The sequence below is a fragment of the Anguilla rostrata genome, chromosome 3 (genome assembly GCF_018555375.3).
Source record: "Anguilla rostrata isolate EN2019 chromosome 3, ASM1855537v3, whole genome shotgun sequence".
NCBI lineage: Eukaryota > Metazoa > Chordata > Actinopteri > Anguilliformes > Anguillidae > Anguilla > Anguilla rostrata.
The window spans coordinates 36,590,990-36,722,742 of NC_057935.1; the positions used below are offsets into that span (position 1 = coordinate 36,590,990).

The 131,753-nt window shown below is 38.3% G+C and overlaps 2 protein-coding genes and 1 long non-coding RNA gene across 4 annotated transcripts; 2 read left to right on the top strand and 1 right to left on the bottom strand.

The window, feature by feature from the left end:
• Positions 1–43,364: 43,364 nt before the first annotated feature.
• On the bottom strand, positions 43,365–49,828 carry LOC135250739 (nuclear receptor subfamily 4 group A member 2-like). The gene is made up of 8 exons (XM_064327354.1): positions 49,654–49,828; positions 48,921–49,019; positions 47,695–48,563; positions 46,920–47,049; positions 46,476–46,636; positions 45,732–45,934; positions 45,389–45,567; positions 43,365–45,269 (listed from the first exon to the last, which is right to left on the bottom strand). The coding sequence occupies exons 3-8, from the start codon at positions 48,559–48,561 to the stop codon at positions 45,013–45,015; spliced, it is 1,797 nt and encodes a 598-aa protein (XP_064183424.1). The 5' UTR covers positions 48,562–48,563; positions 48,921–49,019; positions 49,654–49,828; the 3' UTR covers positions 43,365–45,012.
• A 141-nt stretch (positions 49,829–49,969) lies between these two features.
• On the top strand, positions 49,970–50,928 carry LOC135252039 (uncharacterized). Its single transcript, XR_010329275.1, has 3 exons — positions 49,970–50,075; positions 50,164–50,193; positions 50,612–50,928. It is a non-coding gene; the product is annotated as an uncharacterized LOC135252039 (long non-coding RNA).
• Positions 50,929–65,713: 14,785 nt separating this feature from the next.
• On the top strand, positions 65,714–107,981 carry gpd2 (glycerol-3-phosphate dehydrogenase 2 (mitochondrial)). Of its 2 annotated transcripts, XM_064327356.1 has the most exons (18): positions 65,714–65,864; positions 67,722–67,767; positions 69,284–69,390; positions 73,440–73,611; positions 77,910–78,034; positions 79,151–79,248; positions 81,498–81,661; positions 92,603–92,767; positions 93,643–93,787; positions 94,537–94,730; positions 99,884–100,018; positions 100,553–100,728; positions 101,980–102,111; positions 102,446–102,604; positions 104,018–104,130; positions 104,237–104,315; positions 104,882–104,980; positions 106,546–107,981. In XM_064327356.1, exons 3-18 carry the CDS (start codon positions 69,289–69,291, stop codon positions 106,669–106,671), a joined length of 2,184 nt encoding a protein of 727 aa, XP_064183426.1. In that variant the 5' UTR covers positions 65,714–65,864; positions 67,722–67,767; positions 69,284–69,288; the 3' UTR covers positions 106,672–107,981. The 2 variants fall into 2 exon arrangements, with proteins under 2 accessions (XP_064183426.1, XP_064183427.1); XM_064327357.1 differs by lacking the exons at positions 65,714–65,864; positions 67,722–67,767; positions 69,284–69,390 and adding an exon at positions 72,141–72,892.
• The last annotated feature ends 23,772 nt before the right edge of the window (positions 107,982–131,753 follow it).

Here is a 131,753-nt window from a genome sequence, read left to right on the forward strand (position 1 = left end):
GACCTGTATACATTTGTAGTTCTCAGGGGGCTGGTGGATGGCTGATAGTGGGGTGTGGGTGACAAAGCAAGGTTAAATATAACCATTGTTTGTTGGAGATTTACACAGACAATAGGCAGTGTTAAATGAGTACGTACAGTATATATACCATGGAAGCACTGTCAGATGTTAAATAAATCTATGGAACACTATTACTTTGTATATTGATTTACTGTATCAAAGATTAACCTCCATGAGACATGGACATAATTTTAGTCCAGTGAAACACCAGGTAGAAATTGACAGATGTGCTACAGAAAATGGGAAAATCATTACAAATTAAATTATAAGTGTCCACTAGCTCCCGAGAGCAACCAAACTTTAATATTGCTTTACCATGTGACCAACTAACAACCTGCACAAGCTCTGAGAAGCGCATATGACTTTCCATTACAATAGATTTTTTGCAACCAAAAACATATTCTTAAATCAATGTGATCAGAAGTGACTCTTTAAATAAAGATGTAAATATGTAATTGTGGCCCTTTGTGCTGCATTGAAAAGGAAACCAGAATTTGAATTAGGAAAGCCTTTTCAAAAAAATATTGTACAGAAGACAATTTATAGAAGACAGCTGTTTTATGGTCATGCTGTACATTTTGTATTTATTTTATTTCAGTCAGGACCACTCATCAAAGTAAGATCATCAAAGTAAGATCTTTATTGACAATAAAGGCAATACAGTTATATTTGGCGGTATGGCTCAGTTCTGGAGCTCTCCCACCAACCACGCAGCCCGCGTGGATAAGGCCGGGAGGCCAGCAGCCAAACCCCCCTAGAGGGGTACACACAGAACAGATCCAGCAGCAATGCAATTTCTTAACACATAGGGATGGAGCAATGAAATTCTTAACACATAGGGATGGAGCTGGTGTGGTGTAGGGGATTTACAAAGCAACATGCAGCAAGCTTGCATGCAGGAGGAGCAGGCGAATGAGTAGAGGGGGGCTGTTCAAGTAGACCGCCCTGTTATGTGAATGTACTGTGATAGGTGAACATCAGCTGATTCAGCCGGAGCGCTTGACTCTCGTGGCCTGCCAGAACTAAGCGATGCTCCATTTTTATTTTTACAAGAATAAAAAATAATGTAATGTGAATAATTAACTGCATTAATTATTCTTATTATACTAATTTGGCCAGATGTATGTGCATTAAATTTGCAGCACAAAATGCGGCCTCACAAGGGTATGTTGGTGCGTACGCAGTCTGCGTGAAATTAATGTCTTATTTACTAAGGCCACAGCTAATTACACAACCAGTGAATGGGACTGTCTACTAATCGCATTTTGTGAATGAAGCAGAGCTTAAAAGGTGCTGTTAAAAAAACTCCTGTTCAATGCATTAAATATCTTGATTGGTTGAAGGGAAATTTATGCTCCTTCTGGTGTGGCATAAGAGTGTATCCAGCTCTACTGACAGCACAGGACAAAATGTGAATTGTGATATTCCAGCAACGACGGTTGATTGAAATGATTCTCGATTGCTGGGATTGAATGGGAATGTTTTGTGGACCTTTCTAGGACATTGTTTATTTCTTCCAGAAGAGTAATTATTTATATGGCTGGGTGTTTGTCACAGAAGTCACAGGTGCCACTGATTCCATGTTTTTTGTATCCTTTTTTGGTAGTTCTACAATTTTAGGGCTTTCTGTAATTGTCTGTTTTTTTTATGGTAACTACAATGCAACGTGCAGTCAGTTGTTGCAATTAGATGTTTGACAGCACCTGTCAACAATCTTGATGCTTTGCGCTTCTTGTGCTACAGGTGCTCCATCAAAGACTCACGCCTCGCAACGTAGGCTAACATCCAAATCTACTACCAAATATAACTTTAAAGAAATAAAAACTAACACACAGTAACCCTAGTTTTGTAATTTACTAATGCAGTTTGAGCATGCTGTGTTTTTAACTATGTTCTGCTAAAGGCAAAAAGCATGCTCTTTCCATGATGGAAAAAATAAATGCATTTATTCATATTTTTTACTAGCAGCAACTGCCCACAATTTTTTTTGGAACTTCAGGCACTACTGTTATGCATGCTACTTCAATCATTTCCCACTGCTGCACATGAGATCTATTGTTTAATTCATATCATTTTTTTAAATACTCAGTGATTTCTGCCTCTTTTTGTGACTGCTCTGTGACATTAGCCACGACAAACACCCAGTATTTCTTTTTTTTTTTTGGTGGCTGCTTAATTTGTACTATTTAATGATTTCTTACTCTGGGACTTGAAATAGTGTGATTCCTGTTGCAAAGATTCTCTCTTTGCATCTTCCAGGCCTATACCTGTATCTGTGTGTTGCTTGCACATTGATTTACGCCTGCTCTTTAAAAGAGGAGAAATTTCACACAAAAATCGACCCTCGTTAATTGTGTGAACTTTCGTAAATTCAATGGAATACACCCTCAGCCACACTTATAATATCTCAGCCCGTTATTTGCACAATCTTCCTTTAAATCCATATGCAGTAAGGAGAGAAGTGCAGCTTGCGATGACTCATGGCACATGGCACACATACTGCGCATCCATCCCCACACACCTGTTTGATACATAAGGCGCACGTTTTTGGGTCGGAATGCGTCTGAAACTATTCACAAAAGGCTTAGTAAATTTGACCCATATATTCATTCAGACATCAAAATGAAGCAAAGAAGTATTCTTTGGCATGAATCAGCAGCCCATGAATCAGCATAAGGTATAATTAGTGATCACTGCATTCAGTTAACTGCCTCATTATAATTCACATTATATGATAATAAAGCATGGACGATTTGCATGTTAGTCTCCATGTCTCCAAAGCAGCTGTAGGGATCACCCTGTGAACACTAGCCAAACAGATGGACCAGTTCAGAAATGGCACAAAATATTGGGCCATTCCCCAAACAGTGTCAGACAAACAAGTACATTAGCAAATCAGCATACAAGCTATTATTAGCAGTATTCTCTCATACAATAAAGCACATTTCAAACTGAGATGATGTTTGCATACTAGATATAATTACAGTATTTAAAAGGAACTGTCACATGCCAGTGCCAGCTTTCCCTGTCTCTGTTCTCTCTTTAACTGCATTATCGGTGAAGCAGGTGGAATGATAGTGAAGCTGCTTCTCTCCCAGTCTAGTTCTGTCAATCCTGGCAGTCAGCAAGGGAACAGTTCAATATTTAAACTGGAGTGTACAACTTCCAGGTTGGCACTACTTGACCTTTGATCTCAAGTCTTGATCTTGCTATCTTTGTTTATCTGTCTTTGCATGTATACCGATTCTGTGATTTGGTTATTGGTTTTGCGTATTGGGTTTCATTGTCGGATTTTTATATTTATATTGTATAGTTAGGTTGGTACTAATCATAAATAATACTGTTTTTTACACCCCTGTAACCACTTAGGGGGTGCAACAGAAATGTGACCTTTTATATTTTTTGGTTTTGGGCACATGAGTGTCAGGTTGTCTGAGGTTAATTATTTGAAACTAGTTCAAACTTTGCAGGAACATTAAGCTTTCAGTTGTGCACACAATATAGAACTGAAATGCTCTTGTATCTCCAAAATGTGTTGTTTTACATAGAATGTATGCATATTCTGACTAAATCCATATAACCCATAAGTAATATATTTCACACACATATGGTGCTACTCTGGTCCCTATTGAACTCATATGTACTCTGTTACAGTTTTTAGAGAATTAAAGCTGGACATTTTACTATTCCATATCCCACAATACAAGATGCCCACTGTACTGCTCCTATTATATTTTTTGTATAATGAACACTGTTAACAGCACTGTGACAGCACCATTGGTGGTGGTTGAGGAGAGTTTCCCCCTTATAACTGTAAAGCACTCTGAGTGTCAGAAAAACATAGATGTACGGAAAGATGTACGCTATTGTTAATTAATTAATTCATCATTTTGTATGGTCACAAAGCAATACTGGCTTCTACCTCCATAATGAGCATCTGAATATCACACTCTGTGGACATTCTCTTCTTTGTTTTGCAGTCTGACTTCCCTGACAATGAATTGGAATGTCACATTAATTTGTATGCATATTGTATTCACATTGGGCATTCCATTAACCATTTATAGTCAATCGTGCAAATTAGCAGGGCAGGATAATACGTTCATGCATGTACACAAAATTTCAAGTTGATTGCAAGAAAATTGTATTTGGTAAGCATAGGTAGCAGCATTGATTGTTTTAGTCAGAATAATATTCCTGGATGGTTTCTCTGTAATGAACGTCCAAAAATTACTGGTTGTACAACATACTCTGCTTCCATGTAAATGCTATCATATCTATCAGGTTTTGGTAGGTGTCCCTCACAGTGCTTGGATCTTTTCTTCACTTTGTTTGCCTCGGTGGGTTCCCAAACTGCCTTGATTTATTGAGTTTAAGCTGTCATTTCCTAGCCCTGGTGAATGACTCAAACACAACAAACAATAATACACGGAAAGTAGGATAAAATAATCCTGTCAGGACAAGAGAAGTTATGGTTTGGTGTCACAGCATTCAATCAATACACTAATTCCACAATTTATACTCTCTGCAGCAATGAAAGACAGAAACCTTAATATGGGATTTCTTGGCTCACTGAATAACTCTGACCTTCAATGTGTGTGTGAAAAACCTGGATTAGGGTGTTTTCTGCTTAAAAGGAATCGCCTATAAAAATTGGGAAGGAATTTTTGACATTTAAGTTACAATCCAAACCCTACACTGATTAATTCCACAGAGTGCCACCTTGTGCACTCTTACTATCTTCAAGGCTATAAATCTCACTGCAGAGTGAATAGATGACATGAAATGTTTGGTACTTTTGTGAAATTCCTCTGCTACTTTCAAAAGGAAATTTATACCCAAAAGCATGTGATCATTGAAACCAGAGGTTGTCATTTATGGTGGTGCTGAACGGTGGTGCAAAACCTCAACAAAATTAGGACCAATCTGTAAAATTGACATGACGCTCAACACTAAATATATGGTTAACACACAATACAGATTAGAAGAGAGCCCATCACAGAATTAACTTTATTTACAAAATTTTACGAAATACGTGAATATCATAGAAAAAATATACAATGATAAAAATGTATTCAATGAGTTAATTTTGTGATGTGTGACGACCCGGCTCAAGGCCTGACACATGAAAAGACACAGACACAAAAGCTGAAGGAATAACGGATATTTATTTAAGAAAAACTAAAAAAAACTAATACTACAACCCAAAGACCTAACATGTCAGTATCAGTAGTCAGTGTGTATGTGAGTGGTGCTGGGTGCATGAGTGTTGTGTGGACCAACCAACAAAATACAAACGTAGGAGAAGACGTCCACGCTGGCTGGAAGCAGAAAAAAACTGTTTTAGTCTCCAGCCTTTTTAAACACGGTCTCAGCTGGAAGCAATTAGGGCGGTCAAGGAAGCCACGTCTGGCTCCGCAACCCCCCCTGCTGACCAACAGAGACATCACACACAAAAGGTGAAAACAAGGGGGCGGGCGCCAGGCGTGACAGATGGGTCTCTTCTAAATAACCGGTATTGTGTGTTAAACCTACGTACTTATACCTTATGTATCTCATAAAATCACTGCATGTCATAATGATGGCCAATTTTAAACAAAGGCAAGGGTTTTGACTTAGTTATTTCACTTGTGCCTACTCAACTATTGCTTGTTTTATTTGCATAGACTGCGTTGTTGCTGTTTTTCTTGTGTTAATCAGATTAACCTACAGGGTCCAAGTTAAACTATGCGGTGGTGTACTTGGAACTGTACTTCCCTCTAGGGTTTTCAACATACTTGTTCCTGGTTTTGGTTATACACTTTGTTGTACGTCGCTCTGGATACGTCTGCCAAATGCCTGTAATGTAATGGTTTTGGACTATGCATGTATTGCAAGCTGGTCTCTCAACCCATTTGTATTTATTCAATTAATTTCCAGTATCCTAATATTAGTATTTGTTCTGTGACAGAAGACCTCCTCACATCAAATGACTGGATAAGTTTCTCAGAATCTATAATAATATACACTCACCAGCCACTTCATTAGGTACACCTGTTCAACTGAAAACTGTACCCGTTAACGCAAATATCTAATCAGCTAATCATGTGGCAGCAACTCAATGCATTTAGGCATGTAGACATGGTCAAGACGATCCGCTGAAGTTCAGACCAAGCATCAGAATGGGGAAGAAAGGTGATTTAAGTGACTTTGAACGTGGCATGGTTGTTGGTGCCAGGTTTGATTATTTCAGAAACAGCTGATCTACTGGGATTTTCATGCACAACCATCTCTAGGGTTTACAGAGAATGGTCCAAAAAAGAGAAAAGAAATTGCTCAGAATAACTTCGTATTGATTTGCAATGACCCTTCCATCTAAGGGGACAAGTGAACCCAGACTATGCCAGGAAAATGCCCAACCCCCCCCCCCCCCACAGTGCAACAGAGCCAGCAGACCCCCTCACTGTAGGGGTCAAGCGTTCAGACCTGTACTGTTCTCTTAGTGTATGCAACACATGCACTTGCCCACTTATGGAGAATAAGGTGAAGCATGACTCATCTGACCATACAACTTTCCACATCTCTGTGGACCAGTGCCTATGGTTTTTGCACCACTGAACTCTCCAATGTTCATTCGTCTTTGTAATGAGAGGTTTATGCACTGCAACCCTACTATAATATCCCTTTCTATGTAGTTGTCGAGGGACTGTTCTTGCTGACACATCTTTTTCTGCATTAGTATTGTCAGTCACCAGAGGAAGAGTTGCTCTTCTGTTTTTCCTTACATATGCAGGAGGAGCTTCACGGTCATCAAATGTGTGCTTTTGACCACAATTTCTGACCCTATTTACTGATGTCGTTCCCATAGATCCAAATGCAGATTTTGCTTTAGTCACTGTTCCTATGGAAACACTAGCGAGTTGAACAGTCTTTTTGACTGAAGCTTTTGCTCCTGTCATTCATGCCCCAATAATGAAGCCTCTTTCAAAGTCACAGATCTTTTCCTCTTGCCATCTTGATCCAAAATTGAGGTCAAATGGGCCTGCTCAGCATTTTTATATATGCCTCAGAGCATGATAGGTGTTAATTGGTTAATTGTATCATGCAGTACACCTGTATGGAAGCATCTGCATTTGTTATGTTTATCCACTCATTTATTCAGGTTATTCCTTTAATGTGTCACCCATCGTGTTATTTAAAAGATTCAAATGTAGCAATATGAAGAACAACTAGTTACAGTATGAGAATCCATTCTAATCTGTCAAACATTTTACTCAGAAACAATAAATGGCAATTTAACTTGCATGTTGTGACACATATCAGAGAAAGGGTTAAAACAGCTATGATTTACCAGTCAAAGGTAAAGAGCACAAATGGTCACCCTGTGTAGTCATTTTTTCTTTGTTGTAAGTCTGATCTGCCTCAAAGACTTGATAGTGGCAGATATCAAACTAGACCCCGGTACAAGAGTCATGTCAGATTCTTGACATTTAAGTCCAATTATGAAATCATATTGACAAGAGGTGGCAATGTGACTGTGGAGATGGCAGACAGAGGGTGTCATTATGATCAATAAGTGCCTGTGTGTGTCAAATACCATGTGATTTGCAAGGCAGTGCTTTACCTTTACTGCTCATAGCTTGTTCTTCTGAGGGTGAAGAAACAACTTTGGTTCCACAGATTTAAAAATAAAAACGGTTTCCTTTCATTCCAATGCAGAAATTTTCTAAATTGAGAGGGAAATATGAATAATCCTCATATTGCATTTTTCAAAAGTAGGATATCTGATACCAGCACACAGTACAGCACATATGTATTTGGATTGTGACACAATTTTTAGCATAACAACGCATTACAAAATCTGGAAACTTTGCTTTCTGCCATTATTACCTATCGTTGCTAACAGCTAGTGTTGCTATGCCACTGTTTGTAAACTTACAGGGTAGCAGTGCTTACGTGCTTTTATTAAGTACCCAGATGTGAGTTGCAGAAAGTTGAAACTGAATTGAAAGAACTGAATTTGAATTAGAATTTTTTCTAAGGCATACTATGCTGAATTTTTAATTTGAAAATATTATAATATAACTATGCTAAAGCATATCTATTATGCTCTAGACATCTCAGTTTTTACACACGTTCATCGAATTTGTGCACCTTTTACTTTTTTTTGTTATTATAAAATGTGTTTGGGACGTTTCTGGGCGTGGTGCTCTTTTCTGTGTGGGGATGGGTGGGTGTGGCTACACAGCATGTCCCATAAGTAACCTGTTCATGATGTTACCCCAAAATCTAATAACAGACCAATATACTCATTGGTTCTTGCAGAGATGCACACGCGGGTCAATGCATATGCAAACCACGTACTTTAGATGCACTGAAAAAGGGAAAACAGTTATGACAATATGACAGTTGGTGATAACCAAGGGTAGGCATTTCCAATGGTGCTGAAAGATAAACATCTTATTTACAAAACAAGACAAACTTATGAGTGCTATTCTATACAAAAAGACTACAATCTAACAAACTAAGACATAGAAAAGGAACATAAAGAATGTACTGATGTATTCCCAAAATGCTCATATGAAAACAAGCCTTTCACATTACACGCTTCCTTTTCTTTGCCAAAATAAGGTCTGGATAGGAACAGGCCTGTAACACCCTGCCCCACCACCAAGGGACCCCCTTTTCTACTCCTCCAGGAAGAGAGAAACTGAATTTTATACTCTTCCATATACTCCCACATCTATATAAAAATATTCTTTACTTTCTCCTCCATACATGCTTGGGATCATAACCTCCCTATAGCACCTCATAAAAGCTTAGTGTGCCTTGTCTATGTATCACATAACTCCTTGATATTACAGGTATTTCAGTTGATACTATTCCCAGTCCACCACATTTATCGTATCATTCCAAGTTATTTACATGCACAAACATATAATGCTTTTTTCAGTCCATAATGTGGGTAATGGTCAGCTTAGGTTCCTGCCTGACCCAGGGGCACCTGTGGGAGTCCTGGCCATGTGTATTATTCTCGTTCCTCCAGACTGCGAGTGTTGGAAGGGTGAAAAGGTTGTGAGGCTGTCCCACGGCCTGCAGGTAGCTGTGACCCTGATTTATTGTCTTTCCAGCTGCAGTTTACAACCTGTAATATTTACAACTCCACAGGTGTGTGGGCAATGGAATGGTAGAATAAAGTGAAAAAGGTGAAATTTGTTTAGAACAGTCAAAATCACACCTTACAGATCCATTCACAAACACACATCGAAATACCCCAACCTAAATATAGACATATATATGCAGATATCTAAATGAAAAAATGAGCTATTCTTGTAAATATTCATGAGTGGATTTTTAACTAGACGTTTGGGTCTGGTTCGGATCCCTGCCAATTGCCTCAGGTCTCACTCTGTGTGTTAGTACACGAGAGTCACCTTCCCAAGTAAACAGTAAAGTGTAGGAATTCAACAGAAATTGTTTGAATTCCCAGTTAAACACATTCATTTTTGAGGGCTCAAATTCTTTCTAGTGCGGACACTACTGTCATAAGGGCATAAGAAGAAGACATCTTCATACGGATTTGGGATTTTGACTGTGTAGTTCATTACAAGAAAAAAACGGCATACATGCATGCTTTGGTAACCTCACAGACTTTAAAATATTGAACCAATTCTGTATAATCAACAAAAAAAAAATTTTCCTTTTCATGGTTCATTTCAAATTCTTTAATTTTTTTAACTACTGAAATATTTAAACACTTGAAAAACCCTGTAGATATGTATTTTTTATTTGCCATTATAAATTAAATAAAATTAAATTACCCTAAGCTAAACAGCTTTGGTTAGAGAGCTAGTTTGGCTAGTTTATTATTAAAAATGCCAAAACTGATTCAGACACAACTCCTTTCGATCGCATGTACATTGTGTCATCGAAATAGAACTCTTTTAGTAAAAAATGTTTACAGATAGCAAAGCACATTCTGTATGGACCAGTATTTCCACATGGACTGTACTAACGTGAATAAGAATGTGCCTTCTAACAGTGTATCATCTATCAGTGTATCAAGCTGACAACTGCCTTTCAAGCACTGGTACCTCTAGGAAACCTTGAAACACACTTCACAAAGGCAGCGTGCACAGCAGGTGAAAACCAAGGATGGCTTATCACCATGCCACTACATGATTATAACCCAGGTGGAAGGATGCCATATATGTAGAGGTAGGCTGTTCTCACCTTTATAGTGGAGTTGGCAAGCCCACTTCTCAGAGAATCTGCTACCCACCAGGCAGTCGTATGTCATGTAACTTTTTGTTTCATCCAAAATTATAGTGGTTAGATGGAGAGAAAGAAAAAATGTTTTTTTTGTTTTTTTTTTTCAAATAGCCAGTTTTAAACTGATTGTGCTTGTACTTGTCATGCTACCAACATTTATGCCAAAAAACACTATTTTCATTGACTGTGTCTTTAAACCTGTCATTATTACATTTTAAAGCATTAAACCATTGTATTAGTGAAAAGGTAAGCAACATGCATTTTGTATTTACTTCTGTGTTCCACTTACTTTCTTCATGACATATATGAATGTAAGTAATGTAATTCTGCAATATGGTATAAGTTTTCCCAGTGAAATAGTCTGACTATAACATAAATTAGACTTGCATTTGGCGTATGACTACAATACAGCCGTGGCAATGGTAATATTTCTGTTGGAGGAAAAACTGGAAGATCATTACTGTCTTTCATTAGGGTTGCTGACAGATCTTTGAGACTATTTGTGTTTCTGCATGTCTTTGTGGCAAAATCAACTGATAAACACAACAACATTGTATAAGTTGTCATTCCGCAGATTGTTTTTTTTTTTTTTTTGCTGTATTACATAGTTAATTATCACCTACGGAATGGAGCTTGGTCTCTGTTTTTATCTCTCTGGCTTCATGTAAATATTATTTAGACCCAGTACTGCATTTCTTTCAGTCCAGTCTTATATATTGTAGGGATTGTAAGGCAGAGGAGTTAAACCCCCTTCAGGGACATTGCAGGTTAAATATTGATTGCAGACATTTTTTAATTACTTCCTTCAGTTGAGCAATTTTGGTATTCCCACTTGGTATCCTGCAGATAAGCCATGTAGGATCCCAAACCATCAAAGACTAAAGGAGGAAAGCATTAACAAATGAACCCTTCTAGAATTGAATGTGGGGATCCATCAATCATACTGGATACATAATTCATTGATGAATGGATCAGGTGGTCCAAACAGATTGGGGAGTAATACTGGACCACGGCAAAAAGAAAAAGAATACGTAGGATGCCTCTAATTGCCATTTCCCATGTAATTTGTCTTCTGCACAAATTATGTACAACAAACACAATATTACAACACAATGATTGTTACGAACTGTGGATGGTGAATAAAAATTCCCTGCAATGCCATAATTCAGAAAATATTGCATCCCTGAGCATGCTCGTCTGTTTCTCACTCTTAAAGGACCATACCAGTGTTACCACATGTCATTGTCCATTGTCAACATCGGCCACATAGTTTACATAAACCTCAACCAAAATTGCTTCATTTTTGAGATATCGTGTTTGTTTACGTTTTGTCCAGACATTCCCTGCCATTCATGTTTAAACGGTGTGAAAAAACACTCTACGAGACTTGAAAGTTGCTAGGCATAGATAATTCACACTTTTGAAAATCACTATGCTGTTGTATTACTCTAATACAAGCCATTCTGATTCGCGCATAATATCAAGTTCAAGATCGTCTCATTTATGCCTACACCGGCCTCAATAACAAGCACAAGCATCGAGGTCAACGATTGGCTGAAAGTTACACCTGATACTTGTGTCTTTACCGCTTCCTGGTTACAAAGTCCAATCAGTTTTGGCCAATGATATCATTGCAATCACTCCCAGAGCAATTTTTAGAAAGTTTCAATAAAACGATAACATACGTTTAACCAGAGGTGGGTAGTAACGCGTTATATTTACTCCGTTACATTTACTTAAGTAACTTTTTGAATAAATTGTACTTGTAAGAGTAGTTTTAATGCAACATACTTTTCACTTTTACTCGAGTATATTTGCGAAGAAAAAATGTTACTTTTACTCCGTTATATTCGGCTACATTCCGCTCGTTACTTTTATTTTTTACCCATTTTTTATTCAATGCACGTTCTGTTTGTTTCATTCTCTCAGAGAGACTTCAGCCAAAGAGGCTGACTGGTCTTTGCTTTGGCTCTGTCACAGCCCCAAATGACTCCGTTTCACCAATCAAACGTAGCCAGTCACAGCACACAGAAGGATGAGTGGGCGACAACAATGGCTGAAACAACGGCGGGTGATTCGTAGGAGGCAGAACACCCCTGGCCTCACGTTCAAACTATGTTTTACTTACAGACTACCAAAAACAGTAGTTACATTATGCGCTGCCTTCTTTGTCTGCCTAGAAATGTGGACATTTCAGCCTACAAGAACTCAACTTCGAACTTGAGAAAATATGTGGCGGTAAGTTGTAGGTTAGTTTTGGCTGTGGATAGCTAACTATTTGACTGAGTGATCATTTATTGTCTTGGACAATCCGTTTGTGAAATATACGCGCATTTGTGTACTTTCCAAAATAACTGCGCCTTGTTTACGGCGTTGTCGCCCTTTTTAGTACAGTCTGGCTTGATTGACAATTCATTTATTTAGTAGGTAAGAGTATAAGCTTTCTAACGATGTATAACATGTCTAACTTTGCTATCGCGTATTCTAGGTCAGCGTAACCGACATTTTTCTTATCATCGCATTCACTTATACATTCACTCACGAAAGGTGGTCAACTATTATTCGTAATTTCTTGGGAAATACTATTATTATTGAGGACTTCTGGGCATAGCTAAGCTGCATGTTTGCTGATAGACCTAGCTGACATCGTTTTCTGGAGCAAAACAGAAGCAGATTGAACTGTATTGTTGATTTACTGTCTCTGTCTCCATCTACTGAACAGAGATAAGATTTCATCATTGCTATGTAAGTAGGCTATTATTGTTCAAAATACTTCGGTTATATAAGTTATTTTTGAAATTGAGTGTGTTTAAATAGGTTACTGGTATTAATGTGGATATTTCACACTGTAATGTAAGCCTTAGTTAGTAGCGTAATAGTTTTTGTGAGGCATGCAACAGTCGTGAGCGCTGGAACATTGCATAGCATACATAAAGTTTGTTTACGCTAAACCGGAAGTTCGGCATCATGGGACTTTGGGATATTGTTCCCCAGGGCTCAGTCCTTGGTCCCCTTCTCTTCTCCATGTACACCAGATCCCTTGGCCCTGTAATATCTGCCCATGGCTTGTCCTATCACTCCTATGCCGACGACACGCAACTCTTTCTCTCCTTCTCCCCATCGGACACACAGGTCCGTGCCCGCATCTCCGTTTGCCTGAGGGACATTCAGAGCTGGATGGACAATCACCACCTGAAGCTCAACCCGGGAAAGACGGAGCTAATCTTGCTCTATCCTCTCCCCTCCTCGACTTTTCCATTTCCTTAGGGGACACCGTAGTGACATCATCACCCTGCGCCAAGAATCTCGGAGTGATGATGGACAACAGGCTGTCCCTCTCCAACAACATTGCAGCAGTAACCCGGGCATGCAGATTTTTCCTATACAACATCCGCAGAATCCGAATTTCTCACCACCTACTCAACCCAGCTCCTGGTCCAAGCAATGGTTCTATCCCGCCTGGACTACTGCAACTCTCTTCTGGCTGGACTACCGGCATCTGCCACCAGACCCCTGCAGCTCATTCAGAATGCTGCGGCTCGTCTGGTCTTCAACCTCCCCAGACACTCCCACGTAACTCCTCTGCTCACTACCCTCCACTGGCTGCCTGTTATAGCTCGCATCAAATTTAAAACATTGGTCCTAGCATACCAGGCAGTCAAGGGATCAGCCCCAGCATACCTCCACAAGATATTCAAACCCTACATGCCAGCCAGATCCCTCCGTTCTGCTACCTCAGGACGCCTAGCACCTCCCCCTCTTCGCACCTGCACTTCCAGAACACGTCTCCTGTCTGTTCTGGCCCCACGATGGTGGAATGACCTCCCTGTGGAGGTCAGAACAGCTGAGACTGTGAACATTTCAAACGACGACTGAAGACCCACCTCTTCAGGCTGCACCTCTCCCCATCCCTCCCTCCCCCTGTAAATGACTAAACTTAGGGTTGTAACTAGGCAGCTGTTTCATAGGTGACTTAGGCGCATCAACTGTCTTAACGACTACTTGTATTTTTATTTATTTTTATTTTTCCATAGATTGGAAGCCGTTGTTGCCGTTCTCGTTGTTAGTGTTAATCAGTTTAACCATCAGGGTCCAAGTTGAACTGTGCGGTTGTTCCCTGTACTTGGACCGGTACTTCTCTCTAGGGGTTTCGTCATACTTGTTCCTGGTTATGGTTATACACTTTGTTGTACGTCGCTCTGGATAAGAGCGTCTGCCAAATGCCTGTAATGTAATGTAAAAGTGCATCATAAGGTACAATAATGGTGCGACAAAGCATTATGTTTTCCACAAGTTTCTGTTTGAATTTGAGCAGGCTCCTCTTTGTTGTGATGATGAGTCTATTTTAATGGATAAATCCCCTGTAGCCTCATTGATATTTTTTCTGTCAACGGAGGGTTCACCCCAACAAACTGATGAGGTATACAGACTTAATAGAGCACAACAGAAAGCGAAAATCCTCCTCTTCTGACGAACCTCCTGTGTATTGTTTTATTTAAAGGGATATGATTTAGGCCATATTTGAATTTGCACATGGCTATTTTATATTTTATTTATTTCTATTGGACAAGCATTTACAATTTTATATTTTGGACATTTGGATTTTTACGTTCATCTTGCTCTGCTTATTTCAACATTAAATCAGATTATATGAAGTAACTCAGTACTTGAGTAGTTTTTTCACAAGATACTTTCTTACTCTTACTCAAGTAATTATTTGGATGACTACTTTTACTTCTACTTGAGTCATTATTATTTTAAAATAACAATACTTCTACTTGAGTACAGTTTTTGGCTACTCTACCCACCTCTGCGTTTAACCAGTAGAAAGATTAATTAAAAGTCAGTTCGAGCTAGCTCCAGCAACGTTAGCTAGCTACTAATATTACGCCGTTGATGATGTGTTGTGTAGCCTACATTAACAATAAAAAAGTTCTTTGTGTAGGTGCAATACATAAATGTATAGTTTTCGTTACCATCATCATTATAGGCTACATCTGTTCTATGTTTTATGGTTATAGTTGCAGTGTAGGCTAAACACTGCTATCGAGATGAATTAGAACCATTTATGGTTCTAATTCATCTGGATGGCAGTGTTTACACTGCAACTATAGCCTAACCATAAAATTTAGCTTAAAGTAATAATCTTGAAGATTTTAATTTAAACAAACGTATGTTAAGTCACTATCTATCGCCAAATTAGGTAACACAATGGTGATTGAGTCTATTATTATATTAATTTATATTAGTATTATTATATTAATTTATGATTATGAACTGGGTGTCTGTGGCGACATTCCCAGGGAAAATCAGAAGCAGTGCACAGTTAGTGACGCGTTTCCATCACCCAGCAGTGGTTGGTCCGAGAGGGTAGGCAGAGCTAACGCAACAGGCTCGCTCTTCAACTCACTTGTGTGTGAGCAGCGTACTGTTTTTTCCGGTCTCTGTTAGCGCTGCGCCTGCGAGTAAACGGTTATTATGGCCGAACAAAGAAAAGATCGATGACTACAGACAATGAAACTACAAAAACAAGTGCAAATCCAAAGAAAAAGAAACAAATTTGACGTTCAGATGAGATGAAGGCAAACAGTCAAAAAAGCAAAGCGTCCGTCAGTAAGGAAAAACCAGAGTTACCATCGGCGTTGCCTTGCCAAGTTTGAGAGCATTGAATGAAGAAAAGGGACTGAGGGGAGATACGGATGTGGCTCTCTTTCTCTTGAACTGGTACGCACCGCTAACGTTTATAAATATGAAATCTACTCTACCTAAATTGTGGACCATTGTTTTGGGGTGGAATTGAAGATTGCCTGTTTGTTTGTCATTAGGTTTGAAAACAACGAATGGGACCGTTTCGGGGCTAATTTATTTTCTCTGTTAGCGAGCTAGCTACTGGACCATGTTAAGAAAGGCAACATTAGTTTAGACAACGTTGCGCACAATAGCCATCTCTTATATCAGGTAACGTTACGTTAGCTAGCTAATGTAATTAACATAATCTAATGTCAGCTAACAATTCGAAAAAACGCTAGCTAACACTACCGACTGGTACCAACCTCGCAAACCGTCCCTCGAATTCAACGCTACCTTGTAATGTTTTAATGTAGCTAACTAACGTAACCGTTATTTACATTGCCATCAAGTATCATCAATATATTATAATGATCGGAATAAGTTAACCTAATGTTAGACAATGAATGAGTATGTACATAACGTTACTTTTATAACAACCATTTTTTATTCAGTAAATAGTAAGTGTTATAGTTACCGTCTCATTACCGTCTACCGAAGACATCATTCCCTTTTCGCTTTCATGTTTCATAACATAACGTAAGATGACAACAGGTTATTCAGCCCAACACTGCTGGTTTATTCCTACCACTAAAACTGTATTTAATGCTTAGTTTACCTAAAAGCTAGATAGTATCTAGCACTGTATCAAGCTGGGCCTTGAATACCCCCAGTGTTTCTACCTCCACTACATGTCCAGGCAAGCTATTCCACACATTGACCACTCTCTGTGTGAAAAAATATTTCCTAATGTGTACTAGTGACCACAAATTGTTATGGAGGCGTGGCCCAGGTGCCAACTGACTGACATCACACAGGCAACACTGTTTGGATCTTTGGGAAGTGAGGTGCAAAAACACACCTGCAATTACCGCTAATTGCCATACGTGCCACCGAAGACAATGAGACGGAGATCTTTGAGATTGTTACTTTAAAGGGCCATTCCCAAGAGAACAGGGCCCGTATTCACATAACATCTTAAGGCTAAAAGTAGCCCCCAACTTGCTGATTTAGGAGAAACTCTTAAAAATAATGGGCGTGTCAGTCCTAATTTTAGGACTCCTAAATTTTTGGTATAAGGGTATTTCACAAAGTGTTTAGTGCTAAAACTAGCTTCTAATTCTGTGAAAACTCCTAAATCACTAAGACCAAATCACAAACAATCCGAAAATGGCTGCTGCCGGCAATCCGCCTCGTAATTGCGTCAACATTTTAAAAGCATTTAATGATACTGAGCTTTTAAAAAGGTATCGCCTTAATCGCGAGGGTATTATGATAATAGTAGAGCTAGTCAGGGATGCAGTCACTTCACCAACAAACAGAAACAACCCAATAACACCAGAGATCAAGGTTCTGACTACTCTACGCTACTTGGCCACAGGGAAAATGCAGCTATGCAGCGCAGACGAACTAGGTATATCTCAGCCATCTGTCAGTAGAATATTACATCAAACAATAAATGCCCTCTCCAGACCCCACCTCCTCCGACAATTCGTATGGTTTCCTTTCGATGTCCGCCGACTACAAAGAAACAAAGCCTGGTTCACGGCCATAGCAGGACTACCCGGTGTAGTTGGTGCTATAGATGGGACACATGTCAGAATTATTGCGCCATCACAAGATGAACACTGATTTGTCAACAGAAAAAAAAATCATAGCATCAACACACAGGTGGTTTTTGATGCCAACTACAATATTCTTGACATTTGCGCCAAGTGGCCAGGCGCAACACATGACTCCCGGATCCTACAGGAGAGTGGCCTGAGGCTTCTTTTTGAGAGGCATCATGTCCCAGCTGGATGTCACTTGTTGGGGGACAGAGGCTATCCCTGCAGGACGTGGCTCCTCACGCCTTACATCCACCCACAACCGGGACCTCAGTTCAGTTACAACAGGTAAGCTCACAAAATGTTTGCTTTCCTTTTTAAATTATATTGGTCACACAAACACCTTAATTGTGAATAACCACATAGGATAAGAAGTCTTTTAAAAAATGTTACATATAGAAACAATTGCCTGTATTGAACCTTTCAATATGTATTCACAGTGTCACTCAAGACGTTATATGTTTTAGAGCCCACAAGAAAACTCGCTGTATTGTGGAAAGGGGCATTGGGCAGATGAAACGCCGTTTTCATGTGCTACATGGGGAAATCCGGCTAACTCCAGAGAAAGCAAGCAGGATCACCACTGTCTGTGCCATTCTGCACAACCCGTGCCAGCAACGCAATATCCCACAGCCAGAGGAGTATGAAGATGATGATGATGATGATAATGCTGTTGACGATGACAACAATGTTACTGCCGCTGATGATGATGAAGGCAGAGTGGCTGTTCATGTACTACGAAGTGGATTGGCATACAGGGACCACTTCACCAATACTCACTTTGGGTAAACCATCACAACAACAATATCCTGCTGATAAGAGCAGAGAGTAATGTCACTTTTCAGTTTGAATAGTGCGATAGTGCAGTGTGGATACATGGACCCTGGCTTACCAAGCCATAATAAGTATTTCAATTACAATTATTGTAGCTTTACCTTGCATCTACACAAATCAGTCAAAACACATGTTGTTGTAATATAATATATTTATTCAAGAGATTCTCTGTCTTAAAGCATATTCAGTTTCTGAGAATAGTACTCCTCCTATAGGTGGAGGAGCCTCTCCTGTGTGTCGAGGAGCCTATGCTTTTTCATTAATAAACTAATTTTGAGCTCCAATTTCTGTTCCAACAGAGATGCTGATGGAGCAGGACCACCATCAGCTGCTGCAGGACTGGCAGGAGCAGGGCCTGGAGAGAGGGGGGCAGGAGCCAGGGGTGCAAGAAGAAGGGGGGCAGGAGGGAGGGGGGCAGGAGCATTGCTATGATTGGCAATAGAACTGTTGGCCCTAAAAGAGAGAGAGAGTTTTGGTATCCTATTTTGTCTAGCCTATGTATCTTTGTGAAGCATTTACAAAATTATTATTATTATTATTATTATTTGGAAAGTCATTGTAATTATATAATTCTGTGACTTTGATTAAACATGATAATCATTAATGATAATGTGTTTGTGTCCCATCTAATTATATGAGGCAAATCTTCAATTAGAAAAACTTACCCATCAAGTTAATTCAGCAATTGCATTGCAGGGTCAATGCTCCCCTCCAGCCCCGTGATGCTGGTGTCTGAGTGCCCGAGGACACTGTACACCACTGAGGCAATAGGCGATAGAGCCTTGGGTGCTGAGCCTCCTCCTAATAAATGCAATTAATATTTTGAATTAAAGATTACATGTTAATATAATCTGCGATGACATGTATAGCGAGGTTCATTTATGTATAAATACATTTATGTTCATTTTTGTATAGGCTAAATACATTGAATGATAGAGAATAAAACATTGTCATCTAGTGTAGTTATAATATAAAAATAATTGGCCTACTGTCTACCTGTGGCAGTTGTTTGTCGCTTGAATTCTGCAATCACTGCCCTTGCCTGAGACTGCAAAGAATACCAGCGCTTTTCACGGTCATCGGTGATTCTGGACAGAAGTGGGAAAGCCGCATTTATTTGCTAAAATACATTTTCCCACGCTTTCTTTTTGGTTTTTGAAGTTATCCCAACTCCTAATTTTCCTTTAATAATGCCCTTCCTTTCATGCACAAGTTGGGCAAGAAGGAAAAGCTGTTCTTGCGTCAACTTTTGCAGTTTCGTTTTCGTTTTCGTTTGCAGTGCAATGTAGCGTCACACGTCTTATTATCAGCCATGGTTATTCTAGATAATTAAAAGGCTGCTTATATGCATATCCACTAATTGTTTACAAGATACAGACATATAAGAGGCTGCTGACAGTTAGCTGAACATATACTTGACTAGTCAATATATTATTCTTGGTTTCATGTTTAATCAGTGACACTTAGCCTACATTTTTATTTTAAAATCTTTATTTGAATATGGCAACATGATACCTCTTTCTACAGTATTTCTATGCTGAAATCATATAAATTGTGCAGACATCTTTTCACTATGATGAAATCACTGACAGAGACCCATCCCCTATCAGCCAATCACTGTGGGCATAGTAAGTAAGCTTGTTCATGAAACATGACATCATCCATAGCAACGTGGTCAACCCCGCCCTTTCTCTTAGCTTAATATTTCTCCCCATTCCTTAGTAAAAGTTGGTCTCAGCAGCTTTGTGAATAGGTTTTAAGAGGAAACTCTTAACTAGATACTTTTACTGCTATCTGGGAGACCTCTTAGTGGTAAGATAAAATGTTTTGTAAATACGGGCCCAGATCTATAATGATGATGGTAACGACTATACCAAGAAAGTTTTTATCGTTAATGTAAGCTACACACATCAGCAACAATGTAATATTGGTAGCTAGCTAATGTTACTGTAGCTAACGTTAGCTCGAACTGTTGTTAATGTATCCTTTCTACTGGTTAAAAACATTTTATCGTTTTATTGGAATTTTATAAAACTCGCTCTGGGAGTGATTGCAATGACATTGTATAACGCCATTAAAGTGCAGCGTCATCAATGTAGTAACTAACTTAGCATTGAATTTTACACGCTAACGGTACTAATTTTAATAAAATACGCTTTCTCCTGGACACCCACCCGCACCACTTAACTCCTGGACACCCCCCACCCCTGCCACTTAACTCTAGTACACCCACCCCGGCCACTCTCGGACAGACTTTTGAATGAATTGGCGCCTCATGATTGTGTTTGTACGAACGTCTGACCAAGCCAGAAGTAACGCTGCTGGGGATTGAACTGATGGGAGTGGTCTCTTTTACTATATTAGGATATAGTATGGAAAATCAGGTTAAAAAACTAAATCTTTTTTCATGACAACTATGTATTTAATTAGCTCATTTGTTTCATTTTAAAACCCCCAATATTTCTTGTGGCATTGGACAAGCACGCAATCTCCTCTTACCTTGTTGTACACAGTTTAATATCTTTTATCCTACAACAATTCACTGCATTGGGCACTGAAGTAAGAATTTTATTTAGTATACTACAACAAAACATTTAACATTTTTTTTGAACAAATTCTCTTCTCTGTTCTGTTGCTGTTGAAGGTTATTGACTTTTAATTGCAGAATGTGGAATGTAATGCTTTTTTTGTTAGTTTTCTGATTAACGATGAAATGAAAAACATCTTTGTAATCAAGTCAGTCTGTTTACTTTTCAGGTGTTTGTTTTGAATGATGGAGTTACATTATGTTTAATAGACCCTATTAATCTTATGTACTGTATTGTAATCTCGCAAGTTTCATGATGTGACACTTTAACTTACCATTAATGAGAACACATTACTCACAAAGAAAAATATTGGTTTAATACTTGGTTCTTTCCAAAGCTATGAGGAAGGGCATGCAGTATTCTGTGGATAATTTTCTGATAGGTATTTATGGAGAATTCCTAAAACTGTGTGGACATGGGCTTTTTTCAATGTCCATTAGAAAAGGGCTATCCTTAAACAAAAACAGATTAATAAATAACACCTTAAAGGGGGAATTGCATAGATTTTTACAAATTCTGCTCACATCACTATATAAATCCCTGTGATGTTTTCCAACCTCTTTATGAGTATTACATTTGCATACAATACACAGAGCAGAGAAAGAAACCAATCCTGTGGTCTCAGTGGTTATATAGTACTATAGGCTGGATAGGATTCTTGAGCTTTGCCTTTCATATAAGCTTGCTTTTGACCCAGAAAGCCTTGAGTAATCAGCCCAGCAGACACCAAGAATTTCCCATGTGTGGATTCTGATAAGTTGCAACACCTTTCTGACTGCAGGCGGGAATCCTATCACTCCCTCAGTTATCACGGCAGGCTACTGCTTCAAGAGCAATCTTGGCCCTACTCCAAGCTCAAAGAGTCCATCAGTGCCCCACTCCTCTCTTTCATCTGGGAGTGCACATAAGCTTGTGAAAAGTGGGAAATAAACTGCATCTGTCTTTTAAATTGTGATGCTGTCAATTATGTTGCTCTGTATTTAACTCTTTTTATATATAACATCCAAAACTCAAAATAATTTCTTTACCTACTTACATCTATGTTTCTAACAAGGTGGGGATTCTGTAGTCTACCAAATAAGCTTAGAGTGAGTTTGGGTCTTGTACAAATAGTAATTCCCTCTGCTGACACACCATTTACCTGTATTATGAATGTAATGCCCATTTTATGAAAAAGAAAAATGGCATGTTCTGTTGAAATATAATTTTTCATGGCTTTTCCCTTTCAGAGAAATTCAGAGGCCTGCAGATATTTATTTTTAATAGGAACAATATTGTTGTTGGGTTATTAGTTATATGCAGGTGTACTGTGGGCTCATTATATAGCACATATATTGTTAACGCTATTATGCAGCTGCTGCATGGTTCATATGAGAAGGTCTTCAGGACTTCACAGAAAAGTGATGGCAAAATTACCTTTGCAATGAAATCAATGAAATAATGCATACAATTTAGCAGCCAAACAATTATTATCTCTTTATTTGCTCTATTTTGAATAATTGAATGTCATATTTTTGGGGGTTTGGTATAGGCTGTGTCTGATATTAATAAAAATAACAGATTTTAATGACCCCAAAATGACTACAAAAAAAAAAACAAAGCAAAAAACAGCCAACAAATTGCAAAATATGTTTTACATAGGATAGCAGTAAAAAGGTTTACAGCTTGAAAAGACAATCTATGCGGTAAAGCCACATCAGTCAATAGATTGTAATTTTTTTGTTGTTGCAATATCATATCAGTGATTACCATGCCATTAATCAATAGGAGTACACTGCCATTCCAGAAATCAGGAGTGAAACTGCTCAATATGTGCCTGATCCTTGCATTATATTATAGCATACATGTTTTTTTTACAATTAACATGCTCAACTTGTAGCAACTTTGAATTGCATTATACGTATTTGCTGTTGCTTTCTCCAGTTCAAACTGTTGAACTTTAATTAAATGAAGACAGTGACAGGGAACACATTACTGACCACTGATTCTGAAGAAATAATATGTAGTAATCTTGTATACCAGTATGTTTCTTATTTTAATTTATGCTTTAACAAATTAGTCATCAATAGAATAACCATAAGTTTAGTATTACTACTACTTAATGTTAGAGATATGAAGTTAGCTTGTTATGGGTTACCACCTAATAATTCTCATTTTAGACATTTAGCTAAACAGCTAGCCATGTACTGTAAGTGAACTAATTTTAGATAAGTAATTTTAAGAAATTTAGGGGCCCTAGGCCACACTAAAACTCATTGGTAAATCCAGTTATAAATTCATGGAACAGACTCAAAATGTTGAAATTAGAAACTTATTATTATATAAATTTTATCAATTATTCTTCAGATTTTTTATACATTTTTAATTAGCACCCAGCATTACTTGGATAGTGCTGACTGAAAATATCTTACATCTTATATCAGTGTGGCGCATTAAGATTTACTCCATATAATCATGCCTTTAGCCAGGTTCTGCATCTTGTCATCGTGTCCATGGCTTGAACTTGTCACAGTGAGTGGTTAAATGGGCATTTCTCAGTCAAAGGGTCAGAGATTCATATGGTAACAGCTGTTAACCACAGAACCCGCAGGTTGTAAAATGCAGTCCATCCCATTGTCAATTCTACCGGTTAAATATTCCAGGAGGAATTTCCTACAACACGGTGATACATAACAGTTGAGGATGAACCCCCCCAACACCAATATTGCTCTCAAATTGGCAGCGGGAGAACAAGGGACATGAAGGATGATTCGCTGTGGTAACCTATCCCTCTTGCCCCCCTGGGAGCCTGTTGGCCAGCTTTCATTCTCATAATTATAATAAATCTGACATTTCATAGATAATATTGATTTCTTTATTTTAGCATTTCACCACAGGTGACAGCATAGCATCAAGAATGAAATTTCTATTGATCTCCTGCACATTAATCCCTTATGTGTATGTGATCATTTTTATAAGACCTTTTACTGCACATAAATCAATATTTCATATTTCCAGCTATGCCAGAAGAGATGTCATATTTGTAAACCAAGACTTGACACCTGCAATTTCTTTCCTGTTCAGCAGCAACTGTGCAACACTGGTCGGTTTTGTTCATGGTAGGAGCAAGGATGCAGAGAGAAAAGGTAAAATGGAAAATGGAATTTGTAACATCCAGCTTTAGAAAGCCTGGAGCTGTGCTCATGAGCTTATGTGATACAAAAATAAATAAGTTGAAATTCATAATTTTAAAATCTTTTTTTTTTTTTGGGGGGAGGATCAGAAAATTTACAAAAAATAAATAATTTCCAGGAACATGGTGGTCCCCACTGTTATGCAGTGGCGAAACATAAGCAGAATTCCATACTTTTGGTATAACACCAGTTCAGAAGGTCAGATTAAACATGTGTGTATGTAATCAACTCAGATATTTAAGAAGACCCGGGTCTAAGCTGGCAGCACCCATGTATTTTTTGGTATCAGTAGTTAAAAGTGCACTGTAGACTTCTGTGGCAGAGAATCGACTAAAGGAGAAACCCTGACCCACATTATCTGAATTTTACAATGGAATTTCATGATAATTTTCCTGGGTGTTCAATGTCATTTCATTATCATTTTTATGTAGGCATTGTAGTGCTAAGTCATTAAAATCATTTAAAATATTATGATTATCAGTAATGAGACCTGCCTCGGATTGGATTTGAGGGGAAAGAGTAGATGATGAACCTGTCCTAAGTTATTTTACAGTATTCCAGTATTAACCTGGATTTCCAGTACACTCCGAAAATACTAATAGTACTAAGTACTAATAAAATAATCAGATTTAGCCTTTTTGACTAGTTTTACACAACAATTTCGTTTGGAGCATGCTAATCCAAAATTCCACTGAAAATATGAATACAGTAGTACAGTGCTAATTCTGGGTCTGATATACCTATATCTAAAGTAGTTCCCAGTTCACTGGTATTTATGTAATTTAAGAAGGCCTGTTCATTAAAACCTTCAAAATTTCTCTTGGAGATTAGGCCTTAGATTTCTGAGTTTTCACATTTCTAACACACACTATAGGACAATGATCACTACTGTCAAGTGAGACAACACATGCAGAGTATCTCTCAGTAGTATTTGTTAGTATAAGATGAGAGGGACCTTTCTGGGTTTCTGAGGCTGGGCCTAGTAGGTGTTGTTATCAGATGTGACAGATTAGCACACATATTTAAGACCAGCAGAGGCATGAGAGGACCAATTCCGGATTAGGTCTCCCATAATTTAATAAACTGATAAGTAAGTAGCATTTTTTTTAAGTGCACCAGTATGAGCAGAGGGAGCTCTGTAAATTACTTCTGTAATTAAATTAGTGTTTAGACTCAGGTCAGTTCTCACAGCAAGTAATTTGAAATGATTTGCAATATAAACTGCATTGAGCACAGATGATTTCTAACATAAACAGCACACCACCTCCTCTCCCCTATCTGTTTGCTGAAAAATACATTACAACCTTCTATGCCAATTTCAGTAACTTATTTATGGAGTATTTAAATTACCTCCATCTGTGGTTTCCAAAACGTACAAAAATGTTCCAGAGGGGAAAAAACTCAATTACATCAATTAAATACATGGTTGGGTGTTTGTCATGGAGATCGCTGGTGACACGGATTCTGGGATTTTCGCCATTTTTTGGCATTTCTGTGATTTCCTCTGTTTTTAGTGTTTTCTGTGCCTTTTTGGTAGTTTCGACCTGAACATTACATTACATTACATTACATTTATTTGGCAGACGCTTTTATCCAAAGCGACGTACAAAAAGTGCATTTCGTGGTCATGGACAACTATAAAACACAGGTTCAATAAGAAGTATTGTATTGTATTTTGTATTTTGTGCAGCTATTTCGAGCCAAGAACACAGTTTAGTTCACACAGTGAACACTATTCTGACCTAACCTCTGCAAAGCCAACTAGGCAGAAGAATAAGCTACAGTATTAGGACAAATACAAATTACCAAAAAGTGCTGGGATGGGGGAACATGTAAGTGTCATGAAAAAAAACATAGCCTACCAGGTTTATTCATAGCATATAGGCTAGGCCTATATCATTTAAACCATATTGCCAAATGCTGGGAGAAACAATGTGCAACAATGTAGATTTTATAATGTGCTGTGGGATCAAGATTCCAGTCCTTGACAGTCTGGGGTGTAGTGCACCCAAAACATTTGAGGGGGCACAAACTCAAACAGAATGTGGATTGCTTATAGCTAAGAGTGATAGTATTATACTTCCAGCAGTAACAAGACACAACCTAAAACTAAAACACACAAAATATTTCAAGAACATATTGTGGTATATGGTGGTGCTGTAAAATAGCAGTGGTAATATTTGGTTCCACTGATTCAGTTGACTCTGCCCAGTTGCAAGGACCAAACGGTTTGGAAAAATGGATAAAAAAAGATGTAGCCAAATGCAGCATCAGCACTCTAGTTTCTGTAATATTTTAACCAGTTATAGCATAATGTCTGAATAAATTATTACTTTTTTTACAGACACATAGGCTACCTCACATGAAAGGAGTTCTCTTGTATATCCTTAAAGCGAAATATTAATGATAAAGCACCAGACAGACCCACCTATTCAGCTATATTTCTTTGCATACAAAGTTTGTTTTTATGACATCCCTAACGTTGTTGGCCATATCACATGAATATATGCTGCAAGTACAATACAAGCTTCCTTAGGTTATTGGTGAGCAAGTAAAATCATATTTGTAGTTTCATTTAGCAAGGCTGTCCTACATTCATTTGTTTAAATTTTTTGTCAACTAATTTATAGCTACTGGGTATTTAAATATAGAAAGTGGTTTGCTTGGATTCACAGGAGATTTGCGTTTGACCAAACAGTGATGTATAGGACTGCTAGTTTCACCCAACAGTTCCTGTTACCTTTTTTGTTGCCTCTCTGGTAGGGTAGTAAAATTTAGTTCAGAGAACTATTCATGGTATGCTTTTGCCGGCAATGGAACTGCATCCAGAACCCATGATCAAGGTTTCGTGGCACGGTACGGTACGATACAGCATGGAAGTGGAAAAAGGGCTTTTGTGAAACATTTCTCACGTTAAGATTACAATATCTGCACAAGATAAGTAATAGTTATTTACTTGTGTAGAATAAAATACTTGTTCAGCTATTACAATTGCTATTATTGAATGTTCATTTTTACTAGAAAAAGTTACTTTTGTTTAGCCATGGTTCAGTATAACCTTCTTGATTCACCCCAAATTATCAGTTTAATATGTTGCTAATTATATTTCCATTGACATATCAGGATATTTCCAATTGGAGTGGGAAAAAGTACCATGTTAGTAGCTAAATACATTGCTTCAACATACTCACAATCTGCCCGCCATACCAAAGGAAGACGTTGTGGGGCCTTATATACATTTTCTTATATAATATTTTTAGTGGCTGTTCATTGACTGTTCACTAGCATGCAATGGGAGTGCTTTCAAACTGAACTGTGGAGAATTTGTTACTGTGGTGCATTGTTCCATTCTGCACCATGCACACACGTCCAATAGTGTTTCAAAAGTGTCTTTCAGTTCACTGTACTTAATTCTGCATTCTACATTACAATTACATATTCAGCAATGTCTGTCAACATTCACTGTTTCAAGCTGGTAACTGAGGTTGAGTGAACAGAATATAGGCAAGGGCAAGTAGCATGTTACAGCAGCCTGATTGGTTGCTGTGTAAATATCATTTTCACAGCTGCAGGAGGAGAGGCAAGAGTGCTGTCACTTTGCCAAAGGTTAGAGTCTTGCTTAGAGACTTGAGCCTACCATGAGGCTGGCTTTACCATGATTAAATAATAAAAAATGTTTTTATTCTGACAGTTTTGTTATTATTCCATCTCATTAAAGAAATTCAATTGGTTTTCATAGGATTCCCTGGGCATGCAGGATGCCAGTTGATAATGCGGGTTTGTCTTACTTAAATTGCAGACAATGGGCATCAAACTTAAGTCCTGCAGAGCAGTGTACATGTTTTTTGTGATTCATTTAAGAGAAAAAGATCACCTTTTGGTCAAAGATCAATCTTAAACCCATGAAAATTCTTCTTAACAGTTACTTACTGTTGCAAATGATGAAGCAGCAAGAAACTTACCATAGCTAAATATTGCTAAAGTAAGGAATTCAGACACAATCAATAACAAATTCTTATTTTCATATTATATTTTGTCCTCAATAGTGGAATATTTGTCTGAGAAAAAATTATAATATTCAGCAGATTTTGTGACTACATGTTCATAATCTACATCGTTTTTCTGTCAGTAACAAAGAACAGGCATGTGAACTTATTTCTTGATTGATTTCAATTCATTTATAATGCTATGACCTTTATAAACACGATTTCTCGAAATATAATACTCTTTTTTTTGCTAAAGGACAAACATCTCTTACTAAGCAGCTAGATTTCTGCTAGATTCATTTAAGCAGCTGCTTTGCTATCCTTTGATGCAATTGTACATGAACAAACATGGACAAATCTATTGATTCACTTCTCCATATCAAGATAAATGATATGTAAATACAGTATTTCGGGAAATAATTTAATAAAAATGTACATATTACATCATAGGCCTTGGAAGAATGACAGCAATTGGATTTGGCAGACAAGAGTTAGATATCTTTTGATCCTGGGGTTCGCATTAAAATCTAATTGTGTCTGACATCGAAACAGTCTCTGCTAGGATGACAATATCTTTGGCAGTTTGCTCTCAGTATTAGTTCTACTCTTAAATGGTAAACTGACAAATGATGACAAGCATGTCCGTTTGGATTCATAGCCATTAATATATCCTTTGACAAAAACAGATGTTGAAATTCTGGTATTGCTCCCTCAACCATTTTAAAATCCTTGTTAATTCTGTCCTTCTGGTAGGGTAATCACACTTATAAGATGATTCACAATAAATTGTAGTAAAGTGTCTTCCTGAGATTGTGCTGGGTAATTAGATGTTCTTCAGTGCCGGTAACACACTTCCACACATTTATAGGGCCCATTGTAAATTGCCTCTGGACACCACTCAATCTGCACCTTATATCTTCTGTGCTGCTGCTCCAGAGACATATCACAGAGGATAGTGAGTCACCCACACAATCCCGCAGCCTGCATGGACAGCACAGTGGGGCGGCCCTTAATTGGAGCTGTTCAAGGTAGTTAAGTAGTGCTGTCTGTGTATGGCCCATAATAATGGGCAGATAAGCTGACAATGGGATATGCGGGAAAGCTTGTGTCTCATCTTCCCCGTATTCTCTCTTCTTAACATGCCACTGATGTGTTCTTGATGCACCATTTCCTGGCAACATTGCCTGTCCCAAAATGCCTGTTTTTAAAAAATATATATCTCTAGTGCTAGATTGGGTGCTTTAAAATGTTAGGCTACACAAATGCCTTGTTAATTCTGTCCTTTTATCCAAAGCGACGACTTCTTGTACGTCGCTTTGGATAAAAGCGTCTGCCAAATGAATGTAATGTAATGTAATGTAACATGCTTTACGAGTGTTTTGATTGTGGTCCACTTTGTGTGTGATAGTGTATGTGGGGCTGGCAAGTGGAAAGAAGTGGCCACTGCCGTTGGCATTAGAGGAGAGTCTGTGTGGTTTTGCTGCCCTCAATTCACAGCATTACAAAGGCCCTATGTCTGAGATGGCCAAAAAGGAAGAAAGAAAAACTAGGAGAAAAGAAATTTGGTGAAAGGTAGAAAAAGCAAGAGAGTGCATTTCCTGGACAATATAAGTAAATCAAATGGAAGGCAAGCACTTTTAAGAATAGAGGTGCACTGTTTAACTTCAGCTATTCACCCTCCTCGAAAAAACACCACCCTTTGTTAGGGGCAGTAGTTGCCCTGATAGGTTGGGCCGTATTTACTAAGGATTTTCAGGGTTTTTATAGATGCTAAAGAGACAAAAAGCATTTGTCCATATTTAAAAAGGTGCCGCACCGGAGGTCACAAGTTATTGACGTGTTACCTGTATCAGGCGTTACATTTATGGTAACTCTCTCCTACGTTTGTAAAAGGAGATAATCTTTTAAAATCTTTTTTAAAACACATGGCTCCTGTTTTTAGGAACAGTTGCCTGTTAGAGAAGTAGAGAGATTGTTACTCTTGAGATGGTTGGCTATTGGTTATGGAATTAAACAACTAGAAATATAAAAACGATGTTCTGAAGCTTTTACTAATGATATGTGTTAACATTTAAAAGTGACAATGCCTGCCCATTGCATCTATGGATCCTGACACCTGTCCAAAACCCAACTTCTCCAGAGATGGAGCGGTACAATAATGTCGCTTTCCTTTCCATCCAGTTAAATGAACTCACTGCAGCTGTGCTGATTTACATAACTAGTTTTAGTAAATACCCCTCTCAGTTCAAAACATGACAATGTCAACAACAATGATGCATAATTTTGAGACCCTAATGGTAATTTGTGGCATGCTAAGTAAATATGGCCCCTTGTATTTTGTGTAGCCTACATCATGGTCAAAGTGTGTGCTGATGTGTATTTGAAGGGGTTGGGATATTGAATTGTATTCCTGCACAGGGCTTAAAAATGGCTAGGGCCGGGGCAGCATACTGTGCAGAGATAGACTACAGATAGACTCTTGGAGTGCTCTGCATTCTCATGTCTAGCATCTTTCATTATAGACAAAGCTGTGCCCGCTATGAGCAAGGCAGCTCTCACTTATAACACATGGGCAGAAGATATACTGTAGTTTTAAGCCCTGTTTGATGAATCTGAGCACAGGTCCAGAGGGATAGCATATCTTAAACCATGCTCTTTTACTTTCTAATCCTGAATTGATTTGATTTGTACTTGAATTCAGCTGCTTGCAAACTCAATGGCAAACAAGAGACTATTTACATAATCTCATTGCTGATGTGGGGCAGGTAGTACCCCCTCTGGTGAACAGAACCTTGCTGTATTTTTAAAAAATTATTTACCAAATGTCTTCATAGTGCTCAATATAATTCTGTTTGAACTGAAGGCAGATTGTTTCTTCTTTTTTTTCTTTTTGTTCCACTAGAACCTATTTTCTGATGCACCACTTGACAAGCTTATTTCAGTGTATGAGGGGCAAGTAGTTTTTGCTAAGGTTCTGCTTTGGTCTGAAAAGCATATAATCATGTATATTTAAATATCATAGATCATAAAGATCATTAATTGTATCAGGTAACAATACCATAAAACTAATTGTTTAAAAGTTTACGTAATTAGATTTTTTTCTACGTGAAATGAGGCACAACTTGGATTATGTCTTGAAGCTAAAAAAGTATTAGGGTAAGAGACAGTCATTGATTTTGGACAAGCCAAATAATTTCACTTTAAGCGTGACATATATATGGTATATCCTTATGTATTTTGATATAGTTTTAATATATTGTACAATATTTCATTGCTGTATTTGTATGTCTTTCACAAGCGGTGTATAACAAGCTTTAAGGTTTTAAAGGGGACTGAACAGAATGGCTAATTGCTTAGCACTACCCACAGCTTTCACTTCGACAAAGCTGAAAGTGAAAGTGTCCATGCACTACAGCAAAGAAGCATAGTAGAGATGTTGCAATGTGGGTGGGGTTGGGCTTTGACCCCCTCCTCACACATTATATATGCCAAAGCTGTTTGTGGAAAATGGGTAACCCCCCTTAAAGGCATACTATGTAGGATTTGTACCTTGAAAATATTATGAAATAACCATGCTAAGGCATATCTACGTTGCACTGGCAATCTGTCTGTGCACGTTTGCCAAATCCATGCTCCCCTACTTATATTTCTTCTTATACTGTAAGATATGTTAGGGGATGTTTCAGGTTGTGAAGCTCTTTTCTGTGTGGGGAGAGGTGTGTGTGGCTACAGAGCCTATGGGGTGTGATTAGGTTTCAGCGGAGCATTTGTAGCTAGCAAGCTACAACAATGGTGGAGGTGAAGAAATTAAATAGGATAGTGGAGGGCAGTGAAAGTGTTGGTGATATTAGAGACATTCTGGGTGAGGGGAAAGGATCAAGCAGGGTTTATAGGGCTGTGGTGTAATACCTATTGGAAACGCATTTGGGGAATAGGATCTGACTACTGACCTAATCTGCTCCACACTCCAGCACAGTAGGTGGCAGTAATGCACCTTTCATGAAGTTAGCTGCCAATGAACACCATTGTAAAAGAAGAAGAGGTGAAGCAGTACAAGTACAGTGAAGCAAACCAACAGGATTACAGGACCAGAGTCCACCTTGGAATTGTTTTCCTCGATGGTGGCACACATGCTATTGAAAAAAGGGTATATAAAATTAAAGCAGTATAAAAATGGAGGTGAGTGGACAGGGTTGAGGATGGAGGAGGAGGCTTCTTTGATTGTAAACACAGGACTACAGAAAGGGGAAAAATCCTGAATAGTATGCCGTTAAATCATAATAAATTCAGCAGATCTATATCAGTAAAATGGGAAAACAAACTGAAAATCCTACTTGGTATGCCACCCCTCATGTTTTATTGCCTGTTAAAAAAGACTCACAATGTTATGTGAATAATGACAGTAAATGCATTATAGAGTGTAACAAAATCTTGTTTTATTATAAATCAATTCCATTGATCACAAACAGTACTGGTTTTTCAATGCATTTTATGAAACAAAAGTCTTGGCTCTAAGATCTGAATAGCTCATTTTGTGGTTATACAGTCCAGTTCCTGCTTGTCATTGATTCAGACCAATCAAGTGGGGGGCATCTTGAATTCTCAGAAATAAATACACTTCTGTTTTACCTTTGGGAATGAGTCTCTATCCTTTCTAGTTCAGTAACCACTGAGCAGAACATTCACTACACTGAATCAGAGACATGTCTGCCCTGTGGTTACCTCTTGGTCATCCTTCTTTACGGAGGAGATCACAGGAGAAGTACAAGTCACATACAGTGCAGTCCATATGTATTTGGACAGTGACACTATTTTTGTTGTTTTGGCTGTGTACTCCTTTCAGTGAAGACTCTTCAATTAAATTAATTAATACTAGGTTAAAGTAGAGACTGTCATCTGTAATTTGCTGGTATATACATCCACATCGAGTGAACTATGTAGGAATTACAGCCCTTCTTATATATAGTCCATTTTAAGGGATCACAAGTAATTGGACAAATGAACATGATCTGAAATAAAATTGTCATATTTAGTACTTGGTTGCAAATCATTGCATTTGCATTTGATGACTGCCAGAAGTCTGAGACCAATAGACACCACCAGATCCTGGGTATCCTGCATTGTATATTCTTGTATATTCACTGTAAATCTGTGACATTAACCGAATTTGATATAATTTAATGAAGTAAAGTGGGGGAGGTAATTGGATCCTTTAAGATTCAGTCCAGGAATATGCTGGATCACAATTAGAAAATAAATTCAAATAATACTATTTAGCTTTTATGGCTAGGCTGGAGCATTTGTTTCTGAGCTCATTGAAAATTAACCTGCTAAAATCAGTAAACCTGGCTTTAGCCCTTGCTATATTGCTCTCTTACTGTAAGTATTTTGACAGTTCTGTGGAATACCATGAATTTGTTCTTCTTGAATCCGTGGTGCCTTGAACAATCCTCTGTTAAGTATCTCTAGTACAAACAAGAGGACAATGCTCACATGTTATTTGCAAAGATGCCAGTGAAAGGATATCTGTGAGGTCTATTAGTTACTATAAGATCAATCAGTGTAGATTTTGACAGATCCTTCAAATGTGGGTGGTGGGGTAAGATATTAGTTGTGTCAGATTTAGCTCAGTTTAGGTCTCCTAGAATTACAAAAACAGAGAGTAGATTAGAAATTTCCTGAAGAGCATGTGGTACTGGTGGGGGGTGGGGGCGGGGGGACTGGTGTATCACCTTCAGAGAAACACCAAAACAGATATATAATACAATACATTCAAATTGTTTAGAAATGGATGAGGAGAGTAATTCAGATACTTGTAAGATGAGTTTGACATGGATGGCCACACCACCATCTCATTCATATGCAACAAACCAAATCTGTGTCTCTGTTTAAAATCATGAGGGTTTCTAAAATTTTATTTGTTCACATATAAATTGTGCCTTTGCAGGCAAAAATGGAACATGGACCAAATTATTTACATCCACACCACTAGCTCATTGAACGTGGCAGTCTATAAGAAGTGGAGAGAGTGGAGACTACATTATTCTGATAAACCTTTATTGGGCTTATTCGCGTGTGCGGTCCCTATTTAGGACTATTTTCCTTGATACTGTCCCTGTGTCTAGGCCTATCCCCCCCTATATAAATAGTAGTTTCAAATGTAGTATGTCCATTGCAAGGGTTTAGAAACTCAGTACTATTATGGAGATGGTTTAATGGGAGACAAAAAGAAAAAAGGGTTTGATGGAAGTGATGGTGAGCTGTATATTTATTGCTAAAATACGTGTGCTAGACCTAATAGGGTGCAGCCCATCGTGACTGAACAGTTAAGATCAGTTGTCAGCATGTGGTGCAGATACAGAGATACAGCACAACGATAACCTTTGAGCCAAGTGTGGAGCTGCCTAATATGACTGAACTTGGCATCATCACCATACCAGGGAGCAGGTAATGGTCCTGAGACAATACAGCAGTTGCCAGAGTCCAATATGGTTTGAATAAGAGTCTTAAAATCTTCTTTGAATAATTCAGATTGTTTAAATGAAATGTCATTCTTTCAAAGGTGAATAATAAGAGATGAAGCAGAGGATTGATGGTGAAGAATGGGTGGAATGGCAAAATTAATGTCCATACCCGAGCACCAGGATGACAGATAGCTTGATAGATAGGTAAGAGATGGCAAATCGACTGAAAAATGGACATTCATATCCTTCGAAAAGCGGTGAGTAGTAGCCTACAATTAAAAGGGGACTGTGAAGCGACTTTAAAAACTGCGGTATTCTATGAACCCCTGTAGCCAGTGATGTGATAGTCGGTCTGTCACAGCACTCTGGCAATTTTTTTGCGCTTACAGAGCGCATTGAACTGTGAGGTAGCCAAGAAATAATAAAACACAAAAACAATGTATAATCTTGATAAATTAGGCCTATGTTGTATTTTCTATTCATACAATCGTCATCTTTGTAATTGACAAGTTTATCATCTTCTTCATCACCACTTTACCTTAATCAGCACCATAATATCTTCTGAAAAATAATTTGAGAGCAAATTAAATATAACCCTTTTCAGTATCGATGAGTCTCATACTCGTTCATGCGCAGGTGTGCCCGTTTAAGCAGTTGCACGCACTGTGACGTAAAACCATGCAGACCAAACTAGAATTAAATAAATCTTATAACGTGTTCTGTGGGTTCTATATCGTCTTCTGTGGGGAAAAGATGGTGCCTGGAGAGTAATTAGTTCAATGTGAAGAAATAAAAAAACCTTAAAAGTACTGTCCGAAATAATTCTATTTGGCCAGGTTAAATTTGTAGTTCTGAATGGACTTCAATGGGGAAATTTGCTTTTTGGCACCAGAGGCTTAATAAACTGCAATATCTTGAGTAACCACCGGAGTTTATGAGCTTCACAGAGAATGCCAATCCCTGGTCCCCTAGATTATATAGATCGGGTGCTGCTGACAAACTCTTTTGTAGACCATAATTGAACAAGGGGTTTACCACATCGTGGTCTGGTGGGGTGTCCTGTGCTGGCAGTTGGTGGAGCATTTGTTGTGTCATTGCTGTTAATGTTACCTGGTCTACCACATTCGGCTGCAAGTGTTTCTATAAAAATATCATTGTCTGAAAGGGTCTGAACTAGTTTACTGGCTCCGTCAGCCATCGAGTACCATTTAATAAGAAGAGCCAAGGCATGTTTACCCCCTAGGCAGCCCATCAACTGGAGTTACTTAGGAGGACACAGCATATATTGGCTTTGTCCCAAACAGAGCCCTTTGGACTCACGGTCCATGGACTCAAAGACTTTAATGGTGTATTTCTTAGGATGGGCGAGTCCACAAGTTGACAAGGGCTTGAGGGGTATACAAAGGGTGAAATTGGACAAGACTTCTGACATCACTGAATATGTGACTGAGAGCCGGAGATACAACCTTACTCAAATTTATATGATAACAGAAGAGGCGAGTTATTCACCAACTGAACTAGGTTGCAGGGGCAGTGCACAGTTGGCTTTGCATCACCCAAGGGATATATGGGAGGGATTCAGTGGCAGTATTCATTGCTTAAGTGACCCCTGTTTTCTATCCAGGCTCCCCTGGCTTGCTCTATACACATGTGTATGATTGGGTCTCCTCCACCCCTGCTCTGTGTGGGCGCAGCTAGTGGCTGCAGTGTGAAAAGAAGCAACTAGCTGACACCACATGCTTCAGAAGAGAACCACAAGTTGTCTTCACTCTCCCCAGCTGGCAGCAGGGGCATATATGAGCATGCTTGTATGCAGTTTGCAAATTGGACATTATAAATTTGGGACAGGTAAAAAAAAGAAAAAAAAGAATGCTTTGGCTTAATGTTTTGAGTTAATGAAAACATATAGAAAACATGCTATCCACTTGTGACTTTCTGTGAGAATCAACTGAGAATAGCTTGTGGATGTGCAAATCAGTCCTTAGAAATTCATTTTTTGAATCGATGATTTGATTAGACTGAATGAAATGTACTAGACGTTTTCAACTGTGGGCAGTACGATGGTGCAGTGGGTAGCACTGTCGCCTCACAGCAAGAAGGACGTGGGTTAGAATCTCGGCTTGGGGCTTTTCTGTGTGCTTGCATGTTCTTCCTGTGTCCACGTGGGTTTCCTCTGGGTACTCCAGTTTCCTCCCGCAGCCCAAAGACATGCAGGTAGGCTAATTGGAGACTCTAAATTACCCATAGTTATGGGTAATGTTTAAAAGTTGATTAAGTTAGATAAGCAATTATATAAAATATCATATAGATCGTATGGTAACTTGATTAACTGAGAATGTACTTTTAAAAGTCTATATACGTATCTAAGTGTACACTGTTTTACCCCATGCCATGTTGCTGTTGCAATGTAAGCTAAAGGAGACTCCAGCTGTGGTATATATCAAGTGCTTTGGGGGATTAGAGGACCTCTAGGCCTGCATGGTCAGCCTTGATATGGACTCCCTGATCCTAAATGACAATTGGCTAAATGGAATCTTTGCATATGGTGATTAAATGGATCTCATAGGCTGGAATGACAGTTCTTTGTCTCTGAAAACTATATAAACTTAATTATTTTTCAATTTTTGAAGACTTGTACCTCTTCCTGACCGGTCTTATTATTAAACTATATAAAGGAGCTCCTGACTCTGTCGTTTGTTATCTTTATCTTCAACACCATCATTTTTGTTAAGAAATTCCTACAGTAGGTATGAGTGTTTGAGTGAATGGTGTGTGTGCCCTGCGATAGATTGGCAGGGTGTATTCCTGCCTCTCGCTTAATGCATGCTGTGATAGGCTCCAGCACTCCCTGTGACCCTGCTCTGGATAAGCAGGTATAGATAATGGATGGATGGATTCAATTACTTTCCATTGTTTTTTATTAAAAATTATCAACATAAATATATTATTGCATATTATTGCAAAGAATACCATATGTGCTGACATTGGAGTAGCACGACCCGGAAGGAGTGTAGCACAGTGGGTAAGGAACTGGGCTTGTAACCGAAAGGTCGCAGGTTCGATTCCTGGGTAGGACACTGCCGTTGTACCCTTGAGCAAGGTACTTAACCGAAATTGCTTCAGTATATATCCAGCTGTATAAATGGATGCTATGTAAAAGTTGTGTAAGTCGCTCTGGATAAGAGCGTCTGCTAAATGCCTGTAATGTAATGTAATGTAATGGAGTAGTGGCGCACCAGACCACAGCGCAGCATTACTTACACAAAAATGATCTGCCTGGAAGAACTTTCAGAAGGAAACCTTTCCTGTTATTTCATCAAAAATGTCAATATATGAAATATACAACACAACACTTTGATAAGCCAGAGACTTTTTGGGATAAAAATGCTATGGACTGATGAAACTGACAAGGGAAGCATTTGAATTAAAGAACACCTAGCCAACCATTAAGCATGGGCGTGGCTCTATTATGCTTTAGGGTTATATGGCAGCCAGTGGCACCGGAAATATTGTGCGGGTGGAAGAATGGATTCAACTAAATATCTAGAAATCCTAGAAACTAGTGTCTCCGAGTCAGTCTGCACAGCCCCTAGACCTGAATATTATTAAAAATCTGTGGGGAGATTAAACATACAGTTTATGTAGTTTATGACCTAAAATATTTCTTAACTAGAGTTCTGCATGGAAAAGTAGATAAAGCTTCCTAAGGCAAGAACAGAAAGACTGTTAGCTGGCCTCAAGATATGTTTGGAAGCTGTGATTTCTGGCAAAGGAAGTGTTACTAAGTACTGACTGACAGGGTGCCCAAACCTTTGCACATGCCCAATATTTTTCAGTCTGTTAAATGTAACAAATAAAAAGTAACTGAATGGAAATTGACATAAATATGTCGTGTTAAGTTTGTTCCCGGCAGAGGTTGTGTACTTTTCACTTCGAAAGTCAACAAAGCATGCAAGTTCACCAGGAGTGCCAAAATGTTTGCATACCACTGTACCATATGCATGTTTAACATACATACACTGTTTTAAACCATCCCATCAGTTTTAACCTGACTTAAATACTCAAACCTACAAAAACCTGTGAAAAATCCACTTCTCCATGTTACTAACTGTTTGGAAATAAGGTGAATGTAATTTTAATGTAATGAAAAAGTAGTTCTGTAAATGTTCAAAAGTTAACAAAATTGTATGTAAACACAATATATCTCATAGTTGTCTTGTATCCTTGCCTGAAGGTAGGATTATTTAATGAGAACTGGAGGTAATACAGAAGCTGTTGCAGTGGAGCTATACAACAAGATAACTGCCAAATATGACAGAAGAAGAAAAATAAGAAGAAATTCCTTGCTTGTGAGTAGGCTTTTTAGATGTATGCAGCTCTACTTTAGCTCACGTAATTGTAATATACTAGTCTTTTCCTTCAATCAGCTCAGCTGGAATACAGTAAAGGGAAAAGAAGTGGAGGCTGGCTGTACTCAAAAATGAGTACAGCCAGCCTCCACTTCTTAGCATGCTAGTGTTTGCCCTCCCAAATTGACAGGGGATTTTGCAATGATATTCCAGGCCTTTTACCATGACTGGACATTGAAATTAGGAGAAAATAAAAATGGGAGAATTAAAATCAGTTTTTAAGCAGTTAAAACAATTTAGAGAAAATGAAATGTGAATGTGAATAATTTGCTATATTAATACAATTATTTTGGAGGTTGACACTACCTACTGTGCAACACTGGCACACATACATTTGCTTTCTGATGTGCTTTGGCATTTAAATCATTTTATTTTTGGATTCTTATGCAGTCCTGCAAAATGGTTGATTAAAGGAAAGAAATGGTGCTCTGGTGATGCTCATTACACTAGTGGTGAAAACCAACCAGGCACAATGGTTTGTCAAAAATTTTAATTGGAGGGCAAAAACTTTCCAGAGAAAATAAAAACATTAGAGTGAAATTAAAAGTGTGGCATTACCGCAATCCAAAATTTCTAAAGTCAAATTGCAGGACTTGGAAAATATTTGTGGATTCAGGATCATACACAGTGCATCAGTGAGTTCAGCATTTAACTTATATTGTGCAGTATGTCATTTATAGTGATTAAATAGGATTACTATAGTGCAATAGTTGGTTACATGTATTATTTCTGATCATTTCAGTAAAGATGTGGCAGAATACTGGTTAGGGAGCTGGGGGTGCACACCTTGTAGGTTCAAGGGTTGCAGTTAGGGCACTGCTGTTGTACTCTTGAACAAGTAACTTAACCAGAATTGCTTCTGTGTATATCCAGCTGTGTAAATGGATTGTATGTTAAAAAAGTAAACTGTGCAACTTGCTCTGGTTAAAATGGTCTAAATGGAAATGGCATAATACCTTTTGGTCAGGAATGTAACCCCAATATAACATAATATATACAGTATAAGAAAATCAGATTACTCTTATTGCACCTTTTACTGGTGTAATCTCACACCATTTGACCACCTGTAAGCAAGCTGTCATATTCATGTTGAATAAAACTGTCGAATTTATCCCTGTGTTACCTTTACAATGGGTCTTCATGTACTGGGCCGTTTAGAGGAGCAGATGGATTTGCACTTGCCTGTTAGTCTCAGTCTACATCCCCTCCTGAAGAAACAAAAGAAGTGTGAAGCTGATAAATGTAATGGGATCATGATTTTGTGATGTTGTATTGTTTTGCTTTAAATTTGCAGTCCATATATTTTTCAGTCTGCATACACATAATAAAATTCAACTATGAACAAGATAAAAATGGCTTCAACTCAAAGTGGAAGAACTTGTTAGTTGTTGTTTCTTTATCAAGCCTCATCAGGTATATTGCCTACTGCTACATTACCACGTTCAAATTTGATTATTTTTTATTATTTCCATTTCAGTGACCTCTGTTCCATGACTGAAATATTATGTCATTTCACAAAATGAACTGAAAACAGTAAGCTTTTTAAAAAAGTTTTTTATTTTTTTATCAATTCTTCAGTTGAATTTAAATTCAGTTTGTGAATTGACTGAATTTAAAATTTTAAGTTGACCCCAGCCTGGAAGGCACTTAATCACCACACTTTGTGATAAGTTGTCAACTGAAACATTGTTACATTTTGAATAAAAAATAAAAATAATGATCTCATGTAATATCACACCTTCAGAAGGTTATAGGCCTTTCAAAACCATCTAGCATGTGTGTCCATTTTAGGCAGTAGGATCACAAGCCTCTTTCCCACTTCCAGATTCTGAGCAACAGGGACTTGAACTATGAAACATGAACCATAATGCTTACAGGGTCTTTGATTGTATTTCCATTACATTTTCTCAAGCCCGTCTGTTCACATTCTCTCCCAAAGGTGATGTCTCTAAATTTGGCATTATTCAGCTTAGACCAACATTGCATGCTAAATTCTCTCTCACTGCAGTGAGAACAAGGTTTGGAGGCACTAAAAACTACTATTGTGTCTCCTTACAGCTAGTTATTATTCAAAGATCTAAAAATGAGGAAATATGAGTGAATATCTAGCAACAACAATATCAATGGGGATAAAAATCTATGATCATTCTGAAGTATTAAACACGGTTGCTCTGTCCCAACAAAATTATTTCAAACATCTAAGGATTGGTTTATTAGGTTTACTCAATTGTATCTGTGGCACATGAGAAACAATAACAAATAGCTCTTGAACCAGTGATGCACACTAAGTATGCCGCAAGAAGTGGGAAGCAATACTGTTTTAGGACACCAGCCAATGAGGAATTACCTATGGTGTATTTCTGCTGTTGTAATTTCCTCTCTTGGGCAGGACATGTGCTGTAACCTGCACCAGAATACGCAAGATATTCAGTTTTTAAAAACCTTCAAGCGCCTCATTAATGCGGCAAATATGAAACCCATCCGATATCTGTGCGACATATTTTATAAACAAATAAATCTAAAAATGACGATGAAAACATTAAATCTAAAACAAAACTGTCCAAATTTTGTTTCGCACATTCATTTTTGTCGTTTGCAACAGTTCATACAAAAATCTAAATTTTAAAATTTGAAATCCTCGCAATCTGATTGGTCAGTTAGGTGAATAATTATACTTTACACGTAGGCTAAGCTAAAGGTTTCTCTACAGTACATATATAGTAATAGTGGAGCCTTGTCATTAAGACAAAACGTTACATCTTATTGTTCTAAAGTAAATTTGCTAAAGATTTCACTAAATTTTATTACCTCAACAGTCTTTGTCAGCCCAGTGTACAGGTGTTATTGCAATTTAGAGCACATGACTAGGCCCACCTAATTTCTTTCAGCATTAGTCATTAGGCACATATGCGCATTCCTGCTGTACATTTGGGGTCCTTATGAAACGTATTACGAAGATTAGATATAGATTCATGGTTAAGATAGTAAAGTAGCCTATACTGTAGCCTACCTATTAGGCCTATGGATCTTGAGGGAGCTACTTGAAATTTTTTTTTACAGTCCCGTTGTCGTACATACTCAAACATGGCTGTTTCACAAGTCATATTTGATTATATTAAACACCTAAAAGCACCATAATTTTGAATCCGAGAATCAAATAACATTGTATGGTTTCGCAGTGGGCTAAATTAGCATATGTGCAACTCCGATTTTTTAAATTCTTTTCAAATGAATTATTCCCGGCCCACACGCCGGCTACGAAGTGATGGTTTAGTTGAGTTTTCTTGTTTTCCGGTCCTATTAGGCAACAAAAACGCGCGCTTCAAGTTGCTTGTCGAGAAGCTCCACAAACAGAAATCGAAACAAGGCAACAAAAAAAATCCCATGTCATAATCGGAACTAAACTGCAAAATCTACAAAGCAGAACCTTCTATAACAATGTTCCAAGCGCATAACACATTTGCCTCTTTGCTATTGTCCAAAGTCCAAAATGTTCTCGACTCCATGGCTGGTTTTATCAGTCATTTTCTACCTCATGTGAAATTATAAAAATATTTTAAAATAATAATAAAATAAAAATATATAATGCATAAAAAATAATTTCACTCCACCCTTGACCAATTTAAAAAATCGCAATAAATACTTAATGCACATTTCAATTAATGCCAAACAGGACTAACAAGCCATTTGGCAATATAAATGATGGTCGGCTTACAGTGAGCCGATTACTTAAAAGTAGTTTTTCCGAACTTTTTATTTGCGCATTAACCTATGTAGTTTTATTTTTATATTAAATATCAAATTCGTGAATAACGGCACGAGTATAAATATAGAATAGCACTGGAAGGAACGAGCTATTTAAAAACATGAATTAATACATTTCGTTTTCTAATTACATTGATTATTATTGAATATTTTATCCAGCTAGTTTGTGGATAAATATTTTGCATTCTCCTTAAATTATGTGGTGGTCTTTTTAATACATATTATTTTTACGGCTCACATTCTCATTGTGAAAGAATGAAACATACATAAACATAAGTAAAACTTTAATATGACGCTCCTACACACGATACGGTCTACTGTTATATACTCTTGTTATTGTGCAAGCTCTATTTTTGTTCTTTTTTATTGTATTTTAATTTTATTTGCTGTACCTTTCTTATGTTCTTATTGTTTCTGTGTGATACTGCTTATAGTGTGACATTGCTTGTTAGTCGCTCTGAATAAATATATCACCGTAGTAATAATACTAATGATAATAATAGTCATATGTACATACATACATACATACATACATTTTTTGGAAGTCCGACCCCCTCTTTGAGATTCTAGATATTTTATTTTGGAAGATTTGGCACCGGTTACAGTTTGTCGGATGTTTTTCTCCATAGATGTTCCTTATTTGGAATATGACACATTACTAATATGAAGTAAGTCATTCTATATAGCTTTTGCATTTACTTTCTTCTTTGGTCATACGTATAGAAATGAGGCTAAAGTAACACAATCTAACTTTAAATGCATTTGCTTTCTCTTCTGTTCCTAGTAATGGACATTCATTAATTCGTGTTATTTAATTCACAGCAATCCCCAACTACAACAGCAAATTGGCCAACTAATAATAAGAAATGAAGCAAGTCAACTATTACATTTATAATATGTTTTATTGTAACTTGAACGATAGGGTTTCGGTTAAAATGAGCCTACAAAAAGCCGCTTGATATTTTGCCAGTCTGTTCTTTACAAGTACTCCAAAATGAAAAAAAAAACTGTTTAGGGCGCAAATATTATTTAACAGTTTTATTTGTAAACATTAAGTATTTCTTTCAAAAGGAGATATTTTCCCAGTTCGGCACCTAATGCATCGCAGCTCTGTAAAAAGGCAGTGGACTGCATTATGTACTGCACACATATTTATGAAATATACATTAAATACTGTTATAGATTTTTTTAAACGTCACTCAAGTAAAATAATATTAATCGACTAATTGCTCGGTTTCCGAGAAGACATAAAATAAAGACAAAGTGCCAGAAATAATCATGTAGCTCTCAAGATTATTTAAATTGCAGCATGCAAAATGTAGTTCTTGACAACTAAATAATAAATAGAAGATTTTATATTCAACAACAACAACGAAACATACAGCACATACAGACAAGGAATGCCGGACTGTTTTACAAACATCGAGTATGTCTTCTCGCTTATACAGATATATTTTCTTCACATTTGTGCAATACACAAAATTTGTCCAGAACTCCGAATCTTTATAAAATCTATCAGACTACATAGTGTCCGGAATATAATGTGTAGGACAGACATTATCTCCATTGCAAGTGTCTACAGACATCCAACAACGTGCACTCCCTTTTTTGAAGACTTTCCTGTCTGTAATCCAGACAGAAACACACCGCCACAAACATAAACATAAGGGAAGTCAGTCATTTACGCGCTTCATACACCTCTTATAAACGGACGCATTGGATGCGTCACATAATTTATTATATATTAATATATAAATTGAATATATTACATTTAATGACGTATTTCCCAGACAACATATTTTATTTGACAAATAGAAATACAGCTGTTGGAAAGTGCCTGACTATGTCAAGAACAGTCCCAGTTCAGTAACGCCGTTGCGGCCAATCTGTCCCCTAAAAAGGCCGCTCATTCTCCAATAATATTAGAAGTGATAATGAAACAATACCATTCATTTGAATTCAGACTGCTCCTCCGCGTGAAATACTATCTGAAATAGTGTGGAATCGCCTGAACACAAATGTCCCAGCTTTAACAAGCATATCTGCGGACGTTGTTTGATTTCGCTCGGAAATGCCATTGTCAATTATTTAAAAAGGCAATGTGTCTAGAAACAGTTTGTCAATTATTGCTGGTGGTGGAACCAAGTCTTCAAGCTTCAGGTAAAAGATACGCTGTAGACCTTGTGTGCATAGAGTGCGAAGTTCAGGGAGTTTCCCCAACAGTTTTGATAAGTAGTTTGGGCGAATCAGACCACCACAATTAAATGCCACTTGGTCTTTTAGACAATTTACAATCTTGTTTTGAAGATCTTCTACCCTCTTGGGCTCCTTTAGTCCATGTCTCTCTGTAATGAGAACATTTATTAAAGTCCCATTAGAAACGCGTTGGTAAATGTCAAAGACCTGTGGAACAAGTTGGCTGTAAGATTCAAAGGAGACAAATTAACTTAAATGTTCCTCTTACCTGTTACCATGGCAAGGGCAGCTATGCACGAGAACGATGAAATGTCTATATTCATGCTCTGGAGGTTGGAAGAAAACTCCACAATGGAGTCAATCCATTCCCCGAACCCTCGGACGCACTGGAGCCTGTGCAGAACCACTCCGTTGCAAAAAATGAGTTTACCTTCCGCTGGGTTGGACCTGAAATAAATAATTACAAAACGGTAGCCAGAGTAAGACCTTAAGATAAAAAAAAAAAAAAAAAACTCATTAGGCTACATAAGAGGTGAATTGTGTTCGACGGGGTGCTTTTATTTATTTCTTTTTACTGTTCTTGAAGTCAATAGATAATATCAAGAGCTTACCTATATGCCAGTCGTAGAACAAAAAGTTCCAGGAAAGCGGATTCAAAGAGGAGATCCTGGTCGTGTTTGGGGAGATCAGCAAACCCCGGCATCTTTTCCGCCCAACCTCGGATAATCTCCATGGATCCCGTCAGGAGATCATAGAATTGTTGGATGTGCTGGGTGTCATCTCCAGTCATTTGGTAGTCAGGGTTAGCCTGGAACTGGAATTTAATTTAAACATCACTTAATGGGGTCCTCTAAAATATATAACCCGTGAAATTACCAAGCCATTTTCTTGAAGGGGAGTCAGGGTTTAAAAAAAATAAAAAAAAATCAATTAAATGCCCTCTTTGGGCATTATTAGGCTGGCTGTTTCAAGGCAACATAATTTCAAGTACGATGTTAAACAATCTGAAATGCCCACTTCGGAACAAAGCGGAAGACAATATAATTGTAGGCTACATTCCTGGTGCCCATTATTTGCTATAGGGTAAATATTTAAGTGTTAGGTTATCTTAACGGCAGATACACAGGGACCACTTATTAGACATTAATGGTAACATTTTAACATTCTCAGTAGCCTACTTCTATTTTTGCATATTAAAATAGTTAGTTTTCGCACAAAGTTATGCCAGTAGGCCATTGGTGTTTTCCGAGTTCGTCTCTTCAAACTAGGTTTAAATAAACACAAATGCTGTTTATAGTGGCCTTGTCAGAAACACGATCAAATAGAAGAGGATCTGGCGTATTAACCCGACTTACTTTTGAGTAGTCCAAGCCTGACATAGATGGATTTGATTCCACGTGGGCCCTCACTAGAGCGCCAATGAGACTAACTGGCGAGGGAGGTTGGGGCTCCTGAGGACTTTTAGGTTTAGATGGGAGACGACCTCTTCGACCCTTTAAACTGGCAGTCCGAACGACTGAAATAACAGAATAAAAAATAAAAAAAACATGTAGGCTATGCTATTGTTAGGTAGGCCAACTATCAAGTTCTGTACGCTTTAACACAGTGGCGGTATCCGTTTGCTTAAGCATCAGTTAGCCAATGAAGATTTAGGCTGCCTTACTTTCATTTCGTGGGGCATACGATAGGCTACATTAATCAAATATGACATGATATTTTCCCATTAACATGTATCGCAAAAACGACAGATATGTCTATTTGAGGTCAATGTAGAAATTGCAACTAAAAATAAGTCTTACCTTCTTTCACCATCCCAACAACAAGGCACTTTTGGAAACGACAATATTGGCATCTGTTTCTGCGCCGTTTATCAACTGGACAGTTTTTGTTAGCCAAACACACATATTTGGCATTTTTCTGAACAGTGCGCTGCAATAAATAAATAAATAAATAAATAAATAAATAAGACAAGATAAAACTTTTAAAATAACAGAGGTGCTATATAAAGCCACACATGCGCAACAGAATCCAACCAAACAGGAGCACACAGCTTCGATTTTGTAAGGTTAAAATAATAAAATGTATGGGATAGTAAGTATGCCCGACATGTTATATTCAAGTAGCGGGGGCAGTAGCCATTCAGTAAATACAAATTCGTGTGCGTTCATATTTTTACCTTCCACTGAGACCAAGTCTATTTGAAGTGATAAGCTTATTCAATCGGTTTTGTGAAATGAACAGACCACTTAATTTTACCAATGGGAATTTTGTTCCACTTGGTTAGCCAAGACACGGTTCTCTGTTCAAGCCAAATTATTTCTGATGGAAAGTGCTATCAAAAACGTACTCAGGTCCGCAATTATACACTATGGTTATATTTATCAGCCTAACTACAACACATAAAATAATTAAACAACAAATTAGACACAGTTGGCTTTCGGCACATACGCATATCAGGTTTTGATAGTTTTTTTTATGAAAGGTTGTACAATTTCCTGTTTTCAGTGTTTCCTTTTTGTAATAATTTGTTTTCAGATACTAACAGTGATTTGTAACTGACAGCCAGGTGCCTACCTTAAAGAATCCTTTGCAGCCCTCGCAAGTACGGACTCCATAATGTTGGCACGCGGCATTGTCCCCGCAAACAGCGCACAGCCCCTCGTTAGAAGGCGATCCTCTCGGTTGAGGTGATGGAATTTGGCTGTCCATTAACTGGTGTCCATGTCCAAAATGAAGGGGGTGAGGAAATCCTATTCCTGCCTGCTTTCTGATAGCACTGGGCACACTGAAACTCTGACTGTCAAGGCCCCGATGAGCTCCTGGGCTATCAGAGTTAATTGACACGTGAAGAGGTCCGTCAAATCTCATCTGGCAACTGGACACTGGGGTTCCAGGAGGAGATTGTTTGAAGGAGAAAAACGATAGCCTGGACACCGGATTCTTGCGCTGTTCTATGATGTGTGTAGTCGCTACATAGTTCTGATGGAAACTGTGAATGGACCCAGAGTCATCCCACATATGGCTGGGCTGAACCTGGAAGTTTGCTGTTGCTGGAGTGTGGGGCGAAGACGACTTGTAGTATAATGGCCCAGAATGGGACAACATCTCTTCAGACTGAGATGGCAGATGACTCTGTTGGTGGTAGCCGTGCACATGGATATCCTCCACTTTGATGGAGGACTGTTCTCCAGAATGGGGCATCTGATACAGGCAAGGGGGCTTGACGTCGTAACTGCTGTTGTAGTTGTCCATGAACGTGCTGAAACTTGGAAGAGAGGTGGTGGCTGTGATCTCGGTGTTGGTTAGGTCCATGCTAAACTTAACAAACTCGGGCGTTAGGAAATCACAGCTGTACTCTCCAGTGGTGTGGTAGCTGTAGCTCTGAGAAGCGGGACTCGCTCCTTGCGGTGATGACCCATACTGAGCCTGAACGCAGGGCATGGCTGAAAATGAAAGTGGCATAATGATCATATGTTCATATTGCATAAAAAACAACCTTTGAACAAGTCACACCACACAAATACATAAAACATGGTACTGTTAATGTAGTAATGGACTATTATAACCCTACTGATATCTGCATTCAGCCAAATATATATGTAAATAAATTCCAAAGATGTATTGGCAATAAACCATGACATGTCAAGAGTAGAAGTATCACATATATAAACAAAAATGTAATCGACACAAGGGCATGGCCCTCTTCATGGCAAAATATTTTACTTTTTGATTAAAAGAAAAGTCTATGTCAAAAATGTAACACTTTAACTTGCCCTGAGAAAAAAATAATATGTCCATACCTTCAACCAAGTGATTATTTTTCGTGACACTTGGATAGTGCTATTGGAGGTTGTTTATGGGTCAGTTTTAAGAGAGCAGCTCTCCTTAGCAATCTCCAACTAGAAAATGAAAAGAAAACACGAAACTGGAGGCTTTGTATGGGCTACTGTCACCGTCAATTAGCTAAACTTTTCCTTCTGCACGTAAGAGATAGCCTACACTCAGATCAGCAGCCTGGCTTTTAATATAAAAGTCAAATTATCTTTAAAAAAATATGCAGTATTATTTAGTGTATGGAAAGAGTACAACGCAAAGTTCTGTTAAGTTAAACCTGTTTCAATATGAAACGCAACATTTTCTAATTTATGTTGCGCTTAGTTCTAATAGTTTAATGAAATTGTCAGTAATAATACAGTTACCTACAACTAATATAGTTTGTTTTAGTTTATCAGGTAATTCAATATGGGGAAAAAATAGCGATTTAAACTGTATCAATCAATTCATAACAAATAGTTCACGTCAGCAATGTTATAGTTTACAGCAGTTGCTTACATTGTATATTAGGCTGTTGTACAAGTAGGCTATGACCAATCAATGCTGCAAATTCGACTTCTCTCAACTACTGCCCGAAGCATAATTGAAGACTTGTAGGCACCACCGGCAAAAATTCTGTCAAGCAAAAACCATGCTGAACCGTGGTGATCTAGTGATTCTGGACTTTTCAAGCCACAATGAAATGAATGAATTCAGTACCTTATATTGCCATCAAAAACGCCACTGACAATCCACGAAGATGCAGCAAATATCGTATTCTTCAATACACGCGTATAAAAACGCGCAGAGCTTATGCCCCAAAAAGTGTAACCAACAGAAGAAGACCGCCTTATTGCGTACAGCACCATATGCTGTATCGGTACAGACTGGCATTGTTTCTAATGTGCCTTTGTTTATGTGAGCTGCGAATACCTCAACCCACGTGTCTGAAAATGTTACGTCATCAGTACCGTCAATGATCAGCACCAATCCCTTTCACCGAGGGACTGGCTTTCTCAGTTCTGCCGGCCAGTTCTTTGGCACACAGTAACATGGAAACGGGTTGACTGCCGTGGAACCCAACCCTTCTTTCAAATAGTGTCATTTATATTTGTGGATAGATCGCCGAAATATGTGCACATGTAAGTTAAGGTATATTCTGCATTTTAACATTGTGATGTCTATATTCATTTTGCACACCTAATAGCATGTCACTCCCTTGCGTTTCAGCATACCCAGCAGCCAGGTACGAAGAACAAAGTAAGTTCCAAAAAGTATTTATTGGTCACAGTAGAGCATGATACACATCACAATTCTTAGGCCCATACAAAGAAGACATAGTCCAAGTAAATTTTATGATGTACTTTTTTTTCAAGCCATTTCAAAAAAAAAAAAAAATTGGCGGTTCATTCGTAGAGGTTAACATCTTCTACGTAATTGTACTTGCATCTGCACAAATGTATGACGAACGTTCTCGAGTGAGCTATAAAACATGTCACAGAAATTTGTCTTGTAGGCCTAATAGTCCATCTCGATGTTGCTATCGTTTAAACACCTATGTTGTATTGGTCACAGAAAAGTATTTCCTCACACACACACGAATATGTGTCTGTTATTTCTGGTAAATGTCTAACAATCTGGGATCAAATATTATTCTGTTATTATTTCGTTTTCACAGACCGGGCTGCTTTCCACGTGTTCCGAGTTAGGCACAAGGGTGAGGGTCCATAGTATACCTTTTTTATTACTGCCGTCATTTACTGAGCTGCTTGGGTTGTGAGGGCACACCGGAGCCGTGCTGCCTTCAGTGAACGATTTCTTCAAGGGAAGGGAAGGGGAAAAGCGATCGGAGATGGCAGAATGGTAGTGACGCAGAATACGCTGTTTTGACGCACCTGACGGCCTGTGCAAGATATAGCTACGTAGTCCTTTCTTGTCTGCTGTTAGTTCCTATTATTATAACTGTTTGAATATGTTACTGATCTGAAAATTGTATCGCTGGCTGTCGGAAACAGAGTAAAGAAACATGGGGCTATTTTTAAAGTAAGAATGACTTTTATACATCTTACTCTTAAGAGATTATGATAAGGTTACACCCAGCCTGATTACAATAGTACTATTTTCCATTATACCTGTGAAAGATACAGAAGAAAAACACCCCTCGACCCAAAACTAAAGTACTTGGAATTGTGCACGAAAAAATAATTAAACATAATTAGAAAGTAGATCTTTCAAAATGGTGCACTTATTTGTCGTTTCCATATAGACATGAGTAAATGGTGCACTTATTATTTGCTTCCATATAGACAAGAGTAAATATATATTTGAAATAATTTCTACTGCTATTTTTTAAACTAATTTAACTCGTATCATAAACACAAAGGCTGTTTTTAATATTGGGAAACACTAATTTGGGTTAAACACATATGCATGGTCTATGAATGCAGAACCATACAATGATACAATATATATTCTTTTGAAGGGCTTTTTACTCAAGCTCCTGTCCTAGAGGGATAAAATGTCTGTAGGTTTTTATGGTTCCTTTCAGTTCAGTAGCCAATTTAGGCTTGAAACCAAGGTGTGTGGATTTAATGCCCTGTATTGAAAACATCAATGAGAGGGTGAACTTAAAGCAAGTTACATGTGCTGCACATATACATGCAGTAATACAAAATAATCTAATTCTAGAAAAGTTACAAAAGTTAATACAAATTAGGCAGTCAAAGTCCTTTCCCAGGTAATAAAACAACAATTTTATTTGTGAATTGCCTTTGGATATTATACACAGAAGAATGAGGAAATAGACACACTTTTAAAAGCATTATGGAATTTAAGAAAAGGGTTTTCAAACTACTGGGGCGGCCGCATGTATGATGGGTTTTTTTTCCGACCATAATGTGAACCCCTGACTTTATGCTGTTAATTGTCATAATAGACACTTTTTATATTTTAATGGGCTGATGATTTAGCCCGATGGGGCCACATTTTTATCATAAATGTCAGTCCCGGGAAGAGTGTCATATTTATATCTCATCATTTGAAATCAGTCTGAGCAACTCATGCTTTCATTTTCTGCAATGTGCCATATCACACATGATATTTTTAGAATGAGGTTGCATTTTTAATTAATTAAACTGTAGGCTGAAAATTGAAATCAGTGATGTCCTAATTGCTGGAGTTATGGAAACTAGGACACTGACACTTCCATGTGTGGGAAACGAAGATTTCAAAGAATTAGTCAGATTTTATGAAATGAATGCATTCAAGGACATAATTAGGGGCTTAATTCATTGAACATTTATCCTTAACATTTTACTAACAGTTAAAAGCGTGTCTGCTTTTCTTCAGTTTGTTGAGTAAAAAAAACTCACGCACGACACTGAGATTGTGAATAAAACAATAATACTAAGATAAATTAGGAAGTAGACACACTTTTAAAAGCGTAACAGAATGCAGTGAAATATGGGACCTGTGGCCACTAAACACATATCATTACAAATCCAATGTGCTGGAGTACATAGCAAAAACAACAAAAGTCCAAAACTAGAAAATGATTGACTGGCCATGTCATTCACCCAAACGGAATCCAATTGAAAATGTGTTTCTTATGCTGATGAGAAAACATAAGGTAACTAACCCCAGTAACAAGCAGGAGCTGAAGATGGCTGCAGTACAGGCCTGGCAGGGCATCACGAGAGAAGATACTCAGCACATGGTGATGTCTATGGGTCATGGACATCAAGCAGTCATTGCATGCAAAGGATATACAACAAAGTACTAAATATGACTACTTTCATTACATAACATTAATATGTCCCAAATATTATGCCCCGCATAAAAAGTACTGTAATTTCTTCATGATGAAAACAAAGTGTGTAAAATATCCTTTAATAAAATCAGAGAATATGCTTTTTAACCACATTTGTTTTATTACAAATCTAAAATTGTGGAGTATAGATCCAAATCACGTGGCAGCAACTCAATGCATTTAGGCATGTAGACATGGTCAAGACAATCTGCTGAAGTTCAAACCAAGCATCAGAATGGGAAAGAAAGGTGATTTAAGTGACTTTGAATGTGGTATGGTTGTTGGTGCAAGACGGGCTGGTTTGATTATTTCAGAAACTGCTGATCTACTTGGATTTTCACGCACAACCATCTATAGGGTTTACAGAGAATGGTCCAAAAAAGAGAAAATATCCAGTGAGCGGCAGTTCTCTGGGCGAAAATGCCTTGTTGATGGCAGAGGTCAGAGGAGAATGACCAGACTGGTTCGAGCTGATAGAAAGGCAACAGTAACTCAAATAACCACTCGTTACAACCGAGGTATGCAGAAGAGCATCTCTGAATGCACAACACGTCGAACCTTGAAACAGATGGGCTAGAGCAGCAGAACACCACACCGGGTGCCACTCCTGTCAGCTAAGAACAGGAAACTGAGGCTACAATTGGCACGGGCTCACCAAAATTGGACAATAGAAAATTGGAAAAACGTTGGCTGGTCTGATGAGTCTCGATTTCTGCTGCGACATTCAGATGGTAGGGTCAGAATTTGGCGCAAACAACATGAAAGCATGGATCCATCCTGCCTTGTATCAACGGTTCAGGCTGATGGTGGTGGTGTAATGGTGTGGGGGATATTTTCTTGGCACACTTTGGGCCCCTTAGTACCAATTGAGCATTGTTTAAACACCACAGCCTACCTGAATATTGTTGCTGACCATGTCCATCCCTTTATGACCACTGTGTACCCATCTTCTAATGGCTACTTCCAGCAGGATAATGCGCCATGTCACAAAGCTCAAATCATCTCAAACTGGTTTCTTGAACATGACAGTGAGTTCACTGTACTCAAATGCCCTCCACAGTCACCAGATCTCAATCCAATAGAGCGCCTTTGGGATGTGGTGGAATGGGAGATTCGCATCATGTATGTGCAGCCGACAAATCTGCAGCAACTGCTTGATGCTATCATGATAATATGGACCAAAATCTCTGAGGTCATACATCTATATGGCATTACTGTGCTTCATTGTGCATAAAAAGCTAAACATGGTATGCTTAAAGTAAGCCATTAGTCATCAATCAAGTAATACTCACTTATCTTTCCATGTGATGTAATTTAGAGGTTTTCATATCAGTGCGTCAACATGCATTGTAAAAGAATTGTTTTCATAATGTTTTACACTGGCTTTCTCAGTGATGAACCAGTATTAATTGATTCATTCTGAATGTGTGATTTATTAAGGTATTTATGTGTAATATGTTTAATCTACTGTTATTCATTTACCAATTACAATTAAGAGTTTATGATATAATTAAGCAATTTAATTGACATTGCACAGTTGAATTACTATGAACCTTATTTATATGCATATTTTAATTGCCAACCATTAGAGGGGAGGGTGCTAATCAAGTGCAATCAGATCTGAGCAGTTATTTCCTAAGAAGGAAATGATGGACTACTCGGGGAAAATGTGCTTCAAAGCCAAGTTTTGGCTTCTTGCACTGAGAATTCCTCTGTTGGAAAAGTACTGTTTATGCATACTGGAGCTGTCAAATGTGTTGCATCCTTACCCAGCTCATTTTCAGATTGTATTGGGATAATGCTCCTCAGTATATTTTGAATTCTTATAACATTCACAATGCAAAGATCTGTAAAGTGGACAGTGCATCGTGAAAAATAAAGCACTAACTTTCTGAAGATTGTTTACTAGCTTTGACCACGGCATAACATGGAATTAGTGGAGGGTTTCACTACTTTACAAATAGCTTGTTGGTTTTTAATTGAACCCTGTTTCATAATTTAGGCTGCAACACAAGGGAATGAAGACATGATCTCCAATAAAATATGCACAAGAGATTCCCTACAGACAATGTTACCTCAGACAATTATGTAATTGCAGATGAAAAGACCCGCTACACGGCCTTTTGAGAATCAGAATCTCTATTCACAAAATGTACTCAGTACACAGGATATTGCTTTGACAGGTTAGCATTGGACAAGTACATGTACAAGGTCAGCACACAACATAAAACATTAAGCATTGCCTATGACTAAGTGTATGTCCATTGCACAGTAGCCATTCGTTGCATGTAGGAAGGGTAGTTCACAATGTCCATTGGGTGGGGGGTCATATTGCACAGAATGAGCACATTGTGTCCATTGGGACAGGGGGTCATTGACATGGACTGCCTGGTTTTGTAGTGCAACTGCTTTGGGGAAGGAACTGTTTAAGTGACATGTGGTGTGAGTCTTGATAGCACAGTGGCACTTCCCAGAAGAAAGGTTCTGAAAAAGATGGTTGGCTGGTTGTGACGGGGTCATTGGTGATTTCCCCAACCCTCCTCTTGGCCCTAGTGTTGCGCAGTTCCTTGATGGAGGACAGCTGCTGACCAACTTTTCTGCCATTCGGACGATGCGCTGGATATTGTTCTTGTCGCGGGCACTAACTGAACTGAACCGCACGGTTATCGATGAGCTGAGGATGCTGTATGTGAATGACCTGTAGAATTGAGTCAGGACGGGTTGCAAGGTGTTGAGCCTTTTCAGTTCACACAGGAAGAACATCCTCTGCTGGGCTTTTTGATGATATTTCTTTCCCACTTGAGGGTGCTGGAGATCGTGGTACCCAGGAATTTAGTAGATTCCACCACCTTCACAGCTATGTCATTGATTACCAGGGGGTTGTACGGGGATGGTTTTTTGCAGAAGTCAAGCTGCATCTCAACTGTTTTTTGAGCATTGAGCTCAAGATTGTTTGCTGTGCACTATGTTGCCAGGCAGGCCACCTCACTCCTATAGGCAGACTCATCATTGTTCTTGATGAGGCCTATGCAGTTGTTTCATCTGCTAACATTATCATTTTGACAGAGGGGTCACTGGTGGTGCTGTTGTTGGTGTGCAGGGAAAAAAAGAATTGGTGAGAACACACACCCTTGTGGAATGCCTGTGTTGGTGGAAAGGGTGTTCGGCAGGTAGTGACCCAGCTTCACATATTGCCTCCTATCCCTCAGGAAGTCATTCATCTGCTGACAGATGGAGGGGTGTACATCCAGTGGAGTCAGCTTTCTGCCCAGCGGCTTCAGTCTGACTGTATTAGATGCAGAACTGAAATCTACAAACAGAACCCTAACATACGAACCCAGGTCCAGGTTGTTGAGGACAAGGTGTAGACTCTGGTTGACCGTGTCATCCACTGATCTTCTTGCCTTATATGCAAATTGTAGTGGGTTCAGAAGGGAGGAGGTAGTGGTCATGAGGTGGACAGGACCAGTCATTCAAAACATTTCATGACTTCCTTTGGGATGGGAACAATTGCAGAGGTCTTGAAATGTGCCAGTACCTTGTGCAGGGCTATAGAGTTGTTGAAAATGGTAGTGAAAGTGCAGTGTTTCAAAGTGCCAGGTGAAATTCCGTCAGACCCTCGTTCTTTTATGGGGTTCTGCAGATTGAATAGCTTTTGAATGTCTATTTCCTCAATAAGGGGGTTTGACTGATAATAGTGCTGCTTTCAGTCAGTGAATGGACCCAGGGCTGAGAGCAGAGGTAGGGAGAGGACCTTGCTAAGTGAGGTGGGGAGGTATTGGTCCTTTTGTCTTTCAAAGACACAAGTTATTGTTAATAAAAAAGCAGACCTCCACAGACTTCATGCTCAGCTCCTTGCGCAGTAAACTCTGATCAGCTGGTAACACGATGGAAGGCCTTGGGATCAAAAGCTCAGACTGACATCATAATCACATGATCATGGACAGACTGATCACATGGAATGCGGACTTCCTGTAGACACCTGTAGAATGTGCCTTCCCGTACATCCTCATTGCCATTCTTCTCTTTGCTGCTCAACAAAAGAGAGCTACAGAAAGAATGGCCTCAAGGCACAGGCCTAAAGAAAGCTAAGACCTGCCTGTAAAGGAACACATGGAGAGTGTATAGCCTGCGCAGTTAACATATATACTGTATTACTTACATTACGTTATAGCCCGCCTTCCTTTTAACCAAGATCTGTCCATGCAATCTCCTGCTCTAACCTATACTCATTTGATATGTGATTGATTGATTGATTGATTGATATGTGGCCTGGTATATTTAGAATGTGAAGGTGCACAAACATTAGCGAGACATAGCTAGTTAATTTCAGTAGCTCTTTGTACACACCATTCCCCTACTATCCAGGCCATATTTAGCTAGCACCACATACTAAAATCTGATTCATATTTCGCTACAGGACAGAGGAGCTTTTGTCACCTGCACCACATGTGCTGGTGAACACATGACTAGACACACAACACAAGTCCCCTTTCATTTCCTCTCTTATGTAGCCTTTTAGGATTTTAATGTAGATGTTTAGAAGTTCTTTTTTATTAAACCTCATCATCGGCCTGATTATTATTTGAATACATGCTTAAGCCTTCTACCTCATAGAACTTACACTAGTTACATCATTGGTTATTATTTTAATATTTAACATGGAAACTCATTTATATTTCTGAAATCCAAATAAAATATACCCAAACTTTAGACAGTTCTACTTTTGGCGTTTTCACCGAGTTTAACATTAGCTAGTCCGTGTGTACAATGCTAGTACAGACGCCTCCAAAATTGTGCACCAAAATCTGCATTGCAATACGGTCCTGTAGGTGACATTACCGGTCATATAGAAACGAGTGTAAGATAATGACTTCTTCTCACCAGGTACATTCATTTTCTTTCAACCAAAATGGTTCACATTCATCATTGCGCTTATACTGATAACTACAGTGGGTAGCACTGTTGCCTCACAGCAAGAAGGTCCTGGGTTCGAGTTCTGATCTGGCCCTTTCTGTGTAGAGTTTGTATGTTCCCCCTTTGTCCGCATGGGTTTTGTCCGGGTACTCCAGTTTCCTCCCACAGCACAAAGACACGCAGGTAGGCTAATTGGAGACTCTAAATTTCCCCTAGGTATGAGTGTGTGAGTGAATGGTGAGTGAATGGTGTGTGTGCCCTGCGATAGATTGGCGGGCTGTCCAGGGTGTATTCCTGCCTCTCACCCAATGCATGCTGGGATAGGCTCCAGCACCACCCGCAACCATGCCAAGGATAAGTGGGTATAGATAATGGATGGATGTATAGCCCTCAGACCTGGGTCAAATACAAATACGTATTTGTATTTGAAAATGTAGTTAAATACATATTTAATACCATAAGCAACGTGTGGTATTACGCACAGCTATTTTTGAATGTGCCCAGGTGTCACAAATGCGCATATATTTCACAAATGGATTGTCCAAGACAATTTATGAATACTCCATCTCAAAGTCTGAGTTTGCCATCCCCTCCATGCAAAGACATTTACGGACATTTAGGCTACTGTCTGTTAGAGGCAGCGCATGGGTTATTTAAAATTGCCAACATAGGCTACCCTTGCCCATAATCCAAATTCAACCCCTAGCCCCTAGTAGTTCCCCTGGAGTGCCCTCAGTATTATAACTCGCTGACATCACATCAAGGGCCACTCACAACAAACTCTGGGATACCCCCTGCAGTTTGAAGCCTACATTGTTGCTGGCTCACTCATTTCTGTTGTCTATCACAGAAATATTTCAAAATTGTATTTGTATTTTAATGTATTTTTAAAAGGCTCTAAATGCTAAAGTATTTGGTTTCCCATTAAAGTATTTATTTAAAGGAATGTAATTTTTACATAATATTTTGGAAAGTATTTGGTTTTCCATGAAATAATTTAAATAAATCAAATACAAAGTATTTCATTTGTAAATGTATTTGAAAATACTTCAAATATGTATTAACTACATTTTCAAATACAAATACAAATACATATTTGTATTTGACCCAGGTCTGAACAGAGCATTTTTGTTTGCTGAAAACATGTTTTTCTTCAGATTAAACATTACATTTGAAGTAGTTAAAAGAACTACCTGTAGTTGTCAAGAATTCAAGATACTGACGGTTCTAGTGTTACAGAGATTTATTGTAAAATTCAAGAAGCACCAAAACTAATTCTGGATTAAAGATAAGATACTTAGGCCTAATTGGGAATGTTATGTTTTGTCACCAGAAAGAAAGAGTTATTTACTGACAGAATGCTCACAATTAGCTAGGCCTTTCTGTCTATAAAATTATGAATAATAGCCTTAGGAAATGTGATGTGTGTGGCGTTCAGTTTGTCAAACATGACGAGACTCTTCCATCACTTGTATCCTGGCCCTCTGAACTATGTTCTCTGCAAGGAGCATTCATGTCCACACCCATTCATGATTAAATTATTTGTTTTCCACTGAAAACTGCTCCTATTATTCATTCTTATTACAAATGTGTACTAATTACAAGCTGGTAAGTTAGCTACCTAAACTAGCCAACTACTTACATTGATAATTAGTTTTGTCATTAAAGGCATACTGTGCAGGATTTTTGAGCTTTGAAGTGGACCTGTTTACAAAGAAGTCTCCTACTCCAGCTGCAATGTTGCCCACTCACCCACTGAACTGTTCATTGCATCCACCCCACTTACTCGGACTGGACATTAAGCCTTGTACAGCTACCTTTGTACCTTGCATGGTTTCCTTTTGCCATTAGTGTGTGAGTGTGCATGAATGGATGAATGAGGGGCATTCATTAAAAAGCACTTTGACGTATGGCAACCCTAGCTGGACAGCTACAAGTAACGTTACTTACAGGTTCTACAGAAAACAGTCCAACTCCACATTACTTTTCATCCCCTTGGCGAATTTCAGCTAATGCTACAGAGGAAAAGCAATTCCACGGTTAGCTCTAGTTCTTCAAAGAGCCTTTTTTTGGCTTGTATTTTTGCTTCGCTGTATCTGAGCCATTACAGCGGCTAGCTAACTAGCAACCAACCCTCTGCTCCTCTGTAGCCACATCCACCCCGTCCCACGCCCAGAAATGTCCCAAATAGATTTTAGAATAACAAATACAGGTAAAGGTGCATGAATCGGGCAGAAGTACATAAAGGCAGCGATTCTCAGTGCATCATAGATATGCCTTGGCATGGTTATTTTCAAGGTAAGAATCCTGTATATTATGCCTTTAAACAAACCCGCAAAGTCATTGCCTGAATCATCCAGACCCTGAGTCACTGCAATATTGTTTTCTTGCATGTATACATTCCATGCCTGCTCATTTTTTAGCTCAGGCCAAATCATTTAACTGTTTGTTATTATGGCTGAAATATAACTATTTTGGTGTGACAGATAATCTTACAATGGTGGGCCACCACAGTAAAATGCATACTGTAGCTAGGCTATAGGAAATACTGACATTGGATGTTCATCATCTGGATATATAAAATGTCAGTTTGAACTAGTTAAAATACAATTCTTGTTAAAATACAATTCTTGATATCAAGAATTTATATTTTTTCTAGTTTAAGTTCAATTTTTAATATCAAAAATGAAAAGCTCCATTGAAATGAATTGGTGTGGTTAGATGCACCAAACAGCAGAAGAATCTGATTGGCGTAGGAACGCCTTTAGTCTATGCCTTTAGACTACCTGGTGCTAGTGCAACGCCATTAATTTACTGATATCTTGCTTATCTGACTCAAAAATAATGTTTGAATCTTTAATCCGTGCTAACAGTTTTACAAAGAAGGAGACAGCAACTGATCCACTGGTAGTGTGGCTCTATATGGATCACTATCCATCTTGGCAGATGCGGACGTGCCTCTGGCATGTGTAGCCTGCATAAATACAATTGTGTATCTTGCTACAGCACTAGAGTATAAGTAAGTGACTACGAGGTGCAGATATCCTGAGTCCTATGTGTATATTAGGACCTTAAAACTGCTAGGTGTGCAGTGGTAAGGGTCAAAGAAGAATGGCAAGATAAAGTGAATGCAGTTTATTGTACAGTGTAAATCATTAAATTAAATCAATGTAAATTACAGTGTAATTATCTGATTTTTGTTTATTAAGCACTGCTTGTTCAAGGGTTTTGGACAGAAAAGGTAGAAGCAATACAGGCTGATAGTTCTTGACATCAGAGGGGTCTAAGGTAGATTTCTTCAGGACTGGGGTATTACGAGCCGTCTTAATGTCAGATGGAACCAAGCGGCCAAAACAAGACTTCGTTTTTGAAGCTCATTTCCTGGTCTAGTTGTTCCTGGTTGCTCACTAGCGCCACTACGGTTGGCTCCAGTATAGGTGTTTTCATATCCGGTTTCCATGTAACGGTACAAATGCGGTCAAAATATAAAGTCAATAATTTTTTCTCATGAGAACAAATAGTCACAATATGTGTATTTTATTCGTCTTATGACTGTCCTTGGGTCGATTTCATGATTTATTGTGTCATTTGGGCACTGTTATAATATTTGTTGTGGACCAATGAGGTACAGTTTGCGTCACTTCCTGATTACTGCAGAGGACTAAGCTACAGAACGGGCTACAGTCTATGGTCACTGGGGTGGGAGGTGGTGCCTCTTGGCCTGCTCTTGGCCTTGACATTGCGGCTCCGACCACGGTCCACCTGTTCGAAGTCAGAAAATGCAGGCATCCTATTTCGTAGTGATTTCATTATGGCGTGTGCTATTTACAGCTGCACTAGACGACCATAAAATAATCATCCTCTTAAGTTTCTCGGTAGCCGAGTCATTTTTACTATTTTCTTTAGCCTACTTAACTAAATAATTAGTTGGCAGAAAGCGTAATCACCTTGCTATATTTGGTAGTCCAGTAGCCTTGCTAAAACAGTTCGCAACTACCAAGCCATTTGACTAGCTAGCTAACCCAAACTGGCAAATATTCAATCTGTCAAACGTGTCAGTCGTGTACATTCCGTAAATGTCTACCTGGGCCATGGTTCACGCATGTGACAAAGCTACTATAATCCCGATTTTGGGATAAACACTGCAAAATTTTCAGTTTCACAAAGCGAATTAAGAGTCTTAAGGTTTATTTGCTGGATAACATACAACACACGATTACATCACACACACAGAATTTAACGAAATTAACCATCGTTGTAAGACTGGCATTTTGAAAGGAACATGTTTTTAGCATTTAAGAGACCGACAAGAGCATTTAAGACAGTGGTTCTCAGAATCGGTCCTGGGGGCTCCTTGCGTATACTGGCTTTTCTCCATTGGTTTTGATGATCTACAAGAAAAAAAAAAAAAGTCTAATAATAATTAGAAATTCAATGTACATTATTTTTGTCTTCATGCACCAGGTGGAAAACTTGCTGTACAAAGTGCGTTGTCATATTTACACGCCTGCAGATCAGTTATTAAAATACTTGGTAAATTTGTTAATCACCGCTGACAGTGTTAATTTTTATTCGGTAAAAAGTGACTTGCGAACGGTCAGCTAGCGTCACCCAGCAAGTGAACACCACAAACGGCGATGGAGTAGTAGCAGTTACTAGCTCATTAACTGACTGTGGCGAAAACCTACGACGATAACTTGCTCGGTTAACAGCAGGTCTACCAGACAGTTATATGAAAATGAGCCTATAAATCACCAGTAGCCTACACATCTCTGATTGATTGACCATCAGTGTAGTCGATGTTCTTCCCCTGTGGTTCATATTGCTAATGCGTGAGCTAACCACGGATAGCCTACCTAGCTCACTGGCAAGCTGATATGCTAGCTAAGCATATTCGTTTTGCTGAGAAACATAAATTGAAGATAACTGAACATAATTGTATTATTAATGTCATACATATAACGTGATTACATGACATAGTACAGTCACGGATGGAAATTAAACTCCGTAAACATTTTATAATATATTTTAAAACATAACGACAGACAATCAGCTAGCCTCAAGTTCGTTCTGCAATCGTTCGTTCAGGTTGATGGGCTTTTCCGCACCGGACTGTCAATCACATTGTAAAAATCACAGAACCGCTTAACTCTATGGTTTTGGCTCCAAATCGACAACATGGCCGCGTCTGCCATTGAGCATCGAAACGTGTTTTAGAGACCCACGGAGAGTCAATGGGTGACGTCACAGTAGCTTTGTCCATATTTTTTACAGTCTCTGGATGGAACATGGCCACAGGCAAGAGAGGTATTAATGATGGAGGACAGGTAAGAAAGGAGCTCACTGGATATAGACTGGAGGACTATAGATGGGATTGGGTCTAGCGGACAGGTGGTTGCACGATGACTGGTCATGATTTGGAGTACATCCAAGTCTTCCAGCATATTGAAGGAGGTCAGTGTAGCAGTGGCTTTGTGCTGGGGAATAGGGGTTATGACTAAATGAGTGAAGGAGTTCCGGATACTAGCCACCTTTCCCTCAAAGTAGGTGAGAAAATTCCATCCATCCATCCATCCATTTTTTATACCCACTTATTCCTGGCCAGGGTTGCAGGTGCTAGAGCCTATCCCAGCATGCATTGGGTGAGAGGCAGGAGGACATTTCGGATAGTTTGGTCCTAGCATACCAGGCAGTCAAGGGGTCAGCCCCAGCATACCTCCATAAGTTCTGCAAACCCTACATACCAGCCAGACCCCTCCGTTCCGCTACCTCAGGACGCCTGGCACCTCCCCCTCTTCGCACTTGCGCTTCCCGGTCACGTCTCCTGTCTGTTCTGGCTCCACGATGGTGGAATGATCTTCCCGTGGAGGTCAGAACAGCTGAGACCCTGATCACCTTCAAGCGGCGACTGAAGACTCACCTCTTCAGGCTGCACCTCTCCCCATCCCTCCCTACATCCCTGTAGTCTCTAATTGACTATGTAAGGTTAGGTTTGTAGCTATGTAAGCTGTTTATCTTAGTTTATTTTAGTTATTGCACTTGTGCCTACTTCATTATTGCTTGTATTATTTGCATAGACTGCTTTGTTGCTGCTTTTGTTTGTGTTGATCAGATTAATCTACAGGGTCCAAGTTACGCAGTCGCTCCCTGCACTTGGAACTGTACTTCCCTCTAGGGTTTTCAACATAACACACTTGCTCCTGGTTATGGTTATACACTTTGTTGTACGTCGCTCTGGATAAGAGCTTCTGCCGAATGCCTGTAATGTAATGTAATGTAAGTTTGCCAGCACTAGTTAAAATTCTATTTCTCATATCAAGAATTCATATTTTAACTAGTTAAAACTGAATTATTGATATCAGGAATAGATATGTAAATAAAATGTTAATTACATCATATATAGACCAGAATCCAAATGACCAACATCCAATGGTCAGTGTTTCCCATTGCCTAGATGCAGTATGCATTTTACTGTAAATGTCCACCACAGTAAGATTATCTGCCACGCCAAAACTAACACTTAAATAATTATATTTCAGTTATATGGGCAAAACACTTGACGTTCCATGGATCGCAATTTTTGGGATATTGTCTTCTTGAGAGAAGGTTGTCTTCTCTCAATAACCCAAGGTTAGGGTTAGGTTCCAAGGTTATTGAGAGAAGACAATAATGCAGACTTGACAACTCAGGGTCTGGATGATCCAAGCAAGGACGTTACTGATTCTGTGAAATTCAGACTCATTCGACTCTTTCTCAGTTGTTAATTGATATAGTTTAATGACAAAATTAACAATCTGTGCTAGTTGCTGGCTAATCAGATTAGGTTACCAGCTGGTAGGCTAATTAGTACACATCTGCAATGAAGAGACTGGATAGTAGGAGCAAGACCAGTTTTCCCTGGGAAACAATTGGATAGCCCGTGGGTGTGGACATGGATGCTTCCTAGCAGGGTACATAGCAAACTTAGAAAGCCAACTGCGAGCCAGGTCTAATCACCCAATCAGTATCTGACCTCACTAATGCTCCTCTGGTTGAATGGAAGCAAATACCCTGCAGCAATGCTCCAACATCTAGTATAAAGCCTTCCCAGAAGAGTGGAGGTTGTTATAGCAGCAAAGGATGGACCAACTTCATATTAATGCTCATAATTTTGAATGAGATGTTGGATGTCAGGTGTCCACATACTTTTGCCATGTAGGGTATAGTTATGATGCAGCGCCACAATCTCTTGAACATTATTCCACTCTCTCGAGGTTATTATAAAATAATTGGCATTATTTTTCGTGAGAATTTGATTTTTCAGTGTTTTTCGCTTTTGGTGCTTAGGCCTTTAAGAAAGTCACAATGCAAATGTTACTCCTTCTTCACTGACTCATGAGAATTAAGCTCATTAGAACTAGTTTAACTAGTTAAAATTGAATTGTTGATATCCAGAATTCAAATTATCACTAGTTAAAATTGATTTTTTGATATCCAGAATTCAAATTATAAGTAGTTTACACAGAATTCTTGATATCAGGAATTCAATGTAGCCTATAACTAGGCTAGTTAAAATTGAATTATTGATATCAAAAACACTTTGAATCAAAGCATAAACAGCCTGCCATAACTATAGAGGGTGAGATGTTTCTGGACTTCCATTTATAGAAAATATGACTTCCATTTCATTTAATGTTAACTTTCTGTATCATGGATAATAGCAAACAGAGCATATTGTATGATTAGGCACTTGAAAATGTACAGTGGTTTATGCCACTTCTGGGTACATACCCTGTTTGGCAGCTCAGACAACTCTCGTTTCTCACAGAAAGACACGGTATGTGATTTAGCCAATCCTCAAAGACAACAAGGAGCTGGTGCAATGCCATAGGGTACGAGTCCTTGTTTAATTGCTTAGTTTATCTGTGTATTAAACCATAGCTATGATCAAATTACATCTCTGTACCAAATAAAAAGGGAGGGAAAAAGTGGAACCGAGTCGCCTCAAAGGCTAACTGTAACGCCTCCCTGTTTTCATTGGATAGAATGTGTGGCCTTCTTATTCGAGTCGCCTTTCGTGATGTCAATCAAAATGCTCTAGCTTCCGGGTTCATCTTTCAGGAAAATTGTATCTAGCTAGTCTACCCGACTGGTATGTTGCTGTCACAAATATTGCTCTGGCAAAGCTTGTCGCTGGTGCATTTATCATAAGAGCGTCAAGAAAACTGTAAGTTAATGTCGTATGTCCATTTGTTAAAATTGTGTTCTTCTGGTAGCCTTTCAAGGTTAATCGGTTTAGTAAGATAGCTAGTTGGCTAGGAAGCGTTCGTTGTCCTGGGTAACCGGTTTTAAGCTTTGTTAAAACCTACCTAATTATGAAATTGAGTTCCTGGAAACGTTAATCGGCGTGTGATACACGCTATGGTTCGGCACGTGTTCGACATATAATGTAATTTTGGTGTACAGGAAAGTTGCTGTTGAATCGTGAACACTCACTTTCTCATGGGATTCATTATCAATGGTACGAATCACTGATTGTTAAATGCTGTCTATGTAATGGAACCGGTGATTGGTAACGTTTTAGATTTCTGTACATGGACACATTGTTTAGGTGAACATCAGGATCAGTTTCGTACCAGCATCACCGACGTTACTGTTTTTTAGCCGGCAGCTGTTGAATAATTAAAATGAACTTTATAGGGCTTAACTCGATTTTTTTGTAGGTGGCATGTGCGTTTACATGTCTGACTTTTTTCTAGGCCTATTAATAATAGGTACTTACGTTTAGGTTAAGCTATGGGAGTGTAAAGTCATAATACGGGAGTGGTGTTGCCGTAATCATGTAGTTTGCAAGTCACCATTTCCACCATTTCCTTATACCTTTAAAATAAGGAACTGAAATCTACATTGGTTATCTTGATATATGCTAGATATATGATCATACGAATATTTGCCCATGTCAGTGTAGGGTTTACTAAACGGTTTTTGTTGGTGCTTTCTTATTGTCTTTTTCCTGGCATATTTTTTGCTCTTTTTTGGCTGTAATAAGCATACTGGCTATAATTACGCTTTGGGTAGTTCCAAGGCCCCACCCTTCCATACAGCTGCCAAGTGTGTGTTTTACACATTTTTTTTTGTTTGTTCTGGAACAGATTAGGAGGGGGGGGGGGGGGGGGGGGGGGGGGGGGGGGGGGGGGGGGGGGGGGAGGAGGAGGGTAGGCCTTTAGGTAGGTTATATCTCAGTATTCTACATTAAGAGCCTGGTCATTAACCAATAAACTGTATTGTTGAAGTACCAGCTGCTACAATATGAAATGTAACCCATTTACCTTTTAGCTTTAAAGCCAGAAAAGCTGCAAACTCTCTTTTTTGTGGTCTTTATCTCTTCATTTCTTACGTTGTGATATAGCCTAATTCCTGCCCAATTGCCAACAAAACAATCTTGCTAGTATATAAACCTTTATACAAAGGATGCTGTTCTCTAGGAGGTCTAGGTCCATGATCACATCAAGCAATCCCTAATATCCCTAATATGAACATGTTTTCAGCAGTAGCCTATTTTATCTAACTGAACTTACTGTAAAACATAGTCTCTATGTGCTATTGACCATTGCTCAGTGTCACTATAGCCATTCTGATTGAAAGAATTTTAACTGGCTGCAAACTCTGCTCCTTTAATACTAAGCTTGGTCAGAGAGGCTTCAATGCATGATTCACACTAATGTAGGCTATTTCATTAATTAATGGAATTTCAGTTCATGTCCAAAATTGATAAAATTGAAATGGAATTATCCCCCCAACACTGGTCACGAAGAGGGATGGTTCACATGCAGTATGTTGTTAAGATCCATAAACCTAACGGTTCCTTTGCCCAATCATTTGTTAAGTCTACCTTCAATTGTTTTTTGTGAAAGCTAACTGTGGGATGTGGACCTTGACCACTGGGAATCCTTTTAAAGTTTAAAAAATGCATGCAGTAGCTCTCATAGCTGATGTTTAACATGTGTTCAGTTTTTTTCTGAAATTTTTGTGAAGTTGTGTTTATGTCATGTCTAATGTTACCCTTTTCCCTGCTTCGTTTCAGGCACTACTGGAAACAACTCTCCTTGCCTCCTTGGTCAATTAAAAGGGTAAGTATTTTCAAAGATTATTACCATTTTTATACAGTTCATTTGTGGCAGGTCTCTTTACATATTACCTGACATGATTTACATTTTATGCATTTTGGAAAACAACATTCTCCCATGAGCATTCCCCATTCCACCCCCCACTTATGGTTTAATCAGTGAAACCTTATTCCCCTCCAAGGAATTGCCTGTGTTCCCTTCCAATTTTAAAATTTGTGCATAATAGTCTTTAATGTATATTCAATATGCTTTAGTGCCTGATCTTTGAAGCCAAGGAATATTTCATTACTTAAATGCACCTTCACATAACACATTGTTAAATAGGTTGGAATGTATTGAACAGCATGTCTACAGCTCAAGACAGGACCTCTTCCCAGACATTTCGGACATACTTCTTCACAGCTCACAATGAGACATTAAAAAGCGGATCGAAACACTTGCTGAACAGAGCCAATATATCAGACAGCAATGAATATTTATGAATCTCAGTGTCATGACATGCTTTGTAATTGGCACCAATATTAGTAATGACTCCACTGGCTTCTCAGATTGCCTGCATATTCATGTTGGGGAGAAACATTTCCTAGTCCTTTTCTTTCCTGGAAATGTATTCCAAAGCTGCAGGTGGCCTGGTTGCCACATAGATGCAATCAGTTGCCCATTAGATTTTATGCTACAATTAGGAAATGAGACAAACCAGTAAACTTTCAGTCTCTCAGTCTCTGCAAGATTCACTTTTTTACAAAAGGTTCAGAGGGTATTGGAAAATGCCAACTGCATTGTATCAGTTGCATTATTTTGCTATGTACACATGCATTTGCAGAAACATTAATTTTACTGTGATGAATGTTGAGCCAAACTAATCTGTAATCTCATTGGTTACATTTTACTTTTTCAACTTCCTGTGATTAGGTTGTAGCTAGTGTGATGGTGTTACTGTATATATCAAATTTATTTCTTCTAATACAGATATGATCTTAGGTGACTGTTAGTGTATTGTTGTTGAACCTGCTAAGCAATGAGATCCTTTTTAAACATTTGGTCCTTGTATGTAATTCCGGAGAACACATTCCAGTCTATTTACAGAAAATCCTTCCGAGTCTTTGTAGCAGCTGTCAGAGGCCCTTGGAGAGGATGAGGGAATGATATGCCTTATTCCTTTTGGATGCAGATGGGATGCTTTCTTCTCTCGGTGGCTCACAATTTATGTTGTGGCTGTGCAGACACTCATAATCCCCACATTGTTTTGAAGTAAATGACCGTAGGTCTTGGTGTATGATCTCTTTATTTGGATCAGGTTAGGAAATTTGGAAATATTGTTTATACGGCAGCATCTTGTTCATATGAGCAATGTCATTATCTTACATGTTTTATTAATAAAAATGTAAGTAATATTAGTACATGTGTGATTTATCTGGTCTTGTACCAAGAGTTGTAACTGATACATAATGCATCCTTTATTTTTGCGTATTTAACTCTCTTAGTTGAATGGGGAAATTTTGATATGGTTTTGTTGCAGGGGACATGGCTTTCCGAAGGGCAGCAAAGGGCACTGCTCTCATTGGAGGCGGGGTTCTGGCCACAATCTATGGCCTTTCTGAGCTGTCACGGTACAGGAGAAAACAGGTAAGTTTCGAAAGCATATCTAACATTCCCATAATTCCATGTGCACATAAAGACTGGTGCACAGTAATGTCGGTGTACAGAAAAAAAAAAAAACACTTGTAGGAATGTTAGCGTACAAACCCTGTTATATGAATACTGATCTGTCAATTGAGTTATAAGATTTTGCACAAGGATGGTCCAAGGGAAAGAAAGCAATGAATGGTCTTTTTTGTAGAATTTCCTGCGTACAGAGAGTTACATAAATGATCGTGTGCCACGCATTCTATCTTCTGGCTTCACAAGCAACTCTTGTTTGAACTGTTTGAAAACACCTTTCCCTTTTTGAGCTTGCCTGATCTTGATTGTGGAATGTATGTTCACTTTTGGGCAGATTAAAGTTTGTAGTTTGGTTTTATCTGCGGTTATGTGTAATAGACCTTCACTTGAGATTGCTATAATCTCAAATGAGAGAACATTCTTCTTTTTTCTTCAAAAGAACATAAAAAGTACTGTTTTCTTTTAATATAAAAAATTTGTGTCTATTAATTTACCCAGTCATTAAAGACAACAGTCAACTGATTAATACGTGAGAGGTAAACTTTTTGCTAGCCATTGAAGGGACTGGTTTGAATATTTTTACATTTCTCATTGATATGCTAATCTAATAAAGGCTTTAAACCTTTTTCTTCCTCCAATGAGAGTGCCTTGAACTTCATTGAAGCAAGCCCAGTTTTGCACTTTCTGCACTGTGGCGCCCTTCTTTGTTTTCCTCCAGATGCCTTTGGCCTTTGGTTCAATGAGCACCTTGCTGTTTTTCCTGGTCTTCGGAACTTGATGATTTTCTCTTAAAGTTTTTTGTATGAGCACCCAGTGATCGTTCCATTTTTTCTAATGATAGGCCAATTGAAAGATGAAATGAAGCATTAAAAAACAGCTAGCTCACAATAAAGCCTAGGTCAAAGTTGAAAACACTCCCAGGTGGTTAAGCTGCTTACTGCCAACAAACAACATGGGTTAAGCAAATAGATACTCCAGTATCAGGTGAGGATCAAACACAAGCAGAGCTTTTCACACAAACAGGCAGTTAACTAGGATTCAACTTGTCAGACAAACTAGGATCAGACAAGAGCAAGTTTTTACAGTAGTAACTGAAATTTTCCAAATGGTGCACAGATAGTGATGAGGCAACTCCTGTTTCCATACTTCCTGCATCCATGGGCACTTGAACTGAATAGCCCAATGTTTCAATAAATTCATTTATGGTTCAGAACAAATCTTAAAATTCTGTTTTTATTGTACTCACGGTGTGATGGGTGTTTGTTACTCCAGTCTGGACCCTCTGTATTTAATTGGACCTGAATAAATTAAGGAATGAGGGTCACTCTGTAACCTGAAAATGTCATAGTAACACCAGGGTTGTAACACCTGTCACTGAGAGCACACTTATAGAATTTCTATTTTGAGTTTGGTCAGTTAACTGATCAGTCACTGTGGTATATATTTCAAGTGTGTTTTCAGGTCTTTATACTCTACGAGGGTCAAACACAATCATATGCTTAAGTTTACATGTCCTGGCAATCTTGTGAATTTAACTTCTATATGTAATAGGTGAAAATAGGCTGCAAGGGTGCAGTGGACTATAATACAGAGTAAAATAAAGCCTTCAGTGTACATGATATGCTGTAGGGCCGATGGCCATGTTCTTGTGTGTGATTCAAACCTACAGCAGCACATGTCCATTTAAAAATCCTTATTTCGACGAAATCCCAGGGAACAGGTGAATGTTGGCATATGAAGATTCCATTGCTGTAGAGATTAGTTACTTGATCTCTTAATTAGGCACAAAGGCATGGTTAAGAGCAGCATATATTAGGATTATATTATGTATTATAGAAAATGAAAGAATTTTGTGAATACAGTGGCTGTTGTGTTAGCAGTTATAACAAGATTGTGGTGTATTGCGGTGTAGCCTTTAGCATTAAATTTTTATACATACTAAGCTCTATTCACATGGGACTAGTATTACCTGGGGACCTCATGTGATTTAGAAATTACCGCCCCACGTCTGTGTTTCATGGGGCGCATTCGCACAGCATAAGCAAAGTCTGTATTTTACTCGAATTTACTGACATTATCCCCCCAGATATGATTGAAAATGTCAAGGCTCTGCTCTGCGTAATAGTAAAATACGACCCCAAATCACAAGATGCCGATTCGCATGGGACTAATATTATCACATGACCTCTGTGTTTGGCAAAATATGGTAGGTAATTTGAGGTGGAATTTTTACTTTACAAATTACGGACATGATCACAGACGACCTCCGCAATTATTACAAGTTCCTAGAGGTCCCCAGGTAATACTAGTCCCGTGCGAATAGGGCTTTAATTTACAGAAAAAATGTGTGTTATTTCAATGTCTGTAAATGTTCTGTTAAGGTCTAGACATTTTTCCCCAATGTAATACCAGTGTTCCCATATTTTAAAGAACAGGCAAGGTGGATCTTTTTCTTGATTGACCTATTTAACTGTCAAAAGTACATAGAAAAATTATATTTTTAAATGGCCATTTGGACTCAAGGATATCTTGACTAATGTCACATTCTTTTATTCTGTGTTTTGGCGTGTTCTGCATCATCTGAATGAAGCCAAAATGGGTAAGCAAATGCGTAAATGTATTTAAAAATAAAATAGAAATATGCATGCTGCATGCGTTTGAAAACTAATCCCTAAAAGCATGATTCTAATTGGAAATGCACAATTGTTTGTGTCTTCTTTCTGCCAAGGCCATGTTAGTGTTCAGGATGAAAACTTTGACTGTTATTCATTTGCATGATATTCACTGATGCTGTGGTGTACTTTACATGATTGCAGGACAGCCTGGTTCTTAAATGTCTGTGGTGTTAAGATATGCACGTTCTTAGAAATAGACACTAATTATTAGATCTTGTTTGCTGTTACAGTCTAAATTGCAAATGTCTAGGTTCATTCATGGATTTGCAAGTCTAATGGAGCAGTAGCTTGGAGAAGATTGATGTAATCATTTAGAGTGAATGCTTAATACAAAATGCTGAAAAAAACATTTCATTATTACTGAAATTCCTAACATTTCTTTTCGCTGTCTTATGCCAATTATATTCTTTTGGGGTTCATTTTAGGCCTTTATTTCCTGCCTAAATGGACGCTATACTAGTGTTTTATTTATTTACAAAGACAGTGCTATTTGGCAATAGCATGACTGAAACCCTTTTCTAACTACCAGTCCAGTTTTATTGGTTTTATTCCATATAATGGAACTTAGCAAGGCTATTTGCAGGGCTTTTAATTCCACATGTTAAACACTCAATTAACACTTCCACTGTTTTATTTAGCTACTGAGGGAATGAGCTAATGGGTGAAAAAGCAGGGTCCCAGCTGGGCTACAAGCCCACAGCCATCAGTTCCGTGCTCTAATCTTGTCTAGGAGACATGCACGAGCCCCAAGAAGCTTCATGCCACTGAGAATCAGACTATACACTGAACCTGTAAGCCACTCTGGTTTTAATAGAACCTCCTTTCACCATTTTAATCACACTTTTACAAGATAGAGAAATGTTACATGCACTAAGAAATCGTGAAACTAAATACATTAGACATAGTTACTGTGTATGCTTTATTTGACATCTGTGCTTATCCATAGTGTTGTTATTATATGTCTGCTCAGCTTATGTCAATGGTTATGTTTTCCTACAAATTACATTTGGAAGTCTGCTTATTGTCAGGGTTTTGCCATTTCCATGGTGTGCATGTTGCTTTTCCTTTAGGATGAACACATGCATGTGCTATGTGGATTTACTGATTTGTCTACTTTTGTGTTTAGATTTGGGAGCTAAAATAAATTGGCATTCTGTTTTTTCATTGTGTAATCTGACAATTGTTCAATGATTTCACTTTTTTTTTTTAATCAGTCACAAAATGTATAAAGACTTACATTTAATTATTGGTGTGCACATTTACAAATACTGTTAAGTGGAGTTAATACAGCATACAATTATTAAATGAGTGACTTTCTCATTTGTCCCGGTGGTCTAGGCTCAGCTGGCAAATGTGAATGCAGCTGAACAGGCAGAAATGTCTTTCAAAGCTGAGCTTCCATCCAGGCAGGCCCAGCTCTCTGCTCTGCAGAGCACAGAAGAATTTGATGTCCTGATTGTGGGAGGTGGAGCCACAGGGTCAGGTTGTGCCTTAGATGCTGTCACTCGAAGTGAGTTTATCTTGATACACATTGATTTAAAATTTGTGTTTCTTCTTCCCTGCGTTGTGTTCATCACTGTTATCACTGTGGAGTACCCCATGGCTCTCTATTGGGCCCATTTTTTCACTTGCTCATATTGCTTCATGTATGTACATGCACAAAGGTAAGGTGAGTATATATAAAAAATAAAAGGTTGACCGATAAGAACTTTTCAAGGCCGATACTGATTCAGATGTTGAAGACCGATATGCCGATATCAACCGATGTAGTTATCAACATATAGGCAATATATATTTGCCGACATATAGCCAAATAAAAAATTATCATTCTAGTGCAGCACTACGAAACTATCTTCACAGCACTATGGAGTGGTGTCGATCTGCAATCCTTAACAACAGGTATTAACAAACTGGTGTCTCTCCCTAGTTATAGGCAATACAGTTGGGGCATGTGCCCTCAAATAGAATTTTGGGTGAAACAGGAGTGAAGTAGAACAGGTTATAGAGGGTATGCATTGATGTCACTTTCCCACCGGAATACGCCCCCTCAGTCGGGACTGAATGGCAAAACATGCTGCCTTTAGTATAGGAAACTGCAAAACCGGGAGTAAAACAAACGATTATCTGCTTAAATTAAAGGCAACTTACCAAAGAATCAGTGGTCCATGGACATTCAACAAGAAATCGGAGCTATCTTTTTACAGACTGCCGAAAGCTAAAGAAAAGAGAAGCGATGCATCGTTGCAATTCGCGGAAACAACTGGAATCCAGGCACCGAAACGTAGATTTGCGGTTGTTATTTTGTGTCAGGTATGTTGGATTTTTGGGTAAAATCATACCTTAGTATTAGCTAGCCAAGCATATAAATTATTATCTAACCATCCCCCCTTTGTACAACACAAGGCTCATCATCATGGATGTTTTTTAATAAATGCTGACAAAACTTTACAGTTACACAGAATATAAATGAAAGATGCTAAATATTTAATTGATGAGTAGTCAATACAGTAGCCTACATAACTAAAGGTATGATTTTACCCAAAAATCCAACATACCTGACACAAAATGACAACCGCAAATCCACGTTTTGGTGCCTGGATTCCAGTTCTTTCTGCGATCCATTTGCTTCTCTTTTCTTTAGCTTTCGGCAGTCTGTAAAAAAGATAGCTCTGATTTCTTGTTGAATCTATTTGTACAATCGACATAGGGGCGACATAGCTCAGGAGGTAAGACCGATTGTCTGGCAGTCGGAGGGTTGCCGGTTCAAACCCCACCCTGGGCGTGTCGAAGTGTCCTTGAGCAAGACACCTCTAACCCCTAACTGCTCTGGCGAATGAGAGGCATCAATTGTAAAGCGCTTTGGATAAAAGCGCTATATAAATGCAGTCCATTTACCAGTCCATTTACAATCAATCGCACAACAGCTCTTTCCAATTTTAGATGTGTTTTTTGTGTTTTCACGGCATTCAAGCTGAACGCTAACGCTATCACTCAGTAGTCTTTCTGCCACTCGGTGGGTGTAACTGCAGTGACTTCCACCTACTGTAACGTCATGTGCATACCCTCTATAGCAGTCTTACTATTTAGAATTAGTGTGTGAAATGTTGAATTACGTGAATTAGCACATGAATTACTCCAGATAACTGTACTTAAATTATACAAATTATCAACAAATTAGATGCATTAGATATTTTGAAATACAATTCACAAAATTACTACAAATATGAACCTTTTGAATATAATAATTAGAAAATGTACATTCTGTACATCCAAGCCATGCATATTCGTTCTTTTTGTATATATTTAAAATCCATATTTGAAAAGATGAATTAGCCTACACATGCCTGAAATATGTCCTCCGTTTTTGCTTTCTCCTTTTGAGGAGCAACAGACATATGACATGTATTAAAGCTGCTTCTTCCTCCATTGTCCACTGAGTGTCAGCTGTCGCAGTAGTGTTGCTGGAGTGCATTTATATTTTTTGCTCACGACATCCACAATCACTGTCTGGTGAGAACAGAACATTCATGAACGTTCTGCAGTTTCAGTCGAGCGACACTCTGTCACTGGTCTAGAAACCAGCCTTATCATATTAATAACGTTGGTTGGTCTGTGAAATTTTGTTTGTTTAAACTGATAGGCTAGATAAAGCAACAGGTCTGATTTAATGAATAATTTTTAATGATTTTTAAAAAAATCACAAAACAGACAAAAAAATCTACAGTGTTTTGGAAATAAAAAATATCTGTGATTATTTGGATTGAATTGACGGACGCGTAACAGTGTGGTAGTCTCAGCCTCAGACAGTCCGGCGATGGTCCGACCCTGTTGGAAGTCTGGCTTGTGAGATGGTGTGGTTAACATTAATATTGCCAGCCTTTATTGATATTTATATGAAAATGTCATCCATGCTCCACACGAGCCAACCTTAGCTGACTAATAATGGCAGGGGTCGCGCGAGACAATGACATAGCTATCGATTCACAGATTTTCGACTGAGACTTTGCGGTAACGCTAGCCTATGTGTAACCCAAATAAGACATTATCAGGTCTTATTTGAACATTTGTAAAATGTGCCTTTAATTGCCAAACTCCATTAAAGTGTAAACGAATTACAGCAACTTCAACATTTCAGTGTTTTTTTTTTTTTTTTTTGTGTGTTCTGCCTGCTACCTAGTTAGCAAGAAGGAATATTCAGGTGCAAGCTAAGAGGATACTCTTGTGGTAGAAACTAGCAATTGTTCCAAGTCACATGGCCCGGGGTTGTCATGGGGACAGTGAATAAGCATAGTATCGACAGAATAGTGGGCACGAATGTACAACAGGAGTAAACGTAAAAAAACAAATTTAAAAAAAAAACCTTAACTTAAAAGCACCCAATACCTATATGGTATGGAATGCAAATATTGGCCCGATATACTTGTCAATCCAATTTATCTGTTGACCTCTAATATATCTGTTGACCTCTAATATAAAGAGGTTTTGTATTAAATCTGGGCATGTCACCACCTCCGTCAACAGCCTATATGAATCTTTGGTCCCCTTCATCACCCTCTACCCACAGCAGTGTTCATCAACATATATTACATAAAATCTATATTTTTGTCATTTTTGTCAAATGCTGTATTTTTCATCATTGGTTCAAAGTTTTTATTTTGTGTATACCGGCATTACAGAACACATTGTATGAAGGGAATAAAAAGATTTTTAAAAGAACGCTAAACAACATTATTTACATATCGGGTTATTTTGCAAACGAGTTCACAATCTGACTGATGAATCCAATTTATTTCATTGGCATGGCATGTCATGCATTTTGCTGGGATTTTGAGCGGCACGCTTTTTGTTTCAGTCTCCTTTCACAGCTTCGGATGGATACTCTCCATCCTGATGTTGCGTAAACTCAAATCCATTGTGCTAAAGCTGATTCCAAACCCCTTTCCACCAGTTCAGCCAGTAAGCAGTGGCAGAAGGGAACTCTGCAAGAAGGGAAGCGAATTTAACTTGGAGGATTTGACTTATGGAAAGAACAACGTGCAAAGCCCAGTCACCGAATCTGAAAGACGACACTCTCGGTCCCCGATGAGGACTCTCTCCCACCGCTCCCATTACACCCTTAATCAATTATCTATGGTGCTGGGTAGAGGCTTCCTTGATCTGTTTTTTTTTTCTTTATACAGTTCAACTGCCCAATGGTTGAACAGTGGAGACTTGGATACCACCACATTCCCTCATTCCTAATCCACATTGATTATTTTCCTTTGTTCTTTTCAAAACTGGGATTTAAAGCCTCTATCCCTCAGAGAAAGCACTGTGGCTTCTAATGAAGGAGGGATAAATGAGTTGGAGGGGATCCGCCTCAGTATTTGGGAAATGTGACTTCTTCCTCATTGCAAAAAGTCTACTTGCTGACAAAAAAATCTGGATTTGTTGACAATATGGTTTATGCCATGCAACATTACAGGAAATATGCTCTAATTTTAGATTTTGCTGCATTGCTTGTGCTTGCATTTAATTCTTTGTTCATAGTATTATTTAAAGAGTATTTTTTTACTGAATCATCCATTTTGAAATGTCTTTGGCTGAGTTTCACTGCTTGTTTTTCCTCAAAATGATGCTGTTCTTCAAGCTGGACTGTAAGAATCTAGACGTTTCTCATTTGCATAGGCATACCCTGATACTCTCCCGATTGTGCATTGTTATTAGAGGGAAGAGAGACTCATATGAAGCCTAAATATTGCACAGTCCTATAAGAGCTGATATTCAGGTGTTTATTTAACTAATGCTTTGATACCCCCCCTTCCCCAGATCTTAAAACTGCCCTTGTGGAGAGAGATGATTTCTCATCTGGGACCAGCAGCCGGAGCACCAAGCTCATTCATGGAGGAGTCAGATATCTGCAGAAAGCCATCATGAAATTAGATTACGAACAGGTAAATGCTCCATTTTTCAGCGTATCTGACACTTATCATAGGAATCCCTAGTCTGTCTGGTCATATTGTGTTATTCTCCCTGTGTGTTCATCTTTCATTCAAAGGAGCGGAGTTCTGACAAGCTTGGCTCAATGTTTTTTTAAACGACTTGAAAGAGTTTCAACAACTTTGCGGCGAGGGGTGAGAGGGGCATTAGGGTCATCATCAGGATGGAAATTAATACTGACAATTATGTCAAAGTTACAGCCGGAATAAAGCATTGAGGTGTTCTTTTTGCCTTTGTGTTGCTAAAAAGAGTCATGCGGGTTGAAATTAAAATGTCATGGTTTTCCTGTATGTTTTATGGGACTGGAGGAATCTCATTAGTTTAGTCCTGTTTTTTCCTCTACGATGGTATTTTCCTATCCACGTGAACATACCCGGGTCTTAAAGGTACGATTTGGAGGGGACCAATTAATGTGATATCAGGCAACATCATAGCACAGTCAGTGGCAGTGCAAGATATATTTGGATCTGTGTAGGCCCAAGAGTGGATAAAGATGAAGTGCCACGTGATTTAAGAAGGGTCAAAGAAAATGTGGTTATTTAGAGCTTGGATAATTAAATTATTCAGGTACCTCTGTATAATCATTTGATATTCAACCTAGAACCATAGGTTATTTTGTTTACATTTATAATAGAATGTTTTAGCTATGTTTATTCTATATGTAGAGTCGTCATCGAAAGCAGGGATACTCAAATTTGACTCTCAAGGTCAGTAGTACTGGTGGCTTTCTCTTCTGTCAGATATATACAGTTGGCAATACGTCATAGGCACGTAGGAGGAGCCCTGCAAGGGGGAAGCAAACCCACGTCTGCCATTGTTCTGAATAAGGACGCATCGTAGAGAATAGCTATTTTAGTATTTTATTATAATAAATAATAAGGTACAGTATTAAGGTAGGTCAGCTGCATTGTTCTACTGTGCAGTTATATATTCCATTTGTATGAAATGATTGGTGAAAATTGTATTTTAAAGGCACTTTGCCCAAGTCTTTGCCTAATAGTATCTGAAAAATGGCTAAATTCCACATTGTAATTGTATGAATTCATCAAAATATGTGTCTGTTTTTCTAGTATATGATGGTGAAAGAAGCACTCCATGAGCGTTCCAACCTTCTGGATATTGCACCTCACCTGTCTGCACCTTTGCCCATTATGCTCCCAGTGTACAAGTAAGAATGCTGAATTAATCTGTTTAGACCATGCACTCAGTCTAACTTGAGTAAATGTGGAAATCAGGAACCCTTTCAATCTTAATCTAAATTAAGATTTTGAAATGTGAACGAGAAGTTCAGCTAAAACTTCTGAAATCTTTCGAATATCGCAGCATTCTGTGAAGCCCAGTGAAGGTGAGGCTAAAATGTAGCATAGTCCAACTTTACTGGCACATCATCCCCCTACTCCCTCAACCTTGTGCAGTGCAGACTTGAAGGCTTCATTTGCGTTATGCCACCTTTTATCATGAGCCTTAATTATGCATGACATTTACCATCCTTTCTGGTATTTAAAACAGTGTACAGGTGTGTCTCATTATTGATGGCTGCAGAAAACCTTGAGTGGCTCATATTACTCTGCAGTGTGAATCAAATTCCCCATCCAGCAAAACACGTGCACACACACATGCTTGCACACAAGTGCGCACACACATACACACACATACATACATACATACATACACACAAACTACTCAGATCTTGGGCATCCATACTTAATCCAAAACTTGATAAAGAACAGCATGGTTTTGGACTGTGAATCAAAAAGTTTATTGAATCAGGAATAGCTTGTTGATGCATTTCAGACATTTAGATCTTAATCAGAGAACTGAGACAGAATGGTGGGCATCATTACTGATGTAATGTGAGTCAATCAAGTTATAATCAGAGACACCTGCGAAACAAATGCTATCAAAAGCACTTTGATGCATTGTGCTATATTCTTCAGTATCTTTACATATTCGGAGCACTAGTAAATGACACCAGTAAAAGACATGGTTTATTATATATATATAATACAAATAAACCAGTGTCAAACCTGAGTGTTCATAGGCAAAATATTCCTGTTGCAGTGTGACTCAAAGGTATGGTGTCACATTTTAGGACACGTTTGGGCTTTCATCTCTAAGTCAGACCTTACTGCTTCATCACTCATTCACTGCTTTGGCATCTTTGCTCTCCCTCGTTGCATTCACCTCTGCCTCTGCTAATGATAACACACCCATCTCAGCCCTATAACATGTAGGCTGCTCTTGCAGGCCTCTAACTCTTGGCTATCAGTCTGTTAGCTAAATGCTCCCTCAGCAGGATAGAACCACCAATATTTGGAGAAGGAAATTGCTGATTCCCAACAGCTTACAGTTGAATTAATAAATTATGGGAGGGTAGGTATGTTCATTGTTTGATATGTTGAAAAATCTTCTGCCAATTTTCACCTGTATCCCCTTCTTCTACCTACAGTAAATGTCTTTGCGAGTTCACTCAAATCTCCCTTAGTCTTTTTGTTAAAGAGATTACGTATCGCATGTCTTTCCTCATACTGTTTACATGTCATAGCCGGATCCAATGTAATTACCCTTCTTTGCACATTTTCCAGAGTTTATTTATCTTTCTTGTAGTGTGGTGCCTTAAACTGCAGACAGTACTCTGCCTGACAGTGTGGTCCTTCAAAAACATTGTATGACATCAGACTAACCTCTCATTTATACACAGTACCTTTGCTGTGGATCTTCAGAATAATACTTAGGTCCTGATCAAGGTTTATCAACTCCTGTTCCCAAGTCTTACACTGTCAAAGTAGGGATAGAATGAGAAAAAACAACAACACATTTAAGCAGACGATTTCTCACAATTTAAACTTTTAAATGATTAAATTTACAAATTTAATTCCATTACAGAAATACAGGTGCTCTGTAATGTTTATTCATTTGGTACCATTGCACTGTTATGCAATGATATCATTAGTTGTATTAAACATTATCTGACAGTATATGCTGTTACACATAATCTCACAATCATCGTAATTTAATGTATGTCACACCTTTATACTTGGACCTTATGTGCACACATCACTTAGATGTTCTCATCGGTGACAAATGCACCCTGCCCTGTCATTTATTGCTAGGTTACAAAAGATCTGACAACTGGATCTAGGCAGGGAAAATTGGAATTGCCATAAAACAATAAAAGAGAAGCTGGTGTTATTTTTGTTTGAGTTGTGCCTGTGACTGTGTAACACGTGATACATGTTATAAAATACACACGGGACATTTTCTGCATGGACACAGTGACAAGGTTCTGTGATGCCATAGATAGGCAATACTGGTAATTCAAGCTCACTGCAACATGTACTGAATTGGAAGATTAGAATGTGTAAATGTTTCTAAAAAGCGAAACGCTCATTTGCAACTTTAATGTAAATGTTTAAGGTGGTGGCAGCTTCCTTACTACTGGGCTGGGATAAAGATGTATGACCTAGTGGCTGGGGGACAGTGTCTGAAAAGCAGCTATGTCCTCAGCAAGACCAAGGCCCTGGAGCTTTTCCCCATGCTAAAGAAAGACAAACTGGTTGGAGCTATTGTCTACTATGATGGTAAGTTTATGTTTACACAAATGCTTTTATATATATATATTAATACATATTTATTTGGATTTAAATATTATTTCTTGGAATCGAATGCTAGCTGTTGCAATGTTTCTAGCATCTCTGACCACCCATTATATGTATTCAGAGAAGCCACTGTTTGTATTTGTATTCAGATAAAACAGATATTGGCGTGAAGCAGAAGTAGCTGTGGCATCATGGAGAAACATAACTTGACAGGCAGTCCCACTATTATTATTTTTTTGACATTCCGATTGTTGGAATATTAAAGCATTATTGTTCTGGAAATACCTATTATTATAATGAAGGATAACAAGAGACTTACATTATGTTACGTTATGTTACATGTAAATGGCTAACAATGGAGCTAACTATTTCGTGGCACCCTGGCAAATGAGCTCTTGTCCTTTGCAACAGGAGAATATAGCCAAACAGACAAGACAATGAAACTTTTGTAATTTTGTTGCCAATATTAGATGCAATTCAAAATGATAACTCTTCATGTAGCAATACACATTTAAAAGTATAGCCAAGTACTCAAAGTTAACTACTGAAAGGTTAACAGTACCGCACTGATGTTAGCTAGCTAATCTCCTCGCGGCCACACATCAGACCCAGTGGGAAAAGAGAAGGCACATTTAGGCCTAGATGGCTGACAATAGAGCGAACTGCCAGGGAAGCAAATAGAATAATGGGCAATCCAACTCAGAAATCTCTATACTAACATTAGGCTACAATTTGAAATAATTAGACTATTCATGTAGATAAACACGAATAGCCTAGCTAAAAACCAAAGGTTTGCAAACTATTAGATGGCTGACAGTATAATGTTAATTTTAATGTTATCTCCTTCATTTCACCAATACAAGATCCTTTTTGGTGCCATTTTGCTTCTGAAATGGCTGTAGAATCCCTCAGAATTGTCAGGGCACTTTTGAAATAGCTTTAATAGCTTTATCTACTCAAATTGTGTTTATTTCCTTGTTAAATGGCCTGTTAAAGTAAGCCCAGATGCCAATTTTGTGAGTGGAACTCCCACTGTGTTTACATTGTGGGCAGAAAGTTTGAACTCCCTACAAACAAATCCCACCTCCTCCCATCATAAGTCAGCGTTAGTTATGAAAAGCAAGTTATTTTCAGTCTGCTTTAGCTGTTTTTTTCCCTCCTGATTGTAGTTATATGGATAGGTTTCCAAATACAAATAATGTTGAAGAAATTTGGAAGGAACAAATATTTGTGCACATTCTCATTTGCTTAGCCAAATATCGTATTCGGATTCGGGAACATCCCTAGTGAGCTCCATAATGTTGAGGACATTTTTTTTTTTTTTTTTTTGGGTTTGGCTCTGTACTCCACCATTTGAGATGTGCAATGACAAACAGTTCCCATTTGGTTACAGTGCACATTGTCAGCTTTTATTTAAGGATGTTTTGATTTACTTTTGGTTTCACCATATAGAAATTACTTATTATACTTCTTATACATAGTCCCCCCATTTCCAGGCATAACATTTGGGACTTATTAATATTATGTAAAAAAAAAAAAGTAGTCATGTTTAGTACTTTGTTGCATATCCTTCGCATACAATGACTTTCCCTAAAATTTGCGACCCATAGGTATCACTAGGTGCTGAGTATCTTCTCTGGTGATACCCTGCCAGGCCTGTACTGCTGCCATCTTCAGCTCCTGTTTGTTATGGGGGCTAGTTGCTTCAAGTTTGTCACTTAAACATATTAGAAAATGTTCATTTGGATTCAGATGACTTGGCCAGTCAAGAATTTTCCAGTTTTTAGCTTTGAAAAACTCCTTTGTTACAGTATATTAAAGATCATTGTCTTGCTGTAGGATGAAACATTGTCCAGAGTGTTTGGAGGCATTTGGTTGAACTTGTGCTGATAAGATGCTTCTGTACACATCAGAATTCATTCTGCAGCTGCTATCAGAAGCTGCATCATCAATGAAGGCAAGTGAGCCAGTATCTGTGGCAGCCATACATGCCAAAACCATAACACCCCCTGCTGCCATGTTTCACAGATGAGGAAAAAACCTAGAGTAAAGACTAGATGCTAAAAGCTCTCATAACTGCACTGAGGAAGCAATTGAACACACCTGACTGAACAGAAAGACCTTTGACGCAATTTGTATCAAACCTTATGATGCCCTGAAATGTGGGGAGTATTTATAAAAAGTTCTGGAATTTCTACTTGATGAAACCAAAATGTATAAAAATACCCTTAAATAAAATCCAAGAATGCTTTACCCGCAAAAATTGTACAGAGCCAAATCAAGAAAAATATGTCTTTGTCCCAAAAGTTATGGCACTCAATGTAATTACACACGGAAAAAAAAGAAGAAGAAAAAGAAAAAATATATATATATATATACATCAGGGTTTCCCCCAGGAAAGTTGTTAGGCCCGGTGGCAAGTAGGCTATCTTTTGACAGGGCCCGGCGCGTGCCGGTGGCCAAGTGTCTTTTTTGACGGGGGCCCGGCGTGGGCTAGCGACAGACTGATGGCAGCATGAAGCTAGGGCCCTATAGTTTCTGTGATAACAGAATCACGGACAGAATCGCCTAATTGAGAATGTAAAAAAGCTATAACACAGATTCCATAGGGCTCTACATTAAGTCAGTGCTAAAAGCTGACTGGAGATTTGAAAATATGACTACGTAATGTGAATGTTGTTATAAATAAGTCATTTATTCAACACGCATTTTAAAAAATCAACAACTACTTACAGCATAGCGTCTTACAAAGAATCTGACAACAATGTACAGTCTTGGAATGCTGTGTTTTCAACAACAACAAAAGAAATTAAATTAAAATAAATAATATCAAAGTTTTTGCACTCTACAAAAAACTTGTATTCAAGTCCTGATTGGCTACTGAATCTTACAACAAGCCCTGGAATGCTGGGCACACTTAAACATTTAAAAAACTGTCTAAGGTTTTTTGGCTTTTACAGTAGGCTACCTTTCCTCCTTGACATTATCCCTAAATGGCACCAAGGCAGTATCTGTGTTACTGACTGTTTGGCTATCTAGCTAACTTAGCTACATGACCACGTTGTCATAAAATTTTTCCTGACCGTGAAAACTGCCTGACTTGTTTACATTTTGGGCAGATGTGGCTCCTGTGTAAATCTATTGTTGTTTCTATCTCAGCACTTTAGACACAAGCAATATCGAAACAATCTTGAAATTTCTTCTTACCCTGAAGAGTGCCTGCACCTCAACCGTAGCGTTTTTTACCCAAAGATGGTATTTCTAGATATAGCCTAATTTTGCCGCTGTGTTAACATTTCTTTGCCGGTCAGGCGCTCTTCACCGTAAGAAGAAATTTTAGGATTTTTCCGATATTACTTGTGTCGAAAGTGCTGGGAGGGAAATAACGATGGATTTACTCTGTAGCCACATCTGTCCAAAATGTGAACAAGTCAGGCAGTTTTCACCGTCGGGAAAATTTTTATGACAGCGTTGTCGTGGACATCAATGTCATCAAGCTAACGTTATTAATAAACAAGTGAAATAGTTATTTCGTTGGTGATTAATAAGTCATGTAATGTTACAATATATCGAACGTTACATTCATGCTACTAGTTTAACGTTACCTACGCACTGCTTAATTAATATAAAAATAATGTACTTACCAACGAGATGAAGTTATAACGCAGTTTGTAACGAGGTTAGTTAGCCTACTAAATAAGAAATGGTGGCTTGCTAGGTAACGTTAGATTCTGATAGTTGGAAGCGTGTTGAATGCAGAGACTGTAAAAAGGTTGAATGTCACTCCACGCACAATGAGGGTAAAGAACACTGATCTCAGACCTGCTGTTTTCCTATTGCATTCACGTCTTAACCAACAGATGTCGCTGGTGAGCTTTTCAACCGAGCCACCCCACTGTAACTGGAGTTTAAAAACATCTTAAAAATATATTTTAAAAAAAATTCCCCGATTCCCCCCAATTCCTTACGGCCCCCGATGACGGCGGGGGTCAACTTAGGCCCGGCGGGCCGCCGGGCTTGCAATACACTGGCGGAAACCCTGTACATACATACACACACATACACACAGTAGAACCCCAGAGATTGAACTGTTTGGAAATGGAGGTCATTCTGAGCTCTGAAATTTTTATTTGGTGATCTATTGTTCTAGTTACTTGCAAAAATAAAAAACCCAGAAAATGAACTATCCCTTTAATATTTATTTTGTTTACATCTGTGATAATAATGAAGAGAATATATGTATTGATGTATGTATTGTATAATACTGAGCTTCAAAAGGCGTAATTTATTATGCTACTTCTGGGTTCATACCGTTTGGTTGACTGGTCAGTCCGTAACTGGAAGGTTCATTTCTCCAGTTTTTTTGGAGATGGCATCCCAGGGTAAATAAGATGTAACACGGGAAGTAGCCTGTGGGTGTTCAATTCAAATTATTCTGCAGTTATTATGTCTGCAGGCTGTGTGCCCTCAGTGCTGGCATTGGAAGTACAAAGCATATGCTGCCCGTTAGTCAGTGTACATCGCATGTTCTATTTACTGAGGGTCTTGCCTCTGTAACAGAAGACACCAAACTATTCTTCTCTAGGGCATCTGTCAGAACCAATTCAGTGATTTGTTGATGTGTGGATTCCCTCACACGATGAAAAGGCACATTTTTTTTCTGGGGAATTTGGCTGCTATCTGAGCTATGATCTGTCAGCTTAAATCATGTAGCAGTATTATGTGGAAAAGTGGGTGCTGCACTGATGATCCTTATTTTTTCAGTTTCTGAATATTAAAATATATTTCTGCATTGGATTTCCTCTTGTGTAAAAATATTTTTTTAAAGAACAGAAGGAATGCAATTATGGCCAGATATAATTCTGCCGCTGTCACGGAGAGATAATCACGGCCGTGACATTTTACATTCTAAACGTCTGTATTGGATATTGGGCTTTGGCCCTTTGAGTTTATTTTGAGTCAAATACCTAATTTAGTTTGAAATAAAATATATCTATGATACAGTATGAACATACAAACATTCATGATCAATGATGGATATAGTTTTTATAGAGTCCATGCACAAATGCATTTTAAAACTAAATGTACAAATAGGGCGGGAAAGCATTTTAAAACTATTTTTATTTTCATGGAGTGTCAAATGTGTAGTTAGAAATGTTTCATGTACAGAATAATGCGCTCCTTGAGAAGACTGCTAAGTTTACCCCCATAAATTGTAATTTGTTGTAATCAAAAATGTTTTTCAAAAAAAACGTGAACATTACAGTGCCATACAGATGTCAATACTGGCTGAAATGTATGCCTATTCAGAAATGTGTAATTTTGGTACCATGAATAATCCAATTCTGTTCCTTTCACAAGATATCTCTTACTTATTGACCTAATATTTTTTGTAACTAACTAAAACAACTTTAGAAATATAGGAATATGCTCTTCTGTCTTGAAGAATTTCTGTATGTCTCAGTCAAAAATAACATTATTGTATTTTGGAATTTAATATATTGGTTACACCACCTGCATATAGTGTAATCTTACAGCACTGGCCTGCTATTTATTTTTTGCAGGCAAAAAACACACACACACACACAAACACATACAATTAAGCAATTTAAGCTTACTACTGTGATGCACATTGTGGAGGCTGCTGAAATACTATGAGATCCTGTAGTGTACATAAAGATTTTATTATAAGTAATAGGTTTAAAAACATTACACATGTACAAAAACAAGATTTCACTGATTTTCAGAGTTACAGTGAATGAAATAGAATGGATATTCAGCAAATAAATGGGAATTCTGCATTAAAATTAGCAGAAATAAGAAATATCATGTTTAAGTTTTTACTCAGATGCGGTTGCGTTGCTATGGTTACTGAACAAAAACATTTCCAAAATGTCTTGAAACTAAAACAAAAACCAAACCTGCGTCAACAAGGCTTTTGGGATTAAAACACTCTCACAACATTTTAGAATTAAAACATTTTAGCCACCCCTGATAGTGTGGATTTCACGATTTTAGGGTGGTGAAACGGTTATGTATGAGAATATTAGAGAATATTAGAGAACCTGATGTTGGATCAGATATAGATATTGCAACCTCATCATAATGAAAGTAAGTGATCTTAACATTAACATTATTTTGCTAAAATGAGTAAGCAAGCATTTTAACTAGGCTGTCTTCCTTCTGTTTTGAATTGCCACACAAAAATGTTGGCAAGTTAGCTACTTAATCACTGTCCCACTGAAATGCATGGTTGTAGGAGAATGTGTGCTAAATTGTGTTAATATTCCCCTGCTTTGTTGTGTTGCTTGGCATGTTCAATGTTGTTCGTGTTGTTATAGAACTATATTGCTTGTTGGATTAATGTTTTTTAATTTATTTATAGTTAATAATCGTATTGAACATTGGTGTCATTTATATTTGGCTATAACACCAATATTATCACCGTTTATAAAAGCAATAAGGTGCTTGAGGCCGTGCTATATTGTGAATAATGTCATGGCTAAAGAGACTTTGCGTTGTGCTTAACAATGTCCTTTAGCCGTGACTATATTCACAGTATAGCATGACCTTGCAGGCCTTATTGCTTATTATAGCACAGCTGAAACACTGTATGACCAATCAGCATGCAGGACTGGAACTTTCCAGTATATGTATATAGTGAGCTCCATAATGTTTGGACATATTTTCAGCTTTCAGTTAAGGGTACATTTGAGCACTTTGGTTTTACCATGCAGAAATTACAGCCCTTTTTATACATAGCCCCCCATTTCAGGAACCATAATGTTGGGGACATATTAATGTTATGTAAATGAAAATAGTCATATTTAGTACTTTGTTGCATTTCCATTGCATGCAATGACTGCTTTATGTCCATGACCCATAGACATCACCAGGTGCTGAGTATCTTCTTTGGTGGTACTTTGCCAAGGCTGTACTGCGGCCATCTACAGTTTTTCATCTTTGAAAAATTTGTTCCTTTAGCCATATGTTTGGGATGATTGTCTTGCTGTAGGATGATACACCATACAATGAGTTTGGAGGCATTTGAACTTGAGAAGGTAAGATGCTTCTGTATGCTTCAGAATTAATTCTTCTGCTGCTATCAACAGTTACATCATCAATGAAGACAAGTGAGCCAGTATTTGTGGCAGTCATACATGCCTGAACCATAACAGACCACCACATTTCACAGATGAGGTTGGGTGCTTTGGTTTTTCGACAGTTCCTGTTGGCCTTCACACTCTGCTCTTGTCATCACTCTGATACAAGTGAATCTTGGCCTCATTTGTCCACAAGACCCTTTTCCTGATCTCTGCAGGCACTTTTAAGTACTTCTTAGCAAACTAACTTCACCATCCTGTTGAAACTAGTGGTTTTTGCATCTTGCAATGTAGCCTCTGTAGTGAAGTCTTCTGCAGATAGCAGTCACTGATGCATCCATGCCTGCTTCCTGAAGAGTGTTTCTGATCTGGCACATGTGTTTGAGACTTTTTATTCAATATTGTGAGAATTCTTCAGTCATAAACTGTAGAGGTCTTCCTTAGCCTACCAGGCCCTTTGCAATTACTAAGCTCACCAGTGCTCGCTTTCCTCTCAATGATGTTTCAAACAGTACACTTTGGTAAGTCTTTGCTAAGGTTTGCTATGTGTCTCTGCCAGTTTCCCCCCCCCTATTTCTCAGCCTCATAATGGCTTCCTTGACTTTCATTGACACAAATTTGGTCCTCATGTTGACAAACACCAATAACAGACTCCAAAGGCAATCAAAAGCCTAGAATCAAGACTAGATAATCAAGACTCTAATACCTGCGCTAATGAAGCAATTGAACACACCTGACTAATCAAACACCTGTGAAGCCATTTGTCCCAAACATTATGGTGCCCTGAAATGGGGGTACTTTGTATAAAATGTGCTGTTATTTTTACATGGAGAAACTAAAATGTATTTTTTTAATGCCCTTAAATAAAAGCTGAGAATGCTGTGTACTTGAGCCACATGTGAATTGTGAACATGTTTGATTACAAATCTAAAATTGTGGAGTACAGAGCCAAATCAAGAAAAAAAAATGTTTTTGTCCCAAACATTATGGAGTATACTGTTTTTTTTTTTCGTTTTTTTTTTCCTTTCTGTCTTTGGAAGCAATTCCCAGCAGCATGTAGGATAATGACTGCATCTCCTGCTGTACCTGCCACGATTTAATTGGACAAGTCAGCCCAGCCAAGCATCCCTGGTTCATGGCTGGGAGACATGAAATTCATTGTCATTATTGTCCCTTAAATTTTGCAGCATTTTGTCTTGTCGTGGAGTTCCTCTCACTCCACTGAGTTTTCTACCTCTGGGAGGTACAGATTATGGCAGAGGTAGGGGTGGGGGCATGTCTGAACTGCATTCTCCTTCAGGGAGTTCTTACATTAAATTGCCAGTGCTCACTGATGCTGGTAATTCACTCATAATGAACATAATAATCATAACAATAACATGGATGATAATAATGCTGGTAATTCATAATAATAATTACTTATGCGCACACTCATAATAATAATAATAATAATAATAGTAATAATGATACTAGCATGTTAATGTGTTGTTGTTATACATATTCAGTATCTTAAATGTAATGATTATGAATATATGCTAATGATGCTATTAAATATTCTATCCATGGATCTGTAGTAAAATGTTAAAATCAATATTCATTGAATAATTTATTGTTAGCATTTGAATGGTCTGAGTTAAGCTGAAATGGACATGATGCCTTTCATGCATCTGTGTTCTCTCCTATAGTTTTTAATTGATCTGATGACTTAAATTGAATTAAGACTTCAGACATGAAACTACAGCTCAAGAAAATCCTTATGGGAGAAAAAACTGCCATGAGTCAAGGGAACCATTTGCATAGCAGCAAGTGAGGTCTAATGTCCACTGTAAATCTCAGGTTCTGGTTTCCTGAGCGATACAGTAAGAATTTTACCACTTTAATACTGTGAACTAGAGCTAAAGTCATGAATGCGTTATACAAGCACACATTACCAAGGTATGACCTTAAAAAGTCATAAACCAAAGGAAGAAAAATACACAAGTGGAGTCTATATGCTCTGTAACACAAGTCGGCACTGTTACTGTATGTCCATTGTTCTTTATTAATTTTTCTTTCTTTTTTTTTGCAAGAATAGCTTCAAGCATGTCATAGTGTTACCCAGACCATGGTATTTTTAAGCCCCTGGTTTTAAAAATTCAATTGCAATTTTTACTGCAATGAGGAGACACTTTCTATACTAACCATGGACTGAAATTTCCTTGGCAATCTTCAGAAGCTACTCAAGACACCAAAATCAAAAGTGATTAATCATCTTCAGGTTAGCTGGGGTTTCCAAGCTATACATGCAAATCACTTTTTAATAAAACTTTGGTTTGTTCATTTTTAGCTTTTAAGTCCTTTAATTTAGATCACAAAATATATGACTGTCCCAGTCTGAATAAAAATTTCTGGTATTGTAAGGCTACAAAATAATAAATTCATAAATCTCTATGAGATATTTCTTCTGGTACGGTATCTTAGGTTTTAAGAAAGCATTGTCCATTCTCACAGGTCTTCATTCATTCATTTATTGTTTTTTTTAAAACAATTGAATGTTTGCCATTCAAAGCTCTTTTTGATATTATATACAGGTACATGCATAGTGTTGTACAGAGCAATGACATGCAACATCATTAAAAAATAAAGATTAAAAAAAATTACTATTGGATTTTTCTAATTCAAGAAGTGCTTCAGCACAATTCTAATTAAAATACAGGTATACCTAGGCTGATTAATAATGCTGTAAAACAAAAGGATCAGTCAATAATAAAAAAGATATTTCAGAATAGCTTACCGACTGCCACTGGCTTTGTTTTCACTTGCCTTTTGTTCCCACTTATTAGTGGATGTCACACAAACATAAGCTGAGTCTGAATAACCGAAAGTTGAGAGATTCCAAATATTTACTTGCTTGTCTGGAATGAGCTTTAATGTGGAAAAAAATGAAAGACACAGACTTGTGGAGGCTTCTTAATTATTATCATTCTTATTATGAGCATTTAAACCAGAACTGATCAGCACCCTCAGTCAACTGAGTGCAGATCTGAGTACTGAGTGTATAGATAAGTGATTGAGCAAATTTTTTGATTTTTAAAAAATGTTATTCTCCTTTTTTGTTTAGCATTTTTTTAGTTTTTTTTTTGTTGATAAAGGACAGAATTGAGACACGTATATCAATACTAACTCTACCCATGTGTATCAAAGGGCTGCACAAACATTTTGCCTATAGAAGTGCTGGCTGAATGAATAAGGGCTTGTTCTTGTTCTTGGTCTGAGAGTGTTGCTTTTTCCTTTTGCACTCATGTCTCTCTGTTGATCTGTTTACATTTCGCAAAGAGAGATTGAGTTTTCATCAAAAAGGGCAATGGTCTGTAGTCTGATTGTTTAGTTTTATGTGCTTTGTGTAAGATTTGATCACTGCTGAGAATTTGAGTTTGATTTTGTGTAGGGAGGAATACGTTCCCACCACTGTACATAATTCACTGTGTAAGAGAGAATAAGGGACCACTGTGTGTGTGTGTGTGTGTGTGTGTACATACAGTAAGATTGAGGGGTACTAAAAGAGTGTGCATATTTTTACTATGCCCTGTAAGAATTGCAATGCTTTTAGCCCCCCAGTCCACCTTTCTGTTCCTAGCACAGTCCGCTCCTTAGCAGTTTGATGCAGGCCAAGGGGCCAGCGCGACTAAGTGCGCTCTTCGTGCAGCCAGGCCGGCCATCCTGCTGAAAGGGACAGATGTGACATATTGGTTCCGACACTCTTCCGTACCACCAGTCACTGGCTGTGGGTGACTCACGTCCTCTCCTCTGCTACCCCCTCCCCACCCCCCGTCCGCTGCAGGACAGCACAACGATGCTCGAATGAACCTCAGCATTGCGCTCACTGTTGCCAGGTATGGGGCTGCCATAGCCAATTACACTGAAGTGGTGCACCTCCTGAAGAAGACAGATCCCCAAACCGGGAAGGAGAAAGTCTGTGGCGCTCACTGCAGGGACGTAATAACAGGTACATTACTTAGTTACCCATTTTCTTTTCTGTCTCTCTCTTTCTCTCTGTGCTTGTACCTGTCTCCGTTCTCAGTGGAGGGGGGCACAAGGTTTTTTAGTACCGCTCATCAGTGGTCCTTTCCACATAGTTGTAGCCTTTTCAGTATTACACTTTAATATTTGATAAACCTTTTATGGTGTTTCAGAGTCTTAAGATCTGGTAGAAATGTAAAACAGAATTAGTGTACTCTAAATGGCCTTACTTGCCTTTTAAATGTCATGAGCAGAAATGGCTTTGGAGAGGAGGGGGGAAAAGAAAAGGACGGCATTCTTAAGTATTTCTTGAATAACCATGACTATGATCTCTGCGTGACTGCCCCCTAATGTTTTAAAGCACAGAGTAGTGTTTTCTAAAGAGATTCTTCATTTTGGTCTGCGACAGTAAGATTAGTTAGGCCACAAAATGTAATTGTGTTTTTATTCTCAATCAATAATTTGTGTCTTGAAGGACATCATCATTCAGTTTCTTCTTAAGGTGTTAAAATGTAGAATTAGAAACAGAAAACTCTTTGGACAGATGCTGTCACTTACCTTTAAAAAACGCTATTTCCCCATGCCTGGACTATATCAAGCCACAACTTTTCTCTTTCTTTTGTCGAGATATTCTTAGAATTGTGTTCCTTAAGACTCCTTGGCAGTCTTGATTGAATCTAGGCCATATGCTCTCAATACTGTAAAACCATTTCAAGGTATGAAAAGGGATGAAAAAAAAATGTTTCTACAAACAAATGGATGATCTGCATCGCTACAGAGATGTGTTGACTGATAATGATCAGGGTTGTCATGGGCACAAATGAAAGGCGGCCAGGTGATTTATACTGTGTTCTTTCACAGGTCAGGAATTTGACGTTAGAGCCAAATGTGTTATCAATGCCACTGGACCTTTCACGGACTCACTGCGGAAGATGGACGAACCAAACATACCCAACATTTGTCAGCCCAGCGCGGGGGTTCACATTGTCATCCCGGGCTATTACAGGTAACAAAGGAAGCCTCTGTCAGCATAGCCTTGTCAACTCATTTCTGCCCTTGGCTAATTCAGAACAAAAAAGGAGGAAAAACAACCTGTTCAACCAAGTTCAGCTTAGCACTTTTGTGCAGATGGTTTAAAACAGCCATGGACAACCAAGGTTAAGGGTGTAGTGTGACTCCCTTCTGTAGTACCATGACTCTGTCTGCAACATATTAAGATCCAGCGCAGGGTTAAATCAGTTTAGTCAGGCACATAATGAAACCAGTGAGGTGATTAGAGGGCTTAAGTGCAGTGAAAACTGCGACAACCGTGTTCTTGTTGCAGCATGGAACCGCTCGGCCGTGATTCAGAGTGAAATAACAAGCCTGATGAATTCAAATTAAAGTAGAAGGGCTAGTTTACTGAACTGAATATTCCCCAGATACTTGCGTAAATGCCCATCACTGCTGTGTTCCGCTTTGCCTCCAGTCTCCAAGTTTCCCTTTGTCACTTGAGTGCACTGGGAAATCACAGTTCCTCGGTGGGTCTCAGCATTAAGTGACTCGGTGCTGTGTGCGTAATTGTAAACCAGCATAGATGTGTAAGCACTGGCGACAGCTGCAGGACTGACGCGAGGATGGAAATGAGCAGAATTAATCTCCAGGAAGGAGCGCTGACAGGACCTTGATTATGGCCAGTCTCTCGGTCGCACTGGTCGTGCTTTTCCAGAGAAGGATAGGCTAATGCGGCCCTCTGGATTACTTCCCCCTCCGCAGCCCCGATAACATGGGGCTCCTGGACCCAGCCACAAGCGACGGACGGGTCATCTTCTTCCTACCCTGGGAGAAAATGACCATCGCCGGGACGACAGACACCCCCACCGATGTCACCGCCCACCCCATCCCCATGGAAGAGGACATCAACTTCATTCTCAGTGAGGTCCGCCACTACTTGAGCCCAGATGTGGAAGGTGAGTCAGTCTTTTTTCTGTGCACTTTCAGCTTAAGGAAAAATTATATAAATATGTATGCAAGTAAGAAGAACTGCTTGCTGTGGCTGGTTATCTTGCCCAGTAGCACCTGCAGGCTGGGTCATTCTGACCTTTGTTTCAGTTTATGAGTCTTACTTATGTATTGTTTGCTTATTAGTTAAGTATTGATACCACCTTTGTGTGATATAATCCATCGGAATAATAAAAATGGCCTCACATGAGTACTGTATGTCTTTGCCTGGATGTTTGGTCTCTTAATAGTGAGGATTGAAAGGCTTTCCTTTTGGATTTATTTCAGGGAAGTAGTTTGGCTGTTATAAATCCTTATCAAATGGAAACTGAATAGGTGTGTTTTACTCTTTAAACGTTTCACAATACGCTTGCTGGAACATCAGGCCACTAGTTCATGTAGATCTTCATGTAGGTCATTGGTATGATATAGAATATGTTTTTTATTGAATTGAGTTCAATGATGTCAAATATACATTTTAAAATCATCTGGTAATTAGGCCAGTTGACACGTTAAATAATAGTTCTTTACGCGGTTGTTTTGGCGAGCCAAAGTAGGTAGTAACCACTGCCTTGACATTGTTATACAATCATCAAAATCTCATAAGTAGGGACACCAGTTTATCTAGTGCAGTATTCTGAACTGTAATTCAGTCATCCTTCTGGCTGATAGCAGGAGGTCCGTTGATCTTTCTTGTCACATCGCCCCTGCCCAGTTATCAACATAAATTGCAACATAACTGCAGATGATGACAGACAGCAATGTTCTCACACTGCCATGTGCTGATTTCTTTGCAAGGACCATAGATATTTGGTCATTTTCTATAGTGTTAGGTGGTGGAAAGTAGACAAAAATTGTTAAATACGACTCATAACATTTAAAGGCATATTATGCAGGATTTTTACCTTAAAATCTATAATAATATAATAATAATCATGCTAAGGAATATCTCTGGCTTTACACACTTTTGCCAAATTTGTACACCTTTACCTGTATTTGTTATTCTAAAATGTGTTTGAGATGTTTCTGGGTGTGGCGCTGTTTTCTGTGTGGGGAGGGGTGGGTGTGGCTGCAGAGCTAACTAGTGAAGAAGTCCGGATACAGCAAAGCAAAAAGACAAGCCGACAGAGCTTGTTCAAGAACTAGAGTTAACCTTGGAATTGCTTTTCCTCAGTGGTGTTAGCTGAAGTTAGCCAAGGGGATTAAAAGTGACATGGATTTGGCTTGATTTCTATTGCACCTGTAAGTAACATTACTGGCAATGTGAAGCTGGCGATAATAAGGAGTTTTGCAAGGGTCAAATTTAAAGTTCCAGCAACAAAACAACTGTTACATTCAACATAATGGAATTAATTGAATTACAGTCGAATCTGCCTTCTTACTGTCGCTCACGGTCAATCATTTCACAGTACTAATGTTACCTGGCTATCCAGCTAGCTACATTAGGTGGGGTGAGGAGGAGACTTCTTTGATTGTAAACTCAGGCTAAAAAATCCTGCACAGTATGTCTTTAAATAGTTTGCAGCTGTGTAGACATTTAAAAAATGTAAAGCAAAAACAGATGGAATAAAATAAAATAAAAATGAGAGTATTCAATTTTGTGAATAAATCTGATCCTATTCAGTTGCTTAATAGCCTCCTCTGTCATTCTTTGGTGGTTCTTACTGTAAACTTGTTCATAGGAAGAGACATCTTTCTTCATCAGCGGATTTAGTTGGAACAGATAATTATTGTTTTGTCTTTTACGCCATAATTTGTAATTGCTTTATCACCTCTGTCCCAAAACTCCAGAACTGTTGTGCAGTTGTTAGTGTGTCAATAATTTGTAATCTGCTTGCTTGGAAGTACAGTACTCAGCAAAACCTGGAATTGCAGGGGCTAGTTTTATGGTCAAGCCTAAACCTTCCTGCATCACACTCCACATAAGCAACTTTCTCCTCGGACAATGCTTGGAATTTTTTTTGACTACTCCCAAGAATCTGTCACCTTTTGGAAAATTACCAGCCTGAAATGCCACTCATGAGTGTAAGAATGTGAGCATTACATGTTAAATGAAACATATCAACCCTTTGAGGATTTCATTAGCCTATATGCTGTAACTTGCATTATTAAGACTTGCACTATTGCTTTTATGAGGGTCACAATTGATCACTAATTGTATAATTAGATGATTGCAACAATCTAAAGGCTACAGTGACCCCCACAGGGATTTAGCTGGTAATGCAAGTTGAAATCATTTTGGGTCACGGGTGCTAAACTGGTGTCCCTACTCATTAGAACAAATGATCTGTGTCAGCTTGCCTTTCAGTTTCTCCAATTTTATTTGAGCCACAATTTTTTATTTCATTCATTTGATTATTATGGACCTGAATATGTCAACTGGACGCATGCATTGTTTCACATCTTGTATGCCAAATGTATGAAATATGTAGGCTACTTCTTTATATAAGAAGTAGCAATTAGTCTTTTGGATTTTATCAAATCAGATCAGAGCAGTTATCATTTTATGAATCACCGACTGTGGTTGCTTTCCCATCGCAGCAGCATTGTATTGAAGTTGATTAAAAACATAGCCATGGTAACATGGAAAACACAGTTGTAAGTGAATACATTTTTCAGTACACCAGAATGAATGAACAATGCCTGTTTATAGCACTTTAGGCATTGATGCTGGAACCACACCTTATTTACAGTAATGATAAATATATTGTGGTTTCACTTTTTTTTCCCCCCCGATTTACAAACACAAGACGTATGGTTGAAAAAATAAATGAGCCGATAAAATTTTTGTGCTGGCTTACTACAAATATTCATTTAGACCAGAGAATGGAGACAGAAAGAAATTTCTACTTTAATAATGTAGCCCTTTATATATAGAGATTAATAATCTCTGTCTGCTGTACACACGCCTATTTAGAAACTGATTTTATATTTCTCTCATTGGAAAAAGTTTTACTAAATAATTTAACAAAAATTAAGGTTGTATGACGTTTTATTTTTTTCAATTTTTAGGTCCCCCGCAGATTTTTAAAAATTTTATTTCTTCCAGCTCTGAGAGGAAATGGGCTTAGCAACTGATAGACAAACTTGTCTAAAGCTGGGAGACTTTATTTGAAGAATAAAGATAGGTATCTTTAAAAATGCAGTGCTGTTGATTTAAGAACAGCAGTCTAAATTGTTGTTAATTCTAATCAAAGCAATAACTTGATTAGTTGATTGGTCGGCTCTATCTGCTTTCTCACCTTTACACACTGTAGCTGTTCTCCCGCCGTGCTTAACAAACAACAACAAAAAAAAAAAAACCCTTGCACAAACATGTAAGGTAGAATTTACTAAGGCTACCTCAAATCACCAGTTGTACAAATCCTTAACAGAGTGCAGATCTCCAAAGGGGAATTTACGTGTTGACATACATTTTTATGTGACAGAAAAAATACAATAAAGGTTACTGTGTAAATAGAGCTTAATTTTATATAAGGCCAGTGTAACAAATTTGAGCTGTGACCAAGTATTGACTTGCCAATTCCAGGAAATTAACTGAAAAATCTTTTCTTTGAAAAGATGTTCTGAGTGATGAAAACTGCGATTCCATACTGAATGGCGCTGTGTTGGAACTTAAGCGCTCATTAGGAGTGAACATCAGGCAAAATAATGCTGAAAAAAGGCTATACCTTGGCTATGTGCCAATTTAAATGATAGGAAAAAAGAGATCAGTTATTCTTTTGATTGATTGATAACCCTCCACTCCATATTACTGTAGGCAGTGTCAAAGCAATGGCTGCTTCCACTGCAGTCAGAATGACAGGATGATTGTTTTCCACCAGTCCCCCGTCCCCCGGTTAATGATTTTGACTGCAAGGGTGATGTGTATACAACTTGCTCTTCACTTTACAATAGCCACAAATTGTCTTCATCAGCTCAAACCAGTGTCCCAGAGCTTCTCACCCTGTCATAAATGTATTAATGATGCCCTTTGTTAATGAGCTTTCCATAGTTTTATTCAGAAATATCACAGTCCATTACAGTGGCATATGTATTTTCGCAATCAGTACACATCATCGTATTAGTAATTGATTCTTTATGTCACCAAAATATAAAAAGAGTCTCCAGTCAAAAAAAGGAGCAACATAAGAATGCACTTCTTTTCAGGAAGGTGTGTGTGCTGTGAAAGGTTTGGCTTTGATATGGGACAGAGAAATAGAGGCCTATCAGTCTGCCTCTAACAGAGAGGGGTTTCTGTCTGAAGCAATTTCCACAGCCTGTTTGTCTTTTCAACATACAGTGCCATTAAAAAGTATTTGCCCCTTTCTTGATTTCCTCTTTTCTTGCATACTTGTCACACTGAATGTATTCTAGACGAAATATAATATTAGACAAACTGAGTAAACACAAAGCAGATTATTTAATCATATTTAATTTAATCATTTAATTTATTTAATGAAAAAAGTTATCAAACACCCATATAACCTCATGTGAAAAAGTAATTGTCCCCTTTGTTACTCAATAAACCAATTAACCTAATTTAATTGATAATTGATAATTTGATACAGCTGATTGAAAACAGCTTGGCTTGATTGCAGCCAGCCTTGTTGAATCTAGACTTAACTCATATTGAACCATAACATCAGTGTGAAGTAGTCACCACAAAGTTTCTATAAGTGCACAAAGCCACGGTCAAAGAAGAGGTGAGATGAGAAAAGTATTGAAATATATCAGTCTGGAAAGGATTACAGAGCCATTTCTAAGGCACTGGGACTCCACCAAACCACAGTGAGAGCCATTATCTCCAAATGGAAAACACTTGGAGTGGTGAATCTTCCCAGGAGTGGCCGACCTGACAGAATTTCTCCAAGGGCCCAGCAGCAACTCATCCAGGAAGTCACAAAAGATAACAGAAAAGGATCCAAAGAACTGTAGGCCTCTCTAGCCTCAATTAAGGTCACTGTTCATGACTGCACAACACGAAAGAGACTGAGCAAAAGTGGGATTCATAGGAGAGTAGCAAGGCGGAAACCACTACTAACCAAGAGAAAAATGGCACTGTGGTTGTGATAACAAGGGAAGATGAACACTTCAATTTGTGGTGACACAGTTGTTTCTTCTTGCATTTATAACTTTCCAGTTAGAAGAGGTGACGTCCTGGCAGCCTGGAGTGGAATTCGCCCGCTGGTCACAGACCCAAACTCCAAAGATACACAGTCCATCTGCAGGAACCACATTGTCAATGTCAGTGACAGTGGACTAGTCACCATTGCTGGTAAGGTTCTGAATGAAGCAGACATGGTTTTCTGTGTTTTTCCTTAGAGTTACATAGAAGGTATCAGTATTTATATTTTAATAACCTGGAAAACAAAGCCATTTTTTATTATTTTGTGATAAAGCTGATAAAGTTCATGATCATTTGATCCTTCTCTCTTTTCCATAAAAACTACAAATGTAAATTGTGTGAAACCCCTCACAATGTTGGGGACTTCACTTCCTGCAAGCCTGCCTAATATTTTTATTAGGGATTCAAAACTTTGTTCTTTAGTATACATCCCTACTAAACTGTCATATTAAATTTGAGATTACTGGTACATTATTTAAGTGTTTGTTGAAAAAAAAGTTATTTCTTGTACTTCAATTTCAAGTGTAATTTTAACCAAGTTATGATTTAGCCTGTACCACTTTCCAAAATATTATCTTATCAAAGTTATATTCTTTTGCTTGTATGATGTATCATAATTAGTAATGAACAAGAAGAATCAAACGTTTTGACATAGTTAAGATAGAATGTGGCTGTTATTTTTAGGTGGGAAATGGACTACCTATCGCTCCATGGCTGAAGAGACACTGAATGAGGCGATCAGTGTCCATGGCCTGAGGGCTGGACACAGTAAAACCATAGGCCTGCTGCTGGAGGGTGGTAAAGACTGGACGCCCACCATGTACATCCGCCTCGTCCAGGACTACGGCCTAGAGGTTGAGGTGGGCTCGACTTTAGTGCTTACTACTATTTTCTTCATGTTTCAGAAAGGCCACTGGAATGGATCTGTCTGAGCAGAAACACCAAAGGAAAGAAATGTTCAATGTTCCAAGCCTTTAATTCAGCCCTCTATGGGAAATTGTGTTGGAGTTTACTGGGTACACAGCAAGGATCTTGTGTAAAATCAGCTCTGATATAGTACTCTCTGCTCTGGTAATATTGGTAATATCTGAAAATATTGCCATTATAGTATGTATTATACCCAAGAGTTATCCCTCTGATGTGAACATACTATCTAACTGAAAGGATTAGCATTTGTCCCAAAATGGTAAAACTGGCTAAAAAAGTACATACCTGATCAGTTACCAGCTTGATCAGTTCCTGTCTTGGTTTAATTTTAGTCTGCCACTCCATTGACAGTAGTTTGTGCATTCTCAGATCTCAGCGATCCAATAAAATGGAGAACGCCACTGTCAAAATGATTAAGTATTCACTCACACCTTTGCCCTGAATGAATTACATTTCAGATGGATTGCAAAGTGATGATGTTCGCAGTGCCTGTGCAGTGCCTGTCACAGTGGTCTTATGCTCCTGACTTCAGTTTTCAAACTTCAAACTTGTCATGTTAGACCTCAAATGAACTAAAAACAACCTACAAATAACAAACAGACAGTAAAGCTGTTGGTGAAAATCTTTTAACCCCTCATTAGAAGGGAAAGTGTGAAGAAAGCACAACGTGCCATTCTGGTGTTTTCTGAATGTTTAAAAAGGTCAACATGCTGATATTCCTGACAGTACTTGACCTTTAGTGAAAAAGTAATATAACCATAGGAATTGAAATAACCCACTCTTTGTTTAGTTCTGCCACATAATGTATTACAGTTTAACCATGCGGTCTGTGCTTCTACCCATGATTTGACTGCATAATCGACTTAACCACTTAAAACTTTCTATCATATCAAAAATGAGAGGCACACAACCTATAGAAAAAAAATTGCTTCCCTTGACAATAAAAAATTGTTCTCCTTTCCTTTCAGACAGCTTTCACTCAGATAAAAATTAAAAGGTCACTAGTCTGTAACATGGAAAAATAATCTCCTAGACTGCTGACGCATTTATTTATTTTAACCTGTTACTTTTAGGTAATTACAGTGAGTAACTGTCCTTTAAATATTGTAAAAAATGTATATCTATTCAACATCGCCAATCTACATGGATTTCTGTCCCAGAACTAAGACACATTTGATCCACAGGTTGCCCAACATCTGGCGTCAACATACGGAGGGAGAGCTTTTGAAGTTGCCAAGATGGCACATGTCACTGGAAAGAGATGGCCAATAGTAGGGAAAAGGCTTGTGTCTGAATTCCCTTACATTGAGAGTGAGGTATGCATTCTTCATTATTACATTCATTTGACTGGCTTACACAGCCAAATATATAGTATATTCATTGCATATCAAAGGATAAATATTGTATTGAGAATTTACATGCTGAAAACACAAGTACGTTGTTCAATTTCGAGTGGAAGGTTCCACAAGGTCCCCACTGTACGTGAGAGATGTTTGCAGCAACAGCAACACACAATCTTACCTGTTGGTAATGATTCATTTCCCTGTATTTGTCATTCGGCGTCAAAACCGACTGCATGTACTTTTAAATCAGGTGTTTTTCTAAGTGACTGCTGGCATTGTGGCGCTCGTAACGGATAGTCGATTCCAGGTGCTGTATGCAATAAAGGAGTACGCATGCACAGCCACCGATGTGATCGCACGCCGCACGCGGCTCGGCTTCCTGAACGTGCAGGCAGCGGACGAGGCCCTGCCCCGCATCGTGGAGCTCATGGGGAAGGAGCTGGGCTGGAGTGAACAGAAAAAGAAGGTAACCAGCATTTACTGCTCCCTTTTCTATTCGGACTCAAATCAACGATGTCAGTTCCTGCTAGGCTGAAATAATGTGGTACAGTGGGTAGGGAGCTTTTGTGACTGGCAGGGTCAATATCACTGTTACATGTTACATGATTTAACAAGGTAATTAATCTGAATTACTTTTAAACATTTAGTTGTATAAAGGGATGATGATTACATATAAGTGAGGTTAACATTGCTACACTGTGTGAGGTAAAATAAATGATTGTTACAATAAAGATGTATACCTCCAGTCTAAGACATGTTTCTACCACTCCATTCTGCTGCCACTGGTGTCGTTTAAAACACGTTTGTGTAACCTTCCTCTCAACCAGACCAGATTTTTAAACAGACTAGTGCTCTTGTCTGTAGTTTGGTTCACTATAACAAAACATCTCTTGTGATTGTTCTCAAAAATATGGGACACGCTTTTGTTCTATTCAGTGGCCTTTTATCTGCTCTGATATTCAGTAGATGGGGGAAGTTTATTTTTTTAATTTTATATATAGTCTATGGCTTCCTGTCTGATAAATGGTTCTGTATAAATAGAATAATCGTGCCTGGTTTGGTTTTGATAGTGTTAGGTTCTCAGGAGTTCACTTTCACATTTAAAGTGATTTGAGCACAATACCGCTGTTCCCACCCATCCCACTGTTTTCCCTTGAGGATTATTGAACTTACACCCAGTTCAGGTTTGCCTTTAGGCTTGCATTCTTCTGACATGTTGACAATACTTCTGCTCCATGGGGCGGTATCAGCAGCATCACAAAGGGTATTTCTGAAAATGAATGTTCTCATAATGTAGGCTACTTCTTTACTATTTTGAACCAGGGGAAAGCAGTCCCAGTCGAGAAGACCAACTGACTGTCCTGGTTGCAAATTGCTTGATTAAAGTCCTTATTTGGATTGAAAGTTGAATCACCTGCTATTCCTGATGCAGATCAGTTTTTAAATGACAGGGATGTAATTCAGCTTACCCTGTGCTCTGTCTGATTGAACAGTTGCATTAATAAGAGAGCCCTTCATTAGCATTTATGCCCTCTACAGACACCATTATCCAGGGCAACTAACATTGGTGGCATTTTGCAAGTATTCAGCTGGGTGTTTGCTGAAGCAAACTATATATCTATTATTAACATTGGAAAGACAGTGTAAATTAAAATAAAGTGAAGATAGACTGTGCTTTCTCCTCGGGCTGAGAAATTTATCACATTAGTTCTTCTGGTCTCCTCTCATGGGGACAGCATATGGTAGCTTGCAGTAGCATCACTACCTTGTAAAAAAATTTTAATGGTGCAAAAGCAGAGACCCAACCTCTATTTGTACTCAAAACCATGTAGTATCCCAGTTACAAAGCTTAACTGCCTCTCCTTCACATTTCTCTCAGGAAGAGCTGGCCACTGCTAAACAATTCCTGTATTGCGAAATGGGTTACAAGTCCCGGTCAGAGCAGCTGACTAGCATGTCTGAGATCACCCTCACGAATCCCGAGGTTGAAAGGTAAACCGTTTATGCTTTCTCCTCAGCCTGTGAGATTCTTTACGTTAGCAGCCCTTATCTGCTGTCTCCCACGGTAGCTTACAGCCTTTAATTCCTGTGTCAACAGGTACAAGAAGCGATTCCACAAATTTGACAAAGAAAGTAAGGGATTTATCACCACTGTAGATGTTCAGCGGGTGTTAAAGGTATGGATTTTCCCATTTATGTGTTTCCTTAGTTCTCCCACTGGATCACTTGTTATTAGCATGGGGTTAGCGGGCATTTTTCTATATACTTGTATAAGACACACTGGGACTTCAGGCTCTGTCACTCCTTTAATATAATTGAAATGTTTTCTGACAAAAAGATCTCCTTTTAGCTCACCTACCATGGCTCTGTGCCCCAAAGCTCTAGGGCTCTTTGACAGCTTGTCCTGACTAGGAATCAGATTTAATAATCTTAAGCAAAAAGTCATACAGTGAAAAATTACCATATCAGTTTCTGTACTTCTGTACTGTATTTCAGGTACTCAGTGTCTCCACTTTAAATGACAGACATCTGCATGCTGCACGATTCACACCATAATGTCCTTTTTGTCTCCCTCCCACTTTGGTCAGTTAATGGCATTGAAAGAAAATGTTGGATTTTCTGTCTGCATTGCACTGTAAACTAGCTGTAAACTGTTCACTAGCGACTCCTTTAAAAAATGTGTCATCAGCCCTTCCTGATGTGAGATATTTATGAGATTGCTGTCGACTTTATTCTATTTCAGAACATCGGCATCCAAATTGACGAAAACTCGCTACATGAAATTCTCAACGAAGTTGATCTGAACAAAAACGGACAGGTTGAACTGAACGAATTCTTGCAGGTAAGCAAATCCAGTCAAGCTGGTGTGAAAAAGCAGTGTCCCGATGTCTTTGTATGCACAGTATAAGACACTGCATTTCCTAAGTGATGTAAAAAAAGAAAAGAATGAATACTTCTTGTTTGCTTGGTGTATCTACAGTTTAAAGTGGGGTAATTGCAAGGAAATCCACTGGCATAAAAGCACAATTAAAATGACTTCAGAGTTTACCTTTTTTTTCTTCTTACTGTGTCAATGGGTTTAAAAAAAAAAAAAAACATATATATCTGAATTATCTACATAATGTATAATTGTGCTGTGTAGTGGAATTGACTTCAGAGGCTGGCAGGGTGATGTTTTCCAAGTTGCCAGCTCTCTCCTGCGCAGTGACAATGATGAATTCAGGACACGACGCACATTAATGCTGGGGATTTCCGTCGTTGTCAACCCACTGTGTCAAGTTAAACAAACAAGATGAAGGCAGAGGAATTGATCATTTTCCCTTCTGAGATGAGGCCTGCATAGCCAGTCCCCGGCCTGCCGTGCAGTGCTGCTAGTTCATGATGTGCTTTTTAGTTCATGCCTTCAGTTTGAGCACTGTTAGAACTTGTGCTTAGCGTTTAATAAATAATTGCAACAATTCTTCTTGAATTGTTAAATAACTAGTGCTCTTTCTTTCGTAGTATTATGACTTATGTTTACCCTCAAAAATAATAATAATAATAATAATAATTTAAAAAAAAATATATATATATAATTTTTGTACACAATATCAGAATTTATCATAAGCCTGAAAGCTTTTTGGTATTTCGCCATGTTATATATGTTACATAAGTTATATTCTACCTTTTGCAAAACACAAATCTAAATGGAGTTGGGGAAGAAATTTTCCCAATGAGTGTGAACTACCCTAGGTTTTGATCAGTTCTTCCGATCATACAGTAAGTTATATTTGGGACGTAATGAATAATCCATAATGGCTGTTTTGTATTCTTAAGTCAGTGATAATTACGTTCTAAGATGCTAATTAACCACTAATCAATAAGTAACTAATTAATATAACTAATTATAGTGAGAGCTTCACTGTATTCTGGGCATACGCGGCCTTTCGTCAATTAGAACATACATTGACTGACAATTAGAGTGGCCAAAAGAACCCTCTCTCTTATTTATTAACTCACTCGCATGCAAAAACACACATACAGGTGTTCATGCGCGCACACACACATACACATACACATGCATGCATGTGTGCACACGTACACGCAGACTGGAACTGAGACCAAGGGAGAAGAAAAGGCAAAAACAATGGAAGTTTAAAGCTGCTGGGAACAGTCTGGGACCCATGATAAAACTGTTCACAATAGACATTAAAATAGCACTCAGTTAATTTCTGCAACAAAAGTGGTGAATGGATACTGGAGGCTAACGGACGTAGTGGTATGGCCAGAGTTGATATCTCTCTCTGAAAAATGTGCAGTTGTTGGTGTGCCTAAATACTAAAGTAGGTAAACTTTGAATAGGCTTTTGTGAAGCGGGAGCCTTTCCATTCTCAGTGGCATTTAAGATGTCGCTGGATCTCGTTTCAGCTCATGAATGCTGTGAATAAAGGTCAGGTGTCTGACAACCGTCTGGCCATCCTGATGAAGACTGCGGAGGAGAGCCTGGACCAGAGGGAGCCTGTGTCTGTGGACCGAAGTGGCGGAGGAGTGTGAGCCCAGCAGTGCCTTATCCAACAGTCACCCGCTCTCTCTGTAATTTCACTGCTCTACTGTTTTCTCTCAAAGTTACTGAACTTACATAGGCACAGCTGCTTCTCTGAATGCACACTCCCTGTTTTTCCTGAATACGCACATCCCTGCTCTTTTGACTGATTTCCCTTTGATACGCACATTTTTACCTTCCATGAGTACTCACCTGCTACCTCTCCTTTTATATGTTATTTGAATGATTCTCTGCACTCCATTTATTTCTGCTGTTTTTCTTATGTTTTTAAATTACTTTTGCTCTTTGTAACAGACATATTTCATATTTTTAATTATAAATATTTATCCATATTTGAGGAATGTTTTTGTTTCTAAGCAAGCACATTTGAATGTCATGTATGGAGCTCACACTGTTTTAAAATGGCTGAAGAAACTTCCTAAATTTGCTTTACTGTACATGCCAGGTCAAAGTCACTGTGTGTTGTATTACATAATGCTGTGCCATTTTATACATCTTGTGATATTTAGTTTAAAGCAAAACAATCTCAATGCTACTATTTTTATACACCAGTGTACTTGAAGCACTTCCAAGAGGTTCCTGTCTTATGACCAGTATATGACCATAATGTTAGTGCTTGTATTCAATATGATCCTCCATTGGAGAACTACTGTATTTTTTTATTATTTTACATTTTTTATTTTACTATTTTAAAGTATCAACGTATTGTAAATGCATACTTTTATAATTAGTACACTGAAAATAGAGTCATAAATGAAAAATAATCAGACTGAAACAAACTCAAATCCTAGACAGTGGATGGCATGTGATTAGTTCTTGGAATCATTGTGAGATGATTTAAGCATGCTTAATAGAATTAACTTTTGTTATTTATGCTGCCATTTAATTTCTGTATCTGTTTTTATTAATGTTTATTTATTGCTTGGTGTAATCGTGACTATCTTGTAATAAGGGAATATAGGTGCCTTCTTTCAGTTCCAATTTCACAGCGTCAAGGCATGAGGCAAGTATTGTCTTATACTAACACAGACGTCATAAATTTTAAATTTGCTTGGTAATGACAAAATTACCAAGCAAAGCGGCAACATTTATGTTTGCAAAATGCTTTTAATGCATATTCTTTGGTTCATTTTCATTCAGATGCTGATTATCGTGTATTATCTTCTGTCAGTTCATTCTTCACATTGTTAAAAATCTTAAGTAAATTGGATTAAGGGGAAATATAACGCATGTACTTGGGTGAATTATTTTCAAATGTAAAGCTTTAAATAAAAGCTTTTCTTTACAGCTGTCACCTGCATTTGTGTCGCAGCAGTTTGAAATTTTTGCTGAATTGAAGATATTAAATGAGAGGTGTACAGGAGGCAAATAATGGCAAATATCGCTATGGGTACATGAGTATGGACACACACTGAAAAAACAGGATAGGATATTTGCTATTGTAATTGCAGCTGCCATCCATTAGAGGAGCAGGTATTTCAGCTGATTGCTGGTTAGCCTTCATCCATTGTAATTTTGCGTCATACATATGCAATCTGGGTGTTTTGTGTTGCCGAAACAATCTGCAGCTTAAGTGAAAGTCCGTGGATACTCTATCAGGTTCTTAAAGCAGTTTTTTTCTTGCTGGTGGTGGTGGTGGGGGGGGGGGGGCATTGTGCAAGTGTGTGCGTATTTGTGTGTATGTGTCGGGTGGGGGGGGTCGGGGGGGGTTGGGATGTTCTTGGGGAGGTGGGGTGGCTAAAAATTAAAGGTATACCAGATTATATGTCAGTGTATAGCTGTTCGCCATGCTGTTTTGGTCAAGTAGCTTACACAGAATAACTGGTATAGTGTTCCTACTGTTGAATTCCTTCCATGCATACCTTGCTGTGGAGGGATATCACCATTGCCAAAATCCCTGTCATGATTCCCCTTGCTTGTAGTAGTTGTTGAATTTTTTCCTATTTATCTTCAGCATTTACCTCATTAACAGTAGACAGCAATGCTGTAAGTATCTACCTTGATGGCTAGCTTTTGCTTTGTCTGCCCATGCATCTTGTATACCAAACTAGTATTGTCAAGTCATTTCTGCACACTTGCTTGGGGTCAAAAACACCTAACAGCCTCAACGTATTTATTGACTGACAGAAAGAACATAGTTTCTTTTGGAGTGGTTGTAATATGTTGTCAATTTCTCTGAAACTTCTCTAAATGCTTTGACACATTCTCTGTTGTTTATATTTAATACTCTTTGGATATTTGGATCTGTTGTTTTGCCTGCACCATGCCTCTGCTGAGCCAGTGTTTGGTATTCACTTTTCAGTTGTTTTTGTGTGTGTAGTGATCAGGCTGGGTATCAAAGTTCAGTACCTTATTTGGTACTGACCAAATTACTTGGTTACTACCGACCACCGAAACATATCAGAAAGTTTGGTTCCACATGGTGGTACTTAATTAAATTTTTAACATTCATGCGGCCATGCATTAATACAAAATACTGACTGCAAGTAACTTGGTTCACTAGCTGTTTAGTTTTATCATTGTGTGATAATTTCTAATCACTGGCTTGGTGAATAATCTACATTCTACCTGAAAAAAGTATGCTGATTCTTAAACAAAACTCTGCTGTGATTCAGGATCGTTAAATATTAATCCTGCATATTAAGATAAATCAGTATAAATCAAGTTTTCAAATGTTTTCTGCCTGCATGCTGTGTACTCTTTGGTGATGCATAATGTATGCAAAACCCCAAATATTTGAAGATAAACCCTGCACCACTAATATTGCTTTTTGATTAAATTAACATAAACTGCAAATTAACTTAACCAACATTCATACACTGACAAAGGTGTGTGCATTTTTCTTGCTTTTGTTTAGTTTTGAAAATGCACCACATTTTATTTCAGTTTTATGGATAACTTTAGGTGTGATGCAATGTCATCTTTCAGTTTATTCTCATTTTCTGAGCTGCCACAATTTTTAAATCATTAAGTTACGTGTTGTGTAATTTGCTGCTAATTATTCAGAATTACAGATAGGCGTAAATGATGTTAAACTTCAGAACATAATATTTGCCTGATTTTTTCTGATGGCTTCATACTTGCAACCAGGGAACTGAGCCCAAGTTGTGTCATTACAGGCAGGTGACTGAGCTGTTGCATTTCAAAACTGAAGCAAGAAAAGCTAATGTGATTGAATACAGTGCAGATAATGTCTACTACATTCAACGTCAGTGATTACCTTTCAGCTGGGAAGGTAGCTCTGCTACCATGCTATGGGAACAGTGTGGTTCAAGTGATAATATTCCCCAAGAAATATAAATTTTTATATATTGAGACAGTAAGCAAGCATAGAACACTACCATTCCAGGGCCAAGTTTCCTGTAGAGGCATTCCATAACATCCCAACACATACAAACAGCCTTCTGTGCAATCACATCCACCCCTGTACTTTGTCTAAATGTGTTGTAATTAGGAGCTAATAGAATTTCACTCACGAATGGAAAACCTATATTTAATTTCTTAACAAATGAGCTGAATCCAAATTAAGGAAGACCTCCTTGTTAGACCCTATTAGCCTATTGTATAGTTACAAGGTTTTTCACAGCATATGATGACCACAGCTGCTCTGCTATGCTCTGTTAAAGCTAACAAATTCTGTCTTCTCCAAGGTGGTCATTTTGTAATGTGGCTTTCCAGATGAATCAATGATTTCAGCAGCAGTGAACTAATAAGTAAATATTATGCAACTGGAAGTTTCTTCCTGGGGTTAAGCGGTTGTAATTGGTTACTACTTATTTGCAACATTGCTACTAATTTGATCGTTTGTTTGAATAAAAGAAGTTAACTAATATATAAGATAATTAGTATAGACTAATATAATTCACATTACTACTCTGCTCAAAGAAGCCAGTAAAATGATTGCTAAAAAGCTCACTCAGTGAATACAGTCATGACTACAGCTGCATTACTGGCTGAAATCCTGTGCCACCTACCATAGACAAATTGTGCATTGTTCTGTTGCCATGTCAGCAACAATCAGCACTTCCAAGGTCAGGATTCACCTCCAGACTGCTCAGAATTATCCGGCATTGTTAGGCAGGATGTGCCCTTCACAGCCCCGTTTTTTTCAAAATGGTGTGTAATTTGGGTCATAAATGGGGTATTTTGCAACCTATGAGACACTTAGTTGCCTTAATTTGTGACTGACTGATTTCGCCCAAATTGGCCACTCAGTTTTTTGTTTTGAATATGTAGCTTTAAAAGTGCGTATTTAACCTAACATGGATTAGAAAAAACACGCAATAGCAGCCACAAACTTCCTTCTCAGGCTCAAAACTCATATTGAAATAGTACCCATTCGGGCCAGTAGGTCAGGCTCTACTTGCTCCAGGTCAATTTCCAATGGCCCAGCTGCCAAAATAAATATAATCACTTTTACAGAACTGGTAAATAAAATAAAATAGAGTAATATGTACTCCTTATTAAATATGAAGAACTCCTTATTGTCGAGCCCTGGTTAGATATTGATACTGTCTGTATGTAACAAACTAGCTAACCACCTAGCTCTAGAATAATAAATAAAGGAAGCCTATCTGTTAAATAGCATTCCTTTCATCAACCGTACTTAATTTTTTCTTTTAGCACTTGACAAATAACAAAATGCAACATGATCGTAATGTTGTAATGTAACTGATATTAATCTTTCTCTGCTTAATCCCCATTCAATGTGTCACGTTTTCTTCTTTATATGATCAGCATAACATCTGGAGTAGTGTTTAGAATTCCCCCATTTAGAAAAAAGCTGGTGGTCAAGGGACGATGGTCAAATTTTTTGCAATAATGAGGTCTCTGTCAGCACGACCAGGCAGTAGAGTTACATCCAATCGGATTTCACACTTTTTAAATTACATTTACCTAGGTGCTCAGTATTGCTACATGATTTTTAATGAAAGTGTCTGGATACTTGGTGAAAATAAACACTTAACCATATAACAAATCAGTAATGTGCTGCTTATTTTAAATTGTATTTTCACTAGTAAGTCAGTCAACACACTGCCGGTGCAACTACAAATATGTTGTAACACACACTTTCTTGGCTGGCTTACATGCAAGGAAGTGATGGGCAAACTTTAATGTATTGTCTAATGTGCTGTCGTTTTAAATATGTACACCAATACAAACATAAAAGTAACTGCATCACAGCAGCAATTCACATTTACCATTTGTGACCAATGGATACATTTCATGAATTAAATATATACCAATAAAATATTTTTCCACTGGGATTCCCACTACCTCAGAGTCAGACAAGAATGCTGTCTTAAACTCATTAAATATAATTTCCTACAAATCAAAGCACTATCTGGATTCAGCCAACATGGCACACCCATCAACATTGATACATTTGCCTGAAAGCAAATGACAGCTGAGTGTTGTTCCCAATTGTCCAAGGCCAACACAATAGAGCTGCACTGTTGTTTCCAAGTGGAGGCTGATACCACCCACTGGAGTATTGACTGACAGCACTCACTAGCTTGTCAGCAAAAAAAAAAAAAAGGAAATTCAAATATTATTTAAAAACGCATTGATTACAATATATGATCATCTAAATTATTTTATTTGTTTCCTCTTTAATTTATTATTTTCACTCATTTAAATATTTGACAGGTTTAGACGTTTTTTGTAACTGCAGTACCCCCTAATGAACAAGACTGTTGCACTTGACCAAGAAGACAATTCAAGTGGGGCAAAATGTGTTTCAACAGCGCAGGGGTCTGTGCCAACAATCATTTACATGTATGCATCCAGTTGCATGCTCCACATAAAACAGAAAATTGGCGGGTTTATGAAAGTGCAGGGAGAGAGGAAGAGAGGGATGAGAGTGAGCGAGGGGCAAAGACAGAGGAATACACAATTTGAATGGAATGTACATTTTTATCAATCCCTGGCACCGTTTAGCTGGCAAAAATTAGCGGCGGCGTTAAGGGAATAGGGCCTTGGCACTAAGCGTTCACTAAATCCTTGCAAGAAGAATATCAGCATTTCTCAGATGCCACTTCCTGACACCCAGTGCTGTAGATGAAAACTATGTCTATTGTCCAGCGTGATTGCCTGAATCAAACTGATTTACTGCAAATCCATCTGAGCTTTGATAAATCTATTACAGTTTCATTTCGCTGATTTCATTAACGCGAATAAAACTGGCCATGCTTTCTGCATAACTGCCTTTTAATGGCTTGGCCCTGTCACCTGTCTCAGTATTAATCCCACTGACTTATTGCTCCACAGAGGGAATGAGTAATGGGTATTTGAATGTGATCAGCACAGTACAATGCAATTAAGAGACCAGTACTGTTCTGTGCCTTTAATCCTGAACTAATTTGAATTGCAGTTTGATAGCACTGTGAATCCTGCATAATTATGTTGGGTGCATATTAAACTCTGTGACAAACCGGAGAGGCCTGTGACTATGCTCAGTGATCGAAAGATGTGGTAGGAGACCAGGAGTCAGTTAGCCCCAACTGTAGGATGCCCGATGAAGTCTCAATTACTGAAGGCACCAATAACCGGTGCAAGCTGTGAAAATGTCTTCATTGTAAGATGGTTCAAATATAGAACTGAAATACTTTATTTTTCAACAAAATATTTGTCAATTATTAGTACTACATACTATTAGTACTATTCATACTTGGTTTTGTCAAGTTTTGGGGTTGTTAAATATCACTTACATTTAGGAACTCCGATAACAAGCAACTCCAGGCCACATCTGTACCGATTCCGGCCCAGCAGTTCTGACTTCAGGCCAGAATTGGCGTAGATCGCTTGCTATCTGGGAATGTGGTCTGCAGTTTGCATTTTGAGTCATTTTGATCTCTGGGTTACATTCTGATGATTCTTAGCAAGAATGGTGCCTGGTATCTAATTCTGTTACAGCAGTTACAGACCGTCGTTGGACAGCATTAATGAATTACAGTTTTTGATTCCTTTTACAACAAACTGCTCGGTTGATAATTAAAACTCTAAAATGAATTACATTTTCTGCTGACAAATTTAGACATAGCAGTTTATGTTTTTCTAATGTATGAATCTCTGTATGTAACTGTCAGGTGCAATTTCAGTTACTTAAAATATTTTTCTGTCCTTAGGATTTGATGTGGGAAATATGGAATAAAATTCTCTTATTGTATAACAAACCTTAAAAAGAGTAGAACCTTACAATATAGCATTTATATTTGTTGTAATGAGAAGAGATACATATGTATTTTTGTTAAAATTTTGAAGTTACACTGGTGGACCATTTGAAAACAACATTACATTTGGAGATGATAAACAAAGATGTAATTTACGGCTGTAAAACAGACCATAAAGAAAGAATATACTATAAAAAGAAAGAATACACTATCACTTGTTCTCTGATAACTGGCTTTGAATTAAGATGAGAACGCATAAACAAATCTCAGAGTGTCTTTCTGATAATCTGGGGAGAATGAGGCTACCGCCAGTTGAGAATGAGGGGGAGAGACAGGGCTGCTGGCTAAATTAAGCCATTGTGACTCAAAATCCTCCCTTAATAATGTTCATGCTGTCTACAACTTCATAATTTTCTGCTGAATGATAATTACTTTATTCAATCGAGTTCAAGGTTTTAGTGAAAGCTAGCATTGATTGATTAACTTCAATTACCATGCTTACATTTGCATAGATAAAAACTGCTTTTCAATTTGTGAGTGGCACGCGGGTGGAAACCCTGCCTTGATATTTGCATTTCAATGTGAACGGTGAAGAATAAAGGTGGATGAGAGGTCTGATCAGTGCTAAGCTCTTTCGCTTGGTTGCTTTAGCATTTTTTCCTCCCGATAAACACTTTTTGTTATGATGTTGGTGTCCTCCCGCCACTCGGAGGGAGCCGGGGGTGAGCACTGTTTGCCGGCTGTCTCGACGCTGTTGGGGGGATCGAGGGGGGCTGTAGCACAAAGCTGTGAAGCGCAAACGTGTTTATCGTCGCGTGCGGAGGCGCACCAGACTTGCGCTACCGCGCTGCGCGCATTTATTAATGAGTACCGAGGGCTTGCTGTGAGGACGGAGGCCCTTGTTCACTGCCCACAAAGGCTTTAAAAAACAACAAAATAAAGACTAGCAAACTGACACTGTGATATTCTTTTATTTAGCTGAAAATGAGAAAAACATTTTTTTTTTACGAGAATGAGGAGAATATGAGAATATTTGTTTTGTGTACAACAAATACATACAGCTTAGTCATTTTTCCTCATTTACAAAAAAAAATTTCACAATATATCATTCTCTGTTTTTGCATTAGGAAAGGCATGAGAATAAAGTGCAGTTATTTATAGTTTTCACATATATAGTGCATGTTGATAATACACACAATCCTTTATCTCATCAGTTTGGTGACCTACAATTTGATATTTATAATTTCTGTACATCATGTTTGATAACATCTGTTACAATTTAATTTCTCCTGTAGTGCTGAAAATAAAGAATGGCGCATGGGCGAGTGTATTGGACGAATGCACATTTAATTTGCAGGGCTCTGTGTGGGTTGCAGAGTTGACACGTTAAAATCAGGGAGAAAAAAGGAGAGAATCTGCCTCTGACAGAAACTGTGGAGAATTTGTCTTCTTGCATCACCGCTTTGCAACAGGAAGCATGCAGGAAGGATTGCAGCTAAAGTACGCACCTCTCCGATACACTAACCTGGGAGCCAGCAACTATTTGCCACACTACAAGCTGCACAGTATAATGTACAGGTTATTACCAATTGGAGGACAGATGTACTGTATCTCTCACTGATGACCTGTTTTCTTGACCTGATTTTTTACCTGCAATTAATTTGCCTTCAGGGGTAAGTTACTGATATAGCCTCAAACAAAATTTCATATAGATACAGTGAAGAAAATGGTAGTTGCAGGATTTTCCATTTTAACCAACCTTTATTATTAAATATCATAATAAAATTTAAATACATTCTTTTTTATCAGTAATAGAATATGATGTCAGTTGGGAAAAGCTGGGAACTTTCCATACGGGTTTTTTAGGTCTTAGGTTATTATGAACACAGAAGGCTCAAGACCATCCAATCCACATTAGGAAAAAGCCCGTATAATGGTTGACTAATGGTCTGGCTATATGTACCAGAGGTGTGTAGTCTAGGTGTGGAATTTCATGTCTTGGTCTCAAAACCTCACAACACAATATTAATATGGTCTGGGTCTTGGCATCAGCACTCGGTCTCACAACCACATTCTTGGACAAGACCATGTTCTCACTCCAACATGCTCAAGTTCATAATTACACCATTGCACAGCATTAAGTGCTTACAAGCCTTTTGCCTGTGTGTTTGAGTGGGTCTACTGCATGGTGACAAAAATAAATGGCTACAGTGTTCACCAAACTCACCTAACTGCAAGTTATTATTTTAATATCATTAAACAACACCCAAATTTTGTAGAGTTTGATGAGTTCATGAATATCAAGATAAGTATGGTTAGCTTGCTTTGAAAATATTTCGTTTTTTTTTTGATGGACTGACAGCCATAATCATAAACAACATGGACATATGAATGGTGTGGGTGTTTCTGTATGTTTTACCACAATTTGATATTATAGAGTTTTCTTACAATTTCAATCACTTTTTACTATGGCAAATGTGTGTTGCCTTGTTTACAGCATGAATTGCTAATTTTTCATGAGGCACAATGTCTTCCACCCATTTTACTTATTATTTAGGCCTGACAACTTGAAAGCTGAAAAAGATTGGAGTTTGGTGATGAATTGGTGGTTATCGATGAAAAGGAGTAATTAACACACAACCCCCTACATTAATTGTATAATAGTCAGGTAGATTGAATTGACCAACGGCAGACTAAAACTGCTGCTGCAAAATGCTGCAAATGTCATTGTGGTCCCATGAAAATAGCTGAAAGCCATGCAGTAGAAAAGTGACCCATTTCATAACTTACTAAATATTAAGCTCACAAAGAACATTAAGGCAATTTTCATGGTCATTTTAATTTGTGCTTGTGTCCACATCTTATTCTTGTGTGCTACTATGTGATTTCCACAAAAGCTGGAATTCAATCCAATCATGTTATAGTTGTCCTTCATTTTGCACAGTTCACTTTACCATGTGCTGTTTTTTGTTGTAACACATCAATATTGTTGAATAATGCATGTCATGAAAAAAACACTCCTGGAAAATAATTATTAAATGATTATCAACTATCAACACTCCCAGTACTGGAATCACCAGTAACTCTCTTTACAATTCATATTTCCAATTAACACTTTTTAAACACTTATAACTGTAATCATTTTCAAATGCTCATATTAATGAGTACTTATTTTCTCACACATATTTAGAAAATTCTCTGTAGTTGTTTTTAATGGAACAAACAGTATTATTTATATAAGTAACAGCAGTTCAGTTGAAACCCACACCGATGGTTACAAGTTCAGTTAATTACATCTCACCGTGCTATGCTGCTGTTATTCTAAAAATGTTTGGAGATAATACTGGATTGGTAACCACAATGCTAACACTTGGCATGAAAGCAAGTGTTTTGACAGCCAATCGCCAAATGGTAAATATAATACAGAATACCTTTTCGTGAATATAGATTTTTGTTAGTTTGTCTTTTTTCCATATGATATGTCTCAACCTTTTTAGGTCATCCTACCACAGCTGTGTCATTTGGGAAAGTTTTTAGTATGACTATCTGCACATTTTCCTTGATTAGTGTTAACTAAACACTGTATCTTTCAGTAGAGAACCTAATTAATTTGCATGATTTTACACTTAATGGAATCTTTTTGATAAATTAGACTTCCATCTTTGTTGGTATGGCACTGAATAAAGAACCAAGTGTCAGTGTGTGTACAAAAAAAAACAGAGAAGTACACCTGTGAAATATGCAAATGCATTAAGAACGGTAATCATCATATTTGTTTATTTTTCCATTTACAAAGTTTAAATTTGCATTGCGGTGGCTAAATTAACTTGGAGTTAATAATCAGTCTGCCAAGCTTAACAAGCTTACCCTTTTATTTGTTAGCTTAAAAGGTTCCTTTAACCTGGTGAACTGCATCCTCAAATACTTCCTTTAAAGTACCTAATGACATAATCACATATTGCTACCTTGAAGGGGAATTCCCAGGTGGTGTGGTATATGATTAGGTTGTTCACTTTGGTATTTAGAGATGAATATCTGAAAATACAGGTTCCATTACCGCAACCGAGCCTTCTGCATTTTATCTAAATTAAAGTCATAATTAAATTAATTATTTTTCAATAATTAATTTACTAAACACTGAAGAGTTACAGTGATTGAATGATTCATACATTTAGCACTCTATTTAATGTTTAATGTGCAATGCATTCAATAAGTTAACATTTCTTGCTTTATTTCTATCCAGAAATATATTTGATGCATAAAAATATAATCATATATGCATTTGGGCAGAGCCGTCCCTAGAATTTTCGGGGCTCTAGGCAAATAATAATTTGGAGGCACCTCCAAAACATTGGGACCTTCTGATTTTTTAACACCAATCTGTCAAAGGAAGGTGAGAAGGTGGGGCCCTGGGTGCAGTGCCTGTTCTGCCTAGAGGAAACGGACGACCCTGCATCTGAGTGTTTACTAGAAATGTAATTTAAGTCTGATTTATATAACCACATACCTCAAAATGAATGAGGCAAAATAACTTTAAAGGCAAGTGTTGATCAATCTAAGTTAGAATGTCTGAAGTGCATCTTCAAGTGATCCCTGAGGCTTCCTGCAGCTACTTCTGCTACATTTGACACGAACAAAAACCAGCTTCATGCCCTGCATTCTGAGAATGTTTTTTTCTATCACTGCACAGTGTTGAAAATTATGGATAGGCATGACGTATCTGTATCACATGTTCATTACTGGTGTCTTTTCATTTGCCTAATTTGACTGGGGGGATCTTGCTGGGAGTCTGAGATGACAGATGTATGGATTGCGCTGTCAAGCCTCCATTTCACTGCTCTCTCACTCACCTATTATTTTCAACTTTTTTCTGTTTTTGCATATGATACCTAGAGTCCTCCAAAGCACACAGAATTTTCCAGAACTAACAATAAAGACATACTGTACATATTCTGTTGTGTCACTGCATTGGTGGCTTCATTCAGAGACCTTTACTATTTTAACATGCAAAAATGTCAAGCTGGGTAACTCTGAAAGCAAATCTAAGCAACAAAAAAGGTATTAAAATGTTAAATATCATACTAAAGCTATGGAACATGAAGAAATTTCATGTGGAAGTTATTTCTTTGCTTGACAAATTTTTATTTTGTTTATATTTTGCTTCTTTGAGTTGGCACACATTGTGTTGTTAACAATGCGTAGCAGGGAGGTCCCTCTGCAGGAAATCTAAAAGACTATCTGACAGGAAAGGAAGGATTTAACTATGGGTCTAACTTTTTTAATTTAAGGCCTGTACTTGAGCCATTTTCAGCTTCTGCTTGTTTCAGGGACAAGTTGCCTTAAATGTTCTCTTCACCATATGAAACACATGTTCATTTGGATTCAGATTGGATGAATGACTTAGCCAGTCAAGAATTTCCCAGTTTTGGGCTTTACTGCTTTAGCAGTATGTGTGGGGTCATTGTCTTACTCTAGAATGAAGCACACAGTCAAATGAGTTTGGAGGCATTTACTTGAACATTAGCAGATAAGATGCTAAAATTAATTCTGCTGCTACTATCAGCAGTGGGCCAGTACCTGCACCTATACATGCCTAAATCATAACACCCTCACCACCATGTTTCACAGACGGGAGAGGGGGGTGCTCTGGATCTTAGGAATTTCCTTTTGGCCTCTACACTTTGCACTTGCCATCACTCTGATACCAGTGAATCTTTGTCCCGTCTGTACGCAAGATCTTTTTCCAGAAATATGCGGGCTGTATCAGGTGCTTCTTGGTAAACTGTAACCAGGCCATCCTGTTTTTACAGCTAACCAGAGGTTTGCATCTTGCAGTGTAGCCTCTGTAGCTCTTTTTGTGAAGTCTTCTGTGGACTGTAGTCACTGACACATCCACGATTGCCTACTGAAGACTGCTTCTAATCTGTCAGCCAGGTGTACTGTGGTTTTTCTTCATCACGGTGAGAATTCTTCAATTATCAACTGTCAAGCTTACCCTTTTATTTGTTAGCTTAAAAGCCCTTTGCGATTACCGAGCTCAGTGCTTTCTTTCTTCTTATCAATGTTCCAAACAGTTGATTTTGGTAAGCCTAAGGTTTGGTCTATGTCTCTGACTGTTTTTTTTTTTTTTTCTTGTGAAAGTGAATTGTGAATGTGAATTGTTTGATACATACTAAAAAGAGTACAGCACCACATCAAGAAAAAAAATATGCATCCGTCCCAAGAATTATGGAACTCACTGAAGAAAAAAAAAAACTTCATTTTGAACTTCGGAAAAAGGAGAGGTTTTCACACAAACAGCTGTTTCTTTTAAATGTTAAAACATATACGTATGTAAATATCATGAAATAAAACCTAATTCAAACATGTTCATGTCTGATCCTTGCAGACAGATTGTACTATTACCCTAAAACTGACTCTCTCTTATTTTTTTCTTTCAGACAAGTGTTAATGTGTGAATTGGATTATACCTTTTTTGTAATGCTATTCCAAGTCACTTCATCTCTGATTAAGTTTTCTTCCCCAAATAATTGCTACAGAACAGTGCTAACCAACCCTCTTCCTGGAGATCTACCATCCTGTAGGTTTTCATTTCAACCCTAATTTGGCACACCTGACTCTACTAATTAAGAGCTCAACAAGATCTCTTGCTGTTGAATGAGGTGTGCTTTGTTAGGACTGGAATGAAAACCTACAAGATGGTAGATCATAAGTGCAGTCCATCTCCAGGATCAGGGTTGGTTACCATTGCTCCAGAATCAGCGCATAGTTGAGGCATAACTTCAGCACAATATGAACCTCACTCTGAGGGTAGGGGGATTTATTCCCCCTTTGGTAAGATATACTGAGAATGTTAAACAAAGCAAACGGATGCATAAAATTGAGGAGGCAGAAAGTTAAGCCTTGGTTATTGGTCTTCTCTTGGAAATGGAAGAAATAAATGGAATTTAGCCTCAATTTATTCCTCTGTGAAAAAAGGCATGCTTTTTGCAATTGTCAGACCCTGTTTACCTTGTGAATCTACATATAGCTCGCTGATATCAGCGGCATTGAGCAGATTTGAGCCTGGCTCCCTAGAGGTTTAGGGCTGGGATTATGCATGATGGATTTTGAACTATTGCCCCCTCTGTAATTGAAAGACCACTGCTTGCTTAGGCCCAGCTACTTATACATTTGTACTCAGTTTTGTAGGGCTTCAGAGAACTGTCATTGGCTGGCCAGACTGGCCTTCTCTCAAAACAGCAATCTCCTCAAGGCAGAAGAACAGAATCTGGTTTAGTCTCATCAGATAGATACCTGATATCATGCTTCTGCCGTGCTAAATCTGAGTGAATTATAAATTAAATACCCATCTTACTTGGTCTGTTCCTATGTCACTCTCTTGCTTTCAGCATTATAAGTTAATAGCATCTGCATCGAAGCCCTGGAGTCATCAAATGTACAATTTTGCTAATTTATCCCATTGAGAGATTGACCTTTCAGAAAGTAACTATTTATTTGTGAGTTAAACAAGACCCAAGATACCCCATAATCTTGTACTAACAAATAATAGATCACTAACGAAAACCGTGTGTATACCAAATTGCTGTGTCAACAGTGTAAAGGATCATAAAAACTAAAAAAAGAAAACAATGCATAATTGGGAGCTAGAAGTAAATTATTTGGCACTAATAAGCACATTTATTGCTTCCATATATAATTTTTTTCCATGATTTTGGAAGGATTAATAACATGTTTTTACCCCAGTGAAATGTTCTACATTTTAAACACAGTTGCAGATTTTTATGGAGTGAAAAAATGCCACATGATGCTTGTAATTTCCAGAGTTAATTTCCAGTAGCTAGTTACATACAAAGTATATTTAAATAATATTTGTGAATTTGAATATGCTCATCAAGACCTCATGATTATGCATTACTTTGCACTTTTATGACTGACACAAAATTCAGGGAAAAATGCATAGAGAATGACATTCAATTTCATTGTTGACATACCTACATGGTGTTGAGTGTACATTTTGTAAAAATGTCCACAGCATGTGCATACAATAAACAAGTTATGGAATACATTTTTCTCCTTTTAACCACAAAAGTGTTTATGGTGGCTCATGATTCAGGGTCTTTACCATTTTAAATGAAATACCATGCTGTGTAACATGTGTAACTGAACTAAAGTGTCATTAAAATAGTAAATATCAAAATAAAACAATTCATTAATTATACTTACATGATTTTTTGAGGGATATATAATTCATTATGGTTAAGAAATTATACGTATAAGTTCTTGATTTGTTGGAAACATTTTCATATTTTTGTCATCTGGTGCAGCCAAAATGACAGCATAATTTTGGATCATGTCATATGACGATCCCCATGTGGCTATGGTTAGCTAAATACCCCTGTAAAGGACCCTCTGACTATAAGGGTGTTTTTCATGGTTCAGATAGAGGTCAGCTCCCTCCCCACTAGAACTAAACTAAACAGCTGGGAGAGGTGATAAAAAAGGAATATATTGTAGGAAGTGGAAAAATGCAGAGGCTCTTTCACTTCATTTTGAACTGCTTCAAATATCATTGTGTTCCTCCAATGTAAATCTAAATCTCATGGCCCTAAAAGCCCTGAAATGAAGGGTAGCTGTTGTATTTGTACTGGATACATTAACATGCATCCCACTGGCAATTAATAAGACAGACCAACATTGTAGCCTACTTCCCAGTCACACTACGGTCTTTGTGACTCAGGGCGCCAAGACAGGGGGTAAACAGAAAAGGAATGCTTTTACAGCTGAGTCAACGGGTTCAGCATTGTTTGTGACTGTCTTCGTTTGCATGAGGGATCAGTAACCACGCACTAAAATGCATTTGAGTATGGAATTATTTTGTCTAGATATTTTTGCAAGAGACAAAAAACGTTGCTAAACCAACCTTCCCATAACTATGGACACTTAGACCTTTCAGCACAGATACAAGGCAGATACAAGACAGGTAACTGCAGCTTGGAGTACACTGAAAATGGTCTTTCAGTTGTCATTTGTTTCATATGAGATCACTTGATCATAGCAGTGATTTCAACCCAGGCAGTACTTTCAATACAGTTTTTTCCATATGTTTCTCAAATAGAAATGATAAAAATTTTAAGTCAGCATAAATTCTGAAGTCAAATCAGGGTCTAAGCACTGCTCTGTTTTACAATGTTGTAACATAATGTACAAATACTTTTAGTTATAAAAATACCTTTCCCAGTTTTCTCGTGTGCCAATTAGCAGCCTGCCAATTTTTGACGGTCCCTTGAATTTCCTTTAAATTAAGGTTAATTGTTAAGAAGTGGGCAGATGAGCATGGAGTTCTAGTCAATACCAACTGACACAGTAAAGGATATTGAATCTGACAGCAATGGGAAGGAGACTAGTAGTGGTGGCCTAAGCTGACACAAAAATCCTACATAAAGGATCTGACCGTCTGTGATGAGGGCACTTAAACATTGAAGCTGAGTATTCACAACCTCTGACTAACTACATGAAGAGGGTGTGAACAGGGAGGGGGATAGAAAATACAGTGGAATGGAGCTGAAGTGTAGTAAATGGTAAGTGTTGAAACTTACCATTGAGCCTCCTGCATCTTCTTCAAGCAACAATTCCACATGGTGTCAGGAGATAAGAACCTGCGAGAAGACAAACAAGAAATAAATGAACATAATTGATTCATTAGAAATGCTGTACTGGAGTTACCACAGGAATGTCTCCGGCTTGCTAACTGGTTCGTAAATGAAAAACAAAAGAGAAAGTACAGAGAAATGTGAAAATGTAAAAAAATTATTAGTCACTAAGACTACCTGGTAGCTTTCATTTTGAAGAACTGAGCTCCTGGGCACAGTGATTGAGATGCTTTGAGTGATTCAGACTAGCAGCAGGGCTAGCAGAAAGTGATTCAGTTTGTCAAGTTAACTCGCTCCTCTGTAATAGACAGCAAAGCCGATGGTATTTTAAATCATTTTTTAAATACCATTGTCAGGCCATATGATGCTGTAACAAAAGTATTTAATGAACATTTTGTCAGCAAACACAACGTAATACATGGCAGAGAAAAATTCAATAGTAGATGTTAGCTGCAGGGAGAGTCAGTGGAGAGTTTTATTACTGATGTCCACAAGCTCACTGAACATTGTAAATATGGCGATTTACAAAGAGAAATTATTAGAGACCGAATCGTTGTTGGTATTAGGGAATCAAAGCTTTCAGAGAGGCTTCAGCGAGACTTTGAACTGATGCATGCAACAACAATAACGCAATCATGCAATCATTTCAGGTCAATCAGCAGGAGAATATCAGCAGCCACTGCTATTACAGTATGACATCACAGAGACAAAAGTTAATGTAGGTTAACGAAGATGCAATAGATACACACAGGAAATTGAAACAAAATGTAAATCAGACCATACAAGAATATACTGGCCACAGCACCAGACGATCAGACAACTGTATAAGTTGTGAGAAAAAGCCAGAAATTTGTGGAAATTCACCACTCTGCCACCAGAGAGGCAGAGTGCAGAAAATATAGAATTTTTTTTTTTTAAGTAAGAGAAAATGTTCCCCAATGTTTTCTCAGGGTTAGGGAAACTACAAACAAGGTAGCTACAAGACAAAACTGGTTGATGGAGCAATCCCGTATACATTCTCAGCTCCTCAACGTGTCCCTCTACCCCTCCTAGATACAGTGAAGGCAGAATTGCACAAAATGGAGGAGATGGCAGTAATCCAGAAAATTAGAGAGCCCACAGATTGTTCCACTGGGTTAGCTGGGGTCCCAAAACTGAACGGCAATATCCAAATTTGTGTGGACCTGACCAAACTCAATGAAAGTCTGCAGAGCAAGGCACTTATTGCCTTCATGATACACTGGCACAGCCAGAGGGAGAAGCGGTTTTCTCTAAATTAGATGCAACATCAGGCTTTTGGCAAATACCTCTATACAAAGACACCGAGTTACTGACGACTTTCATCACTCCCTTTGGCAGGTACTGTTTTCGGCACTTACCCTTTGGGGTTTCATCAGCTCCAGAGAATTTTCAATTAAGTATCTCACAGATTTTTACGGGAACTGAGAGAACAGTGTGCCATGTGAACAACATACTGGTGCATGGAAAAGACATAGCCGAGCATGATAAATGGCTATATGAAGTGCTCCACAAGTTTGAAAAGCTGGCCTCACCCTACATGAGAAATGTGAATTTGCAGTGGAGAAAGTGAAATTCTTGGGACATAAGCACTCTGTGGATTGAGGCTGATCCAGACAAGATTAAGACCATTACTAACATGCCTGCCTGACGGAATGAAGTGAGACTCTTCATGGGGATGGTGAATTATGTTCGTACGTTTTCACCTCACCTGCCAACTCTCACAAAACCCCAAAGTCACTTACTGAAGAATGACAGTATTTGGACATGGGACGTGCAGGAGAAGAAGGCATTTGAGGTCATCAAAAAGGAGTTCAGCTCACCTGCAATTCTAGGTCAGTACAACTCCAAAAGGGAAAACATAGTGACAGTGGCTGCTTCCTCTAACAGGCATGGTGTGGTGCTCCTACAACAGCAAACAGAAGGTGGGAGGAGACCAGTAGTGTATATTACCAGGAGTCTGTCACCCACAAAGACTAGATATGCCCATACAGAAAAAAAGCGCTCACTGTGATGTTGACCTCTGTGCATCTAAGGCTGGGGTTCACAGTGCATACAGATCAAAAGCCATTGGTATCACCGGCTAAAGCTCTAGGTTACTTGATGACTTACCTCTAAGAATCTTTAGGTTTAGGTTTTAGGCCTGGTTATGACTAATGTGCTTTGAAGAGTGCTGCTAGGACCTGAAAACAAATCAGAACAACACATTAAAAAATTAATTCAGCGTCTACATTGATCACATCCTGCAACACCGACCTGCAACTGAAACACAATTAGAACAAATCCAGGAGGCATAAAGTGCAGATCGAATCTGCAAACAATTGAGGAAAGGTTGACCATCACTCAGTAGAGACGTTCCGGATCATCTCATGCTATATTAGCCTGAGAGCTATGACATCCATATGGTGGAGGGGGGGGTCCTGCTAAAAGTAGAGAAACTCCTGATTCCAGGTCTCATGAGCAGATTAATAGTGGTGAAGCTCCACCAGGTCACCAGGGCATGAACAAGTGCATTGCAAGAGCACCACCATCTGTATGGTGGCCAGGGATCACAAAAGAAATCCAGGAGCTAGTGGAAGGATGTAAGATCTATCGTTAGTATTCACTAGCCAGAACCAAGCCCCCTGTTGAACACATCCTTTTCAGAAAGGCCTTGGCAGGAAAAAGCAGAGAATATTTTCCAATGGACAAATTGCAACTACATAATTGTGGTGGACTATTTCTCCAAATATACTGAGGTTGCAAACCAACCAATGCTCATAACTGCAAAAACGGTAGAGAGACTGAAAGTCATTTTCACAAGTCCCTGATCGTCTGGTAATGGAGAATGGGCCATAGTCTCATCCTCAGCCTCATCAGAGTTTGCAAGCTTAGTTCAGGACTATGACTATGACTACAAACATGTAATAACCAGTAGTCCCAGACACCCCTAGAGCAACGAAGAGGCTGAGAGGGTGGTGAGCACAACCAAGCAGCTCCTGAACAAAAGTTTGCTGGCTTACAGAGCTACGCCGCTGGTTCAGGGGGCATCACTGGCCCAACTTCAGATTCATTGGAAGGATTCCTCCACAAGAACTCAGACTAAAGTGGCTGGATCTTGAATCCTTCAAAGAGAAAGACAGTAGAATGAAGGAGAAACAGAGGAAAATGTTATGATCGCAACTCTGAAGGACCCAAATGCAGAACTTGGACACAGATATATCAGGAGAATCAAACAGAGATTTATTGGTGGAAGGTACAGAATCAATGCAGTGGACACGACGAGGGGCGAAGCAGGAGCTGGAGGAAAGGAGCCGGGGCGCAGGGAGGTAGCTGGGTGCCAAAGTTGGTCCGGACGGGGCGGTGCAGGACGGATCGCAGCGGGGAGCTGGCGAGGAGATTAACCGGACAAGGAGCCGTCACCGGGCTGGCAAGGCGAGGACTGGGCTCGACTAGACTGGACTGGACTGGACCAGACCGGACCGAACTGGACTGGGCTGGACTGGGAGGCCGGCAAAGGGCGAGCTGGATCCGGTGAGCTAAAAACGGGAGAGGGGGTAGACGGGACAGAGACAGGACCAGGAACAACCAGGTGAAACAACAATCTGGCGAAGATCTGTGGACAAGCCGAGAATAAATGCCGGAGTGAAAGCATGCGGAATGCGAAGAGGGCCGGTGAATATAATCAGCCTTGATGCCAGAGCAGGGGGCGAGAGTCCGCCTACGCTGCAACAAAGAACAAAGATCGTACGAAAAAGACAAGATACGTGAGGCTAACAAAAACATGAGAAATACGAGGGATATGGCATAAAACATTTTAAATAAGATATTGTGCGAGAGAACATTCCTGGCACCAGGACTACCATTTTTATTTCCTGGACTACATATGAAAATCGAATTGGTTAATAAAAAGTAAGTGTATACAAGTACTGTTGCTTACATACCATGCTCATTTTATCTATTCTTGTCTCCTCGGTCCTCGCCGAACCCAGAAATATATTGAGGTACAATTTCAAGGACATTCCAAACTGTTAAATGCTCCTTGAAGGAATTGCAAGGAGCTAGGAGGCTCCTGAAGGATGTTTGAGCAAAGAAACACAAGTGCCATTTTTTTCAAAATGTGTGACGTATAACTGATTGACCTGTGGATCCACCTCTCCTCATCTGCCAAGTCTGTACTTGACATGGCTTCAAACTGATGCTTGAAAGGGAAGGGATTTTCCGTTTGCCAAATACACATTTCCTTAATTCCTCCATCCTCACATCCTTTACTCACAACCTTTCCTTGCATCCTCCATTGGGTGGAGCTAAGAAGCTAGGAAAGAATGTGAGGAAAGGATGCAAGGAAAAATAAATATAAGGTAAAAATAAGTGATGAATGAGCCCAAAGCCTCTCACATCAGGTTGGCGCTAACACGTAATCAGAAGTGCAATCACAGTACAATTACAGTTACAATCACAGCTGTTTCTAGAATTTAAAAAAAATTGTTGAGCCCACATAAAATATTGAAACTTTTCCATGCTCTACTTTCACTGTATCTATATTTTTTAAATTTCCCTGAACTCTAGTCAGGAGAACGTACACAATGGCAGGGAAAACATAAAAGCCTCTATTTTCTGGCTGGTTCGTGGCATGTATCAAGCCATCACACGAGTGAAGTGGTATTTTCATCATGGATTTCGACATGCTTGAGCCTGTTTGGTCATTTGGGGACTTGCCCTGCCTAAAAATACTCCTCACCAGCCTCAGACCGCTTCGTCAGCACAACAGGTCAACCATCAGCCATAACCAACAGGTTTGCAAATGCCTCCAGGTGTGTGTGCCTCTCGCCTGCTTCTCCTTCAGGAGATTAATTATAGTAAGCCAAGTGAAAGCTGAAAAAAAAAACAGAAAGAATCCAGCATGATTATTTGTGGAATGATCTACTACTATTTTTAAGCAAATAACTTAAAATGTAAACAGAAACAAACTTATAGAGATCTCACCAAATAAAAACCTCATCTTTTAAGCAGGGGGTGTGAGCAAAATGCAAGCAGCATGTTCTGGTGAAAGGATATCATTAATCATTGGTATAATAAGATGACAATGGGTCATGGCCTGTAAAGTGTTTACCTCATTATGTTAATATGCTGGAGAGGGACACATTTCTGAACTCCTCCCTCCTGTGAATTTTCCTTTCATGACCCGACACAACCCATCCAATGAAAAAGGCATGAAATATAGTTTATGCATGTGACCATGTATTTACAATGTATACATGTATTTACAATGTTTAATTACTTTTTGAAATATTTTTATTTCTTTATAAATTGAAGTATAACACGTCAGTAAAATATAGATCACTGGCAAATGCTGTGCTGAAGATTAGGATTGGACTATTATATCATAGAATTTAATTGCATCCCACTCCCTCATCTTAATAAAATGAACAACATCAGGTTTAAATATCTATACGCAGCCCAATAACATAATATGTAAGGGTGCTTACATTTCCAGAGGGCACTGTATATGAGGTCTGGGGTTTTGACTGTGCATGACCATATTCAAAGATGGTGACCTTTAGTCGCAACAGTTGCAATTGTAGCGTAATGAAGAACTGTCATATCAGAGGAGTACAGTGAAGCACTGAGACAACTATCACATTATGAAGATCAATGCTATGCCTTGAGAAAAATAGAGAAAATTAAATATTTCACAACTGGCCCACCCACCAAAACCGTTACGTTACAGGCATTTAGCAGAATCTCTTATCCAGAGCAATTTACACAACTTTTTACATTGCATTCATTTATACAGCTGGATATACTGTATACTGAAGCGATGAAGGTTAAGTACCTTGCTCAAGGCAACGTTGGCAGCATCCTAGCGGGGACTCAAACCTGCGTCCTTTAGTTTCCAAAACCAACTCCTTACCCCTTATACTACACTGCCGCCCAGTGCGCCCACACCATTCAACACAGTGCATACACCAAATAAATTCCACAAAATCAGTTGAAATTATCCGGGGCTCATGGAGAAATAAATACATATTTCATAAATAAACAGGGACCAAAGACATGCAGTGATTAGCTACTAATATCAGAGCATTCAATTTTCAGTATATTATAGTATAATTCTCAAGCTAGCCTGCCCCTCAGCTTACCGTCTTATTACCTCTGCTTATTTGTTCAGAAACTTTTGAAAGCTACTTCCGCATTTTGTAATGAGTTTTATTTGGCTGGCAGCTAGAGAACTCGATAACAACTGCCTCTTGTTTCTAATTTTCTGAAAGTTCATCTGTGTTTCCTGCGATGTAGCTACTTAGCTGGATTCTCCCCAAAGACGTCAAATATATCTCTTGCTAACCTTGTTTCTCCGGGTAACTATTTCTCCTCACAACTGAGAATGACCTCTTCTCAACTGGTGCATGAGCTCAGTTGATTGCACCTGAAGATGATGAATGTGTAATTGAATCTCGTAAAGGCTCTGGTATTTAAGTTGCTCTCCTTCATTCTGCAGCATGTTTTGATGAGGTTCTGTGCCAAAATGTAAATGTGATGGCTAAAGTATTTTTTAAATCATGAAAGTAAGAAATAAAATCAGAAATATTCTATGTAATTAACAAGTCCACTCAAATCTGTTTTGGTGGGGTGCCACTTTTTTCTTAATTTTGTTTAAGGTGCTTAATTTGAATGTTCAGCTGAATATCCACAAATAAAAACATTTTATTGGGAAGGGCATTTAACATTCTTTTCTCTTGAAATTTACCAAATCACTTTAGTTTACCAGTTGTGTCTTTGCAGGTTGTTAGATAAAACTTCCAAAGCAATTACCCAGAAAACGCATTGGGGGTGTAATCTCTCCTTTTTCATCAATTATGAAAGACCAACTTAAGTATTGGAACACAAAGGGAATGTGCCACAAAAAATTGCAGTGGGAAACACCAGAGACCTTTGTGGTCAATAAGTTTCACAGTTTTTCCACAATGATATCACAATACCTGGCTAGCGAAGCTAAGCGCATTGGTGTGGCACTGGCAGATATGTCATCAGGTAAGTTATGGTCTGGTGGGTCATACTCACATAGCACCAAAAGTTTGGCACGTCTGAGTGTTCTAGAGAAGTAACGATAATGACCACAGACTCACTTCTTTAAAATAACTTCTGTGCCCTCTTATCTCATGTAAATACAGATAATTCAGAAACACTTTTTTCTTTATTTTTTATTTATTTATTTGCCTCCAGTCCCAAAATTAGGAAATTATATTATTACTGGTTGATATCTTTGTCAACCATGTCACACTTTGATCAAACAAAATGTATTCATTGTTCATAGCAGGCAACTATAGAAGTACACAGGTAAACACAACTTATGTAAGGATAATTACATACTATGTCAACTTTTATCAACATTTTTTCTTCTTTTGTTTTGTTATTAATGATTTTGTTCTTACTACCATGTTTACCATTTGAGGCTGAATGTCTGTATTTTTATCATTTAACATGTAAACCCTGCATTATATTATTACATGGTGCATTTCTACTCTTAAATCTAAAAGATGGAAAGGCATTGGAAAAAATTAGCAGGCTAGCTACACCTACATTGAAACAACTTGCTAGCTAGCTTGCCAGCTTCCCTCTAGCATTTAATTTGTTGACTGTTCATGTTTTTCACCTTTTTCTGACGAGGATAAATCCATCTCCCTACAATAAGCAATATTAACATTACAGTTCAAAAGATTACTGTTGACAAAATACTGTTATACACAGCATAAAACATGTTCATAAAAGTGTACCAGATTATTCATATCAAAATACAGAAGCAAAGGTTTCTTGAATTATTGTAGGAAAATATGGGATATGACTTTGGGGAAATGTTTTTTTTTTTTTTGAGGTTAAGTTCATACATGCACATCCAATGCTTTATGGAGGTAAAGGAAAAAAGGTGTGGGTTGAAATGTTGATTGTGTTGTTGTGGTAATTAACAATCCATTTAGGGAGCAGTCATTTCAGTGTGCAGGCTTCAATTTCCTTTTTACCATACTACTGGAACACACCCATCACTGGATAGTTAGATATAATTGTTGGTGTTTAAATACAGTACAGTGAAAATGAATCAGAAAAGGTGTATTGTTGTCTTCATAATTACTTAAATGTGAGATTCAATTTGGAATCTACAGCTCAACAGTAATTTTGAATATTCATGTGTTTTCAAATATAGTAATCCATTTCTTTCATGTAATAAGAGCAGTGTAAGAACTGTATTTAATC

Coding starts and splice junctions, on each gene's coding strand:
- LOC135250739 (XM_064327354.1), bottom strand. CDS start 48,561: ATGCCCTGCGTTCAGGCTCAGTATGGGTCATCACCGCAAGGAGCGAGT. Junction 47,050..47,694: donor GCTGCAAAGGATTCTTTAAG/GTAGGCACCTGG, acceptor TATTTATTGCAG/CGCACTGTTCAGAAAAATGC. Junction 45,270..45,388: donor TGCCCTTGCCATGGTAACAG/GTAAGAGGAACA, acceptor TTCTCATTACAG/AGAGACATGGACTAAAGGAG.
- gpd2 (XM_064327356.1), top strand. CDS start 69,289: ATGGCTTTCCGAAGGGCAGCAAAGGGCACTGCTCTCATTGGAGGCGGG. Junction 79,249..81,497: donor ATTATGCTCCCAGTGTACAA/GTAAGAATGCTG, acceptor TAAATGTTTAAG/GTGGTGGCAGCTTCCTTACT. Junction 104,316..104,881: donor ATGTTCAGCGGGTGTTAAAG/GTATGGATTTTC, acceptor ATTCTATTTCAG/AACATCGGCATCCAAATTGA.